The sequence below is a fragment of the Danio rerio genome, chromosome 3, assembly GCF_049306965.1.
Source record: "Danio rerio strain Tuebingen ecotype United States chromosome 3, GRCz12tu, whole genome shotgun sequence".
Taxonomy (NCBI): Eukaryota; Metazoa; Chordata; class Actinopteri; order Cypriniformes; family Danionidae; genus Danio; species Danio rerio.
In genome coordinates this window covers 39,128,925-39,270,000 of record NC_133178.1, presented here as the reverse complement: position 1 = coordinate 39,270,000, position 141,076 = coordinate 39,128,925, and the positions used below count along the sequence as shown (strand labels likewise).

At 35.7% G+C, this 141,076-nt stretch overlaps 10 protein-coding genes across 13 annotated transcripts in view; 6 read left to right on the top strand and 4 right to left on the bottom strand.

The window, feature by feature from the left end:
• slc29a4a (solute carrier family 29 member 4a) overlaps nt 1-6,731 on the bottom strand; it is a 40,468-nt gene extending 33,737 nt beyond the window's left edge. For 2 of the 3 annotated variants that reach the window (NM_001362610.1, NM_001080572.2), the window contains exons 1-2: nt 6,513-6,731; nt 3,386-3,609 (exon numbers count right to left, since the gene is read on the bottom strand). In NM_001362610.1, coding sequence (NP_001349539.1) covers nt 3,386-3,548 — 163 coding nt within the window. In that variant the 5' untranslated portion in view covers nt 3,549-3,609; nt 6,513-6,731. The remainder of the gene's footprint in view (nt 1-3,385; nt 3,610-6,512) is intronic. The other variant, XR_012399870.1, reaches the window with a different exon arrangement.
• Nucleotides 6,732-20,820: 14,089 nt separating this feature from the next.
• atp5mf (ATP synthase membrane subunit f) lies at nt 20,821-25,356 on the top strand. The gene is made up of 4 exons (NM_001303129.1): nt 20,821-20,956; nt 22,136-22,243; nt 24,652-24,768; nt 24,868-25,356. Exons 1-4 carry the CDS (start codon nt 20,941-20,943, stop codon nt 24,894-24,896), a joined length of 270 nt encoding a protein of 89 aa, NP_001290058.1. The 5' UTR covers nt 20,821-20,940; the 3' UTR covers nt 24,897-25,356.
• Nucleotides 25,357-26,885: 1,529 nt separating this feature from the next.
• Nucleotides 26,886-32,729, bottom strand: cpsf4 (cleavage and polyadenylation specific factor 4). Of its 2 annotated transcripts, none has more exons than XM_021469299.2 (8): nt 32,324-32,729; nt 32,167-32,217; nt 31,921-32,073; nt 31,746-31,841; nt 30,874-30,967; nt 30,698-30,770; nt 27,806-27,979; nt 26,886-27,715 (listed from the first exon to the last, which is right to left on the bottom strand). In XM_021469299.2, the coding sequence occupies exons 1-8, from the start codon at nt 32,424-32,426 to the stop codon at nt 27,647-27,649; spliced, it is 813 nt and encodes a 270-aa protein (XP_021324974.1). In that variant the 5' UTR covers nt 32,427-32,729; the 3' UTR covers nt 26,886-27,646.
• A 1,838-nt stretch (nt 32,730-34,567) lies between these two features.
• bud31 (BUD31 homolog) lies at nt 34,568-37,313 on the bottom strand. The gene is given in 4 exon segments (NM_001003860.1): nt 34,568-34,784; nt 34,896-35,062; nt 36,784-36,906; nt 37,134-37,313. Coding segments are annotated over 4 exon segments (435 nt in total). The 5' UTR covers nt 37,228-37,313; the 3' UTR covers nt 34,568-34,733.
• Nucleotides 37,314-37,568: 255 nt separating this feature from the next.
• On the top strand, nt 37,569-44,435 carry pdap1b (pdgfa associated protein 1b). Its single transcript, NM_200210.1, is given in 6 exon segments — nt 37,569-37,859; nt 38,079-38,170; nt 39,698-39,793; nt 41,370-41,488; nt 41,961-42,112; nt 43,937-44,435. Coding segments are annotated over 6 exon segments (537 nt in total). The 5' UTR covers nt 37,569-37,846; the 3' UTR covers nt 44,002-44,435.
• A 1,661-nt stretch (nt 44,436-46,096) lies between these two features.
• Nucleotides 46,097-61,158, top strand: shmt1 (serine hydroxymethyltransferase 1 (soluble)). Its single transcript, NM_201046.1, is given in 12 exon segments — nt 46,097-46,153; nt 47,075-47,171; nt 50,835-50,980; nt 51,130-51,245; nt 51,687-51,847; nt 52,585-52,666; nt 53,657-53,869; nt 53,946-54,062; nt 56,290-56,412; nt 56,531-56,647; nt 56,739-56,849; nt 60,723-61,158. Coding segments are annotated over 11 exon segments (1,446 nt in total). The 5' UTR covers nt 46,097-46,153; nt 47,075-47,084; the 3' UTR covers nt 60,896-61,158.
• Nucleotides 61,159-61,318: 160 nt separating this feature from the next.
• On the bottom strand, nt 61,319-66,984 carry smcr8a (Smith-Magenis syndrome chromosome region, candidate 8a). Its single transcript, NM_001353855.1, has 2 exons — nt 64,611-66,984; nt 61,319-63,672 (listed from the first exon to the last, which is right to left on the bottom strand). Exons 1-2 carry the CDS (start codon nt 66,722-66,724, stop codon nt 63,225-63,227), a joined length of 2,562 nt encoding a protein of 853 aa, NP_001340784.1. The 5' UTR covers nt 66,725-66,984; the 3' UTR covers nt 61,319-63,224.
• Nucleotides 66,985-67,495: 511 nt separating this feature from the next.
• top3a (DNA topoisomerase III alpha) lies at nt 67,496-86,857 on the top strand. Its single transcript, XM_683603.10, has 19 exons — nt 67,496-67,866; nt 67,944-68,003; nt 68,548-68,621; nt 69,182-69,257; nt 69,353-69,461; nt 70,085-70,228; nt 70,312-70,482; nt 72,291-72,394; nt 72,508-72,582; nt 72,997-73,079; nt 73,163-73,370; nt 75,317-75,502; nt 76,440-76,569; nt 76,670-76,783; nt 80,242-80,407; nt 80,539-80,685; nt 80,779-80,901; nt 84,378-85,078; nt 86,593-86,857. Exons 1-19 carry the CDS (start codon nt 67,696-67,698, stop codon nt 86,745-86,747), a joined length of 2,997 nt encoding a protein of 998 aa, XP_688695.4. The 5' UTR covers nt 67,496-67,695; the 3' UTR covers nt 86,748-86,857.
• Nucleotides 86,858-89,545: 2,688 nt separating this feature from the next.
• Nucleotides 89,546-114,757, top strand: flii (FLII actin remodeling protein). Its single transcript, NM_001257146.1, is given in 30 exon segments — nt 89,546-89,668; nt 92,864-92,974; nt 93,075-93,146; nt 95,752-95,832; nt 96,046-96,131; nt 97,777-97,938; nt 98,083-98,186; nt 98,271-98,446; nt 99,568-99,725; nt 99,807-99,891; nt 100,562-100,709; nt 100,859-100,992; nt 101,072-101,284; nt 102,615-102,794; nt 102,886-102,968; nt 103,060-103,134; nt 103,227-103,310; nt 103,388-103,559; nt 103,638-103,742; nt 105,395-105,586; nt 105,676-105,864; nt 107,634-107,773; nt 107,960-108,167; nt 108,251-108,405; nt 109,775-109,835; nt 109,952-110,080; nt 110,169-110,275; nt 112,176-112,281; nt 112,375-112,440; nt 114,585-114,757. Coding segments are annotated over 30 exon segments (3,780 nt in total). The 5' UTR covers nt 89,546-89,605; the 3' UTR covers nt 114,720-114,757.
• Nucleotides 114,758-119,688: 4,931 nt separating this feature from the next.
• znf598 (zinc finger protein 598) lies at nt 119,689-136,970 on the top strand. The gene is given in 12 exon segments (NM_001033718.1): nt 119,689-119,978; nt 120,973-121,085; nt 122,710-122,839; nt 122,924-123,135; nt 128,401-128,618; nt 128,731-128,839; nt 128,915-129,090; nt 129,175-129,259; nt 130,845-131,692; nt 132,490-132,646; nt 133,417-133,561; nt 136,153-136,970. Coding segments are annotated over 12 exon segments (2,730 nt in total). The 5' UTR covers nt 119,689-119,804; the 3' UTR covers nt 136,516-136,970.
• Nucleotides 136,971-141,076: the final 4,106 nt, after the last annotated feature.

Sequence of the window (141,076 nt, the reverse complement as noted above, 5' to 3'; positions counted from 1 at the left end):
AAGTGATTTTAAAAATAATTTTACACATTAAATCATGAATCATCATTTAAAAGCATATGCTTAAAGAAACCCATAAATATTAATTATTAAGTTCTATAAAACAAAACAACTGGTAAAACAAAACTATAGGTATTGTAAACTAAACTAAACATTTAAGGCATTTTAATAAACATTTGGTGAGCATTTTTTGATAAATACAGTTTCATTATTTATCTGCTACTTTTGGCGTTTGCTTTCTACAACACATGTGAGCTCGCAACAGTCCTGCATATGCAAAGTGTTCATGCAGACATTTTACGATTGTAAAGCGAATCAAACATTGTGCAAATCTCGTTACAATACTTTTGCATAATTCTATTTTTATGTTTTAATTAAGTAAATTAAATGAACTTTTAAGTGATTAAAGAGTAAACAAATGTTTTATATTGTACATGGGAGAATGTATTCCTGTAACATTTTTGTCAAAAGTGCTGTGAAATGTTTAGCAGAAAAACTTATCTTTTGATTTGTTAAAGTATTTTTTAGTATTTATTGTAAATGGAAAAGGTGCATTTACACAAAAAAAAAAACAGTTTAAAATGTATTTGATGTTTTATATCTACTGAAAATAAATTGACACAAATTGTATATAGCAGAATGCCTTTAAATAGTTCTTGAAGGAACACACTTGACACTGTTAAGGTACAAAGTGTCTTGTCAAGGTAATGGTACTTCATGGATCAGATGTGTACCTTTGATAAAGGTACAATATTGTATCTGCAGGTTTTAAAAACCAAAAGTACATTTTGATTTCCCATGGTATATATCAACACCTTAAAGGTACAAACTGCAATGGTACAAATTTGTTTCTTTGTCTTAAGGTACAATTCTGTTCCATAAATAGATACTGCCACAGTGACAAGGGTTTGTACCTTCTTTAGTGCAACATTGTACCATTTTTTTCTGAGAGTGTAGGGTGCTTTCACACCTGTGAATCGATTCAGTTGTTTCGAAACAGAGATTAAAAATGTTACATTGTTGCTCTTTGCTCTTGGAGCTGTTCGCTTTCACACTGCAAAGTTTCTAAACGGACCAAAAGACCTAAAACAAGTCACGTGCGAGTAAACTCTCCTTACATTAGTCAGAGTGTCAGGGTTTATTTTGCAGCGTCCCGCTAAGCTGTCAGGAGAGGTGGTGGTTTAGTGGTGATTGACAGGGTGCGCGCGCGACGTGTCTGAGGAGAGACGCAGTGGGGAGGGGTGAGAAGGGTGCGCGACGATGCCTATTTGAGGACTGGGAGGGAGACGCAAGATTGCCGGGAGATTATCACTCATTTGCGGGCATGCGGAGACTTGCGAATCTTCCCGCCGTACTCATAATTCTCTCTTTATATAGCCGTAAGCCTATTACATATCCATAAAACACTGTGATATAACCGCGCTCGGATCGGATCGCTTTCTCACTGCAATCGAACCGCTCCAGGGTTCATTTCAATCGAGCCGAGACCACCTCATTCAGGCGGTCTTGGAGCGATTACTTTGGCGCGGAACAGATCGCGATTGCCCTGTTCACATATGCCAAACGAACCGCGCTAACTGGGCAAACGTTCCGAAACAAAAGTGTAGGTGTGAAAGCACCCTAAGATAGAGTAGAACCCAACATATTCTGATCCTGGAACATCATTCCTGTTAGCAAACTAAATCCAAGCCAAATACCTACACATAAACCTAAACCTAACTGAGAGTTATTTCTAAAATCAGATGGAAAAATAGGTGAATAATAATGATGTAAAGACAAAAAACTATGCCTATAAGCCTAACCTAGACATAAACAATTAAACTGTCCCTCAAAGCTGACTGGATGATTGAGATGTTGTTCCAGGATCAACAAAAAAACTGATCCAGGAACTTGTTGCACTTGATATAATCAGCTGTACGTTACAATGATAATGCCTTGCATTTCTGTGCATACAGGGTGGGCAATATATATGGATACACCCTAATAAAATGGGAATGGTTGGTGATATTAATGTCCTGTTTGTGACACATTAGTATATGTGAGGGGGCACATCTTGTATCTCCACACCATGGACAACAAAGATAGTGGGGCCATTCTTCATCAATGGAAACCTCAAGGCCCCTGGATATTTGAAATTGCTACATGATGATGTGTTTCCCTCTTTATGCACTGAAGCTGGCATGTTCCCTGAGTTTTTCCAGCAGGATGGTGCACAACCACATTATGGTGTCAGGTCCGAGCATTCCTAGATGAACAGTTTCCTAAAAAGTGGAGTGGGTCAGTTGAATGGCCCCCAAGGTCTCCCGATCTGACCCCCTTAGACTTTTATCTTTGGGGTCATCTGAAGGCAATTGTCTATGGTGTGAAGATACAAGATGTGCAGTACCTGAAACTCCGGATCCTGGAAGCTTGTGTTGGCATTTCTCCTGCGGTATTGCTATCAGTGTGTGAAGAGTAGGAAGTTTGATGTGTCAAATGACCCACTTCCTATTGAACAAACAAAAGTTGGATCCAAGATGGCCGACTTCAAAATGGCCACCATGGTCACCACCCATCTAGAAAAGTTTGCCCCCTAACATATACTAATGTGCCACAAACAGGACGCTAATATCACCAATTAGCGTCACCGCTAATATCATTCCCATTTTATTAAGGTGTATCCATATAAATGGCCCACCCTGTACATTTTGAAAATGGCTCTTGAGTTTGCATTTCTTATTTTGTATAATGCAAAAGATTTGTATTTTTTTTTATTATTATTTTTACATACAGCATAATGTCTAATGTTTTTACTCTGCATGTTCAGCTAGAAGAATCTATCAACCTCCAAAGAACCAGAGATCAAGAATTAACCAGTTCACAGATCAGTTAATGTAATAAGCACGACCTCTGTAACCAGGCAACATGAAGACACAGCAGACTCAGCACATAACATGATTAGACCCAGCTAGTACATGCCAAATAATTTCACCTTTGCAACCAATTCATGCCAAACCAAAATCAGCATTAAAGAGATAGTTCACCCAAAAATTACAATATACTTTTTACTCACCCTTAAATAATTCCAGAATTTATGGGTTTGTTTGTTTTTTCCTGAACAAAAAAAATGAAATATTTTGAAGAATGAATAAAGCAGTAACCACTGACTTCCATACTAAGTAAAATAAATACTATGGAAGTCAATGGTTACCGGTTTTCAGCTTTCTTCAAAATATTTTATTCTGTGTTCAACAGAAGACAGAAACTCAGGCAGGTTTGGAACAAGTGAAGGGTGAGTAAATGATGACTGAATTTTCAGTTTTGGGTTAACTCACAACATACAGCTAATTACAAAAATGTTAATATTGTATCGTTATACTGAGACAAATCACATGCAGTGTAGACTCACCAGGCTCTGAAAGGGCCAGAACACCTTTATCAGAGATGTCTTTGCCCTGACAGTCCTCTTCCTCCAGCTGGTAGCTCTCGAAACTGAAGCTCATCACCACGTTCCCTTCAGGGGTCTGGCCTGGGGTGGCCTGTTTACGTCTTTCTGCTCCTTTTGAGCCCATAGTCCCTCTTTTGGACTGGGATGTCTTTCAGAAAGGGGTTTAGCTGCGTGAGAATTTTGTTCTGTAAGAGGACGAAAAATATTCTGTTATGTATGCCAGAAAAGTACACCACTAGTTAGAAAACAGCAGGATTTGTTCATGTTTTTGAAAGAAGTGTCTTATACTCACCACAGCTGCTTTTATGTTATCAACAATATGATAAAAACTGTAATATTGTGAAATTGTTTTTATGTGTTCTTTATTTATTCATGCTTGGTGGACTAAATATCATCAATTATTCATTATGTTTGCCAACGCTTGATTCATACATTGAAAAAAATGGTTCAATGCAAAATTGATTACATTACAATTTCATTACAAAATTTCATATAAGCTGAATTTAAACAAAAAAAAAGCTTAAATTAAATTTAGTTTGTTTAAATTCAGCCCATATAAATTGTTTGCAACCATCAAAAAAATCTAACAAATCCAATGAGTCATTTTTTACAGTGTATAGTCTATAAAACAGGTGAGGAAGAATAATATAAGCTCCTTTTTTAATAGTAATATTCCAAATATGTTCCAGAAAAACTATTTTAGCATCAAGTTATGTTTTCTTAAATAAACACAGCCTTGGTAGAGTGTAAAAAATGCAGATCCACACAATTAATTTATGTCCCAACATAAATTGATAAAGTTAACTTTCACATTTAAGTGGATTGAACATAAACAATTAAGTTATCCCAAAATAATCTCCAGCATTGTGTTGTTTCAGCTCATTTTAAATAAGTAGTTTGAACAAACAGCAAAAAGAATTTTTTGGTGTGTAAGTAGATATTTTTAAAATAAAATAAATTTCAGATTTCAAATTCAGTATATCAATATTACATTAATTATTTAAAATGTCAAATGTTGTGCATTTAAAGTAAATGTATTTAAACATTATTTTAAAAGGATAATTCAACCAAAACTGAAACTTCTGTCAGCATTTACTCACCCTTCGCTTGTTCCAAACCTTAGTGAGTTTATTTATTCTGTTGAACACAAAATATTTTAAAGAAAGCTGAAAAACTGTAACCCCTGACTTCCGTAGTATTTGTTTTTCCTACTGTGTAATTCAATAATTACAGGTTTTCAGCTTTCTACAAATCATCTTGTGTTCAACAGAATAAAGAAACTCATAAATGTTTGGAGTTGTGAATAAAATTTTCATTTTTGCCAAAATATCTCTTAATATAGTTTTATTAGTTTATTAATGTCCTCTACTTATACATAATTATCATCACATATTAATCTTAACATCTTCAACAAATAAACAATATCTAAGGATGGATCCATGCATGTTTTATCTATATTTTTGCAAGCATCTCTGATGGACATCAAGTTCAATACACACTTTACAGGCATAATAACTTTTGATTGTACTCTTTTATATTGTTATAATTCACTGAGATGAAAGGACCCTGTGATGTCCAATTGGCTCTAGTGACCGAACACTGAAATGTAATAACAGCATGTGAAGAGCCGCCTCGAGCCACTGTCTGTGAAGTCAGCCATGCCATTTGACATTTCACTTTTGGCTACATACTGCAAAGTAATATTCTTTTCTATTTCTATTTGCATATGAATGCATGTGCATCACTACTCTCATGTATTGTCAAGGGATATATTGCATTTCTGTGTGGTTTATTTTAGGAAAGGACAGTCAGATGCTCTCAAAAAAAAATAAAAGAAAATCTATTTTCCTAATGCAAATCAGCCTCTTCCAGCAAGCAGAGCCTTGGCCAGGATGCCACATGATATTGAAATTTCTTTCGCCTTGGAAATCTGCCAATGTCTTTGAAGGAGGATGGGGCCAGCAGAGCACGACTGCTTCAAAAGAAAAGCAATCTTTGATATCAGTGTTACGTCACTGACTAGAGAGCGGCTGGGCACATTTTGTGCCTCGTCTGAGCGTGTTGCTTTGTGTAAATAGTGAATAAACCAACTGGAAATGTTCATCATCAACTGTCGATCATTTAACTTTGTAAGCAAACAAAGATGTACAACAGCATATTCACCAAGCTGTCGTGCGGTCCGTATTATCACAGTGACTCATGTTGTTTAACTAAGATATAGCATGTCAACATGCAAATACAAGGCAGGAGCAGCACCTGCTTCTGAACTGTCAAGACCTGTCAATCATTATAGACTCCTCCTATTTACTATTGATGAGCAGTAAAGACACAATAATAACATTTATAAATATATAATAAAATATTCAAAAGCTTTCTAATAGGACACAGAGAGCTGATGAATGCAGATGAACTATTGGAGAGGAAATTAAAAGACCCTGATTCCCATATGCATTGTTGTATATTTGTGTATAATAATGTTATAATAATTTAATAAGTGAAATTAGTGTGAGAATTTGAGATTTTACAAAACAAGTTGCAAGGCACTCCAAATGCAGTTTCTGTGAAAACTTTTGCACCTGTAAACCATGGTTTTATTGTAGTAAAAATGGAGTACTCGTGTATTCTGGAGTGTTGATTACATTTTCAGTACAACCATATTAATAAAAATGCCGTGGTTATAAACTATAGTTAGTTTAGCCATTAAACAAGGTTAATTTGTGGATATAATTGGTTTAACTACAATAAATACCTTAAACATTCTGGTTAGCTTACTTTTCATAAGGACAAAATATGCTAAATAAACTAATCTACTTAGCTAATATGTTAATCAACGCTAGCTGCAAGGCTAATAAAAACAGCTGTATATCAACGCACGCCTTCCCGTGGACACATCACTTTTCTTCTTATCAAAATGTTTTACTCGTGGGAGAAAACCTTATTATGTACACAAAAATCGATATCTGCTTTATTTACCGTCCCTTGCCTTGTTATCGCAGCACATATTTCCATTATTCATCTAGCAGCGCTCATGCATCATTTTAAGACAAAAGCGATCCAGTCATCAGACAGACAACAGGTTCAATCTTACCCCCGAACAGTCAGATGCGTCTTTGCGCTCTTATTCGCATGTTCCTCCGTGCAACCGTAAGCCTTCTTCTCTACACAGAAAACCGTTTCATCGTCCGTGTGGTGTTGTTTGGGTTCTCCGGTGTAAATATCCTCCTGCACAAGGTGAAGAGGAACAGAGCCGCTGTCATTCTCCCACCCACACAGCGTTTGAATCGGTCTGTGAGCCTCCAGTCTGTCAAGGCAACCGCTTTCATTAGGATACTGCTTTAAAGACGCACTTCAGGATTTTAGTTGCATGATGCATATCTATACAGCAATAAATAATGGACACAGAGTAAAAATATTTGAATATTTTAAAATTACATACATATGAGACTAATCATAAAACATTTTACGCAAAAAAAATATTTCGCAAAAATTTTCAACAACAAATAATAGATTGGAGTAATGTAGCTGAAAAGAAATTTATTCTTAGATCAAATAATAAAATAGGTGTACAGTTTTTTTTTTGTTTTTTTTTTTGAAGATGTAAATATGTTTGTTTAACCATAACAAACAGTTTTAGGCTAAGCCAGCACTTTCCCTATCCAATCTTTTTTATATGAAAACATGGAGTAATCTCAAAATACAACTTTGTGTACACTGACTGAACCAGACTGATACCATTGTAGTGGGTTGAGACATGGGCTGATGTGACATTATAATGACATTATATTTTCGCAAAATGTACAGATTGGCTGTACACACAAAAATGTCAAGGTTTTATTTTCCGATTTACCCATTCTGGGACCCAGTTTGAAAAAAATAGTTTCAGTCTCTCAATATGCTGGTTCGGTTTGGATAACACCTATACGACACAACATTTTTTGCATATACATCTACTTGTCATCCTTGTCATCTGCCTTAGATTTTGAAGTTTATTAATATGCCAAAGAGATCCATATACGACAAGAAGAGGATCTTTTGCAGTACTTCTAAAATTCATGCATATATTAATTTTAAAATGAAACACAGGGGATAAACATCAACAACAGACAAAATGAATACATTTTTAAATCCATCCATCTATTTTCATTTCAGGCCATGTAAGAACATTTTAAGTAAAATAAAAGTAAAATAAAACTATTTTAAATATGTGACAACTGTACAGACTCTAGGTATTAAATACTTATAGATTAAAACTAAACTGGAAACAGGTGTGCAACATAATCAGTAACTATGAAAAAAAGATATGAACATGTAAGCTGTATTAAAATTTAGTGGATGCATCCTATAAAGAACAGACATTCAAAGTGTATCTACTGAAGTCCACAGACTGAATTACTTTGGAAAATAGGATTGTCTACATGTGGTTGATTTGTTGCATAGCAACTTGAGACAAAATGCCATTGATGAGAAGCAGTCATTTTTATACTGGTCTTTTTAGATATTATTATTAAACTGACATTTAAACTCTCTAAAAACAAACAGTGTGTTCAAACTGTCTAAATTTGTAAGCCCTGGGTCCATTGCATCTCATAAAAATCATTTCATATTATATGTTGTTTGTATTTTTACCAGCTGTATTGACAGATATCCAACTTAACCGAAATGCAAAACTTACATTCAAAAGTGTGTACAAATCTTATTATTTATTTTATTTTAGTCGAAATGTACTGTTTTAAACAGCACACAATAAATTCTGGGATATTCTGAGCCATAAAGGATCTGTCAGTTGTATCCTTTATTACCCTGAAAAAGAAAGAAACACACATTTGAAGGCCACATTTGAAGGGGGCTTTGAATTGAGACAGCTTTTGTCCTTCCAAAAGGAAACCATGCATATTTTGTTTGACATTTTTAGGCTAATTATTGTGTTGTACTTCTCAAAATATTACAGGGCAGCATTCAGCCTTGAACTTAATTTTGCACTAGATGTCAAGACAGCATTACTGGGAGAGATCAACATTGACTGTCGATTAGGAAGAGCCCTATGATAGATTGCTTTATTTGCAATTTGAAAGAATCAATGGGACACCTTTGCATATTGAACATACTGACTCCAAGGTCTACATGCTACATGCATAATACACAATACTTCTAAAGTGTCTGTGATCACCTATTGATTCAGAGATGGAAACAAAAACAAGTTGAACATGCAGCGTTCAGCTGTCAAATGACCTGCCAAAAAAACTATGCATTATAAAGCACCCTCTGTGTAAACACTGAATAACCTTTGTTTCCTGTTTATGATAAACAGTGTATTACACTTATTCTGTAACCTTGTAAAAGTGAAAGTCCGCTTTATTTCTCTTCTGTGAGGTAAACAATTCAATTAGTAATGAGAAGCTGCAGACAGATTTCAAGTTTAGATTACAAAATGTAAAACTGTTTTAAACAAAATTATGCATTATTAATCGCTTGATGATGTTCTACATTTTACCACACTTATATAGTCATCCGTTGTCATCATTTTTTTACTTTGTTTACTGTTAGCTGTAAAAATGTGCATTTCTGAGATTCAATAGTGCAAGGTAACCATCTTGTTTCCATACATGACTGATTCAGAATACCACTAAAAACTCATGTGGCGACGATTGTTCTGTTTGACTGATTGATAGTGATGAGGAAGCAAGTCAATATCATTCAATCAATAAGTCATCAGTCTATGTATTTCATTCATTTTCACATGCAGCATTCGCAAGCTTAAGGAACTGGTGAAATTAATCCTTTCTACATGAGTTAAATGAGTGTGTCCTTACTCTAGATGCTATGTTAACCCAGCGGGAATCTAATTTCCTTCCCAGTGTCATTTCCCCAGAAGGCCTCTCTGTGCTTGTGTATTCACAAAGCTGACTCGGCTGTTTGATTAACTCCTCTATCACCTGCTCTGTTTTGTGTAGTGTTACATGGCTTAAAGGCATTTACCCAAAGGCATTTTGTAGATTTTGAGCCAAATGGTAACAGCACTCTTTACCTTAATTTGAAAGTTTACATATGCATATTGACAGAATGAATATGATCTGTTTGTTTCTTTATTAAGACTTGGTTATACAAGTAGGTGAATAAATAGATATTTATACCATGAGAACATTGGCTCATTCTGAAAATTTAGCCCTATATACGTTTCTGGAGACCGCAGATTATGTAGCCAGACGTACGTATGGTGGCATTTCATTTTAAAAATTTGTGGCGATATGATGCCATTCCAGCTAACTGATTACAGAGAGGAGTTGACCATGATGGCGGGGTGCGAGTCCAGTGAAGAACAATTCCAGAAACCAGAGTAGACAAAAACAGAAGCCAAAAAATAAAATAAACAAGTAAATAACAGGGCGAGAAAGTGGTAAAATCAGTCAGTCAGTCAGTCAGTCAGTCGACAGCAGCCTCTAGTGGATTTATATGAGAACAGCAGGCGCAAATGGCACTCGCGAGAAAAATTTGAAATCTTAAAAAACGTACACAGCGGCCTCTTGTGAAATTGCGAAAACAAAAAAAGCAAAAAAAAAACTAGCTCCTGGGACATATTTGGTGCACTCCAGAAAAGTATATAGCAATACTTTTTCAGAATGAGCCAGGGTTGCAAACAATGGGAAGGAAATTAACCTATACTGTAAAAAAAAAATCAGCAATTTTATGGTTTTGAAAAAAATGGAAATTAACGGCTGTTAAATTACGGAAACTTACTGTAAAATAACAGAGGTTGAATAACAGAACTTTACCAGAAATGTACATTTAAGGAAATTTCTGTAATTTAATGTCTGTTTATACTAAATTTTTGTAACTTAACGGCCTTTATTTTTTATGTGGTTTTTTTTGGCACCCCAGCTGCTGGAAATAAACCATAAAATATGGATTTTATTTACAGTGTACAATATACATTAAATAGACACATTTCAGCAAATAATTAATAATAAAACAAACAGGACCTTCTTCAAATGTAGAGGAAAGCCACTCTTATCATGAGCAATAACCAGCCCTGAACTTAAGAAAAAAAGAGTAAATTAACAAAGCACAGGTAGACACAGTAGACAACCATGGTAGCAAACAAAAAACACACTTGGAAAATAGTCCTGTGTACAAAAGCTCAGCCATAACATTATATGTTTAATATGTTATGTTATATTATATGATTAATATGTTGACCTTTTTGGATTTTCTGAAGCTTTAGAAACTAAAAATGTAAAACAGGTAATAGGTTAAGACCATTGTTATTGTTTACATCCCTCAAAATGGTCTACACACTCTTGCACACACATACACTACGGACAGTTTAGCTTATTCAATTCACCTGTATACCGCATGTCTTTGGACTGTTGGGGGAGCCAGAGCAGCAGAAGGAAACCCATGCAAACACGAGGAGAAAATGTAAACTCCACACAGAAATGCTCCAGCCAGGGCTAGAACTAGCGACCTTCTTGCTGGAAGGCGATTGTTCTACTGCGCCACCGTGACATCCAAGATGGAAACAATTTTATTATTAATAGACAAACCAGCGGGCTGACCGTCATCACAGTAGTTTAATAGCATTATTATTAGATTTGCAGTGATGTTTACAGTGGCCTCTAGTGAATCTATGATAAACGACACATATGAGAAACATGCCAATGTAATTGAGATTTTTAAAAATGTATATGGTGGCCTCTAGTTGATTTATGTAAATAAAAACAGCCCGAAAAACAAAGTCCAGGCTACATATTTCTTGATTCTCAAAAATGTAGCCCTGTGCTCATATTTTCTCATGTGGAAATGAAAATAACCTATGAAAAAGTTTAAAACACCATTTTTATTTCCTAAAGAGCACATTCAAACATGAACAAAGTTCTATTAAGTAAGGGAGGTTGTTATTGTTACACAAGCCATAAACCCTATTTTGGTAAAGGGATAGTTCACACCAAAATGAAATTCTGAAAAAAATGTACTCACCCTTCACTTGTTCAAAACCTATTTGAGTTTCCTTCTTCTATTGAACACAAAGGAAGATATTTTTTAAATGCTAGTAGCTGACACCTATTGAGGTTCATAGTATTTTTTTCCGACTATGGAAGTTGAACGAACATTCATCAAAATATCTTCTTTTGTGTGTAAGAGAAGAAAGAAAGTTACTGTTTAAAGGTTTAAAACAGCACAAGGCAGAGTAAATGATGAGGTATTTTTTATTTTGGGGTTAACTATAAATTTAAAACTAATGTATTGTGTGCAAGTGTAAATATGGGAACTGGGAACACATAAAACTAAACCATAAAAGAATACAAGAAGCTATTTTAAGTTAAATTAATAGTTCCTATAGTACTATATCGACCAGCACACAATCAATCAATATTGAAGATTGCACATTCTACCTAAAACTAAAATGGGATTTATCAAAAAAGAGCTTCAGTTAACAAGGTCCTGAGTTTATCTCAGTATAGTATAGTTGGCCTCTAGCTGAGTTTTGAGCTGATCGTTTCTTATTTAGTTAAGTGCAAGTAGCAGGGCTGCTGTTTCAGCATATGGTGCTGCAGGAAACAAATGATGAACCAAATCATGCACAAGATCCAGATCTGCGAGAGAGTAATGAGATATAGCTCTAACACAGTCCGATCATTAATCGCATCTACCACTGGGGCTTATAACACATCCTGAGCTGAACTGAAACTGGTATGAACAAAAAAATATAAACTGTCATTACAACATTTTCCAAACTGAATATACATGTATCACAAATCCCATTTATCAAAATGAAAAATATACACAGTTATAACGATGTGAACAATACATGTAACAACTAAATTAGCATACACAACCACAGCAGAATTTTATTATTAATATTATTAGCATGTTGTCAATTTAAATGTTTGCACACTTTAAAGATGGATTATGATTGGCTCTGAATGTTTTTATTGCACTTGGCTGCACGGTGGCGAAGTAGGTAGTAAGTTCGCCCACAGCAAGAAAGTCGCTGGTTCAAGCCTGGGCTGGATCAGTCGATTAAAAGTTTCTGTGTGGAGTTTGCATGTTCTCCCTGTGCTTGCGTGGGTTTTCTCCGGGTGCCTGTGTTCGTGTGGGTTTCCTCCGGGTGCTCTGGTTTCCCCCACAATCCAAAGACATGTGGTAAAGGTAAATTGGGTAAGCTAAAATTGAACGTGTATGTGTGTGAATGAGTGTGTATGGATGTTTCCCAGAGATAGGTTACAGCTGGAAGGGCATCCGCTGCGTAAAAACATTCCGCTGTGGCGACAACAGATTAATAAAGGGACTAAGCCAAAAAGAAAATAAATGAATGAATGTTATTGCACTTTAATTAATGTTTCATTCAAACTACATTCATTAATACATATTAACAATGAAGAATTATTCTACATTCTTATTTATTGTTTCTTTCGACAGTTCGTCACCTTAGAATTTTAAGGTTCTATCTGCGTTCTGAATGATTTTGAGATGTTGAGCTTTAAAGTTTTTGCATTCCATAGCAAACAGTATGTGTGTAACATTTGTTGTTGTTTTTTTTAAAGTCTTAAAATGTAAACAACTTATAAAAAACATGCCATAATGTAAATAAGATGACGTTTAATAAGAATATGTCAATAACTCAATTTTGACAAAAATGTCAGATAGAAATTTATAATTGTAAGGTGAAAATTTGCCAATGATTTTTTTAAATTTTGTATGGCGTTTATGAAGTCAAAACTAAAGTTTTTTGGTGTTACTATCAACATGTTAGTCAAGGTGTGCTCCAAAACAGTGGCAAAATGCACATTCAGAAGATATAAATGTCCAAACCTCGTAGTTCATCACTTTCACCAAAATGGATCAACAATTTTTTTGATGTCTTCTTTAACTTTGTTAAATTTTCTGAAAGAGCAAATGCTTTCTAGTATCTGACATGCACTGCCAACTTCAAGACACTTTTTTTGTCTTTTTATTTACCAAATAAAAGCATGTAGATAAAACATATTGGAGCCATTTACCTTATGCAAAATGCTAGATTTTAAAGCAGAGACATGGTAAGTATTGATATTACAGACTGTAGATATCATGAGTTCAATTCATACTTTTTTTCTATAACGCTTTTACAATGTAGATTGTGCAAAGCAGCTTCACATAGAAGATTACAGTAAATTGAAACTGTCAGTTCAGTTTTCAGTGGTAAAGTTCAGTTTAGTTCAGTTCAGTGTGGTTTAATATTCACTGCTGAGAGTTCAAACACTGAAGAGCAAATCCATGTATGCGCAGCTACACAGGTCCCAAACCATACAAGCCAGTGGCAACAGCGGCGAGGAAAAAACTTCACCAATTGGCGGAAGTGAAAAAGTAAAAAAAAAACCTTGAGAGAAACCAGGCTGAGTTGGGCACGACCAGTTCTGGCCAAAACGTCTTGTGCAGAGCTGCAGTCTAGGCGTCGAAGGCTGGAGAGCGCTGGAGAAGCTGCAGGTGGGAGAGGTCACCGGCTGGTGTACAGGATGTCCCTTCAGGATCAATGCAAGAACTCGTCTGGGGTCTTACAAGGATCAGTCTCATGCTCTCCACTCCTCCATGACCACCACAGCAGCTGCTCAGGATACAGTCTGGTCCAGGATTATGGAAACCTCTGGAATAATAAAAAACAGACTAACATATGCGCAGATGTCATTCAAATTATGCCTTTAGGAAAGTGTTCCCGCTCCGGTTGCCCTAAATCAGTGGTTCTTAAACTTTTTTTAACAAGTACCAGCTCAGAAAAAATAGTCTCTCCAAGTACCACCATAATAACTGGTATAGAAACACATGGTAGGCCTAAATAAGCGGCTACAGCTCTGCACAGTTTACAAACATGGCAGATAAAATCTTATTATTACGAAAATTTATTATTGTCAGCCACTTTAAACATATTAAATAGTTTGAACAATAACACACTTACAGGTACAAAATGAAGATAAATTAAACATCAACGTTTAAATTAAAATGTGATTTTAAAAATGAATTAAAAATGGCACTGTTCTTAAAATGTTAAAAGAAAATGGCTGTACTTAAAAGTAAAGTATTATCATGAATAATAATACTGGCCAGCCCAGGTGGGCCACACGCAGGCCAACCCATGTGGTGTAAGTACCAGTGTAAGTAAGCCACAATAACATAATAAATAGTTTGAACAATAACACACTTATAGGTAAAAAATAAAGATAAATAAAATGTCAACGTTTAAATTAAAATGTGATTTTTGAAATTATTTACAAATGGCACTGTTCTTACAAAGTTAAAAGAAAACTGCTGTACTTAAAAGTAAAGTATTATTATAAAGTAGCCTATTCATCAAAACCTGCAAACGTTACTTGGACCTCATAAATATAGGTTATATACATATTTGATCAATTTTGAAATATATGTTGCATGTATGTATGACTTATTTGTAGATCTTTGAAATCTAAAGGTTAACTTGTATTTTAAATATATGAATTGGATTTACATATTTAAATTAGAAATTAGATCTGCTAACTGCTCATTAGAGTAGGATATGTGTGTCAGAGAAGCAAGTGATTAAACTATACCTGTCAACATTGAGATAAAAATTTATGAGATATGCCCCCAACAACCAGTACAAGTATGCGGAGGAAAATAACCTCAAATGATTGAATACATAACAAACATTAGAAAAATGGAAATAAAATAAAGTTTAGCCTATTAAAATTAAAAGTGTTGATTTTTTTTTAACTTGAATTATTAGAAGGAAGCCTGTGTACCACTTGTGGTACATTTACCACAGTTTGAGAACCCCTGCCCTAAATAATGCAGACTAACAATCCTTTAGAGGATTTGGATTTCAACAACATTTGTTTTCTATGTGTATGCTAATGCAAAGAGATGTGTCTTTAATCTAGTTTTAAACTGACAGAGTGTGTCTGCTTCCCGAACTGTGCTAGGAAAGCTTTTCCAGAGTTTAGGTGCCAGATATGAAAAAGATCTTCCGCCTACAGTTGATTTTGATATTCTGTGAATAATCAATTGTCCAGAATCAAATAAGTCTGATGTGCTTTAGCTCAAGTGGCTGAGAGTGATATTAACTAAATGCTATTGGTTGTTTTCAAAATGATTTGATGAAAAATGTGCTGTTTTGGTGGCTGTGGCTTTAAATTTAAATGAGATTGTGCTCTTTTCAAAACAGGGCGGAGCTACAAACACCTGTTCTTCAGCATAGCAGCAGATTTAAAACAAGACTAACGTTATCACTGTGAAAAACGGACAATGTCAAAACAATAAGGTAGTCTATGGAGACTCCACTGTTCACATGTGCATCCTAAAACTACTTTTATAATCCCTCTTAGATGCCGAAATTAACTTTGACATGTACAGTGCTGAAACTGTAATGGTGGACGGGTGCTACTCACTTAAGGCTGTTCATGCTAATGAGGGAGACATCATCACCACTGGGCAGGACTTACCCATTTGATGACACATTCAAAGGGAGAATGTCAACCAAACTGGTTCTGAAGACAAGTGTGATGTAGAAAAATGTAATTTTACCATTAGAGACTGGCTATATTCACACACTGTTGCCACACAAGTGCATTTATACCACTTATAAAAATGTTTTTTGCATAATAGGTCACCTTTCACATTTGAGTTGAAATTTAGCTTACTTTATTGTAAAGTCTTACCAATAACACTGCAAAATAGCAAATTATATATGACATAAAGACCAATTATAAATATATAAATATGCATATCATGCAACACTCAACAAGAAAAATTAACTCAAACCAGTATTTCAGTGTGTTTGAGTAAATCCATTTAAATTAAGAAACATTATCTCTTTCTAGACCTTCCTCTATATCAATAATAATGCATTCTGAAGACTTTTTGTGTTTTTAGCAAAGTTCTGTAGACACTGCTTGCACAATCCTGTAATTGCAACTGCATTTAATGATTTTGAAACATTATATCACACTGTTGTGATTGTAAATCTCATTTTGATTTATTGTTTTATTTTAACACTGAATATTGAATGGTGGTCCCCAAACAAACCTGTGCCTGAGGCTCTCGCAAAACCACAATCCATCCAGAACCTGAACATATACTCGCAGTGCAAGTTGACTTCATCAGAACGGTGTGAACGCTGCGGGGAATTACAACATGGGTTCAATTTAAATCATTTTCCTGCCATTGGAATTAGGTACGAGGGCGTTAAGACTCCTAACAGCCTCAGGGAAAAGCTGTTTCAGAGTCTAATAAAGTTAGTCTGTGTACTATAATATCATTTGTGAGACTGTAGGAGGGTGAAGGGCTTTCAGAGGTGGCATTTATCATACTGTAGGCCTTGTTCATCCAATTTAAGCAGTCACTACAATAACAATTTTTTTCATGTATATGTAATTAAATTGAATATCGTAACTTAAAAATCATTAAGCTGTGTGCGTTAATTCCTTTCAGGACAGTTATTGCAGATAGAAATAATGCAAAGCATAATGGTCTTTCATTTCAGCAGGACAGACTTTTGATATTCTATCAAAACCAATTAATGGGGCGAGATATGCGATGAGGGACGGGTGAATTACTTGGACACACTTCAAGTGCTTTTTTAATATAATCACTGTAAACTGATTCCCCACGACAGCTCTTACAAGATTAAAAAAAAACAAAGACTGTGATTAGAAGGCAATAGTTTAGAGGCAACTTAGGTTGGGAGATTTAGATTCAATCTGCATAGCATTACTAGAACCTTACTGAACGTTGTCAACATTTGAACTGCTCTTATTCTAGCCGAAATTAAACAAATAAGACTTTCTCCCAAAGGAAATATATTTTCAGACATACTGAGAATTGTCCTGGCTCTGTTAAACATCATTTGGGGAAAAAAAATATTATATATATATATATATATATATATATATATATATATATATATATATATATATATAAAATATATATGTATATTTTTTTTTTTAAAGGGGGGGGGCTAATAATTCTTTCTTCAACTGTGTGTGTGTGTGTGTGTGTGTGTGTGTGTGTGTGTATATAAGTACACCTCTCTGTCTTTTAAATTCAGATTTTTAAAGGGAAGCTATACAATATTATATTTGTGCATATACATTAGAATACTTAGTACAGATGCCAAATCTGGAGCTTATCTAACAAAATAACTTATGAAAACGGCCCAAAAACTAGTCCACCCAAATTTATGTTATAGAAAAATATTGAATACAAATTTAAAAAAGAAGAAAATCCCTTTCTTCCTTTGGCTGAACCCACCAACCATGTAAAGACGACCAGTTTAATATGAAAATTGCTGATTTATAAATTGAAATTGCTGTCATTATTTGTGACGTAAACACGACAAATGTACCATGTTCAAAACTCAAACCACTATTTAGCACACATACATCTTAGCAGTCACAAAGTAAGTCCTCAAAAAAAGTACATTCTCAAGAATCTCATCCAAAAAATCCAATTCTTGATGTAGTCTGTGACTTGGAAAATGCTGTAGGACATCTAAGTGTCCTATGCATACAGAAAACAATTACTTTATTGCAACAGTAGAATGAGTATGATATAAGTGAGTTTGAAAAAGTGCTAGCAGACATTACCAGAACAGTCCAAGCAAAAAAGAAAACTCTGCTAACATTCAGCCTCCAGTTTGAATTTCCTTCTTTTGTTGACCACAAAGCAAGATACAGTGAAGAATGCTGGAGGTAAAAAACAGCAGCTGACGTATGTAGTATTTTTGTTCAAACATGAATAATTGTTGTTTTTCCCAGAAAATTCTTCAGAATATCTTGAGGACAAGTTGATGCATTACAAAAAAGAAAAGACATTTCAATTCATATATTCTCCACATGGCAGATGATAAAGCTAAAACAATAACATTCTTTCCATTACCTCATATTCCTAATCATGAGGATTATTAACTTATTGAATTAGAGTCTGGAATTGATATTGGCCTGATCCTCCATCTATCAGCAGACATCACTGATGAACTAATAAACCCGGTCCTCTGAAAACGCAGATTAGAAATAATATTATGTTAAAATGTGATAACCCAACTATCGTGTGTCCTTCAGCAATGAAGGAATAATATTTGAGCAGCAAACATACGGATAGAGAAAATCAGAGCAGGCATGTGAATGATGAAGTCAATATAATGTAACTGCACGCTGGACAGTTTTGAAAGCCTACCAACCCGGGCGTCCTTTGATGTCACTGCAGCACCATCTTAATTAAAATCTGAAAATTATCATTCTGCCTGGGATTTGTTTTTATGGCGGAGCGGCGTAATGAATGGCACTTATGCCTTTGACCTCCTGTCTAACTGCATCCACCATAGTGAATCATGCAGCTGCGTGTCTCTCATCCATTCTAATGAGATCTCATTTACCCACTGTTATTATTGAACACTGGTGCAAAGCCATGGTGAGATAAAGACAATCATCGCACATTTTTAATAGTACAAAATACCTAGCATTAATACTGTCTTAAGAGAGATTTCCCCAACTATAAACAGACATATTTAAAGGATACTGGCATACATACAATAAATGTTGTCTAAGATATCTCTCCACTCAAAGGCTTTCAGCTGGCATGAGAGCTTTTGGTCTTTTGCCATGAAAGAAGATCTATGTGCACGTAAATGCAAATGGCAATAAGAAAGACTTGGATTGAGGTTTACTCTAGGCTTTCAATTAAGGAGAGAGCCTGTAAATAGTGATGCAATTTTATGTTACCTGTAGTACTCTGTGACTTTGAAAAGTTTATATTAATAAAATCTTAAATGCAACTCAACCCAAATGCAGTCCAGATGCTGAATGAATGATTGATGACTGATGAAGAGTACTTGCTTATAAACATGTCTTTTGCAACAATTATTTTAATAAAAAAGGTGCAAAGAATTTGCTTAGCCATAAACCTCACAACTACCACTACAAAAATAGTCATATTTTTGTGGATAAAATAAAAAAACAATCAGATCTGATTCTGCACAGACATCTGATGGTACATGCATGAGATCGAACTATTATAAACCTACCAGTATTTCTTTTACTTACTATAAAGCACATGCTTTAGCACAAGAAAGATGCACGAAATGTTTAGATTCGTTTACCACATGGCTGTATTGTCAACAAGTTTGTGTATGCGGTAAATATCTCCCTCCAGTGGTAACTGTGTGTAAATGCAAGGCCTACGAACATTTTGCCCAAATGTCCCTGTCTATGAGTGTGTAACTTTAATGTACATTTGAATAAGACATTAAATTTTAATAAAAAACTAGTAATCTTTTTTTCAGTTTTAATTTCACCTTAATTTGTGATCTTAGTTAACTAAAAATAATTCATTCATTTTCCTTCGTCTTAGTCCTTTTATTCATCAGTGAATTATCGCCGTCATTCCACGCGGAATGAGGGCCAGAATATGGGGAGATGTGGGCCATATCTGGGCCAGATGTAATTTGGTATCTGGGATTCATTATCAATGAACCGCCAACTTATCCAGATTATGTTTTACACAGCGGATGCTGCGATACAACCCATACACATTCATTCACTATGGATAATAAATTTAGTTTATTCAATTTATTCAAAGCCAAATTATTTAATGGCTTTGAGAATGTATGAATGTAGAGAAATTTAAAGAGGCATGTGATGCAATTTAACCGTTTGATCCCGAATATTATTTTTCATAATTGAACTTGACTTTAAAAACTTGACTCATTGAAAAGTTGCTACTTTTGTCTATGTTTTGCACAGATAAGCATGACTGAGAAAATTCCTTGTTTTAGCTTTTCCCATAATAGGCCCAGCCAATCACTGTCCTTATGTGTTTTGATTGAACCCTTTCTGCATGTCTAGGTTAGGGTTGATTGAGCATTATTTTATTTTGAAGGTGATTAAATTATCGGTGGGGACATTTCAGTAATTGCTGGATATTGGTGGGGGGACATCCCCTCGGTCCATGGCAAATCTATGCCCTTGGCAGTGATAGACTTTTACCAAATGTTAAACATGGTGCTTAAAATGAGGATAACCATAGCTTTTCCTTACAAGCACAATGAGAAAAGCCCTTGCCTAATTTGTTTACTTGCATTTGGGTTGCTTTTTGATGTATATGTCCCTGTTAAATAAGAATAAGAATAAAAATAATAATTAAGAATTGGTAAACACTGAATGCGTGCTTAGATTTCTCATACAACATACTTGCACTTAAAAATTGCAGAAAACATTGTGGTTAATTTAGCACTGTCGCCTCACAGCAAGAAGGTCGTTGGTTCAAGTCCCGGCTTGGTCAGTTGGCATTTCTGCGGGAGTACTTTTCCTATATATTGACATCATTTATTTTCAGGAAAATGGTGTGTTATTCCATAACATTATGAAAATATTTTCATCCACTTCCTCCACTGAGCAGTCACTCCCTCACCCACTCACACGCTCTCTAAACTCCGCCTCACAGCTTGTCCGTCGACGTCACTTCATTTTACTCCCAGCATTCCCTGCTGCAGCTCTCATCTTGAAGTTCAGAGCAAGATGGCGGATAAAGCAGGTATGGCTCGATGAGATGTACATAGCTTATTGTATTCCACTGTTTGATGCGATGCTTTAGTAAACTCTGCGTTTTTATTGTTCTCTGCGCCGTGAGACCTGTTTGCAGTGAATCTTCAGTGTGTCGTTTGTGTGTAATGGCGCTAAAGGCCTCGATGCAGACAGACGCGAGTCATGTCAAGGACTTTCAGTAACATTGACTGTCAGATTACATTAATGACTGAATACAATGTTCATGCTTTCTTTTAGTGTGTGTAAGATGTTGATTAGTTAAGCGTGCTGTGTAGTTAATGAGATGAAGCAGAATTATTATGCTGCTAACGATAATGCGTGACTCCTTTCATTCAGCAACTGAGAGTTTTAAAGCGACAGTGTTTGGCTTTGTACATTTAATTTGTCATTGACTTGTGCAAACGACTACGTTTAATAACTGTTTAATGATTAGCTATTTTAAAATTGTATTTGTGGTCGAATTGTCGATTAATAAAAAAAATAGCATTATGGTCCATATATTTACACCATTAATTTACAAAATAATATCGTCAGGGCAAACAAACATACTTTTTTATGTAACTTAAAGTTGTTTGGATATTTTGCAAACAAATTATTTTTTCTCTAAGCCATAGCGTCAATGTGACTTTTTTTTAGTCTAATAGCAATACATTCATTCATTTATTTTCTTTTCGGCTTAGTCCCTTTATTAATTAGAGGTCATCACAGCGGAATGAACCGCCAAGTTATCCGGCATATGTTTTACACAGCGGGTGCACTTCCAGCCAAAACCCATCATTGGGAAACAACCATACACACTCTTTCATGCACATACACTACTGACAATTTAGTTTCTTTAATTCACCTATACCACATGTCTGGACTTGTCGGGGAACACCTGGAGGAAACCCACGTGAACACTGGGAGAACATGCAAACTTCACATCACAGAAATGCTAACTGATTCAGCCGGGGCTTGAATCAGCGACCTTCTTGCTGTGGAGCGACAGTGCCAACTACTGCGCCACTGTGACACCCCATAGCAATATAGATTATTTTTAAAAGTTAGTATTAACCTAATTTAGATTCACAAGGAAACTATCTGACTGAGATAAAACAATTGAATACCCATAATTTATTAGCTTTTTTACCCTTCTTTGTTAAAAACTTAATTGTGTTTTGTTGGTTAGTTTCCCTGGCCGAGAAGAAGCTTATGGACGTGAAGCTCGGGCAACTGCCAGCTTGGCTCGGAACAAGAGACTTCACCCCAAATGGAGTTGTTAGAGGAATTCGTGGAGGTACAATTCAGTGTATTTCACCCTCGTAACATTTGTGACTGTTTGGGATATGTGGGAGATGGATAAATGGCTCAAGTTTGGTTAAAGAGTTTTAGTAAGAAGATAAAGCTTTATATAAATGCTTTGACATCCAATTTTCAGCAATTTACTTAAAAATTGTAACAAAAAAAGCTGCACTGTTCTGTTCATTTTATGGCTAAATAGCACCTTTTAGATGTCAAAATTATTTATAAAATGTTGAAATTACAAATGTGTGTATAAACTGGACGGACGGTTACAATTTACTAGAGCTTCTATTTTAAAGCTGCTTTGACACAATCTAGATTGTATAAGCGCTACATAAACATGAATTGAATAAACCTTTGTAAAATATATAAATATTTAGCCTTTGTCCCAAATCGAACTTAATTTTTGAAAAGAATATTGTTCATTAACTAATACACTCACCAGCCACTTTATTAGGTACACCTTACAGAACTGCCTTAATCCATGGCATAGATTCAACAAGGTACTGGAAATATTCCTGTTATTTTGGTCCATATTGACATGACAACATCACGCAGTTGCTGCAGATTTGTCAGCTGCACATCCATGTTGTGAATCTTCCGTCACACCACATGCCAAAGGTGCTCTATTGGATTGAAATCTGGTGACTGTGGAGGCCATTTGAGTACAGTGGACTCATTGTCAAGTTCAAGAAACCAGTCTGAGATAATTCGGCATGTAGTGCTGGAAGTAGCCAGTCTGCAGTGGCGTAGCGGACGGGCCCGCAGGGCACGCACCGCAGGGGGGGCCCACGTGATCAGGGGGCCCCGCGTCGTCGCGATTTTTAATAATTGAAAATCCGGCAACCGCAATAATCAAACTCTTGGGAACAACTGTGGTCGGAACCAAAGTTCACAGGTCTGTGTTCTCTGAACACCTCTCAAGCGGTGGACTACTTCATTCTGATTGCTTGCCACCAATGTTGCCAACTTAGCGACTTTGTCACTAGATTTAGCGACTTTTCAGACCCCCCAGAGACAAATCTAGCGACTTTTTTGTGTTATTGGAGTTTTTTTTAGACTGTCATTTGTCCATACTGTACCGTGACCCTACTCTTCTCAACGAGCTGCGTGTGATGCCGCCAACCCCTCCCCCGCCTCACAGCACTGACAGGCGGCCCAGTCAGTCCTCATACAGCAGCCTCTCCCACCTGCAGCCCGAGAGCAGATCACCCCTCTGCGTACCGACGACAAATGATTTAGCACAGGCAGTGTGAAGGTATTTCCCTTGTACAGTCTAACCGATCTACTTCTACTTTATTTACACAATTTATTTGGACCGTTTATTCTTTTCTTGTTCACAATCACAGATATTTTAGTGACAATTTCTGAACTTGTCTGAGTTTGTTACATATGAGAGATTACTGCACATTCACTACACATCTATAATGACATACTGTATTCAAACAGCAAAACATTTAGTTAAATAAACATGCTTATATAAAGTGTAGTGCAATTATAAATACCCCTTTAGTAACCATAGGCTGTTAAACAAACAGAAACGGTAGAACTTGACGTATGACGTTCTCTCCCCCCCCACTTCATCAGGGGGCCCCGTCAGCGATCCCTGCAGGGGGGCCTCCGCATTTTGCCCTACGCCACTGCCAGTCTGGCCATCCTCCTCTGACCTCTGCCATCAATAAGGCATTTGCGCCCACAGAACAGCTGCTCACTGGATATTTCCTCTTTTTTCGGACCATTCTCTGTAAACCCTAGAGATGATTGTGTGTGAAAATCCCAGTAGATCAGCAGTTTCTGAAATACTCAGACCAGCCTGTCTGGCAACAACAACCATGCCACGTTCAAAGTCCCTCAAATCACCTTTCTTTCCCATTCTGATGCTCGGTTTGATCTGCAGCAGATCTTCTTGACCATGTCTACATGCCTAAATGCATTGAGTTGCTGCCATGTGATTGGCTGATTAGAAAGTTGCATTAATGAGCAATTATGCAGGTGTATGCAATAAAGTGGCCGGTGTGTATTTATGACTAATATTGACTAATTCAGCATAAAACGCTGATCACTTTTTCATTTGGAAATTGTATAATTAATATGTTAATATTGGTTTCTCAAATTTGCACTTTAAGAGCAACCATGAGTAATAAATTCAGAGAAATATAATGATATTAAAGAAATTCTGGTAATACTGCTATTATGTTCATAATGATAATAATATAGCTCATAATTTGCATGCAAAGAAAATTCCACATAAGAAGTAAACATGGTGACGAGTCAAAAATAATTGTACTTCATGTCTACATGTACAAATTTACTTTGAGGGTTACTATTAGACAAACCTCTTTATTAAAATCTGTTTGTGATTTGGCTGTGCTATGATTATTCACCAATCAAATGTTGTCTTAGGTTATGAGAGGTATTACAACAAATACATCAATGTGAAGAAGGGTGGCATTGGTGGAATTGCCATGTTCCTTGTTGGTTACGTTGTCCTGAGCTACGCCTGGGAATACGACCACATCAGTAAGTACAAACTAAATAGATTGAAGACACTCGTACTATTATCCTTTACTTTCGTTGTGTACATTGAGCATCACTAAAGAAGTTTCTGTCCATCTATAGAGCACGACAGGTGGAGGAAGTACCACTAAACCAATGGACCACCGGGCCGCTCAAATCCTATCTTCTGCAGCAGTGTGATCACCTCTCAGCTTTCTCTCTTTGTGACTGTTGTGACCAAGAATAAAATGACATTTATTTAAATTGGACTCTTTATTGAACGCATACACTAACAGACCATTAAAGCTGTAGTTCACTTAAATGAAAATTCCCTCACTGTTTACTCCAGAGGTTTTAAATTTTATATATTTTTTCTGTTGAACATGTTTTGAAGAATGTTGGAGGCGAAAGCAACAACTGACTTCCATAGTAAGTCAATGGCTGCTCTTTTCCCCCTAACATTCTTCAAAATATCTTCTTTTGTGTTGAACATAAACTCCAACAGGTTTGACGTGATGGGTAATTTTTTTTTTTTGGTGAACTCGCTATGTACTGGAGTTTGACTACTCGAGATGAATGTCTTAAATTAAATTGGTTGTATTTAAGATTTTACTCAAGTGTTTAGTATGATTTCTTTGAGGGGATATTTCAGGGGTGTCAAACTCAATTCCTGGAGGGTCGAAGCCCTGCACAGTTTAGTTCCAATCCTGCTCCAACACACTTACCTGTAGGTTTCAAACAAGCCTGAAGGACTCAATTAGTTTGATCAGGTGTGTTTAATTAGGGTTGGAACTAAACTGTGCAGAGCTGCGGCCCTTTTGGAACTGAGTTTGACACCTGTGGTATATTTGCACAATGTTTTAGGGCAGGGGTGGCCAACCCTGTTCCTGGAGAGCCACCTTCCTGCAGATTTCAGTTGCTACCCATATCAAACACACCTGAACCAATTAATAAGGACCTGAACACCACGTGATAATTACAGGCAGGTGTGCTTGATATGGGATGCAACTGAAATCTGCAGGAAGATGGCTTTCCAGGAACGGTTGGCCACCTCTGTTTTAGGGCCTTAAAATGCTAAGTTTGAACTGATTTCAAATAGTTATGTTTAATATTTTTATATAAAACTCCATTCAAACACTGCATAAGGGCAAAACTGATACACTATTGTCTTTATGTATGTTGCAAAAGTGCTATATTATCACATTGTGCAAATGTGTATTACGTACTAGACGGCTGAAACAAGAAAGGTGGAGTTATAAATGAAGAGTTCAGATGCGAAAACCTCAATGCCATCCGTTTATCTTCAGTTATTTCACTTTAAAGGCAATATAAAGAACTTATTTGTCACTGTAAAAGAGAAATTACTGAGCCTACACACAGGAGTCGAAGAGAGATGCTAATTTTAGAAGAAAATATGAAATGGCTTTTAGAGGTTTTTGCATTTAAATATATATATAGTTTTACTAGATTACCAGACAATTACTAGATTACTTTTAACATTGCAAATATCCCAAAGAAAAACTAGTATAAAGTTCATCATTGTCATGTAAATATACACAGATTTTAAAACACAATTCAATATGTTGCAAAAAGGCTTTGACAGGGTTCATACACATTTTACTACTAAAATTCAATGACTTTTCCAGTACTTTCAAGCAAATTGTCATGACCTAATGTTTCATGTAATGTCTACGTATATGTGGTAAATAATAGAAAAAAAGATCCATGTTTAAAGTTTTTACAGCATACCACAAAACATGCAACAATCTATTTAGTTTAAATGAATCTTTACATCTTTGTAAAATGTATTTAGATAATGTTCACACAGCACTAACAACGTGAGAGCATGCGTTTGACCATGGATGTAAAAGAAGTAAAGACAACTAACCCATATTTAAGTTTACAGACAGTTGTTAAACTAATTTCCATGACTTTTCCAAAACTTTGTTGGTTTTTCAATTTTTCCAAAACTTTTCCAGGCCTAAAAATGCCATGTCAAAATTCCATGACTCTTGAACCCTATGAACACTATGTTTTAGGTGATGAAATGGTCTTACATTTGTGAAGCACCAACATCTGAAGAAGTGACCATCTAGCAAATTTTCATACTATTGAATATAGATAAAAACAAGACCATGGTCTCATAAATCCAGATAATCTTTATTGTAAGTACAACCCAAACATCTGTTTTAAATGTAATTTATATAAACAAGCCATTTTGATGCTGCAAAACGGTGCTCTTCAATTTCAGATCACACTGGCTGCTATTGCCAAAAGTTCCCCAAAAGACTTTCATATATTTTGCTTTATCACTTTAAAATGTAAAGGGATAGTTCACCAAAGAAGAACATTCTGCCATCATTTACTTTCCCTTGTTCAAAATCTATTTCAATTTCTTTCTTCTGTTAAACACAAAATAAGATATTTTGAGAAATGTTAGTTGTTGACATCCTCTTCCATAGTAATTTTTTCCCTACTATGGAAGGAAATGGGTGACAGCAACCAAAATTCTTTAAAATATCTCCTTTTGTGTTCAACATTTGAAATAAACAAAAAAACATGCAGGTTATTGTCATTTTTGGGTGAACTATCCCTTTAAGCATTCAAAAAATCTTCCAGCTCTAAATAAAATAGCAGAGATTCACGTTTCAAAGCATGAAATCGGGTATGTAAGGTTTCATGTGAAAGAAAAACAAAACTCAATATAAAAATCTTTTACTGATGTGTTCTACCTGTTGAAAGTGTTATGTGACTGTGATGCGCTTGGCATACGTGATGGTGGTGAGGTAGAGCCACATTTATGTCACTCAACTACACCCTTCTCAGTGAGAGGGTAATGTACCAGGAATCGAATACCTCACGTGATGACCACATTTATTGGAGATCCTTTTTACAGAAAGCTTCACTGTCCACTCAAAAACGCCAGGTGTCCTTTTGTGCATTTGTTTGCGTAATGGCCCTTTTCACCACACTGCAAGAAACGAGCAGACGTTGAATGTGGTCGCACAATTTTGAGGGAGAGGGTGTGTATTTTATGCATGAAATCAAACAGAGCCTTTACCTTGTAACATGTAACTTGGTCCAGCGGGCGAGGGCCACGAGCTCCACCCATGTGGCTGTTAGAGTGCACTATCCCTACAGCGTTTGGAATTCTCTGGTGGTTGTTGTTGCTGATGTTGGGGTTGGTTAACTGGATGAGTGACTGTGATGACCTGTTCATGGGCTGCATGTTTTGCTGCTGGAGAATCAAATTAACATGATAGGTTTTTGTAATATATAATAATGAATTATTATTTATAAGTAGGGCCAGACGGAATCTGCGGACACTTTTGCTATTTCTGCGCAGAATAGGGTATATGCTGAAGCATGCTAACAGGACTTTTAATTTGCCAGTAACCTGGGTTCAACTCTTCCGGTGAACTTTATGTCAATGGAAAACCGGCGCATTTAAGGTCTGTTTTCTTTAAAAATCAGCTATCTCCACTGGCTGAGTGATATCCGATATAAAATGGGTCTCAGATTGTACAAGAAGCACCGCATTAAATTACATTTCCCCCCGCCATGTCTTTATAAAATGAGCATTTATTTTACCCCAGTATATTGAATGGAGCTTCTGCGCTAACCTGCCGATTCTGACGGGCGCGTGCGGGCAAACGGCTTTTTGTCTCGTTTTACACTTGAGCATCTAAATGAATACCAAAGTCTGTTTAACTGATTGTATTTTGATTATATAACAACATTGATGCTATGAAAGGAAAAAATAAAACAGAAAAAAACAGCTCACCGGAAGTTTATCAGCATGGCAAGAACACTAGCTCGGCATATACCCTACTTTGGTAAAAATCTGCGGATTTATGCCAAATTATTTTGGGATTATCTTAAATAAAACCTTAATACATGCAATAAAAAGTAATACATTTTTAACTTGTATTTAATGTTTACAATGCAGATCCAGTTAGATTCACTTTATTTAGTAAACATAACAAGTCTATCATATATCTACTAAAAAACAGAAAATGTTACTTCACAAACTGTTTTGTAAATAAGTCATATAAATATTTTCAGATTAGTCAATAAAATTGTAATTAATTTAAAAACTGAATAAATATGAATTTACACACATTTACACAAGTAATTAAACAGAACCAATGATGGGCTAAAAATCTGCGGAATTCTGTGTGCGCAGATTCTGTGTGGGCCTATTTATAAACATAATATATATATATAAATAATTATTTTAAGTTCATGATTGTTTATTATCTTTAAAGCGATGCTCCACTTTTTTTTGTAAAAAGGCTCATTTTACAAGTCGCCCAGAGTTGAACAGTTTGAATCCATTCAGCCGTTCTAGGAGTCTGGTAGGAGCACTTTTAGCTAGTGGTGGGCAAAGCAAGGCTTCATGAAACACTGAAACAGTCGAAGCTTCGAAATGTTTCAAAACCCCACTCTACAGTGACACCTAGTAGTATTTTTTTTGTATTGCTTGTATTGTACTTCAGCAAAGAACAGTTGAGCATATTGAGGTATTAAACCCCACTTTGTAGAATTGAAGCTTGAACCTTCAAGTAATTTAGTGGAGCGGAGAGAGTTTCTGATTAGCATGCAGGGATAGTGGGTTTGAATCCCAGCTGATACAGCTATTTTGAAATGCTTAATATCAGTTTGAAATGCTTTGTTCTTGTATCGTTTTGTTTCAACATTGGTTTGATATCCGAATAAACACTTTGTGAATAAATATGTCTTGTTTTGGTCATAAAACAGGGTTGTTGCTAGATCAGACATGGTTGTGGCCAGAAGTTAAAAAGGATTATTTATAGTATTCATTAAGTTTCCCATTTATTGTATTTTATTAACGACTACCCAATTCCTAAACCCAACCATCACAGTACTGTACAAATATTAATTATTCTTATAAAGTAAAAATATTAATTATTCTTATAAAGTATTAATTATTCTTACAAAAATTATGTTGAAGTGATGCCATTTCCGCAGCTGTATCCTATCTAGACTACACCATAAAACAGTAACATTATTAAAATATGTAAAATCTGAATTTCGGAGTATTTGTTCAAGTCGGGATTCGAACCCAAAAGCCATTTGAAGCACAGTGACAACATGCACACGCACAGTCCACTAGGCTATTGGAGACAGAATTTTTTCAGACCCTGTCAGTCAAATGCAGATTCGTCAGGTCTCGAAACGCTTCTGACATGATCGATGCTTTGAATCGCTTTAGTCACGTGACCAGGTTTTTCTAAACACTTTAGTCACGTGACCAGGGTGTTTCGGATCATGCTTCGGTGCAGTGTTTGAAACACTTGCGCTTTGGAATCTCGACACTGTCTTGAAACGTTAGTTTCACATAAGCCATCTCTACTTTTAGCTTAGTTTAGCAAAAATCATTGAATTGGAATAGACCATTACCATCTTGCTCATAAAAAAAATTCATAGTTACATTGTGTACTAAGACCAACAGAAAATGAAAAGTTGCTACTATCTTGGATAGTATGGCTAGGGACTATACTCTCATTCTGGTGTAATAATCAAGGAACTTGTTGTCGAGCTGTCATAGCATGGCACAAAGATTTTACATACCATAATATCAAAATTTAGACCATGTGGGAGTGAGAAGCTAATGGTCTAATCCGATTCAATGATCTATGCTAAGCTAAGCTAAATGGTACAATTGAACTGTTTAATGCTAGGAGGATTGAAAAATGAGTCTATTTTCAAAAGGGCCCTCCCATTTCTTATTTGATGGCTTCTGAAGAAGGACAATAACAATCAATACAATCCTAAAAAACTGAATCAAGTCCCACCCAAAAACCTTCTTCTCATTTGAGAGACCAATTCAGAAGGCATGTTTATATCACAGTAAAGAAGAAAAGATGATTATAATCTATATTTCATGGCAACTAAAACATTTTGTGGAAAAAAAAAAAAGATTAAAAACCTTTTGCTGAGTCTGTACTTGTTGTGGCAGTGGTGGCTGTTCAGTCGCACCCATCGGAAGTTCAAATCTTGGGCTAGAAAATGCAAAATGAAAATTCAAATGATTATAATTGATACAAAACTGTTTAATAAAATTACATATATGAATATGCATAAAATACAATCACGGTTACTCACTGCATAAATTTGCATGACTTGCCCTCTGGACAAAAGCCAACCAGGTAATTTACACAAATGACTCTTCTAGTGTGTCTGTGCCTGCAATCCGGACCTAAAGGAAGATGAGGTAAAATGATCTTATTGTGTTACCAATTTTGAAATAATCTTTCATTCAATACTAGGTATGTTTATGTAATGTAACTTTCTTTTAAATATTAATTTAAACATTCATTAAACTATGAGATCCTAGCTTGATCTAACAAAACTGTGTGTAATATATGTTGATGTAATCAAAATCAGCTTTCTGAAATAGTTCCTCAAGGCTCTGTGTTAGATTCAACCTTATTTTCAGTTTCTATTACCGGGTGACACATTCTACATCCTGCAGTATCATCATACAGTAAAGTTCTAAAGCTTTTAAGACTTTTTTAGGACTTTTAGTAGTTTTTTTTTCTAATATGAAAGACAATGGTTGCAGGTTTTCAGCATTCTTCAAGATATCTTCTTAGGTGTTCAACAGAAGAAAAACTCAGAGGTTTGAAACCGCTTGAGGGTGAGTAAATTGCATTTTTGGGTGAACTATCCCTTTAATTTCTACTTTTTAAACATTATTAGTTTAGTAAACTAGCTCAAGAGGCAAATATGAATAATTAATTATTATTAGTTATAATTAATTATAATATTTACATAAGCTATAGGCTTTTGCTTTATGTCTTTGGTTGACAATAAACTGTTACATTAGGGAGCTTTGTTGTTGTTAATATTGCTAATTATTTTAACTTTTTTCTACCCTGTAAAATGTTTTGACAAATCGCATATATATGTATGTGTGTATGTACGTATGAATGTATATGTATGTCAATATCTGGAAATTATAGCAAAAGACTTACCATGTTTACAAAAACCCCTATCATACCACGGGCAATCTTTAATCTTAGATTCTGGGTCAATGTGCAAGAATGGACACTCTTTATTACTGCACTCCCCTGCAAAACAATACAAACATTGTATTAGCATTATTAACAAACAAAATATAGATGGATGGATGGATATTACAATACTAACCAAATTTAGAGTAGAAATAACACTCGGGCATCTTAGTCATGTCGTACTCGTGTAAAAATTCACATTGATCTCCTTTCTTGCATAAGCCTCTAAGCCAATGCTTGCACACCACAGTCTTTTCTCCACTGATGTGTCTGAAGGGACACATTCCACCTGTCAAAAACGGGAAAGTTGAGTCATTGAGGGTCAATAATAATCTGATTTACACATGAACACTTCAACAAGCTTCTGAAATGCACAACTCACCTTTCATACAAGCAGCTCTCATGAAGTACTCGCATACAGCAGCGCCAGATTCTGGAAACAGAGAATATTTATCATTATTAAACTGTTTTCTGTGCTTAGTTAGTCTTATGTTTTGAAAAATAGACGAACATAAGCAAATATCCATCCATGAACTTACTATCCATTCCTGGAAATGGCAACGGCTGAGCGCCTAATTGTTGTTCAACAGCGATTTCAAGATCAAACTTGATGTGATCGACAGTGGCGATTAATTCCTGCATTTTGGAATTATATTGAGTATATTATTAATATTTTAACCAGCAGCTGAACCTCTTCTCGTTACAACACTTGATCAGAAAAGTAAAGCAAGTCTTAATGGCTAACAAGTTATCAGTTTGGCTTTGTTGTGGTTTAATATCAGACGTAAAAAAGAGAGAATGGCTGAAAAAGCACGCAGATATATTATCTATGTAAACGTTTTTTAATAAAGCGCAAGGGTGAACCGGTAAAGCAGAAAAACATTGTAAATAAACAGTTGGTTTCAGAAACGTCCACTTCCACAGCGCTGCTCGAGTGTGAACTCTGACCCACGAACTCTAGGCCATATAATCGATCACAGAGAATGGCGGTTTCTGGCAACGCGGGAGTGCACTTTATAATAGCTTATCTATACAACTTACAGTTTTGTATTGAAAGTGCATTTAAATGATGTATAATGTAATTTGACAATTTATTGTTAGAAGGCGACATATTTTAATAATGTGAAACGCTGTTGATCAGTGTGTTGGTTGTTGATTAAAAGGTCTGCTGTAGTCACTCGCGCCATGCAGCTTTATGAAGGAGTGCTGACAGTGGTGTGGTGTGGCAGGAGGTTCCTATTGACAAAGACAACTAGGATTTTAATGAGATAAATACGTTTATATGTTTAAAAAATATGATAAAATGTAGCTTTCATAAGTATAGATACAATCTAGAAGCTGTTTTTCCAAGAAATCGATATTAAATAGTGTTATTGGGAGCTTATTAAAACAATTTTCGAAACGTATGTTGCATTTCTACACTGTAAGAAAAACTATTTATACCCTTGGCTACTATTAATATTAAGATGGAGAGAAAACTTTTTTCAGCAGCATAAATCTGTTGTACATGATAAAATGAAAACCACGATAATCTCATTGATCAATATTGAGAAAATATCAGAATGATTTACAGTCATATTAAAACAAGAAAAGTTCAGATGGAAAAGCCTTTAAGTCCTATCTGAAATTTTCTTCTAAAATTTTTATTTTTTTCTGGATCCTGTGTTTATGACCAGTTATTTTACTTTATGATGATACATATTTCATTTTCACTGCTTTTAAAGTGAAATAACTGACCATAAAGGAGCAAAGTAAAATGCAAATTTTAGTAGAACACTTCAGATGGCACTTTTGCATCTGTACTCATATATTTGCTACTTTTTTACATTAGCTCAGCTGAATGAGTGTCCTGAACTTCAGAATTCCTAATCTGCAAAGTCTGGCCTACTTAAAATAAACAAATACATACATTTAAAGCATAAAATAACATTTTTTAAGACTTATTTCAAAGAAACCCCCATTTATCTTTTTTCCAAAAGCATCAGCTGTGTTTATTCTAATAAAAAAACAACAACTTAAGTGTCATTCTGAATCTTAAAAAAGAAAATACTATCAATGCATTAGCTGAAGCCCTATAGTTTCTCAGTTTTTAGTTTAAATACGCTGAAGGCGAAAGGGAAGCTAATTATAATACATCTGTATTGTAAATATGGATCATGTTACATTTATTGCAGTGATTTCAAAACAGTAGTTTCAATTGTTTTATAAAAGAAAACACTGTATAATGCAACAGCTTTGTAGCATTTGAAGCCATAGTTTCATGAATAAGAAATGCTTTTGTAAATATGGTGCATTTCAGATGTGAAATCAATAGCTGAGAAGTTGGTAAGGGAAAACTTAAATTTAAAAAAAAAAATTTAAAGGGTGTATGAGGAATTGTGTACCAAAAAATGAATTGGGAAAAAAATAAGGGTGAAAAACTATAGAGTGGGTGTGCAGCTATCAATGAAGACACAAAAGAATCAAGACCCATACAATCTGGTTGGTGCTAAAGACACACTTGGCCCTCTAACACTACTGTGATGAACTTTTTAGTATTAAAACAACATTGTTGCTTTTAAATCAGTTTGTTTTATTTCTATTGTCCTCATTTGAAAGCCAGTTTGGGTAAATGCGTCTGCTATTAAATACAATTAAATAAAAAAGCAAATATTTTGATTTGTATAGGATGGGAATGCCTATCTAAACCCTACCTTAATATTTTTTTTCTCTAGAGCAAAGCTATTTAAAATACATATTTTATAAAGCACATGTAAAGTACAAGATTGATTAAAAAGAATGATTAAGATCCAGCACAATTTAATAAAAATACCAAAAAGAAATCAATGCATACACAAACAATAATCATACGATTACAAGAGATCCAACGTCATAAATGACAAACCAATAAATGTATTAAAAATACAAATCAAAAGTTCAGTAAAGTCAGAAAGCTGTTTTCCTGCAGACTCATCCAGAACATCCTCTGCATCCACAGTGAGTGCACTCAATGATACGACCCTAAGAAAACAGAGAACAAATAAAAAAAACCTTAGCTCACACAGTTACTAAAAAGCAATTGAAATTAAGACCTGAATAACTCTTAACTGTTTTTATAAATGAATAACTTACCACTTCAAGCTTGCCCTTGGGAACCCTACATATGCAGTTTGTTCCAAAGTTAGTGTCCCGCGTCTGAATGCAACGCAGACAGCACAGATTTTCATAGCCCTGTTTCTTCCATTTAGCGATCAGATTCTTGTCTGCATAGCCCTCTCTGATGCAGTACTCATAGAGCTCTGGGGGAAAAAAATGAGTTAACAACTCGCATAAAAAACAACTGCAATACTAATATATATATATATATATATATATATATATATATATATATATATATATATATATATATATATATATATATATATAAAAGGGATGTTTATATTATGCAAACAAAATGATTATTAATGATAAAAATATCAGTGTTTGACGTTATGGTTATATATATAAAAAAGAATCTTACCAAAATATACAATCATACCTAAAAAAATAGGCCTGCACAATATACTGTTTCAGCATCAATATCGCAACGTGTGCTTCCACAATAGTCACATCACAAGATATACAATGTTGAGTCTGGATTACAGTTGACCAGTATTCACAAGTCAGAGCACATGAGACACTGCAGAATTTGACCATGTCCATGATGTAGTGTTTTAAGCCCTGTGACTGTGTGATCATTTTAAGAGAGTTTAAAGCACTTTAATACCACATAAAGAAGCTTAATAATGATTATTCATGAAGATTATGCAATGTTACTTTACATTTTGTTTCATCTCTGTACCTAAATACTGTTAGACTCTCCCCAGAAATCCATAAAGTACAGTTTATTTCACTTTAATGTTTGCTCTATTGTGTTTTATTCTGTGACTGTGGTTTGTTTGTAATATGCATATAATAAATTACATAAAATATATTTATATCTAACTCCGCTACAAAGTTATCACAATCAATCTAAATGAATGACTTTCCAAATAGAACTGCTTAAGTCGTCTGGTAAAATTGTATTTATACTAGGCATGGGACTATAACCGCTTTCAAGGTTTACAGCAGTTTGGTTTTAAAACTGCCAAAATGTTCTGGTATACTGTGAACAATATCTCCAGCAGAAAAGATATCTAAATATGCCATTTTAAATTGTGAAAAAATCTCTGTTTTTAAACCAAATGAAGACGGCAGAAATCATTAATTCATTTGAATTATTTCACCTGACATGTTTACTGCTCCAAAATATTTTAAATGTTTCTCATAATAAAATATAATGTGTTCAAAAGGAAAAAAAGTTTTTTACCCAGACATTTAAAAAGGACATATTTCAGAGCAATGAACACAATACCGTAAAACCATGATTTTTTTTATCCAAGGTTATCATATCGTCAGAATCTTATACCGGCCTATGCCTAATTTATACCGCAACATATGTTAAGTTTTTTCAATAACATGCATACCAACAAATGCACCTCTGTAGTCCAATTAAATAAATAAAAAAGTACATAATAGTTTAACGAGAGCAATACTTCAGATTAATTAGCGTATCTACTCTAGGTATGGGACAATAACCTGTTTTAATGCTTAACAGTTACTGCGGTTTGGAAAAAAGTCAAGGTTTTAAAACCATCAGAATTTTCTGCTATACTGTATGGACAGTATACGTGCAGTTTTTTTTTTTACAACGTTTTTATTTAGTTTTCTAGGGCAACAGTATCTCCAGAAGAAAAAGACTCTTCACATCAAAAGCTACAGTTTGCAAATATTTTAAATGTTTCTTAAAATAAAATATATTGCGTTCAATGGGGGGAAAGTTTATTTTTATACCCAGACATTTTAAAAGAATATATTTTAGAACAGTAATCTCAATATCGTGATGGTTTTTTTTTATCCAAGATCATTTTGAAGAACTTGATTTGTGTACTTCGTCTCCTACAGATAAAAAAACTGATGTCAACAAAAACTAACATCATACCTCGACTGATGGCCTTCCTCTTGTAGAAGAGGTCGAAGATGTAACGGCTGCGTTGGTGGTGAAGTCGGAAGATTGGCCACAGAGACTCAACTTTACGTTTGCCCTCATGTGGCTCGGTTTCAGCTGTGAATTGAAAGCTTCAGTTGTTCACTCCGTAGCAGACTCAAAATGTGAAATAATTCATTTTCATTACAGTCTAACCACCTATTTGGTTTAACGTATTAATGATGCTATAGTTATTTCAAGTGCTCTAACATCCATTCTATTAATTTAAGAATCAATATCAAGTAAACAACCCTTAGCGTTAAGTTAGCTAGCATTCTGACAAGCTCGTCGACTGTAAAACAAACCTTCGCGCATTTTCTGGTCCAGCTCATCGAGAGTCGGTTCTATGAGCTCCCACCCATCTGGAGGAGGTTTTCTACTCCTTTTTACTTTCGGCATTATATTATTTTGGGAATATATAATCAACTCGACGCTATTTAGCAAAAAACGAGCTGCTGCTCTAGAGCATCCCCGATCTCCGGCGCAGAGGGGTGGCGTCACACCAAAGGTCCTTTCAGCATTTCATTACACCAAAGTTACGTCAACAAGCTGTCTTTGTTCTTTAACAAATAAACACGAACCACAGTTGTTGTCCGCGTTATATTTCGACTTATCCAAATGCTAATATCATTTGTTATGAATTACTGAGTATCTCAAATATCAGCAATAGTTTTATTATGGTAAAGCTGTGATGTTATTCTGTAGTCCACCATATTGCATCAGGCTAGGTGTCTGATCGTGTGCCTGAATGTAAATATAAGAACATGGACCCGCTGGCTAAATGCTAATCGATGACTGTACCTACATAATCGTGGAGTTTTGTGTTGGTGTCATTTACTGTATATCACCCGAGCCGATAAATACCACGAGCGGTTAAATACTGGCATTCAGTACTTAGTTAAATACGCTAGGTTGTGAACTGTGGCAACCTGATATCATTACTGTACCAAGCCTTTATTGGGATTCCTAGTGTGTTTAACTCGATTATTTTTATTTCAAGTCAAGTTTATTCTTCATTATGCCTAAAGGAGGTAAGAGATTGTTTTGTTTTTGGTGTGGTCAGTGACTGAGCACGTTGAGTCGGTACACGTCATGAGCTCGTGCTCGTCAACGCTCAGCTGTCACAGTCTGTTGTTATGATTGATAATATATGGATATTATATAGATATATTTAACTTTTTACTGAGTTGTATGACTAAGTTATGTGACCAATGTCGTTTAAAAACGGTTTCCCATGTGTTTTATAATAGGGAAAAAAGGTGGCCATAAAGGTCGCATGAGAACCTACACAAGTCCCGAAGAAATTGATGCTCAAATGAAAGCAGAAAAAGAAAGAAAAAAGGTCAGTTTGTGTTGAAGAATGACTTACATTTAGCTTTAATATTTATGTGAGAGTGTTAGTATTGAGTAGTATCTCTGAGGATAAAGTAACTGCTGTTTAAAGTTGCCATGAAATGGAAATTCACTTTCTGATTCATCAAATGCTTGTTATTTTTGGTAGATTTACTTATTAGTCCATTTCATTTTGTTACAATTTGTGTTATGTGATTTTAACTACTATGTACAATCATTAAATGCAACATGTTGACCAATTCAAGTTGTTTTGGAAAGTTCCAAAATTTAGAGGTAATAACTATAATGTATCAATGTACAGTAGTCAGCATTTGAAATGGGTCAAAATATTGTTACAAAAATATCCAAATACAAGAATGGGTGTTGTTCATTAGTTTGAGGACAAATTTAATGAAATGCGATGATCCACTTAAAATGTTGACTTATATATATATATATATATATATATATATATATATATATATATATATATATATATATATATATATATATATATATATATATATATATATTGGATTTTGGAGCAGTAAACATGTAAGTCTTAATAATTCAAATGAATTATTGACTTCTGCTGTCTTCATTAGTTTCAAAAACACTGATTTCTTCACAATTTAGAACGGCATCTTTGGATATCTTTTCTGCTGGAGATACAGTTATCCAAAAAAAAAACAAAAAAGAAAAAAAAACATTAAAAAAAATACTTTAAGAGCAGTACAGCAGAAATTTTTTTCGGTTTTAAAACCTTGACTTTTCCAAACCATGGTATACCTAGAAAACGGTTATCGTCCCATGCCTAATATGTGCTACTTAATAATAAATAGTGTCAAATAATGAGGATAATTTTGTACATATTGGTTAAGATTGATAATAAGTATGAATGTGTCATTTTAAATGTTGTTCTTATCACATAATTTAAATCAAAATCTGAAATTGTGCAAATATCTAAATATCTGTATTGTTTTAAAAAAATGAAACAAGTGTCTGCGTTATTTTAAATTAATTTTTCTTGTGTTTTTTATGAGCTTGTTCTGAATGAAACTGTATTTGTTTGGTTAAAAAAATGTATTGGATGTTCTTGCACTGATTTCTAGAGAAATACCCATTTGGACCAATTTTCTTCAAATCTCATCCTCTTTTGGAACTAAATTTTGATGATTACCAATTATATATCAATGATCATATATATTCCTTTTGACAAAGCGTAGCAGCTAAAATATTAATCAAAGTTTTCAGCTGAAAGTGATAGCTATGCAGTTAAAATCAAATGTATTTTCAAAACAATATTTATATTATTTGGTAATTTTTTTTATCAAAAAATATTTTTTTGATTATTAAGCAATTGTGAGATCTAAATCTACTTGAGTTTAATTAAATTTCAAAAAATCCAATAGGGCTGATACTGATATGTTTTGTGTTGTAATACATTTCAATGATATCAAAATATTTGCCCTCTCAAAAAGCAAATCAGCTAAGCTAATTCATTACTGTTTGTGTAATGTTGAACTGTGCATCATAGAATGAAGAAGAAGAAGGCGCAGCAGTGAACGACAACCAGAGTGAAGACAAACTAACAGCATCAGGTTCAGAGGACAGTGACGATGACGGGTCTCAGGTACACTTTATCTCATAATTAAATGAGTACGAGGATGTTACTATCCATACATGTAGACTAGGCATTCATCTCAGATTAATTTACATTATAAGAGACCAGTGTGGCAGTATTTGAACCTAAAGCCAGCTTCTCCAGCATCACACAGTTAAATGAAACCTGTTTGGGTGGAGCAGAGTATTGCTTTCTGATTAGTCACTTAGCCGCTGTCTGTAAAATGTAGCAGTTATAAATGTGTCTTTCAGTCGTCTTGTGAATGAAGATTGGCTTTGTGATACTCAAGCAGCTGCAATATTAACCCTGTCTTTCAGTGCACACTTAAATTATATATACATTTGGTGGGTGGACAGACTTTGAAATTTAAGCTAAATACATAAAATCTTGCGTTCAAACTAGCTTACTGATTGGTAGAAATAATCAGCAGTGGGCACTGGGCATTATAGAATTAGCCTAAGTGGCTGCTTTGGGAAAAATGTCATATAAGCTGATGGACGAAGTACACTTCTACTATAAACAATCGTTCAAGTACTTAGAAATAGGACGGTCAAAGATTGAGAAATATTATGACAGTGTTAATTAGTTGGGTTTATAAGAGCTGGTTTTATTTATTAATCTCATTTATTGTCATATTTATTGCTAGTTGATTTTTTTTTCTCACTTTCTGACGTTTTGTATTAATTGTATTTAATTATAGTCAAGTTGTGACTTTAGTTGGGCACTAGTTTGTTTGGGTTTGTTAACTGTAAAAATTAGATTCTGTACAGTTATACTATATTTGATTCTGTGTTTTACTTGATAATCAATACAACTGTTAATCACTAAAATTCTACTGTGTGTACATATGATACATATGTACATTGTCAGTATAAGTTCAGGTTTAGACAAGTTTTACATGTATTGAAAAAATGTTAGTTAAGGTGTTAAATATTTGAAATGAAATGTCATTATAATAATTACCATCCCTAAACACCATTTTTGTATTTACACACATTTTGCTTTTGCTTTCAGTTGTATATTTCTGCTTAGCTTTATGTTGTTTTGTCAGCCTTTGTACTTTAGTTACTTGAACTTAATTGAATTCAGATTCAGATGCTAAATTTATGATTTCTGTTTAGCTTGTTTTTCCCCCAAATATATTTATAGATTTTTTTTTCTTTTTCTTCCATCAACTATACAGTTACAATGCAGCCTACGAAACAGCACATATCCACCTCCTTCTCATATATGTATATACACATATAATCATTCAAATAACGTGACAAAAAATAAATAAAATAAGTAAATAAAATAATAATAAATAAATAGAAAATAATGAATTGAAACATTGAAAGATCCATAATGACAAAATAACAAAAACTTTATAAAACAATAAAATAAAATACATGTTTACAAACACACAATTTACATATTATTTGTATATGGTTCCCAAAGATAGTCAAAGTCCTTCTGCTTGCCTGTTTAGCTTGTTTTTATTTGTGTTTTTTTTCTTTTCCGCTTTATTTCACTTAACAAAATTAGTCAGTGTAGTTTATTTTCAACATTAAAAATAACAACACTGGCAATCTCAATTTGGTTACAGAAAAGAAAGGGGGTTGAGGGCTTGATAGAGATCGAAAATCCCAATCGAATCGCCCAGAAAGCGAAGAAAGTGACAGAAATAGAACTTGAGGGACCTAAACAGCTTTCCAGAAGAGAAAGGTAAGAGACGCTGGGGTGAGATGAGCCAACATTATTAGGTGTGTACATGGCATGTTGTTAGTAGCATAATAACCATGATACCAACAAGATCACATGCTCTGTGAAATTATAAATGCAACTGGAAGTTTTCTAAAAGCTATGACTTATGGCATGTGATCACTGTACCGCTGCAGCAGAATAACCTATATTTTGATACTGTTGTATGTGTCTGCGTACTTCAGCAGTTCTGAATTAAACATCATGTGTTGTCATCTTGAAATTACATTAAGTATAGCATGGTGTGCACACAGCAATTTTCTTTTTGTACTCTATCTATATTACTGTAATATTATATGTATTGGTTTTAGTCATTACTGCTTACACTTTGCTTCATTGTTTAAAATATTCTATAAAACATTTAGACAAAATCATATTCTCATGTCCGTGAGTACTTCTTCAGCTCTTTTAATGTGTTTTTTCTTACACATTTCAGAGAAGAGATTGAAAAGCAAAAGGCGAAAGAAAGGTATATGAAAATGCATTTAGCAGGAAAGACGGATCAAGCTAAAGCTGACCTCGCTCGACTCGCCATTATTAGAAAACAGCGTGAGGAGGCTGCACGGAAAAAAGACGAGGAACGTAAAGGTAAATAAGCAGCATTCGGTGGCATTTAGACATGGAGATAATCAATAACATATTTTGATAATGATCATGAATGATGTTGTTATAATGGGTCCTTCAAAGTACAGTAAACAATTATTTGTTATTTAAACTCTTTTTATAATCTGTGTTACAGAGTTGACCAGAATGTAGGAAAAGGCACAATATGTACTGTATTATCAGGCTCGTAGCCAGCCTTGTGAAAAGTGGTTCTTTTTTTTAAAAGTGGACCATTTTGCAGTTATTCACCTCATTTTCTATTGAAATATGAGATTTAAATACTGCATTTTAGTGATATTTTAAGCACTATTTTTAATTGGATTAGCTTGTCATATTGTCATCAACCACAGTTTTTGAGTTACCAAAAACTTTTGCTCAATATATAGAATAAACTTATTTTTAAATACAAATTTATTACATCATATATCATTAGGAAAAGGAGTTAAAGTTTTAAATAGAAGAACAACCTGTAGCCTATAGCCAGCATATTCAACTTTCTTCTGTCAGAATTTGGCCATTTGAATAAAAAAAAAAAAAGAAAACTTAATAATATTAATAATGTAGAGCTTGAAGATTTATTTAGTCTCCTCTACAAAAAAAAGTTCATTTGGATGACAAAAATAGTCAATTAATTTAAATAGATAATTAAAATTTACTTTAATATTTACATAATTGTTTGCATTAAATTGAAGTCTTTTTTTGGTGGACTATTTTCACATTTTATGATGGCAAAGAAGTCGAAATAACACAAATGAGCTCATGTAAGGGATGAATTCTGGACCTTTTGGCAGTGGGGGGTGGGTCTTTCGAACCACCCGAACCCCCCCTGGCTACGGGCCTGATTATAACTGAAATGACAAGTAATGCAAGTAACCAGTTTAACTTGTTTGAGTGAACATACAAAAAAGATGAAAGCTTGACTTAATTATTTCAGGATAATTGAAGCTGAATGTATGATTCAGAGGCAGAGATGGTAAAAATAGGTATACTGGGAGTCTAAGGTCTAAGTTATATAACAATATATATATATACACACATACATACATACATATATATACATATACATATATATAAAAATAGGTATACTGGGAGTCTAAGGTCTAAGTTATATATATATATATATATATATATATATATATATATATATATATATATATATATATATACACACACACACACACACACACACATACACGTACACATATACATACATATATATACATATACACACACACACACACACACACACACAGACACACACACACACATATGTAATGTTTGTATGTATGTGTAGTTAGAGATATTTGTTTTAAACTGAAGTTGCAATGTTGTAATGAATGAACAACACACAAACCCTGCCCTAGGGCCCAAAAAATAACACAACATGGAAGATAGAGCAAATGAATTAATGAATGAAGGAATAAACGAAAAAAATAATAAATTCATGCATGCAGAGGGAAAAAGGGCTGAAATGGACAATAAATCTACAAAATCTACTCTAATAGTCTTCTATTAAAACAGATCTTATCTAGTCATAAGATACTCCACTATAACGATGTCAATAGTAGTCAATATAGGGCTTCAGGTTTTATCAGTTATAATAAAAAAAAGTTTTATCTTGGAGACAAAAAAACATACCTGCTATTCTTGAGTCACCAATGTGTGTAGACTTTTTGTTATTATACATTTTATAGAACAATTTTACAGCTAATCTGATTCTAGCAAATGTCTAGGAGTATAATAGAACTGTTGGAATGTATGGAAATGTCTGAAATTAGAGATTGATGATGGTTTCTTTTGTCATTTTAGCGAAAGAAGAAGCAGCAGCGGCAGCAGCAGCAGCTAAAGGACTGCATACATTGTCTCTCAAATAATCTAAATCGTGGATTCTCAGAGGTTTTGTGGACAGTAAACAGTTATATTGACAATGTTATTTTTGAAGAAAACGCAAATGATAGTGAGGTATGCGATGCGAAACGATGTAACACGATGTTCTATTGAAAAGGAGCATTTCAGAGTATATTAACACAGAAAAGTGGGCATCGTCCAAAAACAAAACGCCTTTGTGAGAGCCCGGATTTGTTCAATTTTAATGCTTGCTTTCACTCAATGATATTAGGAATATAGTCATATTTATTAATATATTAACATATTGCCACATTTAACTGAGGGGATTGTACAATATAAAGACGCCATAGTCTGTCCTCAGTTGTAAAGGACCTGGTGTAATTTAGAGCGACGTTCTGATGGTATTCTCTTAAAATATTGTAAAGGATAACAATAAAGTGTCAGAACTTTTTATTGAAAATTCATCTGTTTTAGTTTGTCAATTGTTTTGTTATTCTCAATAGCATTTTTGAAGATCTTTTCAAATTATAAAGGTGAAGGTTTGTACTTGAATGTACAGCTATGGGGGAAAAGAGAGACTCTTACATTTAATGGATTTATTGGGTAGGGGTTAATCTTTGTTTTAATCTATAAAGGTTTGAGAACATTTCTTTTAAATTACAATTAAGAAAATTTTTACTACATATTGGCCTTTTAAACATTTATTTCCAAAATATGACAGTATAAAATCAGAGCCAGAGCTTTGAATCAGAGCTTTTGCACCAAATATTGATTTGGAGGGTGAAAAGTAAAAAAAAAGGTAAAAAATCTCTGGTGTTTGGAAAATATAGCACATTATATATATATATATATATATATATATATATATATATATATATATATATATATATATATATATATATATATATATATATATATATATATAGATGGACAGACAGATGGACACACACACACATTTCTAATCAGCCAATTACAAGCCGGCAACTCAATGAATTTAGGCATGTAGACATGGTCAAGATGGTCTGCTGCAGTTCAAACCGAGTATCAGAATGAGGAAGAAAGGTGATTTGATCTGTGACTTTGAACATGGCATGGTTGTTGGTGGCAGATGAGCTGGTCTGATTATTTCAGAAAATGCTAATCTACTGGGATTTTCACGCACAACCATCTCTAGGGTTTACAGAGAATGATCCAAAAAAGAGAAATAGTTCATGCCAGAGGTCAGAGGAAAATGGCCAGGTTGGTTGGAGCTGATAGAAAGGCAACAGTAACTCAAATAACCACTCATTACAACCGAGGTATGCAGCAGAGCATCTCTGAAAGCACAACACGTCCAACCTTGAGGCAGATGGGCTGCAGCAGCAGAAGACCACACCGGGTGTCACTCCTGTCAGCTAAGAACAGGAAACTGAGGCTACAATTCACACAGGCTCACCAAAATAAGACAACAGATGATTGACAAAACGTTACCTGGTCTGATGAGTCTCCATTTCTGCTGCAACCTTCAGATGGTAGGGTCAGAATTTGACCACAGTGTACGCATCTTCTGGTGTCCAGCAGGACAACTCGTCATGTCATAAAGCGATAAATCTGCAGCAACTGCGTGATGCTGTCATGTTATTTATTAGGTCCAACCCGGTTGTACCTAATAAACTTGCCAGTGAGAGAGTGTGTGTGTGTGTGTACATACATACATACATACATACATACATATATATATATATATATATATATATATATATATATATATATATATATATATATATATATTAAAAAGCATTGTAACAAATGTATTCACTATTAGTTAAAATCGATTGTTGCATTAATTTAACTAACAGACCTTACTATAAAGTGTCGACTATATTGCAATTAGCTTTAACAAATGTCTCAAAGCTCCAGGAAATTTCGTGTTGTCTTCAGGTTTTCGAAGACATAAAGTAGAAGAAACATGTGTAATAATGCGAGTCCGCATCATAATAATAGGATGAACATTGCAGTTGTTCAGAAGTCGCTCTGTGTATTTTAGATCTTTCCTCAGTGGGCGGAACAGAAATTGCCCGAGTAGCCACGCCCCGCAGCCGCTCATTGGTCTCCAAATTTCGCGGACTTTGGCACGAGGAAAGCTGGAAGAGACCACAAAGTAGGTTTGGGCAAAACTTGTCTGACACATTTGCGAAGGTAAGTGAAATGTGATTAATTGCAAGTGTTTAATGCTTACACATAAACCGTTCACAATAGTTAACGTTAGCGTGGGGCAGAGTTTTAACCGAGTGTGTCAAATCAAACCCTTGTGACTTTTTGCATGTGCTTCGCATTCTCGACCGATGAATGGCGATCTGTTATTCTTGTGTAAATCGTTGCATGACGAGCGTGTTAAAGACAACTATTTTGTACTTTTTATACAGTCACATCTCCGTTTTTATGAGTATATTATTAATCATGTGTATCCATAGTTTGTATCGTTGCTAGACGTTGGCGAATGTATTCGCGGCAAAAATATAATCTTAAAGGCAGAAGTTCCGGTTAATGTGTCGCTTATCTTAAACCTAAAGTTATATACTTGTGCTTTAAAAGCACTTCTCAAAGTTGTTTCATAACCTGTAAAAGGCGTGCTGTGCTCTGGCAGCTGCAGTCAGTTGCATCATTTGATTGACAGCTGAGCAGTTTTGTGTGTGTGTGTAAATATATCAATTGTCTTTTAATATGATTCGTGACATTTTGTAGTAATATTTGCTTTGGTGATAATTTTATTGCAATGATGTATTCGCACGTGATTAACTGCTTTATTTTTCATTGTTCATGTTAACTGATGTAGTCGTTATTGTAAAGTATTTTAATAATGACCATTTATCAGTTGTTTTATTATACTAGTTTGAGGTTATTTTTTTTCCTTTTTTTGCAAGCGTACCTTTATTTTACACGCACACATTTCTTAATATCTATATATTTTTTTCAATTGAAGACCATGACTATTAGTAGTTTTATTTGATGCATTCTAAATATATGATTGCTACTCGCAATTGCTACTACTACTATTACTGTGTTTACACTATGTTTTGCATTTGGCAGTCTTGTATTGATTAATAATGTTTATTCCAGTTCATCAACCATGTCCCAGCTCAACGGTCATACTGAGAAAACATGGGAATCTCATAACAAGATGATGTTGGAGCCTCTGAGCACCAATGATCCTGAGGTAAGACTGATTGTTACACCTGGCTCAGGGATGTAACATAGTAAGGGAGACGACAAGGAGAAGTATAATCAAAAAGAAGATTTATTTAACTCAATTTAAATTATATAATCAAAATATCAGTGTGAAATGCAAATGAATGGATGCGGTAAATGTTGTCAGTGATAGTGTATGGATGCGAAACAAAGCATAATGCCCAAATTGGAGCGCAGCTCTGGCCAACTGCCAAGTGAATGGACAGCGCCCGACAAGCTCTCTGACCAGCATCAGGTGCACTGAAGGCACGCCCCCAATCTAGAATCAAATCAAAACCATAAAACAACGCAGTCCTAACACTGATCATATCATGGACTGATTTAAAGTGACTGTCCATCCAAACATGAAAATTCCTCACAATGTACTCACACTCATGTGGTTCAAAACTTATTTCTATTGAGCACAAACAAGATATTTTGAAGAATGTTGGAAAGTAACAACTATTGAAATCCAAAGTAGGAACAAATATAAAGTGGAGCTTAATGGGTGCTTTTATCCAACCGTCTTCAGAATAACTTTATATTCAGTTCTAACAGAATAAAGTCAAACAGGTCTGGAATAACTGCAGCATGAGTAAAGCACTTACTTGCAACTTAAACAAATGTTTTCTCTCAAAGCAATTTTGACATGTCTATCCGAATGTTCTACCCATGCAGCAAACATTTTTAGATGGCTAGAGAAAAAAAAGCTGTAGAGAAATTCTCATCTAAAACATTGTAATATTTTCTCAAAAACACCTGCGAGCCCATTCTTGGGATCATTTTGCTCACAGAGGCTGTCTTTGTGTAAATGGATCATTCTCTGGAGAATTAAAGCAATTAAAAGACAACCTTTATCTGACGTTATTCAATTTCAGTCTTCACATTAAAATGTATTTCTTGTGAACAGGAATAATTTGCTGTTACAAAATGCAGCATACGTTGTGGAATTCGCCTCCGCTACATCAGCCGTGCCTGATCAAATAATTTAACTCAAGCAAAAAAATCACATGGGGGCAAACGTCCCATAAGTAAACTAGAGCAAGTGACTCAATGCATGTGGTGTGAACAATGCATTAGCTAGAACAAAATTCTATCTCTTGGTTTATGGGTAACCAGTCAAAAAATAGCCTTGGGCAAAGACACAAGTGCAGTGTTGACACTGCCACTAACAATAGGCTCGTTTGACTTGGCCAAAATCTGCGCAGAATCGATCACCGGTGATCACCGCAAGATGCATGCCGGCTAGAAATGTGTCCGCCTTGCCTTTGCCTCGCTCTGATGTCACGCTGACGTGTGCCAAAAAACTCTCGCGATCGCGAGGCGGGTACCTCGGATAGAGCAGTCGGCCGCAGTTGCTCTCAAAAGACTGCGTTACCAAAAGCATGATGGGAAACGACTGGCTGACGACACAGCTTAATGCTGATTGGATGAGACTGACACATTACACTTTATTATCTTGTTTTACTAAGGTTTATACCTGGATTTGTTGAATACCTTTTTTTGTATTTACGTTGATAATTAAAAAAAAAGTCATACAGAGCATTACATATGGTTATTTATTTAGATTTACACGCAAACAAAAACAAAACACATCTTTGTAAAACATAATGTGACCTATCCAATATAACTAAATGTTACTAATAAATCATTAGGATGTGTGTGTGCTGTATTTTATTTCTCTCTCAGTTTTACTTTTCGTATGTTTGTGTGAATTTTGTATTGTAATTTTTATGCAGCATTATTTCATTAAAGTCAATCCAATATATACATATATTGAGAAATACAAAGGTAATCAGACTGTTTTGTCATTATGCCTCATCTTTGTGTGGTTTCATATGAGAAGCGAAAAGGGTGTAGTAAACTAGACACACACACACACACATATATATATATATATATGTATGTGGAGTCAAAAGTCATGTTTAATAGACCAAGAACATTTCCACAGTTTTTCCTACAGTCTAATAGTTTTTATTCTGGAGAAAGTCTTGGGCTATTTATTTTAGCCTGGCTGGAGTAAAAGCAGTTTATATAGACCTAATAAGCTTGTCAATATAATTAACCCCCTAAGAATTTATTTGTCATGACCCGTCACTCAAAAGCATCTTGCTATAGCTACTTCATTTATAATGTAACCAAATTAGGTTTCTTGAAAGTTTTCTTGCTGTATAAGCTGTTTATTTTGTTATTCTTTTAACGTTTGTTGAATATACAGAATTATATTTTTAATACACTCTTTTAGTTAATAAGCTGTTCATCTTCTGTAATTCTGACCATCTTTTTGTAAAAACAGTGATATTTCTATTGCATCCACTCCCACATTAAAAAATACTATAGTAAGTATACTGTAGTGCTTTTGAACCATGTTATAAAATAGCCTATTTAAATGTTATAGTTCTGGTATCACAACAACTATAAACATAACCCAATACTGAATAAACATGTTCAAAAATGCAATAACATTTACTATAAATCACCATAGTATTTTTTATGAGGTCATTCGTCTGCGATTAAAAAACGCGAACGAGATCTCCGCCACTGGTGACGTTTCCAGGTGGCTTAACAGTGAGATTCGGCAAGTGTCCGACTTCTGATGTAATTTTTGAGCCCTCCTCTTACTGCGCACGCCTGCTCTCGTTTACAATGCAGTCATGGCGAGGCGCACCTCAAACGAGCCTAATCAGAATGAGCTTTATTCTACAATTGTGCACAAACACGGAATACTTTTTTTTTCAGGAGCTCAGGATACATACAAACAAATCAACACAAAAAAATAGAATGACATAAGTGGAAAAGAAACCCTAAAAATTATATATATATATACACACACACACATACACACACACACATATACATACATACATACATGCATGCATATACACATCCATTTATAACAATAAAGAGTGGCTGGAATGACTGGTCAGGCTGATAATGTGAAAACTGGCCAATTCTGGCCTTTGGCCAGTTGATTGGTGCATCTCTAGAGCAAAGGGCTGTTTTGGGAATTCTGATGAAATCACGTCTCTTAGACTCTGATCTGCCGTTTGATGTTTATCTGCAGAGCAATTCATATCACCTCAATCAAAATAGATTCTATCTGTGCTTATGTGTTAATACCTGGACATTGTGGAATCAATGGCAGAGCTGCAAAAACAAAAAAACAAAAAAAAAACACTTTTGAAGGACCCCAAGATTTGTTCACTGCTTTAATCTTAAACCAACAATTTGTTCACACATTAATAACAAATGGAAAAGAGAATGTGCTCTACATACAAAAAACAAACTTCACGAAATTAGCCCTGATGTCAGTAAAAAACTTTCCAATCGGTGTGATCAGATTGGTTTTACCACTTGTAGATTCGGTCACATATTCTTTTTGTAAAGGCACTTGAACTATGAAACATGTTTCGTTGGATTGTGCTGGTTTTTAATTCTGTGTGAAATTAATTTTATTCAGTTCATTCTTTTGAAGCAATTTAATGTTGTTAATCCAAATACAGTTTTACAGTTTTTAGCAAAAAACAAATTGTAAAACCTAATACAGTTTATGGCTCCAGTATATGTTGTCTTGCTAATGCTAAAGGCTGTAGAAGCTGGCATGGCTTTAAACACAAACAATAGCAATAATGTTTTTTTTGTTTCACTCCAGGTGTTTGACATCATAAAGAAGGAGAAGAAGCGTCAGACGTATGGGTTAGAGCTCATTGCTTCTGAAAACTTCACAAGTCGAGCTGTTTTGGAGGCTCTGGGCTCCTGCATGAACAACAAGTACTCTGAAGGTTATCCTGGCCAGAGGTGATTGTTAAATTACAGTTTAATGCTGTTGTTGTAAAGCAAATAAGATTAGCATTATGTAATGAACACATTGTACTTGTTCTTTGCCCAGACACATTTTAGAATTAGCCTTGTGTTAAACATCAGTAAAGCTTTGTTTAATGTGTTAGGTATTATGGAGGCACAGAGCATGTTGATGAGCTGGAGCGTTTGTGTCAGGACCGAGCTTTGAAGGTGTACGGCCTCGACCCGGAGAAATGGGGAGTGAATGTTCAGCCGTACTCTGGTAGGTTTGTTTCTGTGTCACTGGACTGTTGTTGCAGTTAGAGATGATGTAATCATTAAAGGGACAGTGCAGCCAAACATGGATATTTACTGGCCTTTTGCTCAATGTCCAAACCAATGTTGGTTTCTTTTTTTTATTTATTTTGTTGAACATCAAAAGAAGATATTTTGAAGAATGTGGGGAAGCGGTAGTCATTAATATCAACAAAAACACTAGGCAAATCAATGGCTACCGGTTTCCAACATTCTTCAAAATCTTTTTTTTTTTTTTTTTTTTTTTTTTTAGCAGAAGTTAAGAATTTTTTTATGTTTTTTTTTTTTTTTTTTTTTTTTTTTTTTTTTTTTTTTTTTTTTTTTACTGATTGTAATTTTCAAGTGAACTAAATCTTTAACTCAAGCTCTTATTTAAACTATTATTATTACTATTGTTTTTTTCCTCCAGGGTCGCCCGCAAACTTTGCCGTATACACAGCTATAGTGGAGCCCCATGGGCGAATCATGGGCCTTGATCTGCCAGATGGTGGTCATCTCACTCACGGCTTTATGACTGACAAGAAGAAAATCTCTGCCACGTCCATTTTTTTTGAGTCCATGCCTTATAAGGTGACTTTGTAAACTGAATTTAAGTGGCTGGATGCATATGATCTGTAATTTGCAAGTACAGTGATCTCTCGCTATAACGCAGTTCACCTTTCGCTGCCTCACAGTTTTTTTTTTTTTGTGCAATTTGGCATGCTTTTTGTGTACAGCGCATTGTGTTCTGCGTCCTAATTGGCTGTAGACCACTGTCAATCAGTCTTCGTGCCGTGTCTCCTGTACTGTACAAAATGCGTTCAGCTTGACACATTTGCTTCTGCACCGTCAAAGGCACCTACGTTAGCACCCAAAAGGCAGAGGAAGATGTTGACCACCGCACAAAAAGTTGAACTTCTGAACATGCTAAAGGAAGGTAGAAGTTACACTGATGCAGGGCACCATTACGGAATAAATTGAGGATCAAATGGTTTTCATCTTGTGTCGTCTTCTATATTACAGGACTTATTTTACTACGAAGGTTTGAACTTTAGGAGTGTTCAAACAAGAGAAAAATGTGAAAATGTTAATGCATGTCTAAGAAAAGTGTATAAAGTGTATAATGAGGGGTTTTTCAGCCTTAAAACGTCTATAATAATTGTAAAAAAATAAGTCGCGCGACATGGCGGATTAAATCTTTTGTGGGTTATTTTTAGAACGTAATTCCCACAAATAACGAGGGACCACTGTATGTTATAGCTTGCTTTTTTTTTTCTTCAATTATTATGAATTATCATTTTCAAATAATAAGTGTCTTATTTGTCCAGGTCAATCCAGAAACTGGGTACATCGATTATAACAGACTTGAGGAAAATGCTCGTCTCTTCCACCCAAGACTAATCATTGCAGGTCAGTATATTTTCTTAGAAAATCTGAGGAACTCATTTTAGTTGTTTCTTTTTCCTTATTTTCTTTTTTAAACATCTTATGAGTTGTGATTTTGTTTGTCGTGTGTGTGTGCGTGTGTGTGTAAATAGAATCTATAACTTTTTATTCCCAGTTATTGGTGCATCATAAATTATTTTCAGATTACTTTGCCAAAAAAAAAAAAACCAAGTGTGACTACATAATCAAGGTTTTCTTTAAAGATTATATTGAGTGACAGTTGATGATGGACTAATGTGTAAATATTTAATAGATATTACATGCATTGATGTTGAGTGACTTCTCTTACAACATTCACAACATTGATCTTAGTCAGCGTTAATAACAGAAACAATTATATTAGAGAATAAAATTAAGTTTATAGATGTAGAAGTATTGTCATAATTATACTATATTAGTTTTTATTATAACTAATATAAGTTAATGTTAAATAATGTATTTACTGACATTATTTACTGAACAATGCCTTTATAACAGCATATAGTTAGTCATAAAGTTGCTCGTTGTTAGTTCTTGTGAACTCAAAGTGCATTAATGCTAACAAACACCTTTGTATTTTAATAATGCATTAGTACGTGTTGAATAAAGATTAATAAATACTGTACAAGTTAGTTCTTGTTAGCAAATACATTTAATTAATGGATCCTTTTGGTAAAGTATGAGCAAAACTGTTTCTGAATATTTAATTATTATTATTTTTTTAATGATACATGTTTATTACTTTGTTTTTTATAGTTTTTATTATAATTCATTGTTTTAATAGTGCTTCATACATTAGTTATTTAGCAAAAATGAATGAAACAACATAAAATCTTCTCTTTCTGCTTGTAGTTGGACTAATAGCTTTCTCAAATTCACATTACTAGTTGAGCCAGTGTTGCTTGGATGAGAAAAAGAACGACTAATACTTGTAAATATTGATATAAAAAAAAGTTGATGTGTTTAATTAATAAGGCACCAGTTGCTATTCCCGAAACTTGGACTACAGTCGGCTGAGAAAGATTGCAGATGAGAACGGAGCGTATCTTCTGGCAGACATGGCTCATATCAGTGGTCTGGTGGCAGCAGGGGTCGTTCCTTCTCCATTTGAATACTGTGATGTTGTTTCCACGACCACCCATAAGACTCTGAGGGGCTGCAGGGCAGGAGTCATATTTTTCAGGAAGGGTGAGTTTGGTTTGATTTTGTAAAACTGAATCAAGGTCAAAGATACTGTAACAACTCGCTGTCTCTCGTTTTTCAGGAGTTCGTAGTGTTGATGCAAAGACCGGCAAGGAGACGATGTACAATTTGGAAAGTCTGATTAATCAGGCTGTGTTTCCTGGACTGCAGGGCGGCCCGCATAACCATGCCATCGCAGGTAACAGCTGAGCTCCTATATGTCTTTATTGACTACATGTTTATTTATTAGATGCTGAAAACATTGCCTGCACAGTTCTCAGTAGGGTTGGGTCTAATGCTGAGCCCCGCCCCCATCGTAGCAGCAACCCACTCACGAAAAATACACACTCAGGCCCTGTTTACACAAATGCGTATTAATTTTAAAAAAGGAATTTTAGAATGTAAACAAATCCACGTCCACACTGGCATTTCATCTTGCGTTTCTGAAAAGTCCCCTTCACACTATACCGCAAAAAATGCACATCACGTGACCAAACACACACACTGTCATACTGTAGCGTATACACGCTTTTGAGCTCCAGCAGACAGCTTTGAGTGCAAAACCCCTGAGAGCAGTGCATGTCGGACAGTTTATCAAGGATGACCTGATTGATCGCGTCTCACTCATCGCAATGTTTCACATTAGACATCGAGCCATGTCAAATTGGTCGACACCTTCCAACCCTAGTCCGCAGGTGTGTTAATAGTCTGTTAGCTGTTGCAAGTCTGTATAATGACCAACTTGGGAAAATCACCTAAAAATCACTCTAATTCATCCTGTTTTACTCATGAAGTAAAATGCACGCAAATATATCACATGCATATACAACTTATTTCATCCCTTTTAAATAAGAAAAAAACTAATATGCTCAAAGAAATAAACTAATAAATGTAAAAATAAATTAAAGCTGATTTCTGGGCTTTATTGATCTTAATATACATGTTTATGTGTTGTTACATGTTTCAGACAGCTTAATTTCTGTTAATTTTACAGTTCTCCAGATATTTATGGGTTATAAAATGTGAGACAGCCAATCATGCTTGTGCTTTTGTAATTGACAACCAAATCTGACACTGCATTTTTTATTTTAATCAGTTTACGGCAAAATAAACAGAAAATAGATAAATTAATGTATTTTGGTAATTAATATTTGACACCCTCAATTTGGTTTCATTTTCTTTCTTCCAAGTATATTCTTTGTCTTAAATAAAACAATAAGTATTCATGTAATATAGGGATGTAACGGTATCAGAATTTCACGGTACGATAATACCTCGGTATAAATGGCACGGTACGGTATTTATTGAATAATTTACAGAAAAAACAAAACTAATGAAAAGACTCAAAGTGCCAAAAGTGTTTATTTACCTTATCACTGAACATATCAATGACATATAAATTAGCCATCTATCTGTAAGTTTCGAAACAAGAACTTCAATTTTAATAAACTATTTAACTATACAAAAAAATAAAGTTTCAATTTAGTATTATTGAAATCTCATCACATTCAACATTTAATCACTCACTTAGATAGAGATGGGTTTTTAAGGAAAATTATCATTTAACTATAATCTGGTAAAAGCTGGGATCTCTGGGCATATCCCCTGCAACAGAAAAAAAACCCTCTCATTTGGGACTGAGGTTTCTGGGACAGAGAGATATGATTTAGCCAAGGTTGACAGCAGTGGGTAACGTTGTGCATTGTCTTTCCACCACTTGAGAGCACAAGCCATGAGTGAGATAGAGGTCTCTTTGCGGTACAAGTCAATGTCTGCAACAATCTAGCTAGTGTGCTGTGTTCTGCAGTCCCCATGACTGTTTTTAGTCGTATTCCCCGACTTATATTTTACCAGTCTGCCAGTGCCTGCATACCGTTTTTTTTCTTTGTCTGTCACCTTTTCTTCTTTTTCGTATCTTTTTAGAAAGAAACTGAAATGCTTCCACACATCCGATTTAAAACCCGCTTTAGGTTCGATCACCAGCTCTTTTTCTTCCCCGCTACTAGCAAAACACACTCCATTTCCGCATTACTGGATCTGTAGTGACAACAAACCGCAAAGGATGATGGCCACGCCAAGGCTGATGGGAATTGTAGTTCCCGCTACCTCCCGTTCGCTTCATTCGCCTAAGCTAATTTTTCTTAGAAATATAGTTTTGAGTCATGCGCCTAAGGTAATATTAAAAAAATTGCTATTGCTGTATTACGGTATTTACAATATTGTTACATCCCTAATGTAATTTACACATTAACCGTTCTCATTCAAATTAATTCATTTTTAGAATTGTGAATATTTCTGAATGCTGATATATTTTTATATTTGTCTATACAATTTTTTTTTTCTATAAAAGATCTTTTAAATGCATTGCATCATTTGAACCAAATGTTTTCTCCAAATCATGTGCTTTAATTTGTTGTGATTCACAGGTGTCGCTGTTGCTTTGAAGCAGGCGCTGACTCCTGAGTTTAAAACCTATCAGTTGCAAGTTCTGGCAAACTGCAAGGCTTTGGCCTCTGCTCTGATGGACAAGGGCTACAAAGTTGTTACTGGTAGGTTTCTTAAGGATTTAGGTGTAAATTATAGGCAAAAGTAATGATTGGCTGAGTGATATAGATTGGATACAGAAGGGCAGCTGTGTTAAGTAAATTATTTTATTTTTAAATAAAGGCGGCTCTGATAATCACCTCATCTTGGTTGATCTCCGTTCAAATGGAACTGATGGAGGAAGAGCAGAGAAAGTTCTGGAAGCCTGTGCCATCGCCTGCAACAAAAACACCTGCCCAGGTGCACAACCAAACACTTCTTTTTGAGCTGAATGTTTATTTTTCTTCTGCTTTTCTTTCCACTTAACCTTTTACCAAATTCTGTTTCGAAGGTGATAAAAGTGCCTTGCGGCCCAGCGGCTTGCGTTTAGGGTCTCCGGCTCTCACATCTCGAGGACTGTTGGAGGAACATTTCCATAAGGTTGCAGAGTTCATTCACCAGGGTGAGCTTCACAGTAACACGACACTGAATCACTGTTTTTGTATTGGTGTTTTGGCTGTTTCAGGTCTGTCATGGGTAACAAGTATGACACTTAAACCTCTAATAGCTGGGGGAAATCTCATCTTTTATGAGGGATTCATTGATTCAACAGAGTATCCATTCAAAAGTGAATAAATGGCTCTCCCTCTGAACCAGTGTGCATAATATCTACCCTAGATGGCATGTCCGATTAGTATACTAAAGTACAGTATGCCAGAAGTTACCGGATGGTCCACTGTTTCTGGTAGGATGTGTCCATGAAAACTCTATGCCTTTGTTTTATGCATTTCATTTTTTTTTACACTAGCCCCTTTCACACAGTGATACCGCTAAATATCTGGAAAATTTCCGGACGAATGTACGGGTAAATTTAAAAAAGCACTGTTCACACAGACGAGGACGTTACAGAAAAGAGGTTTTTCCAGAAAAGAGCACTCGCACATCCTTTCCAAAATACCGGTATATTCTGACATCATTAACTAGAAATTACCTCTAAATGGCTGTACTTGTATTTGCAAACATTTGACTAAATTACTAACTCTGTGGATGGAAAAGTATTGTGAATAACTTTGTTGAAAACCATATGAATCTGCATAAATAATAAATAACATGTTATTAACCCAAAAATAAATGAAAGACACTTGACAAATTATAATTTTGACACCAGGCATGATCAAACTGTCTATACTAGATATCAAATTGGACATTTTACGTTGACTCATTTGTATTTACTCTAACGAAGACCCAACTAAATAATTACTGGCAGACTGCTCTTACCATGAAACCTATTTTGTTGGAATGTGAAAGTTTGACTACAATTAGACACAATTTACATAAGGAGAGTACTTTGATGGACATTTTAAAAAAAAAAAGTACCACCAGGAAGAATTTAAAATTATTTATCAAAAATTTAACTGAAAAATCATATAACTTTGTATTTATTTCTGTGTGAATTTTATTTATTTATATTTTCTACATTTTTTTTTTATTGTAATACAAATTTGTTTTTATCATGTAATATTTTTATGTATATCCATTTTTCCATGAAATGGCCATAAGTTGCTGATGTGGCAATAAATAAAAAACACTTTGCATGTCGAGATGTTCATAATATGCAAGTGTGTGCTGGTGCTCACAGGCTGCTTCACAGGCACACACAATGCGTCAAGCAACTGAACGAACAAAGCATTTTATCAATATTTTTTTGCACAGTTGGCATTAAGAAGGAACAGAGAAACAATCTGACTAACATCTAGCAGCTGAATGAGCCTGGAAAAATATTCAAAGGCTTTTATTTTCATAAACCGTGCAAACGTGAATGCGTCTGACTGTTCTGATTGGCTAAAGTAGACCACTCACGTCTCACAGAAGGAAGATTGCCGGAAAGAGCGCGTTCACTCCTGCAATCTTCCTTCTGCGTTCACCCAGAACAGCATTCCGGCAAATTACCGGTAATGTTACAACTTCTCTTTCCAGAAAATTGCAGGAACAAATTTACCGGTATTTTCATAAAGAACCTTTTCACACATACAGACCTTTCCGGAAAATTGCCGGTAATTTTCCAGAAATATCTGTATGTGTAATAAGGGCTACTGTCAGGTACAGGGAAAGGAATAAGGGACTTAAAAAAAAAAAAGCATTTAAACCTCATTGCCTAATTGCATTTGGGAAGTGTTTTTGTTTTTTTACTCGGGAATAAATGGCCACTCGCATAATTGGCTAACAGTTTAAATATTTCCATTTTTCAACACTTCTAAAGTTTGAAAGTATGGCTGTATGACCACTGATAAAAATTCTGCATGTGTGTGTTTGGCGGCCTACTTCCTGATTTATTTGCTGTGATGTAAGGGTAAAAAAGCATGAATATGATCATTTATTTAGTGGTTTATTTCATTTTGAATGTAAATATCTATAAGCATCCATTTAGCCTTTTAAATGCAGAGTATTCTCCTGCTAAAAGAGCAAAGGCTGGCAGATAAGTTTGCTACTTTTTTCGTTCTCCCCAATACAGCAGGAAATGAAATGTGGAGGTTGTTAACTGGGACAAGATGATTGACAGGCCAGTTTACGTGGACAGGATGCACATTACTATGAGTGTCTGTTACAGCAGGGCTGCCAACACTCATGCATCTGACACTGTTCTCACACTCTCACGCCACACGTCCAGTTTCACACACAGTGCCAGTGACGTTTGTCTGTAGGATGGCCAGACATCCTGTTTTTCCTGGGACAGGGCTGCATTTCAACATTATTATAGAAACAGTGTTTTGTTTTTCAATGTCTTTATTGCTGTAGTAGTCTAAAGCCCTGCTCACACTGTGAGATTTCAGCCATGATTTTGTCATCTGAGACAAATTTGGGAAATCCTGAAATCCTTGGCTAAAATCTGTCATCTTAGTGGTTTAACAGGTTCACAGACAGCCGCTTGGTGCCCGTTGCGATCAGATTTTTCCTCAGATGAAGTTCTGGCAGTGTCAGAAGATTTCAGACTCTTTCCTACAGTGTGACAACCGTTGTGATGAGCGTCAATCTAAGAACCAACCGAATTTGATGACGCAATTCATGCGACAATTCAAATGACTGTGGGGAAATCTCAAAACAAATTTTGATTCTTCCTGGTTTTATTAGAGACACGCCATGTGCACATTTGCTGCTACAGTTTGTTTGTTTGCTGTGAGGAATCATTTCAGAATGTGGGATATTGAAAGTGTTACCAGGTGGATGACATCAAACTCCAGGGGAGTTTTTTTTTTTTTTCGTGTTTGGTTTATCTTCATTGTCGTTCAGTCTGACTTAATGACAGCTGAGATCTTACAGTGTAACATGGGAGCCATGTTCATGCAGTCTGGCGTGCTACAATCATTCAGGATTATTAAAAAATAAGTAAAAATCGCACACTGTGGGATTTTTAGGCTTTTAGGCGAAATGGTCAAATCAATTGTAGCAAGACTTAGAATTTGTTAAAGAATATTTTTTGTTAATTTGTTAAAGAACTAAAGAATATTGAATTTATTTATTTTTTTTTTAATTACAATGAGTGTTTAATGCCTCGTTCAGACTAGCAGCGACTTTGTAGCTGCCTGTCGTCTGAGGGCGACCAGTTGTTGCTAGATCAGATTTGGTTGTGGTCGGAAGTTAATGAGAATTATTTGTATCATTTATAAAATTTTCCATTAATTGTACTTTATTAATGTCTATCCCCAACCCTAAACCCAACACACAGTATTGTAAAAACAGTAGTTGTACTGAGTATTATTTGTTATTTATTAGATTACCCGATAAATTGTAAATTTTAATGTCTACTCCCAACCCTAAACCTAACCGTGACAGTAATTGAAAAAACAGTAAATGAAGGATTCTCAACTATGTTGTGTCACTCGACATGGCCATCTGGTCACCAACGGTCGCTGCCGCACACATAGATGGAGGTCACCGGAAGTCGCTCGCTCTTCATTGAAATAAACGTTTGCCGCTGCGAGTATCTCATAGTGTGAATGAGGCTTTAGGAACTGACATGACTGTATGTTATACATTTTATATTTACTAAAGGCATGAATATAGCCAATGCTGCTGATATGACATTAAAACATAAACGGAAGATATTAGAAGACTAAAATGACCATCTTTGTTTTCAACTTTTGTTGTACTTGTCGAGTAAAGTCAATCTACCTGCAATTTAATAAGTTTTTTTTTTTTAACATGTTTTTGTGGCAAAACTAAAACTACAATTAAGATGTTATTATGATTCTTATCATCATAAGTGAAAAATATATCTTCTGATATCAAGCAAAGTTACAGCCCTACTCAGAGACTGACCATGTCAATCTGCTTTCAGGCATTGTGTTGACTTTGGAGATCCAGAAAAACATGAACCCTAAAGCAACATTGAAGGAGTTTAAGGAGGAACTGGCTCAAAATGAGAAGTACCAACTGAAAATAAAGGAAATCCGAAAGGAAGTGGAAGACTTTGCTGGAAAGTTCCCAATGCCCGGGTTGCCAGAGTTATAACACATTTCTGCTTGACTTTTCTGTCCAAAAGATTTCCTTTACATTTGATGAGCACAGAGGCTTCAGTACAGATCACTGCAGTCAGAATACACATCAATCAGATGATTTCCCAATTATACAAGTCATGTTTGTCCTCAATATCACACATCAGGGTGGTTTCTGTAGACTTTTCTTGTATGTGGGCAAACTATAGTGTAACCTGAAACTGCACAACCAAGAATGTGTACATGCTGTGCAAATAAAGCTGGAAATATTGTCAATGTGAACACGTGACGTCTTTCTTGATGACTGTGTAGAATTTACTTTAATGGTTTTACATGTGCAAGTCATTACCAATTCAGAATGAGACACATCATGTGCCTCAACCATGTAATAAAGGAAAGGATGTTTCCACCCAAACATAAGAGACATATAACGCAATGAGCAAAATCATAAATAATTTAATGAAATTGAAGGCAGAGTATTTTCACAGTGGGAAGCAACTTAGATGACCCTCAAAATTTACTAGACATAAATACCAGAGCATGAAGATTACACCTCATCCCAGACAAGCTCACAACACGGACTCGAAACAGACTGGAGAAAAGTAGCAAAGCATGATTTACAGAGCAAATAAGATTTGTTCGAGGAAACCTTCTTAGAAGATAATGTGCACATAATGGTATGGCTTATTCTCGATTTACATTCAACAGACTCCACAATTAGATGCTGAAAAATCTGACTTACAAATCGTTACGAAGGCCGATAATTACTGGGTAGCCAAAACAACTCCATATTAAAACACACTTGCATCGGAAACACAGCGGTGGCAGTTCAGATCTGTAATTTTGGACTACGACTGCGGACATGCAGTAGTTGGAATAACAATTACAGACGATGGGTTTCGACGACAACCACCATTCTCGTTCATGTCACATCCTCACAGTTATCCATGCTTGTACACAACTTAAGACAGCGGTTTATAACCCTTTTAAATATATCTAAAAAGTCTGACCAGTACAACACTCGAGATACTATGGAAGTGCCATCTTATTCGTCATCACATTTGTGTTCTTCAAACATGCAGGAGGTCGTGTAACAGTTCTTCACAATCTTGACATGCAGTACATTCATTCACTGTATCACACGATTACATTAAAACACAGAGGGCAGTTGGCTTCATTTTTGTTTGTGTAATATCTTCAATCTTTTTATTATTATTATTATAAAAAAAAGATGGAAAGGGCAGAAAAAACGATTACTTAGCAAGTTTTTCCCCTATATTAATATTAGCACATTAACGATTTCTCAAATCAAGAACACAAGTATCAAAACAACTAAATTACTGACCCATTTCTATACTCATATTAATACATATGATGCTAATGTGTTTAATAAAGGCTGTTGGGTGAAGGTAAAGCAGGTTTAGTGTTGTCACAATTATGCTTGTGATTTCCATGCACCGTCGGTCACACTCCTTGTAAAGGCAAGTATTAAATATTAAATAAGCCCCCAGGAGCAGATCAATTAAATCACGATTAGAGATCCTCCTGCTGTTTCTTTTTTCCGGGGTAGCTGTGAATGGAAACTACATGCTTAAATAATGGCCTCTTTCGAAATGAGTCTACTTGCTGAATCTGTGGTTTTTAAACCACAAGAGGAGCCTATTTCCTCTCTTTCAAACGATTTGGTAATATATCGAAATATGAAATCTCTACTAGACTAAACAAACAGTCAAGACCACTTTTGTAACACCAAACGCTCAACCTGCTGCTTCCTGGAATGCCTTAGAAATATGCACACAAAAAAACCAAACAAAATGCAAGCGATTACATTCAATACATTTGGTCTCCTGATTTTTATCTGGATTAAAAAATAGTTCAGCCAAAAATGTTTACGCACTGTCTACTGTAGTGATTCCAAACCTTTATGAAGTTTTAGTTATTTAAACAAAAGAAGGTATTGTGAAGAATGCTGAAAACTGGTAACCATTGACCTCCATTATAGGAAAAACATAAATGATGAAATTTAATGGTTTCCTGCTTTAAAATGTCTTCATTTGTGAACAGAAGAAACTCAACCAGGTTTGGAACAAGCGAAGAGACCGAACTTTCAGTTTTTGCCGAACTATCTCTTTAATTCAGCATTTCCCAACCCTTTTCCTGGAGGCATATCAACAGTACATATTTTACAGTCTCCCTTATTTGACCCATTAACTTCAGGTTTTGGAGTCCTCTAATGTTCTGATGAGTTGATTTAGGCGTGTTTAATTAGGTTGAAAATGTGTACTGTTGGTGTGCCTTTAGGAACAGGATTGGGAAACGTAATGTCGAACATACAGCGGACACATTCAGATCTTATACAAATAGCTGGTGGTGTAATTAAAAGAAAAAGACGGGTTGCCCACTTTGGCGGACCCGTGAATGTAATGCTGCTTGATGAGCTCACTCAGGTACTGGATGATTTTACTTTCCTCCACAGTGTAGCCGAGCTGCAACAAGAAATTAGTCCTGCGCGATGTTACCGAGCCCTGGTCGTTGATGTCCATGGGAAGGTGAATGTGATGGCAGAATGTATAAAGGAAGGCCTTGGCTGTAAGCTGAGTCAACATACCCTGAATGTGGAGGAAGTAGGTGCTGCCACGTTTGATCTGAGTCCTGTGGTCTGCCAAGTGGCTTATTAGTGTTCCCTTGTATGGCGGACACCGGAGGGTTTTGTTGTCACAGTCCAAAATGCTTATGTAACGGCTGTATCGATTCAAAGAGTGGAGGATGCTGGATCCAGCCGGAGAGACAGCTCTGTAATAAAAATAAATAAATAAGAATTGGAAATACAATAAATCAGACGCTGCACTTTTTGTCAATGATTTAAAGCATTGCCTGCAAACTGATTTTAAAGCTATGACAGAACACCCCAGTCGATCTGAATGAATGAGATCTTTCCAAATAGAGCTATTCAAGTCATCTGGTTTAATTATATTCATAATCGCAATATATATTGCTGCAAAACTTATATCACAATGTCAGAGTTTTACAATATTGTGCAGCCCTACACATTGATCGACTACAGGTAGATGTATGCTGAAATTCAATATTCAATGTATCAGGATAATGAAAATGTACAATATTGATTTTGTGGGCACTTGAAAAAATAATACAGTAAATATTTATGATTTAAAATTTAAGAGGATTTACATTGTATTTTCAGTGGTGTTCATAACGCTGACAAATGCATTTGTTTGCCTTATTTTTTACCTTAATATTTTAAACACTTTAATGTAAAACATTTCAAATTATTCACGTAATTATTGTCTACTACAGGCTGAATACTGACAGAAGATTTTGATATTTTCAGTTAATGCATAATGACATGTTAAAATTGTATTTGTGATTTTATTATCTTTCTACAACGTGTAATTGTTTTATTAAATGGAGTTAATAACTAACAAAATTCTGTTGTATAATAAACTTGATTTAAATCCACTAACCTTTACTAAGACCTAATTGTAAAGGAGTTTTACCTATAGTACTTTATAACCTTTTTGCAATGTAATTTGGTGAATATTTATCTACAATAAAGCAACACACAAAGTATATTTTGTCGATATTCTTGTTAAAGTAATCCTTTTTTGCAGGTCAATATTGTGATAATACAGTATACCCTGATAAAAGCTTCAGCAATTAAATCACAACAAGACAATTTGACAGGGTCATAAACCTAACTACAGTCATTTTACCTCTGCAATCCAATAAGTTTCCATCTCTGCAGGTCTGTAAGCTGAAATGGCGTTGAGAGCCATGGCTGGACCGTTTCACCATACTTTCCCAGATTTGGCACAAAAATGAATAAAGCGTTCACCAGCTTCCTCACTGTACCCTCATCAACTCCCAGAATAACAAGTGTTCGGCCACTCAGAAGGCAGGAAATGGCTTGCTGAGCAAAGGGGTATTGCCTGATGAAGCGAAGGGCGCTGTGACCAGCTTTCTTCTTCTGCTTTACGGTCAACGCACTGCCGTAGGTGAAAGGAGACACGGCTCGGTCGGAGCTGGTAGAGATGCTCATGAAGCTGGTGCGATCAAATACATCCTCGATGTTAATTTTTGCCACCTCCTCAGAGAGAACGCTAGTGTTGAGTTCAGAAAAAGTCAATCCCATGTTGGGGCTCTCTTCCAAAATGTAGTCCATCTGTAAGGCAGGATCTCCATGAAGAAGAGACAGAGGCTCTTGGTTGACCACGGTGTCGCCGCAACACTCCTGAGCAAGCTCAGGTAAAGGATCCTCAAAAATAAAACCATCCTGTCCAATACAGCAAGCTGCATCCATCTGGACTAGATTCCCATCAGATCTCCTATGTGGGACAGCAATAGAGCTAGATGCATTGTCAGAATAGGACGGAATGGATATCTTGCTTCTCCTTTCAAGGCCATCAAAGAAATTTGTTTGTAGACTGGAAGGACTAACACTTCCTAGAGCCTCTATACTCTTGTCGCTACTAAAACTGCCTTTGGTCTCAGTGTCAGCGGCTTCAGAGGTTTCCTGTGTGATGTCTGATGTGCTGGACTCAGGTGGACCTTCCCCAGACTCCACACCTGGCTTAAGGTGGTCTACGTCTATGCAGGTTGTGTAGGAGTCCAGACTCAGCGGCTCGCCGGAAAAGTTCAGGATGGGGATTGTTGGGTTGTTGGAAGGAATACTGAAGTTCTTTGAGGCTCCTCCGTCCTCCCAGTCGTGTTCGGCTTCGAAGAGAAAACTAGTAACTCTTTGTTTGCTCACAAGAGCCCTGTCGATCTGGCTGGTGTAAATGAAGCACAGATCTCCTCGGAAGGACTTCTCCACTGCGTTTAGCTGCTCTAGAGTTTGGAGGAAAAAGCTAGTGTCGCAGAGCTCCTCCAGCGTTTTCAAGCGTTTATCAAAACACTTTGCAGATTTGGCCTTGATGAGCTGCGGTGTGTAAGAAGACTTTCTACTTTCTGTTTCTACTGTGTTTTCTGCACTGTCAGAAGGATTAGTGTCCTTTAGCGTCTCGTCCATTACAGGAGGTTTCTCTGCCTCACACTGTACAAAATCCACATCTCTCTTTCTCCTGGAAGGATAGGATGTGATTTGTCTCAGCAGATCTTTGTGCTCATAGATGGACTTCTCCACATTTGCTAATTCATTCGCCTTCTCGATGGCTTGTGTGGAGTAACAGCCATTGTTCATTTTCTGCAGCTCCGTCTCTTTGTGCAACACTGATCTGGTGTACTCCAGGTCTTTTAGTTTCTTTTCCAGCTCGTTTGCGAAAGCTTTCCTATTTCCTGATTTCAGACATTCTGAGGCCTTGGAAAACTCCGATGACAGCTCCTGGAACTGCTGCATGATCTTCCTCTCGTCTGCAGAAATGTAGGCCATACAGAAGGGCCGTACAAATCCTCGAGCCTCCAAATCATACAGCGTCAGGTGATGGACGTAGGCGAATGCACCTTCCTTGGAGTCACCCAGAACCACTTTTGAGTCCTCCACAAAATTAAGCTTTGGGTAGTTACTCCCAGGAGGATGACCGACAAAAGACGCCTGGTAGTCCACAGACATGATGCGAAGCGAGAAATAGTTAAGGTCAAACGTCCCACACACCTTGGGGTCACTGGGAATGGTGAGTAAAGGCTGTGGACCCACCTGCTCTGAGAATTCAGAGATGAGAATGAAATCTTTCGAGAATTTCGCATAGGATGTCTTCGTCCATGGATTTGCATTGGCAGCATGAGTAAACAAAGGCACCGAAAACTCATCTGGAAGTGACAACGGATCTGAGAATGAGTCCCCAAAGTCATCTTCTTTGGTAAAAGCCACCACATCTGGTGAGCCAATCATGTTCTCTGAGTTTATAGAGAAACATCAGCAGAAATACCTTTCAGGTGTTAATATATCCACTGATGAAGACACGATTCCACTGATGAAGACATGATATTTCACAAGAACATCGTTTTGAAGTCAAAATCATTCATTCGAGGGCTCTCACCGTATACAGCAGGGCTGTTTAAGTCCACTGAGCCAGATCACGATCTGCTGAACATGAGATGAAGGCGATGCTCGCCAGAATGACAGACCTTTGACGTCACCTGCCATACATCCGACGCATCCATCAATGGCCACCGCCTATATAAACCGCTTTATATTCGGGCGACTACATAATATATGTCAGCGAAAACAGCGCTGTTAGACTGTAATCCAGCTGCTCAATAAACTGACATCCTCTAACAGCAGCCATATTTAAACGATCGTAACCTCCCCATGTGACTGTCCTGATGAGGAAGTGGTGGCGTTTCAAAACACAGTGAGCTTGCTAGCTTACTAGCATTTCCAGTCAGCGGACTGGGTAGGCGCTCGTGAGCCTAAATGTGCTGTCTAGATAGGTATCTACAAGTGTTTTGAGATACAGCCGATGCATTTGTTATGATGTGTTTTGCGCGTTTTTTCGAGGGAAGAACTTAAATTATTCGTATCGTATGACAAGTTTATTGTTCATTATCTATCTGTAAATTTATTATTTGGTTTTATATTTGATTCTGAAATGTTTCGAATGTAAAGTACACAGTACATCTTTCTGACACATTGCTTTACGGTATTTTTACGACAATTTCCGTCAGGCGCCGAAATTGGAAGTTTTTAGTGTTGTTACCTTCGTTGTGATCACAGTTTTACAGATTTACTTTCCGATTGGGTTCAAATGTTTTTATTTCAGTTAACGACCAAGTTGTTAGTGTTTTTATGCTAGTTTGGACGCTGTTCATTTGATGTAATGTCCGGAGTGCACCGTGATCATGCGCCGTTAGGTCACAGTTATGAACGTTTTGTTTAGGGCACTAAGAAAAACTGTCAACAGTCGATTTTATAGACATATATCTGTAAGCATGATAAGACGCACTCAGATTAAGAAAGTGCTGTGTGTGGCCGAGAAAAACGATGCAGCTAAAGGCATAGCAGAGATCATGTCAAATGGCAGATCCAGAAGAGTGAGTGCTCACTGTTGTGCTGCTATTTGGATTTATTTTGTTCATCATGGTCATAATGAATCTTGTTTTCTTGACAGAGAGAAGGCTGCTCTGTTTACAACAAAATATATGAGTATGAATACAACCTGTTCGGCCAAGTAAGTCATTTTTACGATTAATCACTTACTAACTTGTCTAAAAATGAATATAGACATGTCAGAAAACATGACGCATATTTGTTGTTTTGTGCAAAGAAAAATACTGTGAATGATGACAGTTTTATTTAATATTCGGAAGAAATGTCACCAGTAGTTGACAGAATAAAATGTTTTACTCTGATTAGGATTTATCTGAATTAACTGTGATTTAGATTATATAACAGCTTAGACCATTAATTTAAACATAGAGCATAAATGAGTCCGACACCCTGTCAGATTTCTCAGAAGGTGTACTTTCAATGGGATGATGTGCAATGAGAAAATTGTGCAAAACTGGCTTATTGGATTTACATTAGCTTAGTCAGTGGCAAGCAAAACTGTATATAACCAAATCACTTAATATCGTTGGCAAAAATGAGTACACTACAGTGAATATGTTAGGAGAAAGTCTGAACAATATTTGAATAAACCAGAAGCATCAAGAAGGTCATGCAAAATATTAAATGTACTTAAATCTTTTGTGTATTTTATTTCTGTTTCACAGAATGTTACTGTAAACATGACGTCAGTATCAGGGCATCTCTTGGCTCTTGAATTCAAAGCTCCTTTTCAGAAATGGTAAGTTTTATATACAGTTAAAGTCAGAATTATTAGCCCCTCTTTGATTTTGTTTTCTTTTTTAAATATTTCCCAAATGATGTTTAACAAAGCAGAGATTTTCTCAGTTTGTCTGATAATTTTTGTCTTCCGCAGAAAGTCTTATTTGTTTTATTTCCACTAGATTAAAAGCAGTTATTATTGTTTTAAAAACCATTTTAAGGTAAAAAAAAAAATTATTAGCCCCTTTAAGCTTTATTTTTTTTCGATAGTCTACAAAACAAACCATCGTTATACAATAACTTGCCTAATTACCCTAACCTGCCTAGTTAACCCAATTAACTTAGTTAAGCCTTTAAATGTCATTTTAAGCTGTATAGAAGTGTCTTGATAAATATCTAGTCAAATTTTATTTACTGTCATCATGGCAAAGATAAAATAAATCAGTTTTTAGAGATGAGTTATTAAAACTATTATGATTAGAAATGTGCTGAAAAATTCTCTCTGTTAAACTGAAATTGGGGAAAAAATTAAGGGGGGGGGGGTGGGCTAATAATTCTGACTTCAACTGTGCTTCACAGGCATAGTTGTAGTCCAGTCCTATTGTTTGATGCTGAGGTGGAAAAGTACTGCCCTGAGAACTTTATACCGATTAAGGTACTCATTTCCAGTCATTCAAAATATATGTATAATTTTACAATGTGAGGTTGTTGGTTTTTTTTACCAAAATGTTGTATTTACACACAATCTAGAGGACTTTGGAGAGAGAGGTGAGGCAGTGTCAAGCTCTGATTGTTTGGACTGATTGTGACAGGGAAGGAGAGAATATCGGCTTCGAGATCATTGATGTCTGCAAAGCAGGTAAGTAAAGACTTTTTTTTTTTGTGCTGTTTCTGTTTTTTGTTATTAAAGGATAATTTAACAACTTGTACGCAACACAAAAAGAAGATACTTTGAAGAATGTCGATAACAAATTAGTGAAAGATAAGACTGACCTCCATTGTGTTTTGTTTTTGTCTGTATTGTGGAGTACAGTGGAACCTGAAGCTGATTTGTTACCAGAATTCTTCAAAAAATCATTTTAAATGTCAGAAAAGTTTTGAAACAACATTAAAAGAGAAAATTACTCACTATTTAGTATTTACTATTTTCTTTAGTGGTCCCAAACCTTTATGAGTTTCATTCTTCTGTGGAACACAAAAGAAGATATTTTGAAGAAAACTGAAAACCTGTAACCATTGACTTCCATAGTAGCAGATACTATGGAAGTCAATGGTTACAGGTTTTCAGCTTTCTTCAAAATATCTTCTTTTGTGTTCCACAGATAAAAGAAACTTATAAAGGTTTAAAAACATGTAAATATTGAGTAAATGATGACAGAACTTTCATTTTTGGGTGTACTACCCCACTAACAACAGTTAAACACTGACAGTATGTATAATCAGTTGAATAATTCCCTAAACTTGTTATATCTTTTAATTAAGTGAAGCCAAACATCCAGGTCTTCCGTGCACGGTTCTCTGAGATCACCCCAAACTCCATTAGGAGAGCCTGTGAGACCCTCACGGAGCCTGATATCAATGTTAGCGATGCGGTCGACGTGAGACAGGAGCTAGATCTTCGCATTGGTGAGCATTTCACTATATCAGATGACACAAGTACTTTCTAGATAAGATAATCTGTTTAACATGTCTATATTATGCTTCTTCAGGGGCATCGTTTACCAGATTCCAGACTTTGCGCCTGCAGAAGATATTCCCAGAATCTCTCTCTGATCAGCTCATCAGTTATGGCAGCTGTCAGTTCCCCACTCTTGGCTTTGTGGTAGAACGATTTAAAGCCATTCAAGCCTTCATCCCTGAAACATTCTTCAAAATCAAAGGTACTAGTAATTTGCTCACCTAACATTTGATGGCACAATATGTAAAATATTTATTAAAACAAAAAAACATATACAAAAAAAAACTTTAATTTATAAAAAAAAAAAAAACATATTGTGTAGATATATATCTAGAACCGCGTCTTTATTTAGAGGAGAAGAGAAGCGAATCCGGATCTCCATTTGCAGCAGAGAAAAGCTCTCGGGTAAACAATGTACCTTTAGACACGTAAGTTATTGTTGTCGCACGTCGCATACACTGTAATCCATGCGTGATTCCAGCTGCGCTCTCACAGAGAAAATGAAAACAAACTTCACTTCAGCAAATTAGGAAAGCAACACTTCACGTTTGTTTTGCCAACACAATGTGGCGTCTCTGCCGTGACGCCGTCTACACTGTAACATTAATGAATGTTAATGAAGTTGCACAATAGAGCGCGCTGATTGGTTTGAACCAAGTCTTACTCATGCATTAATGCAGCACACTCTGAGACGTAATACGGTACACCCAGGTACAGTCACCCAGTCTACATGCTGGAATACACACTATGATCTCATGGCCGTGACGCAGCTACAAAAATTCGTTTCAAACCGGAAGTACGAATTTGCTCGAAATAACGCAAAAACTGCCAATCTTCACTTTTTAGTGAGATATATGTGTCCTAATAGTGTTTTTAGCAGTGTGGGACACATATATGACTGTCAACAGCTCAAAAAATGTGTTTTGGTGTTTCGTGACCCTTTAAATGAGCTAATAATTTTGACCTTAAAATGGTGTTTACAAATTTTAAAAAATTGCGTTTATTCTAGTGGAAATAAAACAAATAAGACTTTCGTCAGAAGAAAAAATATTATTAGACATACTGTGCAAATTTCCTGGCTGTGTTAAACATCATTTGGGAAATATTTAAAAAAGAAAAAAAGCAATTTTAGCTCGTGGCATGGACTTTGTCCTGCGTCACCATGCTAATGATGTCATACAGCCTCAAGTTTTCAGTTTGGTTTTATAGAAAACTAGGAAACACCAAATATGCTTTAATATGTTGTGGGTATTATTAGACTGTACAGAACAGCATTATGACAGAACCTTAAAATGGTTACAGGGTATCCGCAGGGTATTAAAAAGCCTTAAATGCTATTTTGCAAGGTATTACATTTTGTATATTTGATTATACAATGTATAGTTGTATGCTAAAGCTTGCTTGAAGTTAATCTGTGAATATTGGGATGTTATGTAGTTTATGAAATGGATAAAATCTGGTTAGATTTGATGTCAAGCTGCTTTGTTTACTGCAGTAACCAAGGTGACCCCATTATTCTTGCTGTTATAGGAGGCGCCACCTGTTTTAGTTTAGGATTAGTTTCTTACAATCAGAATTTAGTGAATACACTGCAAGCTAAAATGCCGCCAGTGTTACCAGTTGAAACCTAGAGTGGTCGATGAGGTCTTCATATGTATGGAGACTCTCTGTATATACCCTGATTTATTATGATAAAACAGGGCTACTTTTTCTCCTCACAATCTCGACAGGAAGAACTGAAAGCGGTCAACTGTGTCATAATAAAAGCTCTGCTACTCTCTTTCACAGCTTTCAGCCTTACTCTGCTTCATAATACCATGAAAATCAGTTTTGAATACTTTGAATACATCCAGTATATGATTTCTGCAGGAGTCCCATAGGATGTAACTCAGTCACAGCATCATCAAATGGCTTTTTAATATGGATATGCATCCTCTAGCTGCAGAAATAAATAATGTGGAGTTTAAATGCATTACTATATGCTTCATGTAAAAGAAAATCTGTTTTTAGTTGTCCATGAACCTAATGAAGAGGAGTCAGTGGAATTCAACTGGAAAAGACATCGACTGTTCAATCACACCGCATGCCTTGTGCTGTATCAGATGTGCATGGAGGTCAGTGCTGAATTGTATTTTTATAAACAACATAGCTTTTGAGTAGTTTTTTCATTAATTGTAAAGAAATTCATTTTTGAGTCATTACAAATGAAGTTTCTGTATTTGTTTAGGAACCCATGGCGAAAGTTATATCTGTAACAAGTAAACCAAAAAGCAAATGGCGACCTTTACCACTGGACACTGTGGTAAGTTATTCAAAACATGTATCCTTTATTCCTTTATTCAAAACATGTAGTCTTGAAAGATTTACTACATGAAAAGTAATTGAAAATTGAAGAAGAAAAAAACGTGTACTCACTGCCGTGACATATTAAAATGAGCCATTGCTTCATTCTTCAGTGTCACATGATCCTTCAGAAACCATACTAAAATGCTAATTCAAACAAGAAGCATATCTTGTTATGTATGGTGGGAAAAGTTTTGCTGCTTATTATTTTGGTGGAAATCATGATAATTTTTGTAGGATTTTTTTAAACTGGAAAGAAAAAAACAACAACATTTATAACAACTATTATTACATTTGTATGATCACAACAATGCAAAATGCCTTAATTCTTGCTTGTAATATGTTTTCGTTAACTTTTTGTAATCTTCTTCAGGAACTTGAAAAACTGGCCTCCAGAAAATTGAGGATAAGTGCCAAAGAAACCATGAAGATTGCAGAAAAGCTGTATACTCAAGGGTATGTTAGTGGCTATTTCATCAACTCTTTTGTGGTCTGCATGATAAGCCCCGTCACAAATCAGCTTGTCTGTTTCCCTGCAGTTTTATCAGTTATCCTCGCACGGAGACCAACATGTTTCCACAGAACCTGAACCTTACCCGTCTGGTTGAGCAACAGACACAGGACCAAGAATGGGGAAATTTTGCCCAGCGTATTTTGGAAAGCGGTGGGCCCACTCCTCGAAACGGAAACAAATCAGATCAGGCCCATCCCCCCATTCACCCCACCAAATACACCAACGGTTTACAGGTGAACATCCTTTTTCTTTAGAACATTACAAAAGAAGAAGGGCTGAACAATATATCGTTTGAACATCGACTTCGCTATGTGTGTGTATCCGCAATAGTCGAATCAATCTAGCTGAAATAGATTATTTATAAAGATTAAAATATAAAGATATTATAACCAATTTTTTTAAAACATCGATGAGCATGTTATATTGTTTGATCGTTAAATGTTTGTATTTGATTAGTCCACAGAAAAGCCATTGCACTGTTTGTTTAACTTTTATTTTTTCTCTCTCATATTTATTTGTTCATTTTCTTTTCGGCTTAGTCCCTTTATTTATCAAGGGTCTCCACAGCGGAATGAACCGCCAACCTATCCAGCATATGTTTTACTAGTGATGTGACGTTGTGCACCGTGGCTTCGAAGCATGTATTAAAAAAAGATACATGTCACAGTGAAGCAGTGTACCGGAGCTTGATTCGTTTAGCCATAATCATGTGATCAGTGACGTTCGTAGCTTCATTTTTGCTTATACCTACTGCTTAAAATTTTAATTCAAAGATTAAACTCTCGTGGGTTAGTAAAGTGTACAGCGAGACATTAGGCATCAATTACATACATTTTTACTGTTTTAAAGCACTGCACCGATCCCACGCACCAGTAATTCAACTAAAATGCTATAGTAATTTATAGTTAAAAGCTTTTGAACTATATTAAAGTGTATTAATGTATTTTTTACAACTATTTTTAAAGAATGCCACTGCATATTGTAGTATAGTGTGTAACCGAGGACAGCAAAAAAGTCTCACTCTCATAGCATCCTCCTTGGAGCATTCGCCTCCCATGCAGGAATCGCTGGTTCGGTCCTGGCTCGGAATGAGAGTGTGTGTGTAGGATTGGTTGAAATAGATAAATGTTAATACATATGAATACCCTGGATTGTACAACAGTCATTGGTGGTGTAATGCGATATACCTTATATGTACAAAAACTACAGTAACTGGGTAATTTGTTTATATTATTGTTGTATTACTACGTAAATGAGATTGTCAGTTGTGAACATTTGACATTTTAGCAACGCAGTGCATTCCCACACTTTAACCAACAGAGGTCCTCATTGAGATCTGATTTGGAAAGCTTCGAGTAACAAACCTTTTTTTCTGATTTTTACAATTGAGTTGAACGGTTCACTGGTTCATAAAGCTTAATTTCACCATCACTATATTTTGCGCAGCGGATGCCCTTTCAGCTGCAACCTATCACTGGGAAACCCATTCACTCTCAATCACACAGATACAATAATGACAATTTTAGTTCTCCCAGTTCATGTGTAGCGCATGTCTTTGGACTTGTGGGGGAAACCGGAGCATCCAGAGGAACCCACATCAGAATATGCCAACTGACCCAGCCGAGGCTGGAACCAGCGACCTTCGTGCTGTGAGGTGACTGTGCTACCCACTGCGTCACCGTTTTATATGGAGATCACCTGTTGAACTGAATTATTGAAATCTTTCCAAATAGAGCTATTCAAATCATTTGGTGAAATTAGATTTATATTGCAATATATATCGCACCAAAACAAAATAACGCAATGTGAAATTTTTCCAATATTGTGCAGCAGCCCTAAATCGAAGCACAATTTTTATCAACAGTACTCCTTAAAAAACGTTTGAGATTTTATCATATGTACTTGATATCATAAAAGATTTTTATCATATGTATTTTTTATTGCAGTTGATGATTTTTTCTTATTGTTTTTATTATTTTAGAAAAGTGATATTTATAAAACTTATTTGTAAGTGTATTTGTGAAATGAATCAATTTTATCTGGTTTTGCCATGGAATAACCAGAGAAGCTGATATGGCAATAAATTCAAAGATCTCTCTACAAATGAAGCTGCAGTTTGCTAGGAATTGACACCTATTGCAGTGATTTTTAATAATATTTTTTTCTTTTTTTTAAATAGGGAAATGAAAAGAGACTTTATGAGTTCATTGTACGTCACTTCCTGGCCTGTTGCTCCAAAGATGCTCAGGGTCAAGAGGTCACAGTCGAAATTGATATAGCGGAAGAGAGATTCTCTGCTAGCGGACTGACGATCATCGCTCGCAATTATCTGGAAGTGTACCCTTATGACAAGTGGTACAATAAGGTCAATACTGTTCATATCATACTTTATAAGTAAAAGTATTAAGTTTTTGTTTTCTTAACAAGGGCGCTGTATTTTTATAGTAAACTTTTTGCTTAATTTTTTTGTGGTGCATGAGTATATAACATACAACAGTATAAATGTTTGTGAATATCCCAATACTAATGGGAACAGTGTGTTTTTTTCTTCTACAAACACAATAAACAACAAAAATGACAAGAAACATTTGTTTGGAAATCATCTGATCAAGTCACATCTCATTACTATGCAGCACTTTAGATATTGTTCATTTAGATATAGTATAGTTCACCCAAAAATGAATATCCTCACCATTTAGTTGCACTCAAATAGTTCTAAACCAGGGGTGCCCAGAATCGGTCCTGAAGGGTCAGTGTCCAGCATATTTTAGCTCCAACGTCTTTCAATACACCTGCCTGGACGTTTCTAGTATACCTAGAAAGAGCTTGATTAGCTGGTTCAGATGTGTCTGATTGGGGTTGGAACTAAACTCTGCAGGACAACAGCCCTCCAGGACAGAGTTTGAGCACCCCTGTTCTTAACCCTTTCTTCTGCAGAACGCAAAAAGAAATTCTGGAAAGTGCTGGAAAAAAATTAACAATTGAAATCCATAGAAGAAGAAAAAAACTCTCCAGTTCATTTATGTTTTTACTTTTGTAAATCTGACATTGATGGACTGAACCAATGAAAAGAACTGGAGAAGATTAAAAAAATTGGAGCCTCAGAGCTATTCTTTTCTATTACAGTAGATAATCAACACTGGCCAACGTTAGTTTAAAGATATTGATCAGTTGGAGAAAACCTTTCTGCAATTATTCATTTTAGTTTGGTTTGAAACTCTAAATGTTACACCAGTTTATTCTTCAGTTTGCTTTGATGTATATTGTGGGCTTAATGATTTATTCGTTTACCTTTTGCACAGGTGATTCCATCATACAGCCCTAACACCACATTCCAGCCCACAGCGATTGAGATGGTGGAAGGACAGACCAGTCCACCACAGCTTCTGACAGAGGCAGATTTGATATCACTCATGGAGAAACATGGCATTGGTACTGAAAACTATCAGTCAAGCTTCGTTACCTTGAATATTTTACATGGTTTTTAAAGAAGAGCTAGTTATGTAGCATTCAACTTGGGTTGTTACTGCAGGTACCGATGCAACACATGCTGAACACATTGAGACCATTAAGAGTCGCATGTATGTGGGGCTGACGGCAGACCAGAGGTTCCTTCCCGGAGAGCTCGGCATGGGTCTCGTTGAAGGTAACACATCATTGGTATATTAAAGGTGCCATAGAATACAAATCAAGATATATCTACGGATAGCTGATTAAAACGAGTTCAATACATAGGAATGACATACTGTCAGCCTCAATCATGGTTTCATTTGTGTCATGTAAATCTTTTGAGTGAAAAAACTTGGTAAACGCAAAACAAAACCATCTGAACAAAAAACAAACTCTGGTGATCCACATGGGATCATTAATATGCACGCCCCCAGGCAGCGTTTGATTGGCCACAACTTTTCTAGTGAGATTACGAAGAGAAATTTATGCTTAGTTTGTCTAAACTTATATTATTCTGAAATTTTACATCTATTTTGTCTAAACAAACCCAAGTAGACTGCTGAATATAAGTTATAAAGGCAGATTTATGCATTGTTTCATTTCACTTAGCTCTTACTGTGTCATTCACAATGTTAATCAGCAACAAATTAAAGAAAGCTCATTCCTTCTAGCTAAAATGAACTTCTCTACCACTTAAGTAAAAGGCATCTTGCATGTGTTGTTTTCAGAGTACATCACGGTCTTTGTGTCTGCATGTGTGTTTGTGTGTGACCGAGACATGAACTGCTGGAAGCATCAGAGCAAAGCACATTAATATACACAACCCTTCCAAATATGGTCAAAATCAACCATATGATATTTGGGCCAATACCTAATGTTTGAAATTGACCTGTAATGGACCATTTCTGGAACATCTATTCTGTTTAGATATCAGAAAAAAATTTAACATTGAATCAATGCATTCTATCGATGCTTTAATGGATGGTTCAGTCAAAAATGAAAATTTGGCATTAATTTACTTAGTCTTATGCCATCCAAGATGTAGGTGACTCTTTCACAAAATGTAACTAAACTAGCTTGTGCTTCATCCCACTCCATTTTCGACCATGTTGAAATGTATTATTTGTTAATAATATTTTATGTATGATATTTTGTTAGAAAAAAAAAATTAAATCAAATAAACATACAGGCAAAATAAAAAAATAATAGCCTACATGGTTCTCCTGATGATATATTGAGGTCGTATAAAGAAAACAATTGATCTATTAAAGAAAATGATTACAAACTATGACAGTCTAGAGCAGTGGTTCCAAAAAGTGGGGGTCAGGGACAATGAAGGGAGGGGTCGCTAGGTGATTTCCAATAATCTAATTAATTTTATGAAACCATTAGAATTACCATATTTTATTCATAAACTTCTTAAGTTAAAAATAGTATTTTATAGTAACAGCCTTTTAATTTTTTTTTTCTATTTGATTGCGACCCGTTAGGGTGGTTACATTACATTAAATACACAGCATTAGCGTCAGATGAAGCAGATTGATTTTGTGGTACCAGATTAAGCTTTCTGGCACGTTAATAGCACTCGCATACATTAAAAAAAGATAATAATCGAAGAATAGACTCTGGGCTATTGGTATGTGTGCACCGTTGCATGCAAGGTTTCTCTATTTATATTCACCTCAGATGATATTGGGGATCATGACTCATGAGTAGGCCTACATGGAATATGTGCGCGCAGAATTCAGCAGATTTCTACAGATTTTTAGCCCATCATTGATTCTGTTTATTTACTTGTGTAAATGTGTGTAAATTTATATTTATTCAGTTTTTATATTAATATCAGTGTTATTATTGACTAATATGAAAATATTCATATGATTTTTTTTTACAATACAGTTTGTAAAATCATATTTTCTGTCTTTTAGTAGAGATGTTATATGAGAAACTTGCTTTGTTTACCAAAAAAAGTGGATCTAATTGGATTTGCATTGTAAACATTAAATAAAAGTTAAAAAGGTATTACTTTTATTTCATATATTAAGGTTTTAGTTATGATACTCCCAAAATCATTCCGCATAAATCCGCAGATTTTTAACACAATGTGCAGAAATATCAAAAAATGTCCACAGATTCTGTCTGGCCCTAGTCATGAGTCACTGGCATTGTTATTTTGGGGGTTGCAGGCTGAAAAGTTTGGGAACCCCTGGGGCCTCATGTACGAAGACTTGCGTGGAAATCTTACTAAAACATTGCGTACTTGCGTAGCTGTAAATGTGCGTACGCAGAAAAAAATTCAGATGTATGAAACACTGCGTACGCCGAATCTCATGCATATTCTTTTGTACATCTGAATGAACGTGAAACTGAGCGCAACATGCACGAGCACAAAACCCCTCCCTGCCTCCTCCCCCGTATGAATATGCTAATGACTATGCTAATGGCAAAACCCAACGAAAAAGCAATGTCAAAAGCAATCAAAAAGAGAAACTTTGAACAGAATGTGAATTGGAGGTGCTGCTTTCGGAGGTAGACCGGAGAAAAGCAGTGTTATTTGCAAGTTTGTTCTCCGGAATTAACAACAAAAGAAAAAAATAGAGTGGGAGAGTTTAGCTGATGCAGTCAACACAGTTGGGTCTGAACATCGCATTGAGTGCATAAAAAAAAAGAAATAGTGTGGTTTATATCTGTAAAATGTTGCAGGACGCTTAACAGTCTCAGTGGCGCTACTCGTAAGACGCATGTGATCATGAATTGATACATTCGAGCATGAACTCGGCTCGAATCCAGCGTCTGATGAACTCTTTCTTGTTTTTTCCCCCGCTACATATCAGATTTTGCCAACTATTTAACACGAGAAAGACAAGTAGGAATCATCAATAAGTTCATATCAATAAGCATCATATTTTATTTGCACATATATTGAATGGAAATGTTTCTTATTCACGCATGCAAATTCATCTTCAGATAGTGTCTTTATAGCGATGTGCGTGCGGTAGATCGCTCAAATTACATTGGAAAAACAGGCGACTGCTGCAAATTGTGCTTTAATGTTTAGCTGGTCAAACGTATGGTATGGAAACCTTATATACCTGCTGAACCCGTCTCATACAGCTGCCATTGCAAGGCTCAGACACTTTGTAGAGAGGAATTTAACACAACTGCCTCTAGGAGTCGCCAATGGAAATAAAACAGACACGCACAAAAAATGTCTGTCAGAAAAGCTGCCGTGAAGCTGCGCACATTCCCACGTTCAGTTCATTGTTAGTAAATCCAAACGTGAGCGATTCTGAGCGTGAAACCTGGCGTACGCAAAGTTTTTGTGCATACGCAGCGTTGATACATGAGGCCCCAGGTCTGGAGCTTTCTGTTGTATAAAGATGTAAGTTTTGACAAAAATGCGCACTTTAGTTGATGCTGTTTGTCCACTTATGTATGAGTTTGAGCCTGCACATACACTATTATCACAGTTGAAGCTCCCTTATAACGAATTCAGGATCATTTGCCACATTGACATGCTGTCTCAAACCTCAAACTAATTTTTAAAAATGTTTTTAAACTTAAATCACACAAGTTCATTCTGAGAAGCTTTCAGCAATGAAACCTTCAAATAATTGCTTAATATCAGTAATTTATGTCAGTTTATTGTTTCAGGATATAATTCTATGGGATACGAGATGTCTAAACCAGACCTGAGAGCTGAGCTGGAGGCAGACCTTAAACTTGTGTCAGAGGGCCGGAAGAATAAAGCATCTGTCCTCAGTTATCATGTGGCAAAATACAAAGCCGTTTTCATCGAGTCTGTGAGGAAGGCAAAGAAGTGAGTCTTTTATTTCTACATTAGTTACACTGCAGTCATCAGATTTGCTTTTGTTAGTTTCAACTATACTTGCACTTACATTTCTACATGCAGATTTACATTGATTTTAATTGGTGTCTTAATGTCTCCAGATTAGATGAGGCTTTGTCCAATTATCTGGGTCCGGCTCAGGAGATTGCAGAACAGGAGCAAGTCGAGTTGGAGATACCATTACCTGTGCGAAAGTGTCCTCAGTGTAACCGAGACATGGTGCTGAAGAAGAAGAAAGACAGCACAGGGTGAGATGACATCATGTGTTCATTTAACAACTGATCTCAAATGGAATGTAGTGTATTTACTAATGTTGTGCCTCTTCTGTGTTTTTACTCCAGGATGCTTCTTTCATGCTTGGGATATCCAGCGTGTAAAGCAGCCGTGTGGTTTCCTGACACTGTCCTGGAAGTCAGCAGAGACGAGAGCATCTGTCCAACTTGCCGTCCACATCCGGTTCATATGTAAGAATTGTGGCTCATATGTTGCTTTGTAATTATTTTTATATTTTTTAAGGTCGCTGATTCGAGCCTCAGCTGGGTCAGTTGGCATTTCTGTGTGGAGTTTGCATGCTCTCCCCATGTTCGCGTGGGTTTCCTCTGGGTGCTCCGGTTTCCCCCACAAGTCCAAAGACATGCGGTATAGGCGAATTGAATAAACTAAATTTGCCGTAGTGAATGAGTGTGTATGGGTGTTTCCCACTGATGGGTTGCGGCTGGAAGGGCATCCACTGCGTAAAACAAATGCTGGATAAGTTGGTGTTTCATTCTGCTGTGGCGACCCCTGATTAACAAAGGGACTTTATATAATAACAAAGGGAATTAATAATGTTAGTGATGAAGAAAAAAGCAATAGGACATTTAAATAAAATGTTATAATTAATTCCCCAAAATGTATAAAAATGTTTAATATTTTGAGCAGCACAAATGTTTTTAGTATAACATGCTAATCAGCATCTTTGAGTATTTTCTGTAAGGTCATGTGATGCTGAAGACTGGAGGAATAATGGTGAAAATTCATCTTTAACATCATAGAAATCCATTACATTTTAAAAACGTATTCAATGAAATAACAATTGTTTTATAGTTATAATATTGCACAATAGTGTTGTCAAAAATATTCATATTTGGATAAGTATCGATTTTGGAATATATAAAACGATAATATCTTGCTTTTGGTTGGTAGCGATACCGACTTTGCTCAATTTTTTTCAAGATATCGTATCGCAGTTAGACATTTCAGTATGGTGACAGTATTATTTCAGAATATTACAATCTACTATTTTGATCCAACAAATCTAGAAGAGATAAGAGACTTGCATCAAAAACCTGAATTGTCTTACTGTATGGTAAAACTTTTACTGAACGGTTTTATATGTTAACTTTAATTTGTGAAATAACTATTATAAAAAAAATTTCTAATTGGGGTGTCACAGGGGCGCATTTAGTAGCACGATTGCCTCCCTACAAGAAGGTCGCTGGTTTGAGCCTCAGCTGGGTCAATTGGCATTTCTATGAGGAGTTTTCATGTTTGGTGAATTGAATGAGCTAAATTGGCTGTAGTGTATGAGTGTTTATGGATGTTTCCCAGTGATGGGTTGCCGCTGGAAGGGCATCCGCTGCATAAAACATGTGCTGGATAAGTTGGTGGTTCATTCCGCTGTGGCGACTCCAGATTAATAAAAGGACTAAGCCAAAAAAGAAAATGAATGAATGAAATTTCCAGTTGTATATTTCGAGGCAACATGGTGGCTCGGTGGTTAGCGCTGTCATCTCACAGCAAGAGTCCCAGCTGGTTCAATTGGCATTTCTATGTGGAGTTTGGATGTTCTCCCCATGTTGGCATGGGTTTTCTCCGAGTGCTCTAGTTTACCCCACTGTAAACTGGAAACATGCGGTATAGGTGAATTGAATAAGCTAAATTGTCCGTAGTGTATGAGTGTGAATGAGTGTGGGGATGTTTTCCAGTACTGGGTTGCAGCTGGAAGGGCATATGCTGGATAAGTTGGCTGTTCATTTCGCTGTGGCGACCCCTGATAAATAAAGGGACTAATCTGAAGGAAAATAAATGTAGGATTGTATATTTATAGCATTTCATTAATATTTTTTTCTAAGCCGTATTAAAGGGCACATAGGTTACCCCTTTTTTCATATTTAATATAAGTCTTTTGTGTCCCCAGAATGTGTCTGTAAAGTTTCAGCTCAAAGCACCCATCAGAGTATTTATTATAGCTGTTTGAAGTGTCTGTATTAGAGACTGGGAAAAGGTTGTTGCTGTTTTTTGCACTGGGACACACACAGAGAGAGAGAGAGACGCGGCTGTGCTGATAAAGTGAATCTGAAGTGAATTGCTGTACTTCAGTACACACGTGCACACGTTTTAAAACTTGTTAAACTTGTAAAACTCACTCTTGATCACATTTGATGATGATTGATGATCCTAGCGAACTGAACAGACCTTTTATTCCCGGTTGCTTTGCGCTCGTCCTGTCTTGTTGATATGATTATATGCGTTACTACGGAGACATATTAATGCGCGCAGCTGTCAGTCAATATTGGTGGGCGCACTCCTACGTCAAGTTGAGGTCGATCTGAAAACCGCTCCAATTGGTCCACCGTTTTTATGTTGTTAAATTTGAGAAAAAAGGACTGGGTGTGTTTATTTCACCCCAATATGACAGTATATACACTATACTTACACACATGTATGTGCAAACAGCTTTAAAAGTAGATTTTTCACCATAGGTGCCATTTAATACATTTATACAACACAGTAAAACCGGTTCTAGTAACCCTCCAGCATGTGTGTTTAGATGGAGCAGAGTTTACAAAGCAGAGTAAATAGGTTTAAAGAGAATCGGTTTAAATGAATTAATACTACAGATCATTTTGGAAGGGTGCTTTCTATCCAAGACTTAAAAGGGCATGTGCACTGCACAGGTTGAGCCCTATGTCTGCACGTGCCTGTCCTTCAACTATTTTATAAAGAATCCTCTCTGCTTCAGTTCTGCCCCCTACAACATGCAGTCATTAATTACATTAAGATGGTCCTGGTGTCCACTATAGTGGATATTTAAAAAAAGGATGATATTTTGAAACACAAACAAGTTAACAGCTTTGAAAGCTAAATGTATTGTTCCTGACACTTTAATAAACAAATATATATATAAAAACATATAATAATAAAATAATATATATGTATATATGTCTATGTATATATATGTAATAATAATAGTAGAAAAACATTTAAAAAGCAAAATTTTACATACCTCTCTTCTTTCCATAAAATGTGCTTGTTTGTATGCCAGCCATTTTGGATGCAGTCTAAGAAGCAGTTCCTAGCATGCCAGCCAATCAAATGACATATCACTAGAAAGGATGTACTCTGAACAGTACAACTGGATTTGACAGAGTAACTAAAAAAAATCTAAGAAAATTAATGAAAACTAAATGTCCACCACAGAGGACACAAGAAACTAAATGTCCACCACAGAGGACACAAGAAACTAAATGTCCACCACAGAGGACACAAGTCAACGGGCGGGGTCTCAGGAGGATATAGTAACATTTTACTTCTAACTCATGTTGTAAGTACAGTTGAGTGTTTGAAAAAAATCCTTCTGTAAGACTATTACATAGTCGTGTTTATTAGTCACGCTGCTGAAACAATGGAAGCAGTTAAATCTTGTGTTTAGCTACCAATATTTTTCCTGGGACATTTCTTGAGTTTCCTCATGTGTATGGACAGGTTGGTGGGTTTCTGCAAGAGCGCCCTCTGGCCTTCAGATGAGATTTACTACAATCACACCATGCTTCTTTGAGAAGATGTGCATGAAATCACAGCTTTGTTCAATTGTGTTTGCGATTTCAATTAAATTAATCGCCAAACTGTAATTTAAGCATATAATTTTCGATGCTGATTCTGGTTTTATCTTTGACAGGCTGAAGTTTAAATTCAAGAGGGGAAGTTTGCCACCCATGATGCCTCTTGAATTTGTTGGATGCATCGGAGGATGTGATGACACTCTCAGAGAGGTTTTAAACTTGAAATATCTCAGAGGACGTGATGCAGAATCTGCCCCTCAGGCCAATAACAGCTCCAGATCCAGTCAACACCACATTCATAGAACCAGCTCGGCACCTCCTCCATCCAGGGTAGAGAACATTAGACCTCCAGCACCCAGACCTCGAGCTGATCCTGGTCTGCAACCTCCACCTTCAACTCAGGGCGGTGCCATTGTGTGTAACTGTGGTCAGGACGCCTTACTTCTCACCGTGCGCAAAGAGGGTCCCAATCAAGGGCGTCAGTTTTACAAGTGTAACACAGGAGACTGCAAGTTCTTCCTGTGGGCCGATCAGCCACCTGAACAGGGGGTGCCTGAAAGAAACAGAGGGCCTTTAAGTCAAAACGTCCAGCCTCCCAGGCCTTCCAATGGGTTTGGGAATGTCTCACAGCAGAGGCAGAACCACAGAGGGTCTGGAGGCGATGAAGGGGAAACTATGTGTAACTGTAATGAGCCTTCAGTCACCAGGACTGTCATGAAGGAAGGGCCGAACAAGGGCAGAATGTTTCACACCTGCGGGAAACCACGAGATCAGCAGTGTGGCTTCTTCCAGTGGGCCAATGAAAATGTGGCACCAGGTATGTTGACTCGTTTTGTTGGAAAATATATGTAGATATTAAATTTATGGTTTAAAGTTCTGTTTGTGCATGTTTTTGTTTTATTCTGTAAAGTACAATAATCTAAATGTAAAAATAAAATGTAGTTTAGATCATTTAGTTGTTTTTATTTTGCTTAAAATGAAAAAGGTGCCAATACCAATCTACAGAACATTAAAGAAATATTTGTTGCAAATTTTCTGTTTATTATGATGGGACAGTATTGATGGAGGGGAATAGGTTTGGGAAAAGGTCAGTTGTCTTGGGACAACCGCAGTGCTGTTGTGCTAAGAAACATTTTTGATTGAATAACCCCTGAATTTCAATTAGAACAAATTAAAGCATTTTGGCGGCATGGTTGGTCAGTGGGTAGCATTGTCACCTTACAATGAGGGAGAAGGTCACTGATTTGAGTCCCGGTTGGGCCAGTTGGCATTTCCGTGTGGAGTTTGCTTGTCCTCGCTGTCTTGGCGTGGGTTTCCTCCGGGTGCTACGGTTTCCCCCACAGTTCAAAGACGTATAGTGTAAGAGTGCATGTGTGTGTTTATGGGCGTTTCCCAGTGCTGGGTTGCTGCTGGAAGGGCATCCACTGTGTAAAGCATATACCTGAATAGTTGCCGGTTCATTCTGCTGTGGCAACCCCTGATAAATAAAAGGACTAAGACGAAGGAAAATGAATGAAACTATTTTTTTATTCTAACCAGTTGTCAACAATTCTCAAACATACACATATAACATATATCTGTTTATTCAGTTGCCTGTAGCTTCTGTTTTATTTAGTTTTTATTTTAAATGTTGATCTCTCTTTTGAATTTTATTGACATTGTCTGTGGTTAAGTATTATTTACAGAACTAAATCTGTACAATAACAGCAACATTACCGACAACTCATTACTCATTATCTGTACTGTAATTTGCATGACCAAACCAAAAACTATAGTTTCTTTCAAACTGCCATTCAGATTTCAGTAATAGTCACTGCACTAAACATTTCAACAGAAAAGGGTCTACTCAACTAGAAAGTATTAATAAAATGCAGATGTTTGGGGTAAGATTTGTTAAAGTAGATTTATACTTTTGGTAAAAAAAAGTGATTGAAAATGATGATAAAAAATGTATAATATTACTGGAGACTGGGATAATTAAATGAATAAAAAATCTAGCTAGTTAGAAAACATTTATTTTAAATTGTAATAATATTTTATGATATAATATGTGTAATATTATTGCATTTTTGATTAAATAACTTTCCTTAGTGAGACTTCTGTTTTATCAGTCATTTGGTTTGATGTAGCTATACAGTGTAATAAATGTATAGTATGTTTTTTGGCTTTAACTGTGCTGCAATGTGCCACTTTTTGTGACAGAATAGAGCATGAGAATGTCCTCATTTCTATATATTTTTTTTCAAATATTTCTGTTGGGAGAGATATCAATATTTCTATATTCAATTAAAAAAAATTTAATTATTATTTTTTTTCTATCACTTTTTTCAGCCACAGCGTTTTCTGGAGGAAATGGTGGTAAACCATCTGGGAACAAAAAGGCCAGTACTACCTCAGTCAAGCCTCCCACTGCCAAAAGGCAGAGGACCTGTGGAATATGTCATGAGCCAGGACACACCAGAGTCACCTGTCCTCAGGCCCACTGAAAAACTAAATTTGTAAATAAAATTAATTTGTCTTATGCATATTTAATGTTGTTTTATGAATTGTAAATTTGTAATGTAGTATGTGTAAAATAAAGTTATTTTTAGGTTTATATTGTGTGTGTGTGTGTGTGTGTGTGTGTGTGTGTGTGTGTGTGTGTGTGTGTGTGTGTGTTATTCTTGCTCAAATATACAGGGTTTCTTTGGGTCTTACAATAGTCTTAATTTCTAAGTTAAAATTGTATTAATTCAGAGCTGAAATTCATCAAATTATCATAGTTTTCCAATAGAAATAGCTAAACAAGATAAATTAGTTTTTTATTAAAACACGTTTTCAGGACAAATATTTGTCGGTGAGATGAAGCAATTAAATGCTATTTACACACAATAATGCATTTATTATGTTTGTTTATTTATTTACCTGTAAAAGGAAATGAAAGTTATGGAGACTGGTACAAAATTTAATTTACTAACATTCAAAGTGTGGCTAATACAACTCACTCTGCTTCCATTTGGAGAAAATTTGGATAAGTATTAATGTATTGTGCCCCCTTCCAATGATAGAACAGTCTTGTTCTTAAAGTTTTGTTAAACTTTATTAAGCCTCTGGAAACCCTCATGTTACTATTGAATCTTTTTTCTACATGTAAAATGTTGAACAGGTTTGAAAATGGGATGTCCCATATGAGAAATAAGCATTTTCTTCTGCTTATAAATGTTTCTTTAGAAAGTGTAAAGTGTAATAACATCCTATTTCTCCAAAACCTAGAAGGTTTCATATGAGATAAGTATATAGTATAAGAATTGACCTTTCAGAAATGGGGTCTTCATAGCCATATACATTTTGTTCTTTTCTCATATGACATTCTATAAAGAATAAGAAACTCTTTAAATGAGGACCTTTTTCAGTAGTCTGTAGAGAAATAAGGATATGTTTGTAACAAAACAATTTAAAAAAAAGTATAGTTTAAAATAGTAAGAACTGGACTGCACTGCTCCCACCCACCATAACCCTTGCAGCAGGTCCTAATACCGGCCTGCTGTGTTTCCCTGAGGGTTTTCAAAGTCCCGTGTAGCACCCTGCCAAAGCGTGCATGGGCCGCCTCACCTTAGGGAGTGTACGAACAATCTAGATGCCTGTCCATGCCGAATACCTGGAATGTTTCTTGCAAAGAACTACACAAACTGCAGAGAACTACACACAGATGGGCACAAGTGAAGCTTCACAAAGCAGACTTTGTGAAATTGGTGTGGCTCCAGTCGTACTGTCGGTGTTGAACTTACCTTGGTCAAGTACAACATTGCGCGTCTGAGAGAGAACTGAGTAAACCAAAGAGCTTTAATAGAATGCTGATGGATTGTTTAAAACAGGATGTCATGACGACGCTCATGAAGAGGTTTATATATAGGCATATATTTTTTCAAATATAATTAACATTTTTTAAATGACATTTGAAAACAGAGAATAAGCTAGCCAATATATATATATATATATATATATATATATATATATATATATATATATATATATATATATATATATATGCTAATATAAATGTTCTACAATTGTAATAATAATAATACCTTTTACTTATAGGTGCCTTTCAAAAGACACCTTAAAGCAGATCACAAGCAAATCATAAAAATACAAGCAGTAAAATAACAATCAACATAATATTAAACCAGCAAGTCATTAAAAGCTATCCTAAACAAAAACGTTTTTATTTGAGATTTAAAATTGGAAATAGAGTCCACCTGGCGAATGTGCAAAGGCAGGGAATTCCATAACTGGTGCTGTACAGCTAAAAGCCCTGCCACCAAATCACATCATCTTGAAGTTTGAAACAGATAACAGAAAATGATCCCAGTGAGTGCAAAGGAGTGTAAATGAAGAAGATCAGAAAGATAATGAGGGGCCAAGATATGAAGAGCTTTGTATGTTAAGAGGAGGATTTTGTATTTGATATTTAATAGGGAGCCAGTGGAGGTGAATACGAATTGTAGTTATGTGATCAGAAGCTCACGAGTAGGTATCCTAGCCGCTGAATTCTGAATTAACTGTAGTCTATGAAATTGCTTATCAGGGATGTCAGACAGGAGAGAGTTACAGTAATCAATCTTTGATGTAACCAAAGCATGAACATTGTTTGTGTATTGAAAAACATCATTAAATACATTATAAAAATGTATAAAACTAAGCTTATAAACTTTTTAAATTACATTTGAAACACTTGTGAACACAGCAGGCCAAGAGCCTTTATGGGACAGGGCATCAATACAAATCTACCAAAATGACTGACATACTTAAAAATCTTGTGTAAAAGCCTTTGCCTAATAAATGCTTCAAAAATGTTTGTAATTTTATTTATTACCTTATGAGTTTATTATCTCTTACACATGTAAATATGAATATTGTTGACTCTGACAAATTGCTTTTGGTGCACTTATGTTGCATTAGATAAATGCAAAAATATTAATATAAATTTTTTATAATACTACAAAAAGGAGGTAAAACACAAATGGCCAGTGCCACTGGGAATGTTGTGATGGATGGACCCTGAGATAAGGGGGCCCCATCATCACTTTTGTGTCCCAGGCCAGGTTTCACTATAGCACACTTTAAATGACTCATAAATGAGTGCGTTCTGAGTCAGCAGTCAGAAACTGCAAAAAGATGTAGATTTGGGCGTGTACAAAAAGTGGAAGTAGTTGGTTTAGAGAAGCGGAAACAACTTTTACAGCGTATGAGTGGTTGTTAAGACAGTGGGCCGCACCGGGCGCGCGGGGGGCGGGGAGTGTTTGTTCCACCAGCCGCTGCCAAACAGAAATAGGCTGCTCTGCTGCCATATCCCGAATTAGACATGGCTGCGACTGGAGTTCTCCCCTTTATCCGGGGAGTAGACCTGAGTGGGAATGACTTTAAGGTAAGAGTTTTACCTTTAAAGGTGTGTAGATACAGGACGGTGTTCATAAATCATGTGCTTACTCGAGGGAAGTGATGTAGGTTAGTTAGCGTGTCGGAACTGGTTGAGATGATGAGCTAGCAGTGCTAACTGTGCTAGCTCTGGGCGTTAGCTCGCGACTTGTCAAAATTTGTTGCGGTCAATCAAGCTGTGACGGCCAGAGGAAATAACGAGAAGTTACTTAGTGGGTCAGCTGGGTTGGTTGACACCTTGTCATGGTTGTGGCCTCAATAAATGAACTGCGCTGCTAACAGACAAAACAGAAGCTCCCTACAGACTAGATAAGAGTCCAACATACTGTACGCATGACAAAGAGGTTTATTTTAAGCATTTGTAAGTCATTGTTGTTTTTTTACGTTGGTTAAACCAGTATTGCACGGTCTCTCAAGTGTGTCAGTTCACTTGAGTGAATTTGTGCTGATGCTTATATAAAGCCACTTCAGTCAGTCAGATCTGATCATCTTGAGATGATCCTGTGAGCAGAACAGAGTTTCTTGTGTTGAAGTGACATCACTCTACCAAGTTCAGCTTGTTTTACATAAAAAGTAGGATTTTATGGCATTTTGGTTGGCTAGAGATGTCAGAGTATTTTATTTTTCACAATTAAAGTGACACAAAAGGCATGGTTATCAATATTGTAATAGTTTTGTCGAAATGAGCTCAAATTGTAAGAAATGGTATACAGATAAACAGACATGAACAATTCCAGCGTTATGGATGTGAGATTTACGGAAACTCAAATTTACGAAATTTACGAAAACTCAAAACATAAATTCAGTAAGAATATAACATTATATTGAAACATCTGTTTTCCAAAACTACTAACCACAGAGTTATGGAATCAGAATATCAGTCTATAACCATTTTTATACGTTAAATGAGGAAAATAAGCATACGTTACGGATGTGGCCAAAAAAGTCTGAGAGTTTACAGTATACAACAGAATTTGTTGAAATTCTGTGAATTAAATTGCACAACCACCAAAAAACTATGCTAATCAAAAGGATAAGACTTGGCTCTCTATAGAACAAAAATGATTGATTTTATTTTATTTGACATTTTTGTATTTGTGAGGAAAAAGTCTTTGTTATGGATGTGACCGATGTGAAATTGCCACTTGTGTGACTTTGGTAAATCAAATATAATTGTTTAAAAACATTGACAGAGACATTATTGAATATTTTTACAGTCCTTTAAAATACAAGCCTACACAAAAAACTTAGAAAGGGTTTCGCTATTTTGCTAAAAAAAAATAAAATAAAATCCGGGCAAGGTTGACAATTGCAATTGCTCATATATTTAAAAGCATTTTAACCAAATGTTCTTTCCGTAACTGAACACAACAAATAAAATCTGCAGTTTTATAAGTATAAACTACAAGAGAGCTACGAGTTTTCATAGTGCAGGTTTTAATGAACTGCACCTTAAATGTATTGTCTTTAGTATGGGCATTTTTTTGGCAATTCAATTAAAATGCAATTCAATAGCCAAACTACAATTATGGTCAAAATTATTCATTTGATATTAATACAAAAAATGCTTAGAATATTAATTAACGATGGGTGGTGCAGTGGGTAGTGCTGTTGCCTCACAGCAAGAAGGTCGCTGGTTCAAGACTCGGATGGGTCAGTTGGCATTTCTGTGTAGAGTTTGTATGTTCTCACTGGTTTCCCCCACAAGTCCAAAAGACGTGCACTATAGGTGAATTGGGTTAGCTAAATTGTTCATAGTGTATATGTGCGTGTAAATGAGAGTGTATGGATGTTTTCAAGTACTGGGTTGCGGCCGGAAGGGCATCCGGTGCGTAAAACATGTTCTGGATAAGTTGGTGGTTCATTCTGCTGTGGCAACCCAAGATTAATAAAGGGACTAAGCCGAAAAGAAAATGAATGAATTGATTAATGATTACGTTTCATTAAGATGTTTAGTCAATGTCCTAACTTAGAGGGCCAGATCACCCAAAAATGAAAATTTACTCACCCTCAAGTGGTTCTAAACCTTTGTGAGTTTCCTATTTTCACAAAATAAGATATTTTAAACCATTGACTTTTATAGTAGAAATAATAAATACTAGAATGGAGCTTCAAATATGTATTCTATATATTATATATATATATATATATATATATATATATATATATATATATATATATATATATATATATATATATATATATATTAATATTATGTTGTGTTTAACAAAAAAAAAATGAAACTAAGACAGGTCTGTGATAAGTGAAGGTTACATAAACAATGACAGGATTTTCAGTTTTGGTTGAACTATCACTATAATTTAGACATTTTTTTTATCTCTGTCTGTGCGTCTGTCTGTGCGTGTGTGTTTTAACTTTCAGATTTCAGAATTTCAAAGAGTTGTCTTTTCCCAATATTGTTGTATCCCTCCAAATCGTACATCAACAAAAAGCTTTTTTATTATTCGTTACTTATTACTTTATTCATAACTTATATGCATTACTAGTTGTTTCATCAGCTTTCAGATGATTTGTTAATCTGTTTCCAAAAGCCCCCACTAGATTTGTGGTCCAGGGTTACAAATAAAAACAAATCAAGCAAAGCGAAGTACATGTAATAACACAATTTTAATAATCCATTTTATTTCTTACATTGTACTCAAAAGCACACCATTGTAATACAACACTCATCTGTGCCACAGTGTTGTATCACAGTGAACATGCTCTCTTTCTTTACTGAAATCAAACGTATGGAATATTTTGAAAATAAAAGCCGAGGAATTCAATATTAAGATAACAAACTTCTCATTACAATTTCATGTCTGGATATTATTAATGATGTAGTACAAATCTGTGTTATAAATGCACATTTTCTTTAATTTTACCCTTTTTTTATGAAAGATTAGCTAATTTTAAGTGAGATAAAATCTAAACACCTATTTTGACAACATTACATGCTGCGTTTACATGAAACTGATGATGGCAGTGCAGCATTTACAGCTTGTTTTTAAAACTGCAATCAAATGCTATTGAAATGTTAATATTAATTATTAGAAGAACGTTTTCCATGGTAATCATTCCATGCCCAATAGTAGCAGTCAGTCAGATCCATCAATAACTGTCTCACTGCCTGGAGTAACTCATGTGTTGCGATTGTAATACTTGCATTCTTTGTTTCCAACAGGGGGGCAATTTTCCTGAACATGTCAAGTCTATGACCAGTTTGCGATGGCTGAAGCTGAACAGAACGGGCCTTTGCTATCTTCCAGAGGAACTAGCCTCCCTACAGAAACTGGTGAGTGTTTGTTACTCAGCTGAGTCACAATTTCATACTTTGCAACTAGGATTTGTCAATGATCTAATGTTCATTTTTGGTCTTTTTTTTGTGAAATCAGGAACATTTGTCTGTGAGTCACAACAGTCTCACAACGCTGCACGGAGAATTATCAAGTCTTCCCAATCTGAGGGTAAGTGTGATTACAAATTATTGTGAAATACATCACGTTCCTCTACTTGTACTCTATTATTTAGTGTATACAGTGGTCGGCATATGAAGTGGATCAAAACGTTTTATTAAAGTTGTCCAAAAGCTATTGAACAACATTATTCTTGGAAAAACTTTTTTAATCCACTTTAATTGTTGTCTACTGTTCCTTAATATTTATGCAACCAATACATGAATCTTTAAAGGGCCATGAAACCCCCCTCTTTCAGGTCAAGTCTACCTCAGAAATTTTTCAAAAAAATGCATCAACATGTGCATGGAGCTTTGAGGACAGAGGGGGAGTGGGCATGGCCGGCAGTGCAGGGGAAAAAGATTAAAGTGTCAGTTGGTTCACAAAATGAGAGACAAACGCGGAGGAGACGCATGGTTTTATAGTTTACAAAGTTAAATGTAAAAAAATAAACAGTAATTAGTTTAATGTCCTGCTACATTTGTTATTCGGAATTTCCTGTACATATAACCACAATTTGTTATATAATTATAAAGATTATTGTGTTTATATAAACACTATAAATTAGGAGGACTTCTCTCAATCCCCCGGTCGGAATGCAGACACAGTGGATAGCAGTGCAGCCAGTCTCTTGCCCGGTCTATTTCAACCATTAACCCTGCTGGTAATTTGGAGGATTTTAAAGATGTGCGAACGCAGCAGCATGGATATAGACAATGTGTCTTAATATCGAGCCATAGACTGTAACAAACTCAACTGATAAAAGTCTGCCATTCTCCAATTCTCGTACTGCTCTCCAGACAAATATGCTGTCTGCAAACCAACAGCTTTGCTGTATCAGACCTGACAGCATTGCGGGGGAAAACATGCAACAAACCCTGTGGATCATGGAAACAAACACATATGACCTGTGTCTCGCTTAGTCATTGGGTCTCCCAGCTTGGCAGGTCTGCTTTGCCTTTCAAAAGCACATGCTCTCATAAATAATTAAGAAGCAGGGTCTCCTCATAGGATAAGAAAACTCTGCTATGAATAATAATGAGAGAGTGACGTCTCATCACTTCACTTGTAGTTTTGTGTATGTCACTGATTTTGATCTCGCTCCAAAAATTATTTTCATTCCGATAGATGAAAATAGCTGACAAAAGCTCAAAATGATCCAGTTTTCCCTACAATTAAAGCTGACAGGTGCTAATGTTGTCTTAAATAATGCTCAACACGCACACATCTGTTAAAATCTCAAAAAAAAAACTCCTTGGTTTCTTGAACCTTTATAAATGTTTTGGCCTGTGATACTTTTGCAATAATTGAATCGTTTTAGTGAGAAAGAAGGCTTTAAGCTGATCAAAATGGATCGTTATAAAGAATTTGAGAATTGTATTTCAAAATAAATGCTGTTGTTCTTAATTTTCTAAATGAATCCTGACAATACATGCATACATGTAGCATCAAAAATATACTTAACTAATTTCAAAATTATAAAGAAAATAGTTATATTTGGTTATAAAATATTACCATTTTACTCTATATAGTGTATATTTTATTTTAATAAAAATGCAAATCATATGGGCATTCATTAACTTAAAATTATCTAATGCCAGTCTGTGTATGTCTGAATCAAATACATTTTCCTAAGCTTTATTTGAAAAACAATATTTGTATACTAAAATGATTTGAAATAAATATGCGGATTTCCAGCGTTATGGATGTAACATTTGCAGTAAAAGCTCAAGATGTTAATTCACAGAGAAAGTATATAACAATATCTTGAAACATCTGTTTATATTTTCCAAAACCAGTAGGCACAGAGTTATGGGATCAGGGAAATATCAATCTGTGAAATTTTTTTTTATATATTAAATGAGGGAAATAAACATGCGTCATGAATGTAACCAAAAAAGTCTGTGAGTTTACAGTATACAAGATTTTTTTTTTTTTAATTCTGTGAATTAAACTGCACAACCCAAATGAAATAAGACTAATCAAAAGGAAAAGAGTTGGCTTTTTATAGAACAAAAATTCTATTTGATTTAGGATTTTTGCATTTATGAGGGAAAAACTTTGTTATTGAAGTTATAGCCCTCAATTATGGATGTAACGGATGTGAGATTGCCACTTGTGTGACTTTCGTAAATCAAATACAATTGTTTAAAAACAATGACAGAGACATTTGATAGTACTGTTAAATACAAGCCTACACAAAAAACTTGTAAAATAATAAATAGAAAATAATTAAATGAAAATAAAATGCAAAATATGTGTCATTATTTAGTGTATTCATGCAATGATGGAAAGAAGTGCTTTTTCTTGTCTGTACTCATTAAAACACGCTAAAGAACGAGCTATTTTACTGAATTATTCTATTTTAAATAATTAAAAACTTAATTGCTGAAAAATCTAAAAAAATGTATTTTTTTACTTAAGAAAAATAATATGCAGAAAAAGATTAAAGCTATATTACATTTGCATCGGGTTATGCTTGAAAACCCATTTCCTCATTTGACCTGTACCTAAAATAGCATTTTTTTATGATTTACATAGCATTATCCTAATTTTTCTGTAAATATTTCTGGTGGTGTAGACCCATAAATAATCAGCTCTTGTTGTTTTCTTGTAGGCGGTTGTGGCCAGAGCAAACAACCTGAAGAACTCTGGTGTTCCTGATGATATTTTTCAGCTGGATGATCTTTCTGTGCTGGTATGTTGAGAATTGCCTCATGTTTATTTCTCACTTAGGAGAAAGATGAAGTTCCTCAGTTAAGTGCAAAACTGCAGGCATGACTTAACTTCGTGTAAGCAAGCCTGTGGTTGATCATTGAACAAAGTGTATATTTGTCTTAGATTATGTGCTGTAATGATGGTAAAAGAGATGAGTGTTTAGTTTATAGTTATCGTTTGCTGTTCTATTTAGGATCTGAGCCACAACCAACTAACCGAAATCCCCCGGGACTTGGAGAACTCCAGAAACATGTTGGTTTTAAACCTCAGTCACAATAGGTATGTTTTGTGTCTATTTTGTTCCCAAGAGAGGAACAAGGATCAATCATGAAAACACACTTTTTAAATATATATTTTACATTGTAGTGCTATTGTCCTATTTTAAAAGGTGATCTCAGAGGATGATTTTAGTGTAGTAATAATCCAGTAATAGCTAGGCTAAGTGGTTCTGATGGGATGGAAAAAAACTCCTGAGTTCTTTAGACACGTTTTTAAAAGTTGAACTATTTTTGAACTTGACTCACCATCTTAGAAATGCTTTGTAAATGGCAAAAGATGTTGAAAGCTCTAAGGCCTAGTATGGCAGTATGGTTCTCAAACTTTAGGTGCATTTAGTTGCATTAAATATATGATGCTTTTTAACCTTTCTATTCTTTATGAACTTTTTAGATTTTCTAGTGATTTTCTTTTTTATCAAAGTATCCAGGAAGAGTCATGGTTTTCCCCAATATGCTGTTGAAATGTTATTTTCACAATATCCTAAAATAAGAAATGCTGACAATAATATGTAAAGCAATGATAATAAAAACAGTAGTAATAAAATTATTATTATTATTATTATTATTATTATTATTATAAATAGTACCTAAATAAATAAAGTATGGTACTTTGAGTACCATATCAGTGATAAAAATTCTCATTGGGTTAACTTTTTTTAAAAAATTCTTTTAAAGGCCTAGAAATTAGGCTACTTTATAGAATATTTAGGTTTTTCAATACCCGTTTTTTTTCATTGACAAAAAAAAAGAGAGTAGTTATTGAGGAGTTATAAAAAGAGTACATTTTGCTGATATAATTCTGTAATAGATTTGCTGAGACCCCTATTGAGTTTCGGCCCACTGGTTGAGGGCTCGTTTTTAAAATGTTTAGGTTTTGTTATAGTTACAGTTGGCGTCCACACTACTCCGGCATCTTCAACCCATGCAAACATAGCATTTTATAAAATCCAGAAGATCCCATTTTAGTTTGGAAATGCTGATGTTCTATTTCATTACAGATTAAATGAAATGCAATCTTTTGAAATCTATCGTAGTCGCTCTCTGACTGGTCTTTCGGACTATTCTGTGTCGTTCCCTGATTCATTCCTGATCACCTCTCTTATATGACCATTTCACAACTGGTAGACTCCTAGTATGGATGCTGGTTATTTATTGTGTATTTTTGGTTGTGTAGTGTGAAACAGGGACTTTCCCCCCCCCCCAGAAACTCAGTAAAACACCACACTGGATGAGGAGCATTTTCATTCTAAAATGCTGTTTAGAATGAAAAATGCACTAGTAAATGCAGCCTATATACACAGTGCCTATAGAAAATCATTACTGTGAAAATGTATATCTTTACCCACATTGCACCCTGCTTTTAAAAGACCTTCAGGATAAAGTTGTAGAAAGGCACAGTTTAGTAGAACGCTACAAAAACATTTCAAAAGCTGTAAAAGTTATTTAGAATGTGATTTGATTTCAGGCTGTATGACAAAAATATTTAATTATTTCAAAGGGTTTGATGATGTTCTAGTGGCACTGTATGTCTGCTTGCATCTAAAAAAACAAAGCAAAAGCAATCCCATCCTGTGTACTTAAGCGATGACATTTTCTTGATGCACTGTAATCTGATACAGTTCATTGACATTTGCTCTTTCCCACAGCATTGATAACATACCAAATCAGCTGTTCATTAACCTCACTGATCTGCTGTACCTGGACCTAAGTGACAATAATTTGGACAGTCTGCCGCCTCAGATGAGACGATTGGTCCATTTGCAAACCCTCATACTCAACAATAATCCGTTGATGCACGCACAGCTGAGGTAAAATAGATAGTTTTATGATTCCACTTATTTTCATCGATGCAGCTAGCAGGCTACATTCAGGTGAGATGACATCACTGCGTTATCATCATCACCTCAGTTAAACTCTAATCTGGGTCAATTGTGTGCATTTGTTCATCACAGGCAGTTACCCGTTATGGTGTCTCTTCAGACCCTCCATTTAAGGAACACACAGCGTACTCAAAATAATATGCCCACCAGTCTGGAGGGCCTCTCTAACCTAACAGGTAAGATCTAAACCCGTTACTGCTCTAAAATCTATTTCTGTTTTTTCGGTGTGTAATGTTTTTTATAATATGTGTTTTGTGTAGATGTGGACCTGTCCTGTAATGATCTGACGCGGGTTCCAGAATGCTTGTATTCTCTAGTTAATCTCAAACGGCTGAATCTGAGCAGCAATCAGATATCTGAGCTCTCACTGTGCATAGATCAGTGGACCAAACTCGAAACGCTCAACCTTTCTAGAAATCAGCTCACATCTCTGCCTGTAAGTCCATCATTGACATATAAATTCACACAGGGGAACTTTAACTAAAAGTGTTTGCCCTTAAAAGAACAAACGCCACTTTTAAAAAAAAAATATATATTGATTTTACAACTGCTCTATGGTTAAATTAGGCTCTAGGGTTAGGGTCTACAGGTCTGTTGGAGGTACTTTTAGCTTGTCATAAATCATTGAATCTGATTAGATAATTAGCATCTCTCTCAAAAGCTAAAAAAGATAAATTTGGTATTTTAAACCAAATTAAACCAAATGGTATTTTTTTGTTTCTTCTTTATTTTAATTGTGTTCCGAGACTGACAGAAAATGAAAAGTTGCTTTTTCCAGGCTGATATGGCTATACTCTCATTCTGGCGTAATAATCAATTAATTTTGTTGCAATACCGTGGCTGTAGAAGGAACAATGATATAATGCAGTGCTTGAAAATAGTCCCCACCTAGATAACTAGGTAGCAGTGCTGCGTGATATCATTGTGCCTGCTGCAGCCATGATGCTGTAGCAAAATCCCTTGATTATTACGCCAGAATAAGAGTGTAGTTTGTAGCCATATTGAAAAATAAAATATAGCATTCTTAAAAAAGAAAAAAAAAAAGAAAATAGCAACTTTTCATTTTATGTCAGTCTTAGTACTTAATTTAACTACAGAAGAGTGAAGCTTTAAATAGGAAAACTATCAAAGTTCTTTTTGTTGTTGTTGTTGTTGTTTTATTTGATTTGAGATGCTAATGGTCTAATCCAGGGATGTCAAACTCAATTCCTAGAGGGCCGCAGTTCTGCACAGTTTAGTTCCAACCCTAATTAAACACACCTGATCAGACTAATTATGTCCTTTAGGCTTGACTGAAACCTACAGGTAAGTGTGTTGGAGTAGGGTTGGAACTAAACTGTGCAGGGCTGCGGCCCTCCAGGAGTTTGACACCCCTGGTCTAATCTATTTTAATGATTTATGCCAAGCGTGTCAATCCATTTCAATGGTTTATGCTAAAGTGTTACCGCCAGCCCTGTAGATTAGCTGAATGTTTTCAAAAACTGTAAAAGTCAACTGTTTAACTCTAGGGGAGATGTAAATTATATACTGCCTCTTCTTTTTCCATTTTTAATGCAGTCTGCCATTTGCAAGCTGTCCAAGCTGAAGAAGCTTTACGTGAACTCCAACAAAATCGATTTTGATGGCCTTCCATCTGGTGTTGGGAAATTATCTAACCTTGTTGAGTTCATGGCTGCGAATAATAATTTGGAGCTTGTTCCAGAAGGGCTATGCAGGTGAGAACTGGCATAGTTCATTTTAAACGCCTATTCATATTGTATTGAAAATGGTAATATGTGTTGTTTTGATTTGCTCAGGTGTGGAAAATTAAAGAAGCTGGTTTTGAACAAGAACCGGCTTGTGACATTACCAGAAGCTATCCATTTCCTCACTGAGCTGGAGGTAAAACTTAATTGTTGTTGTAAGAATTTTCCAAACCTTTGAGTTTCTTTTTTCTGTTGAACAGAAAAGAAGATAATTTGAAGAATGCTAAAAACCTGTAAGCATTGACTTACTTTTTTTCTATGGAAGTCAGTGATTACAGGTTTTTAGCTTTCTTCAAAATATCTTTTTTTTGTGTTGAGCAGAAAAAAGTAACTCATAAAGGTTTAGAACCATTTGAGGGTGTGAAAATAACAAGTACATTTTTATTTTGGGGTGAACTATTCCTTTATTCATAATTTAATTGAAGATTGGAATATTTGCTGCTAAAAAGTAAGCTTCACTAGCACAGTAATATATTAGTCTTGAAATATGTCGAATGAGAAAATGGCTATTTTAAATGTTAAAACTGCAGTTTTCCATTTGTAAGGCATTTATCCGTTTAAAAATTTTTTGGGTGTATGTTCAAGACTTGTGGAAAAAATGTATTGCAATGATTTGCATTTTTAAAAATTTTTAAAAGGCCAATGCCCAAATATATATTGTGATTCAGTGTACAGTCTTTAAAAATATTTTTCCATCTTATAGAATGCATGCAATGTACATATTCATTAGAGAAAGATTCATGCTGTGTCAGCATCTGTGCTCTTCATCGTGGATGTGACGTTGTATTTGTGATACTGATGATTAGGTTTTGGACGTCCGTGAGAATCCAAATCTAGTCATGCCCCCTAAACCAGTGGACAGGACAGCTGAGTGGTACAACATAGACTTTTCATTGCAGAACCAGCTACGATTGGCTGGTGCATCTCCAGCCACTGTAGCAGCAGCTGGTGGAGGTAAAGAGTGCAGCATTTTATTTGATCTTTCTTCTGAGTTATGTTATTGGATCATGAGTTATCACCGCCTAATGATTGCTAGCTCATGTTGCTGGGTTTGCAGTAACAAAACGAAAAATATGTACACTTTTGTGTGTCTTTGTATACAGGAAATAGCCCACGAGACCATATGGCCAGGAAAATGAGGCTGAGGAGATGCAAGGACTCTGCCCATGATGATCAAGCTAAACAGGTGCTAAAGGGAATGTCAGATGTGGCTCAGGAGAAGAACAAATCCATTGAGGTGAGGAAATAGACCGAAACGAACAGTACCTTTTAGTTTATCTACAAATGATAATGGTGTTCATGTGGGTTCACTTTAGGAGAACGGAGACTTGAAATACTCTGATCTGAAAACCAAGCGCTGGGATAAGAACCTGGAGAAGCCTCAGCTGGATTACTCTGAGTTCTTCTTGGAGGATGTGGGCCAGATTCCCGGCGTTTCGGTTTGGCAGATTGAAAACTTTATACCCATCCAGGTAGACGAGGCCTTCCATGGGAAGTTCTATGAGGCAGACTGTTACATCATTCTCAAGGTCAGTCCTGTGCAATTCTAAATAGGCTTTTCCTAATAGCTGTTTTGTTTCTAAGAACACGGCTGTTTTCAAAATTGCACTTTTTTTAATATGTGTTTTCGCTGTTTGTCCAAATGTCCATTTTTTTTCTAAAGCCTGGATATAATGTGGTTATGTGGACACTACAATCAGTAGTTTTCGCCTCATGAGCATGCATGTTGTTGTTTTCTGCTTTCAAATTGGCCAACAAGGCTGGGTTCACACCAGATGCGAATGAGGCAGCAAATGTATCGCATTGTTCAACCATGGGACTGTAATCCTTCTCTGTTCAGATGTTTGCATTGACTTTGAACTTTTGCACATTTGACTTGAATTTGATTGCGTAATACTTAATTCCCAGTTTGGTGTGAACTTTTTTTTTGGTTTGTTTTCATGTGGACTGAGATTTGTGTTTTAAAACAAATGGGGGAAAACTGTTTATAAAAATACTTGTGTACACATGCACGTGGCCTAAGAGCCGGTTACAAAGGTGGTTTAAAATTTTTAAAGTGTCTTTCTTCTGAACACAAAACAACATCTTTTGAAGAATGCTAGAGTAAAGCAGCTATTGATATTTATAGCAGGAACACAAAGAATAGTCAATTGCATTTACTTCCAACAATCTTCATTATTTCTTCCTTTGTGTTTAACTGAAGAAAGAAACTAAAATAGGGGTGGAGGTAATTCATGAGAGAATTCTTTTTTTTTTGCGTGAACTTTCTCTTTCTTTAAGAAAGATTGTCTGGACTCCCATGTAGTTTTATTACAAATCATTATAACGCCCACCTGCAATCTTCATTGGCTGCCTACAAAAACAACAAGCCTTGGTTGCCTTTAAAACACTGTAGTTAATCCGTTTTGTATTCACTTCCAAAAGACTTGAAGCCAAACTTAAACAGTAAAAGAAACTCTTCATCATTACTTATCTCACTTTTTTTTAAATTTTATTTTTTTATCTCAGATGTGGTAATGGGTGTTTGGCTTTCAACACATCCTGTTAACTGATATTCTGATCCTGATATCAGTCGTAACAATAGGATCAGAAAAAGAAGAGTTTAGAAACACAAGATCTTTTCAGACAGAGAAAATAGTGATTTTTGCAGTGTAAATTGAGATAAGTGTTTTGTTATTTTGTTTTTTGTCTTTGGTTAATACTAAATCAGTAAACTTTACAATAATACATGCGAGTGTCACTTTAAATGAGCCATAGTTTAAACAATGTTTCCTAAATTTTGTAAGATTTTCTCCCAGTCTGCATCTTTAATGAATAATAATTATCTACCAATTAATCTACTGTAATGCACTTTGGCAGACATTCTTGGATGAAAACGGAGCTCTAAACTGGCAAATCTTTTATTGGATCGGGCAAGATGCTACTCTTGATAAGAAAGCCGGCGCTGCTATCCATGCTGTCAATCTCCGTAACTATTTGGGGGCAGAGTGCAGGACTATCAGAGAAGAAATGGGAGATGAGAGTGAAGAATTCACTGCGGTCAGTAAAACAACCATTTTCCTGCACTAAACATGCAGTTTTTTTTTTGCAATCTCAGCACATACTTAGCTATATTTGTCCTGCATTTCAGGTGTTTGATCATGAAATCTCCTACATTGAGGGTGGAACAGCCAGTGGATTTTACACGGTAGAGGACACACAATATCCAACCAGGTGCAACACCAAAAACAACACCCAGGACGGACTTTATGCTTCATCCCTGTTCTGACTCGCACTAATCCTGTTTGTTGTGTATTTTGGGCAGGTTGTACAGGGTTTATGGGAAAAAGAACATCAGATTAGAGTCCGTGCCTCTAAAAGCATCCTCACTCGACCCACGGTGAGTTTAGTCTGCTGTTTGATCTATTTTATAAAAATATTCTGATGTAGATGAATCATACTTATGATCACCCTCTCTCTTTCCTTTTTAAGATTTGTCTTTTTGTTGGATACTGGTCTTGAAATCTATGTTTGGAGAGGAGGCAATGCAACACTCGGTGGTACTACAAAAGCAAGGTAATGTGCAATATAATGAGAATTATTTTGATTCATCTGTTTGTTCAGATTTATAACAGCGCCTTTGCTATTTACAGGTTATTTGCTGAGAAAATCAACAAAAATGAGCGAAAAAGCAAAGCAGAGATAACAACTTTGATGCAAAATCAGGAACCTCCTGAATTCTGGGAAGTTCTCGGAGGACAGCCGGAGGAAATCAAGAAGCATGTGCCTGATGACTTCACTCCTATCAGACCCAAGCTCTATAAGGTGAGGGAATGATCTGTTTGGTGATGTATTTCAGAAAGATCAGTCTGTGTAAAATAGTTTGTGCTTTTTGTCTGTTAGGTTGGCTTGGGCTTGGGATACCTTGAACTTCCTCAGATCAACTACAAACTGTCTGTGGAGCACAAGGACAAGCTCAAACTAGATGTTGTTCCAGAGCTCAGACTGGTAATTATTAGTTTTATACATACCTGACATTAACATCAACGTTTAACATCAATTTTAGCCACTATAGATAAATTAACATTGAAAATGTACACTACGATTCAACAGTCGAGTCAGCAAGATTTTTGTTATATTTAGTGATGTTCCGAAATGAGAATTCTAGGTTAAATCTGAAGTTCAGGATACATTTGGCCATAAACAAAACCTTAGAGTGACTTTTTAAAATACAAAAGTCAGTGTTTTTATATCATTTGTAAAACTCAAAATACATTTTAACTTATTTACTGTCAAGTATTTCTGTTGATTGTTTTAATAAAAAAAATAGTTTAATTTAAAATCAAAATGCATTTTATCAAATTTAATAGTCAAGTATAATACTAATAATAATAAAGGTTTACTTAATTCTTTGTACACATTTTAAGTTGTAATAATGGTATTTTTTATGATTTAAAATCTTAGTCTACTATTATCTTAGTAAAATAATTATTTATTGTTTAGTTCAGGGTTCATACGATCCTGGAAAACCTGGTAAAGTCATGGAATTTTGGCAAGGCATTTTCCAGGCCTAGAAAATTTTGGAAAAATAAATAAACACAAAGTTTTGGAAAAGTCATGGAAACGTGTTTAACAAATTTGTGTGTGCTTCAATATATTTGAGAGGATAGTATTGGATACGCTTCAAATACAATTGCGATGTGTATCCCTGGCCTTCACATGATATTTAATTTATGCACTCCTTAGGAATCCCCTCGAAAATGAGATAGTTCATCTCAAGGGGTTATCCCATTCAATAAATTCAATTCAATTCTCTGTGTGGGGCAAAAAGCAACTGTTTCAGCTTCACCTTTCTTTTACTTTCATTCATTGTAATTCAAGATACATTTTGAGTGTCATGTTCAGAAACAATCTACAGAGGTAAGATAATGTGGGTGCTAAAGGCTAATTTCTAAAAGTCTTATGAAGACAAGCCAACATTTCTAAAAATATACCCACGAGACATTTTCTAAAAACTATTTGACAGGTATAAAATAAACATAAACTACATAGATTGTCACATATTTTTATATATGCTGTAAAAAAATTGAACATGCATTTTTTTCATATTTACCACGTGTACATAGACATTTCATGAAACATTAGGTCATGAATATTAACCTTAAAATTTTGGAAAAGTCATTAAAAAAATCCTGGAATTTTAGTAATAAAAATGCGTATGAACCCTGTTGGCAAATATAGTTTACATTGCAAAAATGTTTACAAATAGTCTTTTTGAAATAAATTCTAATCTTTCTATCGTTTTATTAATGAAAGAATCTGATAACAAAAAAAATGGTTGCACAACTTGAGAATTGTTTGATCAAAACATCTTATTAGAAAAATTTCTGAAGAATCATGTGCTACTAAAGTCTGTAGTAATGAAGAAAATTGAGCTTTAACTCACAGGAATAGATTGTATTGTAAATATTTTGTAATAATATTCAGGTTTTCAAATGCAGCCTTAGTGAGTATTTTAGACTTCATTTCATTAAAAAATCTATGATGTTATATAAATTTATTATTATTATTTTATTTATTTATTTATTTATTTTTTACCTAAATTTACTACCCAAACTTTTGTATTTACATCCAACTCTTGGAATATGGCTTTGTTTTAGGTACAAGGTCTATTGGACACTAAAGGTGTCTACATATTGGATTGTTGGTCTGATGTGTTCATTTGGATTGGCCGTAAGTCTCCACGTCTCGTCCGGGCAGCTGCATTGAAGCTGGGTCAGGAGGTTTGCGGAATGCTCCATCGGCCAAAACACGCTGTGGTCATCCGTAATCTGGAGGGCACCGAATGCCAGGTAAAATTGACAAAATAAGAGATAAAAAAACAAACCTGTTTATACAGAGATAGATGATCACATCTCTTATTTCATGTTACACTCGACAGGTCTTCAAATCCAAGTTCAAGAATTGGGATGATGTGCTGAAGGTGGATTATACCAGGAATGCAGAGAGTGTAAAGCAGGAGGCGGGTTTGTCTGGTAAAGTGAAGAAAGATGTAGAGCAGAAGGACCAGATGAAAGCTGACCTGACGGCTCTGTTCCTGCCTAGACAACCAGCCATGCCCCTTACAGAGGTGAGACTTCAGATATCTTTGACTTTTTCATCCTGTTGAAGTGGTCATGAACTGTTGAGTTTGTGCTGGATTCCTTCATTTAATACCCTCATTAAATAAAGGACCAGGATCCTCTCTTTACTACTAGATTCACATCTTACCACAAGGTATGATGGATTCTGCAAGTGAATCAAATGTCCACTCCAGGAAGCAGATTAATAAAATAAATACTCTTTTATTAACAAAACGAATCGGTGAAAAAGATGAATAATACAAGAACAAAACGTTTTACTTTATTCTCTGTTGAGAAAGCCTCACAATATACAGAAGTCTGATTAAGCGTGCTGCTGGTCTGCATGTTCCAGCCTTTTATACAGTTTCCATGCTCATGAACACAGGTGTTTGCAATCATAGGATATGTTTCATGAAGCACAGTTAAGCATAGCAAAGCATTTGTTTATCAGCACTTGGGCAGGCAACCCAATGTCTCCACATCCAGGGTCATGGCTCCCAATCAGTGAAGAACTCCTTACTCTCCTGATAAGTCTCCCAAACATCCTTCCGTCTGCGATTGCAGTAGTTTGTTAGGAGCTTTGATTGAGCCATGTTCTTTTTTTATTACAAGCATTTAACTGACCAGCCTCAGTAAATCACCCTGACTCAGTCGGAAACATCTCTGTCGTCTCTTATGCTTCTTCTCATCTCTAATAGCTGCTTTAGCAAGCACAGGGCTATCAGAATATGTAAGTGATGTTTTGTGTCTTACAATTAATGTCATTAAACCACCAGGAATTTTACTTGCTCTTAACTGGTGAGGTTTAGAAGGGCGGTCTAGTCGCAAAGTCCGTAATATAAATACATAAACCTATTCGGTCCCACTTTATATTGTGGCCTTAACTAATATGTACTTACACAGGAGTTAATAGTTTGTTACAATGTACTTATTGTGTAAATACATGTATTTACTGTATACTTATGCTTGATTAAATACCTGTATGTAATTACATCTGTAATTAACTTTTGTAATTACATTTGTAAATACACTGTTGACCATCCCTTACACCTTAACCCACCCTTAAACCTACCCATACCACCAAACCTGTCCATAACCCAACCTCTATCCCAACTCAAAAGCAGCACAAGTGTTCTCAAATACATTATAAACACAGTAAGAACATTGTATTAATTTTTTTCATTTAAGAACATAGTTAAAGACACTTAACATAAAGTGGGACCACCTATTCAGACAGATCTCCACCCGAGAGCAAATGCATGACGGTCCTCTTGGTGTGACATGCTTGTTAGGCAACGCAGCTTCATTCCACTCCCCAATCAGCAGTACAAAACCAGCCACAGGTCACACCACCATAAACAAACCTGAGAGCGCAGGCTGCGAGTTTACAGTTTAGTCAAAGACTATTATCAACCTTGAACATGCAGAGGATAATAAGAATACTTTTTATTTGTTTAGCACTTTAGTACCACTCAAAGTGCTTCACAAGCGTAAGCAAATATAATAAACAACATCAATGTTGGGAAACTCAAATATAGAAACAGAGATACGCAAATATATGAAGCAAAATAAACACAAAACAAGTATAAGCAAATACTAAGAGCAAAAATAGGCCACAAATATAAGCAGATAAATGCATACATTTATACATGTATACATTACATAAATAATGATAATAAAATTTGTATGCAGTTTTTGGACTAATAAGAAAATACTGATGTAGTTCTGTAAAATTAATAGCATGTTTTTTCTGTGGGTTGGTTGTAACTCTTGACAGGCGGAGCAGATGATGGAGGAGTGGAACGAGGATTTGGATGGCATGGAGGGATTCGTTCTGGAGGGGAAGAAGTTTGCCCGTTTACCAGAAGAAGAATTTGGTCACTTTCATACTCAGGACTGCTATGTCTTTCTCTGCAGGTTTGTCAGATCCCTGCACTAATATTAACTGCACAATTTGTGGCCACATTTAGAAATCTGTATTGGAAATCATGTCTCTACTAGTTTTGCTGGGTTCACACGTTGTCCTTTACCTTACAATTCATTACAATGCAGTGAAAATGAATGGGAAGCAATGAAACGATGGGATTTTTGTGTCTGTCCCAGGTACTGGGTGCCAGTGGAGTACGAGGATGATAAGGAGAAAGGCAAAGAGAAAGGAGAAGAGGGAGACGATGAGGAGAAACAGCCTGAAGAAGACTTCCAGTGTGTGGTTTACTTCTGGCAAGGCCGTGAAGCCTCCAACATGGGCTGGCTGACCTTCACCTTCAGCCTGCAGAAGAAGTTTGAGAGCTTGTTTCCAGGAAAACTAGAGGTACTGCATGCTTGTTTGGTTAAAGCTTGAAGTAAAGTCAGACGTGAGCATTTAGGAGACCTCATATCTCTTGTCTTTGTCAGGTTGTGAGGATGACGCAACAGCAGGAGAATCTCAAGTTCTTGTCACACTTCAAGAGGAAGTTTATCATCCACAAAGGCAAGAGGAAGCTGAAAGTGGACAGTGTGCAGCCAAGCTTATATCACATCAGGACAAATGGAAGCGCACTATGCACCAGGTAACTATATAACTTATGGCCAGATGGAATCTGTGGAAATTTTTTGCTATTTCTGCTGATAATTTTGTGAAAAAATACGCAGGTTTATGCAGAATGATTTTGGGAGCATCATAGCTAAAAACTTAATATATGAAATTAAAAATAATACCTTTTTAATTTTAAATTAATGTTTAAAATGCAAATCCAATTCGATCCACTTATTTGGCAAGTCTCATATAAGATATCTAATAAAAGACAGATAATATAACTTTACAAACTGTATTGTAAACAAATCATATGAAGATTTTCACATTAGTCAATAATATTACTGAAATTAATCAAAAAAAAAAAAAATATATATATATATATATATATATATATATATATATATATATATATATATATATATATATATATATATATATATATATATATATAAATAAATAAATAAATAAATAAATATATATATATATATATATATATATATATATATATATATATATATATATATATATATATATATATATATATATATATATATATATATATATATAAATGTAAATACATAAACTTAATGATAGGATAAAAATCATGTGTTGGACTATTTATGACCAGGTAGTATCTTTTTAACTGCTACAGATGAGGGCAAACTTATTAGCCCTCCTGTGAAATTCATTCTTTAAATTATTTCCCAAGTAATGTTTAACAGATCAAGGGAGTATTTTCTATGTATTTTTTTCCTCCAGAGAAAGTTTAGTTTTAGTTTAGCTGGATTTTATTGTATTTTATTTTATTTTATTCTATTTATTTTTTATTGTATTTTTATTGTATTTATTATTTATTTTATTTCATTTATTTTCCACTTTATTTTATTTTCTATTTTATTTTTTTATTTTATTTATTTTTTGTTCTATTTCTTTTTCATTTTTTTATTCTATTTTTTATTTTATTTTATTGTATTGTATTTTTTCATTCTTTTATATTTTTATTCAATTTATTCTATTTTATTTAATTTTTTATTATTATATTTTTATTTTCTCTTTCGGTTATTTTTTTACTTTCCTCAATTGGCTACAAAACAAACCACTGTTGTCCAATGACTTATTAGCCTAGTTAAACTAATTAACCTAGTTACGCTTTTAAATTTAAGCAGTTTAAGCCAAATCCTAATATCTTCAAAATAACTAGTCAAAAATGATGTACTGTCATTACGGCAAATACCCAAAAATGTTACTATAACGTTTTGAAAAAAAAAATCATCCCTATTAACAGCACTTGAGGAATATTTGAAAGAGAATTAAAATTTCATAGGAGGGCTACTAATTTCTAACTAACTCTATATCTATACATTATGTTCATGTGTTGTTGTTTTTCTTTTTTTTTTTTAAAGGACTATTCAAATAGCCACAGACTCCAGTAACCTAAACTCTGAATTCTGCTTCATATTGAAGGTAAGCTGGCATTTTTTGTACATTATTACAAATTTCTCATGTATTGTAACTCCTCATGATATACGTGCATATCCATATGCGTAAACTTCATGAATCTAATGTTGCCTTTTGTGTAGGTGCCATTTGAAAGCACAGACAATCAGGGAATAGTGTACACATGGGTGGGACGAGCAGCAGACCCAGATGAAGCTAAACTGGCAGAGGAGATCATGAACACCATGTTTGATGACACTTACAGCAAACAGGTACACACCAGCTGTAGAAATCAGTAGCTTCCTCTTTTAAATGCATCTTGGTTTTAACAGTTTTAAGTGTTTTTCCTATTTTCTTCAGGTTATAAATGAAGGAGAAGAGCCAGAAAATTTCTTCTGGGTTGGCATTGGCTCACAGAAAACGTATGATGAGGATGCCGAGTACATGAAATATGCTAGACTGTTTAGGTAAGGAAATGAATTTAAAACACTGCACACTTTTTTTCTTTTTATGAACGCACACTAAAATTATATTCTGTGGAAGAGTGGTTTATATACTAGAAAATCTTGTTGGGTTGATTGACCCTTCGCTAGGCCACACCCGAAAACCGCCCCACACCAATTGTGGCTTAGCAACCGTAGCTAGATGCGGAGGTCTGTCAAGCTAAAAGAGCAGAGTTGAAATGGTTTTGCTTTCGATATTCCTGACACACTCAGTGATAGAAACCAATAACTCACACTCCTCCTACCGTAAAAAGATCTAAACTGTGTTTCCTACAAAATTACAAAACAGGTGATGTTTCACAAGTGTCTTTTTCTTTTTTCGCTCCATATTATAAGCACTGCTCTGTTTAAGCCCTCGCGATAGCTGTAAGAGCAAGCACAATCTAGTCATATTTCCATTTGTTTCAAGCTACGAATATTTGAAATCGCATATAAACAGAACAAAACCGAGATGTGATCACAAACTGAGCACTTGCGATCAATATACTTCATCCGCAGCTGTTTTTCAGTCATTTATAATCCCATGTCCATTGTCAGAGCTACATGTCACCGTTGTTTTCGTCTGTGTTTTAGAGATTTAGGCTGCGTCCGAAACCGCATACTTCCATACTATATAGTACGCTAAAATCAGTATGCGAGCTGAGTAGTATGTCCTAATTCATAGAATTCGAAAATCAGTATGCGAGCCGAGTAGTATGTCCGAATTCATAGAATTCGAAAATCAGTATGCGAGAAGTACCCGGATGACTTGCTACTTCCGGCGAGATTCTAGAGTGCGCATCCCATGCACGCTGCGCTCTTCCATGATGCTCTGCAAGCGAATTCATGAATCGGAGTAAAGCGACGCAATTGACGTAGGTAGGTCACGTGATCATGACAAAATGGCGGATGTAGTACGTCGATAGTATGTAATACTTTTCACGTTCATACTGTATAGAACGTACTTTTCTGACGGCCGAGTAGTGCGTTTTAATTCAAATGCAGTACCTATCGAGTAGTAGGCGGTTTCGGACGCAGCCGTTGTCATTTGTGACGACGGTATAGCAGGTTAGAGCCTGCTTTCATATTTGATGTCGGATTAATATTAATATAATCCCCTTTCTGGCCTTTTCTTTCTGTGAATGAATGATTTAGAAGCACTGTCCATGCATGTTACCTCGTCGGTTAGTAACGCTGTATTTCATTGCCCAACAATTAATACATTTTTAAAATTTTTATTATAAGATTATTTTTACATTTCCCCTATCCTGCTGTGCATGAACTAAGCTGTTGAATGCTCAGTGAATGAGGCGGCTAGAAATTATGTTTTGATTCAATTATTTTCTAATCGGTTGCGTATTATGTCGTGAATGTACCCCTGTAATGCATAATACAGTCCTTTTTGTCTGGCTTTCTCGGATATCCCACCAGTTCGCCAAAAATGACTAATTGTATCCCTGGGAATGTCTGACACTGGCACAGACATTGTTATAGACATGCCAGGCACGAAAGCTTGACAGACACAATGACAGTAACTAAGGGTAACTTAGCGAAGGGTCACACAGTGCAGCCCAGAAATACAAATTAATTTAATTTTCATTTAAAACAAAATATACATTTTATAAACATTTTATACCTGTTTGGAAAAGTAAAGAGACAGAATTAATATTTTTACATTACTATTTCTGTTAGGCTACATGAGGACAATATATCCCTGAAATTGAAATTTACTGAAACTGAAACTGAAATTTAACACGCTTTCTATATATAGAATCACTTTGGTACATTTTAATTTTTAATTTTATGCACATCTCTCCATTTACAATAATCTTTTATGTTTTTCATAAAAAAACATGTTGTTAATCAAATTTTTCCCCCATCTCAGGTGCTCAAATGAGAAAGGCTACTTTGCTGTATCAGAGAAGTGCTCAGACTTCTGTCAAGATGACCTGGCTGATGATGACATCATGCTTCTGGACAATGGGAAAGAGGTAGAGCTTTGTGCTTTCTGTGCTTTCAACCAAACACAGTGTCTCCTTTAAGTGTGTATTTTTATGGCTAAAATATTTGTTTGTGTTTTGCAGGTTTACATGTGGGTTGGCACACAGACAAGCCAAGTGGAGATTAAACTGAGCTTGAAGGCTTGTCAGGTTAGTTTTACTGTACACGAGAGGCCTGTTTCATAAAACCAGTTGACCAAACCAAACAAATCCAAACAATGGAACACCCATTTGATTTTAATAATGTAGATCCACAAATAGCTCAAAGGAATTGAATTAAATTGTGGACTTTGGATTAAAAAGTAATAAGCGTAAATCAAAAAATTGACATCACATGTAAAATTATAACACATAAAAATGAAAACTTAATGCAAAATAAGAAATAATGAGGTTGCGTACTGAAAGATGATGAACGTGAATCAAAAATTTAAACATGTTTAGAATTTCATTGCACAAAACAGAAACCTGAATTAAAGATTTTCCTAATTGCCAACAAAATCAGTTTTTCTGCTCTTATGTGAATGTTTTTCCACATTCTGTGCTTGCGTTTCCAAAAGATGCAGAGTTTGATGTAAAATCATGGGCGGGCTTTAGCATAATCATTGGTCCATTAGTTCAGATTGACAGGTGCTCCTCCAGCCCATTAGATGAAGGGGGAGTTGACATCACTCTAATGCAACTCATGACTGCTCAGTGTGCCACTTGTTTCCAAGATTTTGAAATAATACTGATGCCTGTCTGTGATCGCAGGGATTTCATACAAATTAAACATATGTATTTCATAAATTATTCATATAAATGTATTATTTTTCAGTCCACAACCATGATATATTTGGCAGGAATTTAATCCCATACAAAGGCTTTATATAGCAAAGCAAATTTATATCTTAATATCTGAATGTAGATATTTATTTAAAGCTATTATTAATATTACTGACAGTTCAAAACAATTTGAATAAGTAATATAAAATATAAATAACTATAATTTAGAAAATATAAATTATTAGCAACAAAAGACAAATTTGACTCAAATGCTTTTAGTGTAAAAGCAAAAAAAAGCTGAGAGATTTGGAGTGGCTTTGTTGCATCACATATATTTCCCTTTACTCACAGCTGATTGGTCCAGTTTAAGTTTGCAGTGTTTAACCCAGGGTGGATTCCATTCAGAAGGGCTCATCCCTATGCCCTAACGCCTTTGGAGGGTCTCTCTGAAGAGATAAGGGCATAGGCATGAGCCCTTCTGTGTTACAGTGTGTGACCCCATAAAAACTTCCCTGCTCAAAGGATAATTTCCCGAAGTGTTCATCAGTTGTATTTATTTAAAATCCTTAATTTTAAAGGGCCCTTCGAAGTGGCCAGTTGCGGTTTCCCCTTGGTTTGGAACGACACTTCAATATGGTGGCTATTATTTTTTTTACTCTGAATTCCCCTTTCAGATGGTGATATGTCCTGTTTTGGAATGCACCACCAGATTAAATACTGCTTCAGAGCAGGTTAGCTGTGTAGTGTACGTTACAATGGCAACAAAACCTAATCGCCACAGCCATATCACCCTGCAGCCCAAGACCGGTTACTCACTGAAGCTAAGCAGGGCTGAGCCTGGTTAGTACCTGGATGGGAGACCACTAGGGAACACTAGGTTGCTGTTGGAAGTGGTGTTAGTGAGGCCAGCAGGGGGCGCTCAACCTGTGGTCTGTGTGAGTCCTAATGCCCCAGTAAAAGTGAAGGGGACACTATACTGTCAGTGGGCGCCGTCTTTCGGATGAGACGTTAAACCGAGGTCCTGACTCTCTGCGGTCATTAAAAATCCCATGGCACTTCTCGTGAAAGAGCAGGGGTGTAACCCCGGTGTCCTGGCCAAAGTCCCTCTATCGGCCCTTACGATCTCAGCCTCCCAATCATCCCCTTCCACCGAATTGGCTCGATCACTGTCTCTCCACTCCACCTATAGCTGGTGTGTGGTGAGCGCACTGGCGCCGTTGTCCTGTGGCTGCCGTCGCATCATCCAAGTGGATGTTGCACACTGGTGGTAGTGTGGAGAGACCCCCCTCATGATTGTGAAGCGCTTTGGGTGTATGGCCATACACAATAGATGCGCTATATAAATACACATTACATTACATTACATTACATAATCAAAACCAGCCCAAAAGCTCAATCTACGTGTGTTCTTAAGTGTGAAAAAATTCATTCTAGCTTTGTGGAACAGGCCTCTACACTTCAGACTTCCATTTTTGGACACACAAACACATACTCTCCCCTCTGTGGCTTCTAAACATTTGTGTCCCCCTCAGGTCTATATTCAACACATGAGGTCGAAGGATACGGAGAACCCCAGAAAACTGCGCCTGGTGCGCAAGGGCAACGAGCCTCACTGTTTCACCCGCTGTTTCCACGCATGGAGCGCCTTCAAGACGGCACCCGCATAAATCAGCAAAGTCTGTCTGAATACAGTACGAGCATTCAGAAAACAAACAGCACACTCACAGCAGACTCTCCATTATTAATGTGCACTGCATCACTCTCTTTAAAAAGCTCACGTACGTGTTTGCTAGTTAAAGCAATATTATCGAATTTTTATATTTCTGTGTAGATTTAAGAGTCTAAACGATACAGCACTGGGGGGTAAGCCCCAGCAAGCATTTTTGTTTTTTAAAAGATGTCAAATAAATGTCTAATAGACGTCTAAACATAGTTGTCTTGGCTAAAACAAGAGTAAATTTCAGTGAAAATCTAATAGATGTCTAAGAATAGGCCAAAACTAGACTAGTCGTCAAATAAGCAGAAATGAACGACTACACGTATAAAGTCTGTCTATTTGAGGACTAGTCTAGATTTGGGCTAATCTTAGACGTCTATTAGATTTTCACTGATAACCCAAGTTTAGTCTTGTTTTGGTCGAGCTATCTACGTTTGGATGTCTATTAGAGGTCTATTAAACACAAAATTGTTTGCTGGGGCATTTTCTCGAGAGAACGGATGCTGTATTTCTGAAGGGACGAGTTTTAGAGGAACATATCGATTGAGGGAGAGTCTACTTTTTGTTTTAAAAGTCATCTGGCTGCACAATTGTTGTGAATTGTCATCTGTTTACATTTTCTAAATCCTGCAGCAGATCTCTTCAAGATGGCTCATATCATTTGTTTTGGGTTGACGTTCTTAAGTTTTATTTCGTAGATGCATATCACACTTATTGCCAAGGCTTTCAGGTATTGGAAGTTCAACACCCGGGTCAGTTTTTATTGCTGATTTGGTGCCTATCACAACAGTTTTTTTTAAATGATGTTTGCCTTTGAATGTTTGATTCCATCAGCCTGATCTATATTTTGCTTCACTGTTGGGATGTTGACTTGCCAATGCTGATGGAACAATGAATTGCACAGTTCATGTGGGATGTTTTTTCATTTATGATCTAGTTTATGCTTTTATGCCCTTAAACTGCCCTGTATATCCATACCAATGCAGCAGTCGGCTAGGTTGAACCTGGTGATTTTTAATTCAAATCTCAATCTGTAATGGCTAAGACTGGCGCTACAGCTTGGTCTCCACATATCAAGGCTGATTTCGCTGTTTAGCCAACACCGTTTCATCAAACACAGATTGTGCTTTTTTTTTTTTTTTTTAAAGAAAAAAAACTTTAGGGTCCTGTGTGTGGATCACTTTTTGCTTTTTGAGTATTTGTTGATCTTGGACAGGGAAATTGGTTTAGCCAAGGAAATGAATATTCTTATTTTAATTATGCTAATCAAATTTGTTATGACGGTCATAAAAGGGATTAGGTAGAGGTAAAACGCGTTTTTGCTATTGAAGGCGAGTTGCCCTGTTCTGTTTCTTCTCGTCACAGCAGCTTTTTTGTCTGCATAATATATATAAATGTATTTCTATGTGTACAAATATTTTCTGCCACTTATTTCACCTGCAGATGCTCTATTTATGTATTTTGTATTGAATAAAGTTTCATCGCACATCGGTATGGAATCACTTTGTAAACTTGCAAACCTGTCACAGCTTCAGTTTGAGTTCAACTGTTGTTTTATTTTAATTTTTTATAAAACGCATATTTCTTATACATTAAGTATTTCACTCTTCAATTCCTTTTTGGCTTAGTCCTTTTATTTAATCTGGGGTCATCACAGTGGAATGAACCGCCAACTTATCCATCATATGTTTTACGCAGTGGATGCCCTTCCAGCTGCAACCCATCTCTGGGAAACATCCATACACACTCGTTTACACACCACAGACAACTTAGCTTACCCAATTCACCTAAACCATGTATAAACCCACGCTAACATGGGGAGAACATGCAAACTCCACACAGAAATGCCAACTGACCCAGCCAGCGACCTTGTTTTTAGTATTTACCAAATACAGTAATTTGAGTAATGGGGTTAAGTTGAGCTAGGTGTTTGTAGAAGACATTTTACTTTTACTTTTTTACTGCTCACAGCTACAAGGCATTTCTTTAATTAGTTATGGCTTTTATTTTAAAAACATTCACAAAGGTTTTTGATTCTCATAATTGGGAAATCGTAGTAATATGTTTTTAAATAAAAATGAAATATAAATTTTATAAAAAGAACATTGTAAGTAAAAATGCAAACAAATGTAAATTCTTATATTCATTTATAGAATATGTTATTGTTTTTACATATTAATGTTAATTAAATGTATATTATTGACTTGGGTCATGGTTATTTTTAAACTAATTTGTTATTTGTAATTTGTAGTAATAATAATTATCTAATCACCCAGTCAATATTGTTTTGAAATGTATTTACATTTTACATTTACATTTAGTCATTTAGCAGACGCTTTTATCCAAAGCGACTTACAAATGAGGACAAGGAAGCAATTTACACAACTATAAGAGCAACAATGAATAAGTGCTATAGGCAAGTTTCAGGTCTGTAAAGTTTAAGAAGGAAAGTATTAGTAAAAATTTTTTTTATTTTATTTTATTTTTTAGTACAGTTAGTGGTATATCCAGAGAGGCAATTGCAGATTAGGAAGGATAAGTGGAGACTAAACAGTTGAGTTTTTAGTCGTTTCTTGAAGACAGCGAGTGACTCTGCTGTTCTGATGCAGTTAGGGAGTTCATTCCACCAACTGGGCAGATTGAACGCGAGCGTTCGGGAAAGTGATTTTTTTCCCTCTTTTGGATGGAACCACGAGATGACGTTCATTCACCAAACGTAAGTTTCTGGAGGGCACATAAATCTGTAGAAGTGAGAGCAGATAAGAAGGGGTGCAGCCAGAAATCGCTTTGTAAGCAAACATCAGAGATTTGAATTTGATGCGAGCAGCAACTGGCAGCCAGTACAAACGGACTAGCAGCGGAGTGACATGTGCTCGTTTAGGTTCATTAAAGACCACTCGTGCTGCTGCGTTCTGGAGCAGCTGAAGAGGCTCATTATAGTTAGCTGGAAGCCCCGCTAGTAGAGAGTTGCAGTAATCCTGTTTGGAGAGAACAAGAGCTTGAACAAGGAGTTGAGCTGCATGTTCAGGTAAGAAGGGTCGGATCTTTCTGATGTTATAGAGTGCGAATCTGCACGATCGAGCAGTTCTAGAAATGTGGTCAGAGAAGTTTAGTTGGTCATCAACCGTTACTCCAAGGCTTTTCACCATTTTGGATGCAGCAATGGTTGCCCCATCCATCTGGATTGAAAAGTTATGGTGTAGAGTCGGGTTGGCAGAAACTACAAGCATTTCCGTTTTTGCGAGGTTCAGCTGAAGATGATGATCTTTCAACCAGTGTGAAATATCCAACAGGCAGGCTGAGATGCGAGCTGGAACCGAGGGATCATCAGGATGAAAAGAGGTATAGCTGGGTATCATCAGCATAGCAGTGGTAGGAGAATCCATGTCTCTGGATGACTGGTCCTGGAGATGATGTGTAGATGGAGAAGAGAAGTGGCCCAAGAACAGAGCCTTGAGGTACCCCAGTGTTTAGATGCTGTAGGTTGGACACCTCTCCCCTCCAAGACACCCTGAATAACCTGTCAGAGAGGTAAGATCTGAACCATTGTATAACAGTGCCCGCAACGCCCAGTGACTCGAGTGTAGATAGCAGGATCTGGTGGTTGACAGTGTCAAAAGCAGCTGACAAGTCCAGCAAAATGAGGACTGATGGTTTAGAGTCTGCTTTAGCCAGTCTGACATCCTCCACGACCGAGAGCAGGGCAGTCTCAGTTGAGTGGCCTTTCTTAAAGCCGGATTGCTTGTTGTCCATGAGATTGTTTTGAGTAAGAAAGTCCAGGACTTGATTGAACACTACTTTCTCCAGATTCTTGGCCATGAATGGAAGCAGGGATACTGGTCTGTAGTTTTCAAGTAGCGTATGGTCCAGGTTGGGTTTATTTAGCAGTGGGGTTACCCTAGCCTGCTTAAATGAAGTGGGGAATAAACCAGAGTCAAGAGATGTGTTAATTATGTGAGTCAGTGTTGGTATGACTGCAGGAGAGATGGCTTGCAAGAGATGAGAGGGAATGGGATCGAGTGGACAGGTGGTTGCATGGCTAGATAGCACAAGTTTGGACACCTCAGACTCAGAGAGCTGAGAAAAAGAGGTGAGTGTGTGTGGTGTTGGTGGTGTATCTTGCGTGTTTGTTGTAGGTGCAGCAAATTGAGCGCTGATTTTTGCAGTTTTGGTGCAGAATAATGTAGCAAAGTCATCAGTAGTAAGTGTGGAGGATGCGGGTGGAGGAGGAGGATAGAGGAGGGAGGAAAAGGTTTTAAAAAGTAGGCGAGGATTAGTGGCATTGTTGATTATCTGACGGAAATATATCTGCTTTACAGAAGTAACCTCAGCCGAGAAAGAATTCAGAAGAGTTTGGTATGTTAAGAGCTGTGCAGGATTTGTAGTTTTCCGCCAAATTCTCTCTGCAGCTCGAAGTTTTGAGCGATTCTCACGGAGAGCATCCGAGAGCCAGGGTGCAGGAGGACTGGCATGGGCTGGCCTAGTTGCAAGAGGACATAATCTGTCTAGACATGGTGCTATGTGTAAGAATATTTTTATAAAAATGTATCATTTGTAGTAAGCTTTTTATCATAATTTATATATTTTAGATCTTGTTATTGACTAACCAAAAATATATAACGTTAATTAAATACCAACATTATTATTTTTTTTTACATGTTTTTACATTCATGTTTTATTTTATAGCAATGAAGGTGATGATTATGTGGATTTTTGTTTTCTTTCAATTTAATATAATTATCCTGTTTTAAAATTTGTAATTATTTTCAATCATCTTTGTTATGTTAAAAACTTTAATAAAATGGTATAATTTAAAAAATAATAAGCACGTTTTGAAGTATAAAAGTCCGACGTATCAAAATAAAAGCTCTTCCTGTCAACGGAGAGTCGACCGGTCCCCATAATGCATTGCGCAGAACGATTACGCACAGAGGAGCGCGCTTCTCCCGGCCTCATTGCCTGTACTGCCGTTCACAAACCCTCCAAATCCACCCGGATTAAACCGACAAAACCACACCACACGCCTTCGAACAGCATGGAGTCTGCCCTGAAGAAAGACACGGAGAGCACCTGTGTGCTGTGCTGCCAGGACATCGACCTGTTCGCGGTGGGGAAGTGCGATCACCCGGTGTGTTACCGCTGCTCCACCAAGATGCGGGTGCTGTGCGAGCAGAAGTACTGCGCCGTCTGCCGGGAGCAGCTAGACAAGGTGCCGCCGCCTCTCCTCCTCCAGGCCTCGGCTAATGCACACAGCAAATAAACACAGAAACCCGGCCTCTAGGAAGCGCTGAACCAGCTCTCTTTACGCTAACTTAGCATGGCGACTTATAATGGGAGCGGCCGCGTCTGTCACGTTGTTGTTGTCATTACAAAGTTTAGTTGAGTTGTGTTTTCTTTTAAAAGTGAAATGGGGGTAGTTGTTCTACTTACTGTTTTGTGTTGGGTTGTTGGACTTCTAACTGTTACATTTGATTCGAGCGTGTGTGGGAGGCAGTTTAGCGTGGTAGTTGTGATTTATTACCTGACGTTTCCCGGGACGACCAGTTCCCGTGTTGGCTTTGCGAATCATGACAGCTGTGGAAACTGAACTTTGTTCTCTTATGTATCCGAGAAGGTTTGATTACTAGATAGTACTGCTTTCGGAGGACTGTTACGTAACGAGCTTTCAGATAACTAACCGTTAGAAACTACTAGACGTGTAGCTTTTCTGACAGACTGTCAAAGTGTGACGTCATGTTGACAATGAGTGGCTCACGTGTCAATCAGTCAAGAGTGCACACTGATCCGTCACCCAAGAATGAGACTTTACTCCTCATTTACTCGCCCTTGTTCCCAAACACGTTACAGTTTTTTCTGTTGGTCGCAAAAGCTATATTAGTTAACTATTGACATGGAGAGAAGTGAAACATATGTTTGTCAAAGCTCTTTATGTTCGACAGAAGAAGAAAGACTCAAACATGTTCATTCATTCATTCATTTTTTTCCGCTAATGCGCGGCCGGTGTGAGTAAATGAATGATACCAGAATTTTCATTTTGTGTGAGCTGTCCCTTTAATCAGTAAATCTGTCACAAGCTTGTGTTGTTAGTTTAGATTAATATGCGGGAATTGTTTGTACAGTTAATTTCATGTAGAGTTTATTCATCAAATGTTGAGATCTGCTGTAAGTAAAATGTGGTTTGTTTGTTTTTTTATATATCTCAGGTGGTCTTCTTAAGGAAACCAGAAGCGTTTGCCACTCTGAACATTCATCATTATCAATGTGAGAAGAAATATGACATTTATTTTGGAGATGGAAAGGTTCATGCACAGTTCAGGTACTTTTTTTTTTACTTTTCTTTTTTTTGGATGCTTTTGACAATGTTCAATTGAAATGTGTAACTGCCCCACCAAGAAAAAAAAGTTTTTGATTGCATTTAAAACACTCAATGCGTTCTTTTAACACATTCTATAATTTCCAAAATATCAACCTCTAGCCATAAACATACCAACCATTTGGTAAAGTATCATAATTAATACATCTACTATAAAAAAATTGAAATTATTTAGTATAAGACTAATTTAATTAAAAAATATCAAACTAAAGTATTTTTTAATGCTAAATCATCTTTATTTTTTGAAGTATGCCATAAAATATTTCAGATTCTCATTTAACACAGTAATTTAGACGTTTTCTTGTTTTTTACAATGAAAGCAAAATCAAGTTTAGTGAAGAGTAGGATTATGTTTGTTAGATTTTAAACCATTATTTAAAACAAATCATTCTTTAAATGACTTTAACAGTCAATATTTATTTGGTAGAGCAGGCAGTTAAAAAGTTATGTTGTTTTGCTATAAAATCATAGGAAATATCTTTGTCAAACATGTATTGTTTACTAAGTATTTAAAATGATTTATCCAATAATACATTTTTGGACAAAATAAAGAAGAATGGTATATTTATTTTTTTATATTTAACCACCAATATGCATTGCATCACAGCAGTAATATAAAGCAATAGCTCCAAAAATGAAAAATACTTTTAATTTTTTTCACCCTCAGGCCATCCAACAAATTGGTGACTTTTTTTCCCTTAAACATAGTTGAAGAGTAGATAAGTTGTCGGTTCATTCCGCTGTGGCGACACCAGATTAATAAAGGGACTAAGCCGAAAAGAAAATGAATGAATGATATTGGAAGAGCTCAGATGCAAAACCCTCTAAATGCTGTCTAAAATTTCCATTAAAAAAAAAAAACATTTTCCCAGCCTCCTTTGTTTATGTCGAGATATTTAACTTTAAAATCCAGGAAAAGGACGTATTCTTTGCCATAAAAGTGATATTTAAGGTTTTTGCCTCTAAACTCTTCATTTGTTATTCAAAAAAACTCAAGTCGGTTGCTACCAACACTTCAAGAAAGAAGAAAAAACTACTGGCAAAAGTAAATTAATTTAATTGGCTTGTAATGACACATAAAGGTTTTATGATGTGAATATTCATAGATAATTTATCATAAAGCCCTGCTTGTCAGATGAATTTCAATAATAGATCTCAACAATGAGACCCCTTTTAACAAGATTGTTTTGATGCGTTTAACAGTCATCCGAATCTTAAATCCTTAAAAGTTTTTAATATATTACAAAAAACGAATTGCTGCTTATGCAAGGTGTTTCTAATGCAGCGTATGTGTGGCTGAGAGTAAATCTGACATTATTCTCTCCTCTGGCTGCCGTCATCAGTCTTTTTTTTAATGTTTTTTCTGAAAGTCTTGATAACACCATCGGGACGTTTTTCTTATATTATTTCAGCAAATAAGATTGTAAAAAATTAATTGTAGTTCTCTCTTATTCACTGCGTTCTAAGTTTATCAAACTATGACGACTTCTGCTGCTGAGAAACCCTGAAATGTGAAAAGGGTCTATTGTTAAATGCAAGCTCTTTTTATCTTTTACATCAAATGCAGGAAGATTTTGTTAAATGAATGTCCACATTGCCCGGAACCGAAAGTGTTCTCCAAATTTGAAGAATTAGAGCAGCATATGCGGAAACAACATGAGCTCTTCTGCTGCAAGTTATGCTTGAAGCACTTGAAGGTAGTTTATTACATTTTAAATGTAGTCATTTATTATTATGTGCTCTTCATTCCAACGATGACTGATGTGCTCCAATGTTTACAGATATTCTCATATGAGCGCAAGTGGTACAGTCGTAAAGATTTGGCTCGCCATCGAATGCAAGGGGACCCGGATGACACCTCGCACCGCGGGCATCCGCTTTGTAAATTCTGTGACGATCGATACCTGGACAACGATGAGCTGCTGAAACACCTGCGCCGCGACCATTACTTCTGCCATTTCTGTGATGCAGATGGAGCTCAGGAGTATTACAGGTAGGTTTTGTAGGGATGGTATACAGTTTGATCCAAAGAATGTCCAGTCTGATAGACGAAGAAGAGCCGGAGTCAGAGATTTAAATAAATAAATCAAGTTTACTGAAGATAGTTTGGAGTTTCATCAGCAGAAGCCAGCTTCAACACTCGCAATGAGTTCCTAGGCCGCTCTGCTTACAATCACCAGTCAATAACAATTATACTCTCACATAACATCATTAACTGCGTCAAACATATAGATGTTCTAACCTGATTGGTTAAAACACAGAGAGACTAGGAAATTTCCATGTGGAGTTTGTGCGTATATTCTGAACAATATCTTAAGCATAAACGTCAGACATCCCTTAGACCAGGGGTGTCAAACTCAATTCCTGGAGCGCTGAAGCCCTGCACGGTTTAGTTCCAACCCTGCTCCAACACACTTACTGTAGGTTTCAAACAAGCCTGAAGGACTCAGTTAGTTTGATCTGGTGTGTTTAATTAGGGTTGGAACTAAACTGTGCAGAGCTGCGACCCTTTTGAAACTGAGTTTGACACCTGTGCCTTAGACTGATTAGAGCTGACTCCAGACCTGTGAAACGGATCAACAATCAAATAGAACACAGACACTTAAAGTATAATTTGTTTCTTATCCAAGGCTAAGTGTATTCTCAGCCGTCTTTATCAAAACTGGTTAAAAACTGGTATAATCTACATTCAGGCAGTTATATTCTTACTTTACAAAGTCTGTCTTGAATAAAAATAGAATTACTTTAAAAGAATTAACCGTAAAAATAGCAAAATCACTTTAGACATTTTAGATAGTAAAAACTACTAGAAATTACAATAGAAACAGTTGATTCCAGTCCTTAGCCCTCAGTTCCACTCAAGGTCTCAGTGACCTCTGACCTAGTTTGGTGGCTTCTGAAAATAGTTATAAATAGACAGGCAAATGCACTGAACATTCTTATATTAATCAATTCACAGTTAAATACTCCATTCAAATGATCAAATAATTATATTTAATAAAATGAATCATGAGAAACAAGATGATGAGAAAAGGATAAACGTTGGTCCATGATGAGACGGATTGGAAAGCAGAAATCCGAACCCTTCAGTTTTGACTCATTTCCAGTTATGACCCAAATAATTGCAGGATTGGACTTGGAATCCTTCGGGTAAACACTTCAATTGATGCAACCATGCTTTATACACCTTAAATTTATCCATTGACACAAGTAACATGAAAACAAATAAATTCAATTCAAGGGATGATCACGGTGTTTTTAGTAGGTGCCAATTAACAAAACAAACACATGGCTGTTTATTGAAAGTTAAAGAAGCACCCTCATTGAGAGCAGGGATTAAAGTCCAAAACCTGACTTTAGTAAGCCAAACTACATGTCTATGCTTAAATTGGTTCCAACAGCAAATTGAAGATCATTTAATCTAACTAATCTGAGTTCAGTTTAAATAATCTAGATAACTGCTCTTGCACGTTACTGTCGTGAAACCCTGAAGGTCGAGCATAGGTGCATCGATTATGTTGTATTCAACCATGGCAAGTACAAGAACTGAAAGATCTCTGAAATTAGGCGCAGCTGTTCACACCGACTGAGTTGCGTTAGTATTTTGTTCAAACATTTGTTCAAGAGTTCAAACATATAAAAATTTAAACATAATATTCAAATCTACAGTACAACTGGCAACAAAGCAAGAGAGAAGGCTTACAGGAACTTGCACATAAAAAATAGGCCAATATTTAAACCTATTAACATTCAATTAAATATTTGTCACAATACATTGGAATTGAGCTTGAGCACGCACAAGAGAGAGAATATGCGCTTACTGCCAATTGTTGCTTTCAAAAAAACAGTTTTATTGCATTGCAGGCTCCCGGTAACATTCAAAATGAGCTTAACATCATCATATTTAGTTTAAAATAATGGCTACAAAGAGCTGTGCACGCATAAGGGGCAGGATTTTTAATTTGCTCCCAAAACCACTGCAAATTGCTGCTTTCCCTTTGACACTTGTGTTTCCTGCCCCCTGTGGGAAAATATCTTTATATTAAAGTGAGGCTACTGCTTGGCCCAGACATATCTCCTGATTATTAAACTCAGGGTTTGATGCTTTAAACTCATTCTTTAATAAATGTCCCCTTCTTCTTTATGTCAGTCAGTGCTTTTTTAATATTATTTTCTTTATCACACACTCGGATCACAGTTCAAAAACTAGTACACCCTATACACCCTAACTAGTACACCCTATACACCCTAATTAATATGTTTGGGGAAAATATATATAATATAAAATAAAATTTTAATAAATGGGGAAAAAAAAAGACTCTTAAACATTAAAAATATCAAGTTTAGTTAATGTTGTAGTTTTTATTTGTAATAACTTGTGTGTGTGTGTGTGTGTATGTATATATGTATGTGTGTGTGTGTGTATATATATATAATTTTTTTTTTTTGTATAATTTCTTAAACGTGTTTGGTGTATATAAATTTACTTTTAACTTTCTTACGGCAGGTGAATGTTAACATTACCTTGATTAAGTTTGAACTTAGGCTGAGAGTTAACCTGCCCCAGACCAGGCTAGTTTCCCAGCATAAGTTGCCAGAGGAACTGAGTTTGAACTGTCATAAATTTGATTTATGAAACCGCATCCACCATTAATAATCCTGACTTACCAAAATAAGTGGCTTTTTCTCTAAGCTTGGTTTATGAAGCAGCCCTTTGGAGACAATTGGAGACTTGGATTAAACTTTTACTATAATAATAATAATAATAATAATAATAAGAAGAAGAAGAAGAAGAAGAAGAAGAAGAAGAAGAATATTTAATATTTGGTTTAGTAATTGTTTTGTGTAGTATGTGCCTGGTTATTCAATATATATTGGCCACTGTGTTTACATGAACATGATTGTCACCAACATTATAATTGATTATTCTGCTACTATAATCTTGTTTGCTCTCTGTGGCGGAGACGAGGCAGGGCCTAAAGAAGCTGCTTTACACAAACTGCCAATAACAAAAATTATCAAAATATAGTTTATTGTATTTCTGGCAACTTCAGTCAGTTTGGAAGAATAGATCCAAAAGGGGTGACACGGTGGTGTAGTAGGTAGTGCTGTTGCCTCACAGCAAAAAGGTCTCTGGGTCAGTTTGCATTTCTGTGTGGAGTTTGCATGTTCTCCACATGTTGGTGTGGGTTTTCTCCGGGTGCTCCAGTTTCCCCACAAGTCCAAAGACATGTGGTACAGGTGAATTGGGTGAGGTAAAATTGTCTGTAGTGCATGTTTGTGAATGAGTGTTTATGGATGTTTCCCAGAGATGGGTTGCAGCTGGAAGGGCATCCGCTGCGTAAAAACATATACTGGATAAGTTGGCGGTTCATTCTGCTGTGGCAACCCCAGATTAATAAAGGGACTAAGCCGAAAAGAAAATGAATGAATGAATGAATGAAGATCCAAAGGCCTCTAGGCACTACAGCTTTGGTGATAATACAAAGGTAGCGTGAGGTAAAAAATTCAATGGTGGTTCAGTAGTTTAGATTTTTTAAGCTACTCATTTTCAATTAAAAAATGGTTTTAAGAAGAGTATTTTTTTTAGTTAAAAAATGTTTATTGTTGTTATTGTTTGGGTTAGATATAAGGAGGGTTTATTATACATTTATTACAAAAGCAATGCTGATATTTTTCATGTTATGTAGAAAGTATCTATTGTTGTTACACTTTGCGTTAATAAAAATATTGTTATTGTAAAATAATGTTATTGTAACAAAAATATTCTTATTGTTAATTTTGTTTTTAATGCTTGCCCAGTTTTTTATTTTAAGATTGTTGTTGTTTGTTCTTTTTTTCTTTTTTGTTGATTTTATGATTTATGTTTTTTGCTTTGACACTATTAAAGAAGCCTTGTTGCTGACATGACAAAAAATATATACATTTCAATCAGATGCGTAGTCAAGTGGTATAAACCTAATGCAATCTAAATGAAAGAATATAAATACACCTCCTAATAAGTCTTCCATTCTATATATTTTTAATAATGTTAATAATGAACTTGACTGTGCATGTTTTTACAATATATATATAGGGCCATATATATATATATATATATATATATATATATATATATATATATATATATATATATATATATATATATATATATATATATATATATATATATATATATATTTTTTTTTTTTTTTTTTTAGTTCAATCTGTTTTGCTAAAACAAATTTTAGAAAAATTAGTGGATATAAACATACTTCGTGTAAGCTGAACTACAGAATTATTACTCCATCTTAATGATTACTACCAGGGCTTGACAATAACACCTGGCTACCCACCAAATGCGGGAACATTTTAGCTTTGGCAGGTTAGACAGCTGCTCCCACTTCCCACTTTGGCTGGTTGAAGATAATTTTTTAATTGTAGTTTTCTTAAAAAGCGGAGTTCAACAATAAGGATTTCCCAATGAGTGGCCAGCGATAGAGTTGACAATAATAACTGTGTTCACGTGAGCAAAAGAAAGCAGTTGAATATTGAATGAAAGGATGATCATGCAGATGGCGAGACACAGGTAATCCTAATGCACTGACGAGGGCTTCCGTATCAAGGCTGATTTCAGTTGATGTGATGCGCGTGAGTGTTCAAGTTTCGAAAAGAAACGTTTACTTGCGTGAAGCATCTGTGCTTTGAAACACAACTGGTGGGATCAGTCTTTTTTAAAAGTCTTTTTGTAAGCAGCAGGTTGCTTTCACTTTAACCTTTCATGTGATCATCCTTTCATTATCGCACAATATTTTTCTTCTTCTTTTTTTTTGCTTGGGTATTTCGGGCTAAGAATAATATATAATTATTATTATTATTATTATTTTTTTTGGTGTTGCTAGAGAAAAATTTGGCAAATCCTAAGTGTTAAACCCTAAAAAGCCATGTGAAATTAAAACTAATTGCAATGCGACACTGAATCCACAACCCATTGGCTCGCGCTTATTGAGAAAGGTCATACACAACACAAACCATTGAAATGAAAGAGGCTTGTGGAAATAAAACAAAATCTAAATCGAGTAATCTAAATCAATTTTAGCATGTCCAAGTCAAATTTTATGCATATAAAATATATTTTCCCAACTACAAGATTGTGGCTAATAAAAATGGCGAGTTGCTAGTAATGTTGGAAAACTATTAGCCAGAGTGGCTGGTGATCAAAAAAGTTAATGTCAAGGCCTGACTACCACTTATATAACTGCATTTTTTTGTTCTACAGTGACTACCAGTACCTGAGTGAGCACTTCAGAGAGAGCCATTATCTGTGCGAGGAGGGCCGCTGCAGTACAGAGCAGTTCACTCACGCTTTCCGCACAGAAATTGACTATAAGGCTCACAAAGCTGCTGCCCACAGCAAGAACAGGGCAGAGGCAAGGCAGAATCGTCAAATCGACATTCAGTTCAACTATGCACCCAGACAGCAGCGCAGAAATGATGGTAAAGCAGAGTGTGCACATTTATTATTTTTGAGTTGAATTAAATAATTTAATCGATCTATAATAAAGAAATGCATTTTAATACCTTAAGATTTTTTTCTAATGTCTGATAGTTGGTGGCGATGATTACGAGGAAGTGGACCGCTTCAATCGACAGGGAAGACCAGGAAGAGGAAGAGGCCCAGGTGGACAGCAGAATCTCAGGAGTTGGAGATATAACCGGTAGGTCTTCATCACTGCTGTATTCTGACACATATAAGAGCCCTTCTGGAGGACTAAGAGAGTTGTTTTCTGCAGAGAGGAAGAGGACAGGGAGATGGCTGCAGCCATGCGAGCTTCAATGGCCAGTCACCAAGAAGAGAGAAGCCACGTGCAAGAGAGAAGCATGCTGAAGCCACGCAGAGAAGAAAAGTTGGAGCCGGATGAGATGAGGAATAACAGGAGCACAGCAAGACCAACTAATGATATTCAAGGTATTAGAGCTGAGATAAAATGTATGGGTTTTATTTATTATTTTATATAAGGGAATGAAAAATGCATGTTTATATGCATTTCAGCTCGATCGATGAAGAGTAATGGCTCTTTGGCTGGTCAGGACTTTCCTGTCTTAGGGGCAGGTGCACCTCCTGCGCCAGTTCAAAGGTATGTTTGTCCTGTTTTTAGTATAATGAATATATAATTTGAAAGAAAAATGTAACTGATAAATGATGACAGTTTGCTTGTAATTGAGGCTCATTAATTTTGTCTAGATTGATTCCTTAATTTTGCATTTAGTGACTTTAATAAACAATAAAGAAACTTCATTCGTGTCTTCAGACTCAGTTAAAAATAAACAGATTTAGGTGACATTCACCAATCAATAAACACCAACAACATAAATCTGAATAAACAGTGCAGGCCGAAGCTTGACCATATTAATACACTAATTCATTGTTGTGTTTTTAATGTGTATGTAAATTATATACATAAATTATATATATACACATATAGATATGATGGTCAGAACAGCAGAAACCTACCTGCTACTTCACAAACGTCACTTTAGAGCTAGTATTTGAATGATCCTCCAGCATAGTGTCTAAACTTACTGCAAAACAGGTGATTTTGCTGACATTTTTAAGATTATAAGGTTGAACGGCATGAAATGCCATCAATATATAGAGATTTCTCAGTATTTCTCTGTTGCAATCAGGATTTCACAATAGTTAAACCCGAAAAGCCAAAGCAAAGCAAACACTACCAGACTCTGGTATGAATACAGCACTACAAAATACAAAAGAGAGAGGTCGACTTAAAATGTCACGTACCTGATTTATAATGATTTGTTCAGCTGTAGTTTGAAACTTAAGATGAGTAAATGCTGTTTTCCTGTCTAAGGACTTATTATGTGGTCTCTGTCACCATCTTCTGATAGAACGTCAACCGTCACTTTCTTTGGTCTGCTCAGACAGGCTGATTGCGGCCGATGAACTGAATTTCCAAAATTATATATAGTTAATTATGGGCAGTATCCTTATAAATAAACTGCATAGTTGCAATCTAAACAACTACTTTCACAAGGTAATACACAGGGGGAAATGTTTAAAAGGCTAGATTAGTGCTGTTATTTGCAGAATATGGCACGGCCATCAGCCAATCAGATTCAAGAATCGGACCGAACTGTTAATATTTTCTAAAAGATGTTTAACAGAGCAAGGAAATTTTCACAATATGTCTGATAATTTTTTTTCTTCTGGAGAAAGTCTTATTTGTTTTATTTTAGCTAGAATAAAAGCAGTTTAAAAATTTTTTAACACCATTTTAAGGACAAAATTATTAGCCCCTTTAAGCTATATTTTCTTCAATAGTCCACAAAACATATTTATTTATTATTATTTTTTAATAAAGTAAAATATATCAGGCTAAGACAGCTGTTCTGAAACCAGTGTTATTGTTTTCTAAAGCTGAAATTATCGATAATATTTTTGGTTAAATTTAAATAAATTATGAGAATTAGATAAACTTCAAAATTTCAAAGTACAAAAATGTACAAATTGAATAAAACAAATAAACTAGAGATGATAGAATATATATTTAGGATAAGGAAAATAAAAAAGCTAATTATAAAATATTCATAATATAAAAATAGTAAATAATAGGCAAGAACCACTTAAATCTAGCATATTAAAAACACCTAGTTTAAATGAACCACATCAATAATTATTAATGTCTTTTCTCATTATTACAGCATGATTCAAAAACCTTCTGTCTCCCTAAAAGAAGATGACTTTCCAAGTTTGTCTGGCTCTGTCGTTTCTTCTCCAATGACACCAGCATACACCAATCAACCCAGGAAACATTCTTCCTTCCAAGAAGAGGATTTCCCTGCTCTAGTCTCCAAGATCAAACCACTGAAGCCCCAGTCCAGCGCAGCATCTGCCTGGTCTCAAGCTGGAAGCAAACCTGTCGTGGCTCCCAACAAGCCTGTCGTTCTGCCCACCAAAATGACCCCTATGTCCTCCTCGTCCATATTGTCCAGCACTGACCCGCTTCCCAGTGCAAGTGTTCCTCAGCCTCTCACTGCCTCCTCGTCTCGCCGCAAAAAGATGCTCACTCTTACTGAAAGCCACAAAGATCCACCAAAAGTCAGATGTCCGTCTTCATCCGACGACGAGGACCCTCATAGTGGTAAAACAGCCCTGGAGATTCGAACAGTGCCGACCATGCTGGACATTTCCACTCTGTTAACGGTGAAAGGAAGCTCACCTCAGGCCAACCCCAAAGCCAGTAAGAAGAAGAAGCAAACTACGGCTTCTTCTTTGGGATCTCCTTCACGTACTCCAGAGACTGTTTCCAAAATGGCTCACAAAGAGAACGTTCCTGAGAAGAAGCCCCCAGAAACGGGTCTCAATAAAGCTCCTACAGCCCCTAAAACAAACTCTATTGTTAACGGAGTTGCAGAGAAGCCTGCAGAAGCACTGTCCTGTACATCATTTCCTGAAAATATTACTTCCTCAAAGCAGCCGGTTACTGATCAAGCTCCTCCATCTAAGGAAGAAGAGTTTCCTGCTCTTATCTCCAAAAAACCTCCACCTGGTAAGAGGGTTTCTTTAAAGGGAAATTACACAAGATGTTTTCTTTATTGTTTTTTTTTTTTATGAACTGCATGATGGGGAAAAAAGGGAAATCAATGTGATATGGTGGAATTGTCAAATGTCATGTTGGCAATAAGGTAAGTAAATATACTGCTAGTTTCTTTTATGATAGTGTTGTAAAATCTCAAAGTCTCAAAGACATCGTTGGATGTGTTTTCTGCTGAAGATACTGTTGTCCTTAAATAAATAAATAAATAAATAAATAAAAAAATTACATGTACCGTAGGAATGACATAACAGAAACTGTTGTCAGTTTTAAAACCTTGACATTTTCTAATCCCGGTATACCTTGAAAACAGTTATCGTCCCATGTCTACTTGGAATTAGATCAGATTAAAATTGCTAGTAAAATAGTTAAATAGTTATATTGCAAGAAATATTGTCATCATAATATTTGACAACAATATTTTTATTTGTTTATTTATTAAACTGCACAGCCATTAAATGTATACACCCATTTGATAGTGTACATAAATGCATGTTCACAAGAAAGATTATTGTGATACTTGTTTAAACATAAAATATTGTTTAATTCCTTCACAAATCTACTTATAACTTATTAGTGCAAAAATTGGTTGCATTGTTAGAATAATAAGCTGAATTTTGTACTTAAATGATGGGGACTAGTTTCTCCGTAGTATATACACCCATATAAAGACAATATATCAAAATATCTGTTGTTTGTTGTTGTTGTTTTCAGTATCTTGCAGCCCTACAGTGTTCCCTTGTGTTTTCCAGGTTTTAAAAGTGCGTTTCCGTTGAGGAATTCTCAGAGTGCTCTTCCTCCTCCTCCTCCTCCTGGCCTCGGGCCTGCTGTCAGCAAACCTCCTCCAGGATTCACTGGTGTCCCACTCAATAGTAATGTGGAGGATTCTTCAGTGTCCGCTGTTAACAGGTGTGTGATTTCTGTCTCCACTCGCTGTTGCATTTCAAATTGAAGTTTGACTTAAAGGAAAATTTAAATTACCCCAATTTTCTCACTCTCAAGCCACCCATTATGTACATGACTTTCTTCTTTCATATGAAACCTCTAAAAGATTAAGGTATTATGCAACCTTTAAAGGAATAGTTCATCCAAATTCAAAATTTCCACATACATTACTTAATTACTTCAATTCTCAAGACATCTTCCATGTATATGACTTACACAGTCAAGAGTAGTTTTACATTTTACCCTGACTCTTCTATGTTCTATAATGGTGTGGGGTAGTGGCCATTTGGTTGGCGCCTTCAAAAGCTTCATTATAAATCCTGTCAGACTAACCCTTACAGTGATTAGAGTTTCTAACATTAAATATGGGTTATTTTGACCCGGGATTTATGTGCTTCTGGAAGCAAAATAATCCAGATAAATGTTGGATAGCCACTATTACATAAGTTAAATAAATTAAATATAAAAAAGTATTCCTTTAATAGTTACACAATAGCTTGGTATTCTTGATGTTTCAAACTCAGTATTTTAGAGAATGTTGATAATATAATGGTATGCTCTATGAAGGACAGTACATATACTGCATAAATATTAACATAATAATATCGAACAAATAGTGTCAGCTTATTAATTAAGTTGAACAGTTTTTATTATTTCAAATAATAGTTTTCACATTTTTAGTCAAACCATTATAATAAGTGCTTGACCTCACTAGTCATTGTGTTTTCTTTCAGACCAACACCTGCTATTGGATCCTACCTCATACCTGATCATTTCCAGCAGAGAAACATGGACCTTATTCAGTCTATTAAGAATTTCCTTCAAAATGATGAAACCAAGTTCAATGAGTTTAAAAACTATTCAGGCCAATTTAGACAGGTAACTGTTCTCTTTCATAAACGTATAGTTGTCTCATTGTGTAGCACTATTTAAATCTTTTAGTGAAGGAAAAAGATGGTGGCAACTTGTTAACTTTAATTATAATACTTATATTACTGACACAATCTTTAAACAATTTTAACCTTAAATCTTGATGTATATTAAAATCTACTCACCAAATGTTTTGGAAAAAAGTCACAACTGACCAAGTTGCACTAGGTCAAAAATTGCATTGATGGGGAGAAACAAAAATACAGAAAATTTGCATCAGCGTTATATAGCCCTAAATAAAACCACCTTCAAAAATGTTATAAACACATTAGATTAGTTGTTTAAGTTCTATTAATTTGACTGTATTCAAGCAGAAAAACAAATGAAAAATGAGCAAAGCAAATAGAAATTATAGTAAAAGTCACTATAAACCACATTTATTCTTACTCTGAAGCCTTACCAATAAAGTCCTTTTCTACAAGTACGCTCATCTCTTATTCCGCTCCAGTCCAATTATGTATCACTGGGCACATAACCAATCTTACGTTGCACGTAAATTTTTGGCAATAGAAAAAAATACATTGCATGGGTCACAATTATAGATTTTTCCTTTATGTTAAAAAAAAAAAATATATATATATATATATATATATATATATATATATAACTTTTTGATAAGGATAATGCATTGTAAAGAGCTTAATTTGAATTACTTTTAAATGTAATTTTTCTGTATTTAGATTCCAGATTTTCAATTGGCATTTCATCCAGATATTAAACTATCCTAGCAAACCATAGATCAGTGGAAATGCTCCTTATTCAAATTTCAATGAATGCATAAATCTCTATTTCTAAAAAAAAAAGAATGACACTTATGACCAGGGCTTGACATTAACACCCGCCAAATGCGGGTAGATTTCAGCGTGTTAGACAGACACTACCACTAGGCACTTTGGCTGGTTAGAAATAATTTTTAAATTGTAGTTTTCTTAAAATCAGGGTTTGACATTAAGGACGACCCAATATTCAAGCAAATGCGATCTTAGAATCGAGAAGCAGCACGACTGACAAAAATAATGTTCGCGTGAGCAAAAAAAAAAGCAGGTGAATACTGAATGAGAGGATGATCACTCGCGCTAACAGCTGATGTGAGGTGAGCGACTGTTTAAAAAGCGCGACTGTTTACTGCCATGAAGCAACCGTGGCTAGAAATACAACTGATGTTATCGGTTCTCTTTCAAATAGACTGGAATAGACATAAAATGTTATGCTCATGCACCCAGTCTTGCAACTTTCAAGAGCTCCAGATTTGTCTTTTTGTAGACAGCACCAGTTGATTTCGCTTTAACCATTCTTTGAACAGATTCTTGGCCTAACGTTAACCGTGTGCATGTGATCACTTTTTCAGTATCACACACGGTATGTTTTTCACCTGCTTTCTTTTGCTTACTGTTATTTTTGTAATGTGGTTTAACTATCATTTTTTACAATAACATTGCTTTTAAGAAAGAATAACTTGCCATTTATGTGTAGTTAACTGTTGATCTGGGACTTTTAGCCAGGACAGATTTCTGTGCATAGTTTTAGATGCATGATAATAATTAGTTTTTAAAAGTCAATTGTTTTTTTGTTTTTTTTGTTTTTTTAAAGAAATATTTTGTTAAATAAAAAAGTATAGTAAACGGCTATACTTTGTTTTGACACATTTAAAAGTTGCGGCTAAGAAATATTAATGTTTGGTGTGGTCAGAGATAAATTTGGTAAATCCTTCATTTTGAGCTCTGGAAAGTGATGTGAAATGAAAACTAATTGTAAAAAGACACTATGAAACCATAAACCATTTGCTCATAGTTATTATGCAAGCTCATACACGACACCCAAAAAGTGAAATAAATGAGGAGGCATGTGGACATAACAGAATCTGAATCAAGTCATTTTAGCTGTCAAATTTATGCATATAAAATATATTTTCCCAACAACAAATAATGGTTAGTGAAAATGCTGTGTGGCTAGTAATGTTGGAAAACTACTAGCCACAGTGGCTGTTGATCAAAAAAATTAATGTCAAGCCCTGCTTGTGACTTGTTTTGTGCTCATTTTGCACAGGTTTCCTGTTAGATGTAATTGCAATATATGAGCCTCGTTAATGATGTAACCCTCCACTGGTCTCAGTTTATATTAGGTGGTCTTAACTAATGTGCACGTGCATGAAAAAATAAATACAATGTATTTACTGTGTTTATAATTTATTGCAGAACACTTCTGGTGCTCTTGAGGTGGGATATGTGTAAGGTTAGGGACAGGTTTGGTGGTATGGGTAGGTTTAAAGCGTGGGTTATGGTGTAAACAGTGCAATTACAGAAATTAATTTCAGATGTAATTACATGCAGGTCTTTAATTAATCTTAAAAAAGTACAATGTAAAACATGTACTTGCATGATAAGTACACTAACGAATTATTAATTCCCATGTAGGTACATATTAGTTAAGGCCACCTAATATAAAGTGAGACCCATACACTTGGACTGATCACTCATATTTAACATTGATCTCCATTTGTTTGTTTCGTATGCAAATAAACTCTCTTTCCTCTTGACAAGGGTGCACTTCCTGCTGTTCAGTACTATAAAAGCTGCCAAGAGCTTCTGGGAGAGAATTTCAACAGGGTCTTTAACGAACTGCTGGTTCTCCTACCAGACACTCGCAAGCAACAGGAGCTCCTCACTGCCCACGGAGACTTTAAGGCCCTTGAGAAACAGCAGCAGGGCTCCAAACCTAAAAAGAGCAAGAAGAAAGCCTGGCAGACGGGCACCAGCAGCAGCAGCAGCCTGGATCTGGACTGCCAAGTGTGTCCCACGTGTAAACAGGTGCTGGCGCTCAAAGACTTCAACACCCATAAGACCCTTCACATTGGTGATGATGACTTCCCTTCTCTACAGGCCATAAGCAAGATTATCAGCTAGCGGACGTTCACGGCTGTCCACGACAAACACACACACACACACAAGCCTGGTGCTGCACCAGAATAATAAAGCAGGATGCTTGAGAGGATGATGATTATGATGTTTACTCTGATAGTTCAGGTTCAGCAAGTTTTGACGTCACCTTCGATTTTGGGGCAGATTGATCAACCCTGGACGCACGCAGGTAGAGCTTGTTAAACATTTCCAAGAGGTTTCATCTACTTGAAAAGCTTGAGTTCTAACGTTAATTCCTTTTAATGCTCCTCCAGTTGATCATCTTGACTTGTTCTCTTCATCAGGTTTTCCAATGCTGTTAGCATGGTCATTTTTCGTTTTTTTTGTAACGGTAAGGTTGGCTGCCTTTGAAAAATAACCTATTTATTTCAGAACGCTCCTGCCGTGTGATTTGGAATCAATTCATTTCTCATCTCTGTTTACAAACTTTGCAGCGCATCAAAAATAAAATGGTTAATACGTCGAGTTTTCTTACGGTAAGCTATGTTGATCTGTCAACTGGTTCTTGACAAATGACGTTTCTGAATGTTTGTTCGTGCTTTAACACTTTGCAATTAAACTATCAAGCCAGGGAACAAAAATGCATTGCTCAGAACTTTTTAGGCCATCGCGTGACTGTCTTTCAATGTTGTGTTGGTCATTTTGTTGACAGATTTGTGGTGATTCGTGAATAATAGCCATCAATTCAGGACACGTCAATCAGTTATTCTATCTTGTTTCGTCCGTGATCAACATCCTGGCAATGTCTAGCATGTTGTTGTTGTTGTTGTTTTTTTTTCCTCTAATCCTGATCAAATCTGTGCCATTCACAAATAGGACCAACAGAAAATCTTCCAAGCACATCTTTCAAACATGGGGAAACAGAATGACACAACAGGGCAGCTTTTGATAAGAGAGCCTACAACAACAACAAAAATTAGCCTTTTTTTAGCTGCTGTCTATTAATGCTTATTTACAGATGTCGATTTCATTTTTGATATCAAAAATCTGAATGTCTCTAGTGACTGTTAATTTCTGATATCAGGAATGTGATTGTTACTAGTAAAATAAGGAATGGTGGATATCAGAAACACATTGTTGGATATAAGAAATAATGAAATTAACATGTTGAAATATAATTGTCATTTTACTAGTGACAATAAAAAAAAAAAAATTAATTATTGATATCAACAATTCAATTGCACCAGGAAGCCCTTCGGTGTGGAGTTTGCATGTTCTCCTGGTAGCTGCGTGAGTTTTCTTGTATTGGTTTCTAAGGGTTGTACTCTTATTTCTGGGTTGCAGCTGTGTAAAACATATATCAGAGTAATTGGTCTTTCCACCTAGTGATTTCTGATAAATGGAGTCAGCTGAAGGAAAGTGAGTAATGTACTCCTCCTGCTATCAATCAATTTCTTCTTAATATCAATCAGAATTTATACTAATCTGTAATTTTTTTTATATCGATAATTCAAATGTCACTAGTGACGATGTTAATTTCTGCTGTCACGCATGTGATTGTTACTAATAAGAAAGCAAATTTATATCTCAAATCATATTCATATTAGAAATGCACTTCCAGATATCAGTAATAATAAATGTAACATGCTAAAATCCATTTACAGAGATCAATAATTTAAATATATCTCATAATTCACCATGTTACATTTGTTATTTCTACCAGCAGTTAGGAGAGTATTTTCTGATATCAACAGTTACTTGTAACTCGTAAGTCAATTTTACTCGTAACAATTACAATTATCAGAATTGAACATTGTCACTACTGACATTAGAATTATATAGTAGCAATTTATTTTTTACGTCAACAATTTAATTCTTGAGCTAAACAATATGACTATGATGATCTTTAACTGTTAATAATAAAAATATCAAGAATTTTATATTTTACTAGTTGAAATATAATTCTGATATGATGTCAACAATTGAATTTGAGTCAAAAAAGGTTTGTCAAAATGCTAGCTCATGAAATTAGTAGCACAATGTTTGTGCTGGGCTAACATGAGTACCACATTTTATGAACATTGTCTTTTTTGTGTGTGAAAAAGGAAAAAAAGCCATGCGCTTTCAAAGAACAACACCAGGGTGAGTAAACGATGATTCAGTTTTCATCTTCGGGTTGTGTTCTCACAAGTTTTAAAGTTGATAATTCAGTGTCATTAACCATTTAGTGATAGAAGAGCATTGAAAATTTTAAAAGGTGCAGCTTCTAACATAAAAAAGACATTATATGATCTTATTATGGGATGTAAAATAAGCATCGGATGTTCCAGTGTGTATGTAAAGTTTCAGCTTAAAATATCTCACAAATAATATTTTTATACCTCTTTGAATCGGTCCCTTTTAGATTTGATCCAAATTATGCTGTTTTGGTGACTGTCGCTTTAAATTCAAATGAGATCGTGCTAATTAAAAAAAAAGAAGAAAAGGGCGGAGCTACAAATGCATACGTGTTCATCAGAGCATCAGCTGTTGGGCAACATAATGAATTTTTAAGGCTTTTATAGTTGAGAATGTTGCGGTTTAGATTGCAACTATGCCGTTTATTTATAAGGATACTGCCTATTTTAGAATATTCATAGTTTCTGAGAGACAGCGCGTCGGCAGCCATTAGCCTGACCAAAGACGGTTGACACCATCCACAAGATGGCAACAGAGACCCCATAATAAGCCATAAGGACTCCTTTCTACTGCACACGACAAACGACAAGCAACAGTCCGGGAGCTGCGAGAGGTTCCGATCATCTCCATACGTTCGTTCATCTCCATACGTTCGTTCGATCATCTCCAAAATTCGTTGCAACTAGAAAAAACTCTTGCAACTAGACCGTATGCAAACGGCGACCGGATGTGATGTATTCCTGTATTGTACAAGCAGGTCTGTGCGCGCGAGATGAGAAATAGGAGTTTATTTGGTTATTTTTTTTAATTATAAAAAGTCAATATTATAAATAAAAAACATTTCTGTTCATAAATGTAAGTAAGAAAGTAATAAAAATATATATTTTTTAATGTTGTCCACATTCCCCTCCAATATTTTAGCGGTCTATGAGTTTCTAGTATTCATTCATTCATTAAACCATATAATCGCACAGAGAATAAAGGTTCTTGCTTTTGCACTCCTTTATTTTGGACACTGAGAATCAGCTTCTCTCCCATGGTGCACGACAACACTGAAAATACTGTGTGACTGCCGCAAGGGGGCGTATTCCGACAGTCGTGTGCAGTGGAAAGGCCCTTTAGAGGAGAAACAAAATCCAGTGTAATTTTAAACTACAGCTGATAAAATCATTATAAAACTGGTAAGTGATTCTCTAAGTCGATCTCTCTCTTTTGTATGTTGCAGTGCTGTATTTGTACCATAGTAATTGTACAGTGTTGAATGTGAGATGGGACTCATCTTAAAACCGGAGATGGCCATATGTTTTTAACAAGTCTCCTGTTTTTGCTACTGCAGACAAGTTCAGTAAACAGAAAAAAAATGCCTGCTTCTGTTTAGCGTGTTTATCTGCTAGAGTTTGCTTTGCTATGGCTTTTTCGAGGTTAATTATTGTGATATCCCAATTGCAACAGAGAAATACTGGCAAATGTCTGTATAGACTGATGGCATTTCATGCCGTTAAGCCTTGTAATCTTAAAATGTCAGCAAAATCCCGTTTTGTCATCACTTTAGACACGACGATAGTGAATCATTCAAAGAGCTCTAATGTGACGCTGGTGAAGTAGCAACGGTTTCTGCTGTTCTGATGTCAGCTGCAGATGTGAATAAATGGTGGAAAAAAGTAGTTCATCTTACAAAAGTATTTTGAGACTGTTTTTTTTTTTAGACGAGTATGCCGTCGAAATGTTGAATAAACACAATATCACACTCATAGTAGTGCGATGTTGCTGTATATCGTCACTGGTGGGACACTAAGACACAGCCTGCGCCTATTACCAGTGCCAATATACAGCCACATCGCACTGCTACTCGTGTGATATTGCTCATATATATATATATATATATATATATATATATATATATATATATATATATATATATATTTTTTTTTTTTTTTTTTTTTTTTTTAATTTGAGTTTTTTCACCCTCCAGAGGCTGGCTTTATTTAAACACTGTTGCCACATAACTGCTTAAACCACCTCTTAAATTGATTTTTGAATAATAGGTCTCCTTTAAAACAATCTTGTCCGGGTTATTAAAGAAACACATTCAGGTAATTCATTCATGAAAAACATGTCTTTATTTTCATAATGTCTGACAACTGCAGTCCGAAGACGATCTGACTGACGACAACAACAACAAATCTTTTTGTGTACATCTTTCAATCACAAGATGGGATATATTGCCTGCAGATACAGTGTTTAAAAAGAGCCACGGACAAGGTCAAGGCATTTTTTTTTACTGATGCAAAGTTTGCTCCTTCAAAATAGAAAAACCAAATAAATTGACAACTCATTTATCACCTATGCTTTTCAGAGGTGCAAATTTTGACCCAGTAAAACATACCTCAGTAAATGACTGTGAAACTGTCCCGTAACGTTGGTCCAT

Bases quoted from the DNA above. Each gene is read 5' to 3' on its own strand.
- atp5mf (NM_001303129.1), top strand. The intron at 22,244-24,651 runs GTACAATTCAGT...ATGTTGTCTTAG, and splicing joins TGTTAGAGGAATTCGTGGAG to GTTATGAGAGGTATTACAAC. The intron at 24,769-24,867 runs GTAAGTACAAAC...GTCCATCTATAG, and splicing joins CTGGGAATACGACCACATCA to AGCACGACAGGTGGAGGAAG.
- cpsf4 (XM_021469299.2), bottom strand. From the start codon at position 32,426: ATGCAGGAATTAATCGCCACTGTCGATCACATCAAGTTTGATCTTGAA. The intron at 30,771-30,873 runs GTGAGTAACCGT...TGCATTTTCTAG, and splicing joins AAGTCATGCAAATTTATGCA to CCCAAGATTTGAACTTCCGA. The intron at 27,980-30,697 runs GTTTTTAATCTT...ATTCTCCAGCAG, and splicing joins AAGTACAGACTCAGCAAAAG to CAAAACATGCAGCCCATGAA.
- smcr8a (NM_001353855.1), bottom strand. From the start codon at position 66,724: ATGATTGGCTCACCAGATGTGGTGGCTTTTACCAAAGAAGATGACTTT. The intron at 63,673-64,610 runs GTAAAATGACTG...TTTTTATTACAG, and splicing joins AAACTTATTGGATTGCAGAG to AGCTGTCTCTCCGGCTGGAT.
- top3a (XM_683603.10), top strand. From the start codon at position 67,696: ATGAACGTTTTGTTTAGGGCACTAAGAAAAACTGTCAACAGTCGATTT. The intron at 70,229-70,311 runs GTGAGCATTTCA...ATGCTTCTTCAG, and splicing joins GGAGCTAGATCTTCGCATTG to GGGCATCGTTTACCAGATTC. The intron at 75,503-76,439 runs GTCAATACTGTT...CCTTTTGCACAG, and splicing joins ATGACAAGTGGTACAATAAG to GTGATTCCATCATACAGCCC.